At 42.4% G+C, this 115887-nt stretch overlaps 5 protein-coding genes, 2 long non-coding RNA genes and 1 pseudogene across 11 annotated transcripts; 4 read left to right on the plus strand and 4 right to left on the minus strand.

Annotated features, from left to right (window-relative positions):
* Nucleotides 1-10193: 10193 nt before the first annotated feature.
* Nucleotides 10194-11747, minus strand: ACTL9 (actin like 9). Its single transcript, XM_081499306.1, has one exon. The coding sequence runs from the start codon at nucleotides 11521-11523 to the stop codon at nucleotides 10273-10275; it is 1251 nt and encodes a 416-aa protein (XP_081355432.1). The 5' UTR covers nucleotides 11524-11747; the 3' UTR covers nucleotides 10194-10272.
* A 9516-nt stretch (nucleotides 11748-21263) lies between these two features.
* Nucleotides 21264-22403, plus strand: OR2Z1 (olfactory receptor family 2 subfamily Z member 1). Its single transcript, XM_081499312.1, is given in 2 exon segments — nucleotides 21264-21837; nucleotides 21840-22403. Coding segments are annotated over 2 exon segments (939 nt in total). The 3' UTR covers nucleotides 22205-22403.
* Nucleotides 22404-35365: 12962 nt separating this feature from the next.
* On the plus strand, nucleotides 35366-36908 carry LOC145509855 (heterogeneous nuclear ribonucleoproteins A2/B1-like). 2 transcript variants are annotated; one of them, XM_081499308.1, is made up of 2 exons: nucleotides 35366-36165; nucleotides 36247-36908. In XM_081499308.1, the coding sequence occupies exons 1-2, from the start codon at nucleotides 35379-35381 to the stop codon at nucleotides 36417-36419; spliced, it is 960 nt and encodes a 319-aa protein (XP_081355434.1). In that variant the 5' UTR covers nucleotides 35366-35378; the 3' UTR covers nucleotides 36420-36908. The 2 variants fall into 2 exon arrangements, with proteins under 2 accessions (XP_081355434.1, XP_081355433.1); XM_081499307.1 differs by having other exon boundaries at nucleotides 35366-36908.
* An 8256-nt stretch (nucleotides 36909-45164) lies between these two features.
* LOC145509857 (uncharacterized) lies at nucleotides 45165-58158 on the minus strand (annotated as a pseudogene). The gene is made up of 4 exons (XR_014056500.1): nucleotides 57849-58158; nucleotides 53714-53798; nucleotides 47599-48433; nucleotides 45165-46141 (listed from the first exon to the last, which is right to left on the minus strand). The product of XR_014056500.1 is annotated as an uncharacterized LOC145509857 (transcript).
* LOC145509861 (uncharacterized) lies at nucleotides 45165-58158 on the minus strand. Its single transcript, XR_014056502.1, has 3 exons — nucleotides 57855-58158; nucleotides 55493-55884; nucleotides 45165-45579 (listed from the first exon to the last, which is right to left on the minus strand). It is a non-coding gene; the product is annotated as an uncharacterized LOC145509861 (long non-coding RNA).
* On the plus strand, nucleotides 53082-58154 carry LOC145509856 (heterogeneous nuclear ribonucleoproteins A2/B1-like). Of its 3 annotated transcripts, none has more exons than XM_081499309.1 (3): nucleotides 53082-53367; nucleotides 53808-53938; nucleotides 55100-58154. In XM_081499309.1, exon 3 carries the CDS (start codon nucleotides 55209-55211, stop codon nucleotides 56313-56315), a length of 1107 nt encoding a protein of 368 aa, XP_081355435.1. In that variant the 5' UTR covers nucleotides 53082-53367; nucleotides 53808-53938; nucleotides 55100-55208; the 3' UTR covers nucleotides 56316-58154. The 3 variants fall into 3 exon arrangements, with proteins under 3 accessions (XP_081355435.1, XP_081355436.1, XP_081355437.1); XM_081499311.1 differs by lacking the exons at nucleotides 53082-53367; nucleotides 53808-53938 and adding an exon at nucleotides 54169-54573 and having other exon boundaries at nucleotides 54715-56061; nucleotides 56143-58154; XM_081499310.1 differs by lacking the exons at nucleotides 53082-53367; nucleotides 53808-53938 and adding an exon at nucleotides 54000-54573 and having other exon boundaries at nucleotides 54715-58154.
* A 212-nt stretch (nucleotides 58159-58370) lies between the features above and the next one.
* On the plus strand, nucleotides 58371-79886 carry LOC145509860 (uncharacterized). The gene is made up of 3 exons (XR_014056501.1): nucleotides 58371-58602; nucleotides 62909-63031; nucleotides 79547-79886. It is a non-coding gene; the product is annotated as an uncharacterized LOC145509860 (long non-coding RNA).
* A 6589-nt stretch (nucleotides 79887-86475) lies between these two features.
* On the minus strand, nucleotides 86476-98600 carry LOC145509859 (uncharacterized). The gene is made up of 7 exons (XM_081499314.1): nucleotides 98454-98600; nucleotides 95608-95750; nucleotides 93361-93422; nucleotides 91828-91926; nucleotides 90208-90385; nucleotides 87232-87351; nucleotides 86476-86858 (listed from the first exon to the last, which is right to left on the minus strand). Exons 4-7 carry the CDS (start codon nucleotides 91876-91878, stop codon nucleotides 86848-86850), a joined length of 360 nt encoding a protein of 119 aa, XP_081355440.1. The 5' UTR covers nucleotides 91879-91926; nucleotides 93361-93422; nucleotides 95608-95750; nucleotides 98454-98600; the 3' UTR covers nucleotides 86476-86847.
* Between the last annotated feature and the right edge of the window lie 17287 nt (nucleotides 98601-115887).

Below are 115887 nucleotides of genomic sequence, written 5' to 3' on the forward strand. Positions count from 1 at the left end.
GTTTTGGAATATGTTCTATTCCACATACAGCCAAGTATGTTTTTTAAGATTAATTATTTTTATTGAAGTATTGTTGATTTACAATGTGTGAATATTGTTTTAAAAAGTGTTTTTAATTTAATTTTGACTGTGCTGAGTCTTTGTTGTGGTGCCCAGGCTTCCCTCTAGTTCCCTCACAGTGTGTGGGCTTAGTTGTCCTGCAGCATGTGGGATCTTAGTTCCTTGACCAGGGACCGAACCCATGTCCCCTGCATTGGAAGGAAGACTGTCAACCACTGTACCGTCAGTGCAGTTTAATATTGTTAATATTGAAGTCTCAAGCAAGTTTAATATTGTGCTTCATAAGGGCTTGCATGACCTGCCCTCACCCCTCACTTGCTCCCTCCCACCCATTCCACTGTGATCTCCAAACGTGTCAAGCTGGTCCTTGTGGGTCCCTCAGTCTGGAATGCTCTTCCCTCGTCTTCTTGGTTCCTCTCCTATCACCCATCTCATCACCCTGTTTAATTTTCTTTTTTTCTTATTTATTTATATGTATTTAGTTGGTGGTAGTGAGTCTTAGTTGTGGCATGTGGGATCTAGTTTCCTGACCAGGGATTGAACCTGGGCCCCCTGCATTGAGAGTGAGGAGTCTTAACTGCTGGCCCACCAGGGAGGTCCTACATCACCTTGTTTAATTTTCTTCAGGGCATTTTCTACCATGTGTCTTATTTCTTTCCATGTTTATTATCTATTCCTTCCCCTGGGCAGAAAGCTCTCAAACTGTCAAGTAAGTATTGGCTGAGGACCTACTATGTATCAGTGTCCAGACCTCCCAGAAGTCACAGTTCAGTGGGGGAGGTTGAAATGAGTTGTGTCACCTGTGCAGATAGACATAATATATAATCCTGATACATGTTAGGCTGGGCTGAAGCCTGGTGCTTGGTGGACCTGACCTGTCTGGGTGGTCACAAAGGGCTTCCCAGAGCTGAGACTGAAGCAGGGGCATAGCATTAACTTGGGAAAGACAGGAGAAAATAAAGTGCTCTGGGTGGAGGGAACAGCTTGTGCAAAGGTCCTGAGGTGGAGAGAAAGTCCCCCTGACCTTGAACCCTGTCACCTGGCCCAGTACCCCCTCCACCTCCCCACCCCCATCTGGCAGCCATGTCTGTCCATGCAAAGTTTCAAGAGACCCCAGGTAATAGGAGTGAGAATACATGTGTGTGTGTGTGATTGCGTGAACAGTCCTGCTAAAACCAGAATTTAATTACACTGTGCTTCAGTGGAGTGGGTGTTGGCTGTGTCCCTCTTCTCCTGGGGGAGTGAGCTGGATGGGGGCCAAGAAGCAGCTGTAGGTGTCCCACCATGGGTAGGGGCAGTGGTGTCGATGATTTCCTGGTTTTCATGGGAAGCATGCTCTGTGACCAGGGTCTCCAGGAGCTTGATCTTCCAGTCTCTCCTTCTTGGGCAAGCCTCATGCAAACTGTCTCAGTGCCTCACCGCCTCCCGTCTTCATCCACACATCTGAGATTAGGCTGAGGTGAGTGAGGCATTCTGCCTGACAGCTCAGTAATTAAAGTGAATAAACCTTGAAATATGTTTCACATATAACATTGTGTAAATTTAAGGTATACAACGTGCTAATTGGATATATTGCTACATTGTAACATGATCGCCATTGTAGTAATATTTATACATCTGTCACTGTTATTGGGGCTTCCCAGGTAGCGCTAGTGGTAAAGAACCTGTCTGCCAATGCAGGAGACTTAAGAGATGCAGGTTCAATCCCTGGGTGGGGAAGATCCCCTGGAGGAGGGCATGGCAACCCACTCCAATATTCTTGTCTGGAGAATTCCATGGACAGAGGAGCCTGATGGGCTACAATCCATGGGATCCAAGGAGTTGGACACGACTGAAGTGACTTAGCACGTATGCACATTACTATCATTATTACCTCTGTTCCATTATTATCATTTCTGTTTAGTGGTTAGAATAATCAAGTTCCAGTCTCAGCAAATTTAACGTATTGTTGTCTATATGCTCTAGACTGTGCATTAGATCTCTAGGGCTTATCAAGTAAATAATATTTCAGTGCAATATTTTTTGTTGTTTGCTTTGGGTTTTTTTTTTTTGGTCACATCATGTGGCACGTGGGATCTTAGTTCTTTAACCAAGGATTGAACCCATGCCCCTGCAGTGGAAGCAGAGTCCCAACTGTCAGGGAAGTCCCAGTGCAATGATTTTAACTGAGAGTGTTTTCTGTGCCATACAATTCACCCTTTGGAAGTGTATAGTTCGGAGGCATTAGTACATTCACGAGGTTGTACAGCCATCACCCCTGTCTACTCCAGAATTGTTTCATCATCCCAGAAAGAAACCCCATACCCATTGACGTTACTCTGCATCCCTCCCTACCCTCAGCTCCTGGCATCAATGCCTGTAAAAAAATCAACATTAATGCAAAAAATTCCATGATAAACAAGGTGTCAAATTTTAAGGTGCAATTTTTTTTTTTTTATAAATGCATTTATTTTAGTTGGGGACTAATTACTTTACAATATTGTAATAGTTTTTGCCATACATTGACATGAATCAGCCATGGGTTTACATGTTAAGGTGCAATTTTTCAGTTGTTCAGACTGTTGTTAAATCAGTAAGTTGTGTCTGACTCTTTGCGACCCCATGAACTTTAGCCTGCCATGGGACTTTAATCTGTCCATGGGATTATCCTGTCAAGAAGACTGAAGTGGCTTGCCGTTTCCTTCTCTAGTGGATCTTCCAGAGCCAGGGATTGAACCCAGATCTCCTGTGGCTCCTGCACTGGCACATGAAGTGCTAAGTCACTTCAGTCGTGTCCGACTCTTTGGAACTCATGGACTGGAGCTCACCAGTCTCCTCTGTCCATGGGATTCTCCAGGCAAGAGAACTATAGTTGGTTGCCATGCCCTCCTCCAGGGGATCTTCCTGACCCAGGGATTGAACCTGAATCTCTTATGTCCTGCATTGGCAGATGGGTTCTTTACCACTGAGCCATCTGAGCAGCCTGACATTATCCTCAAAGGAGTGAAAAGTGGTTTGGGGATATGTGCACAGACATTCATAGACAATATATGTTTAGATATAGTAGATACATAGTGGTTCTGTGGCATTAAACTTTTATACAGGGCAATTAAAAAATGTCTAAAAATGATTGCCCCTTAACGAGTAGTAATGAAATAAAGTTTGAGAACCTCTGATCTAGTAGCAGCCACTACTCAGATTTTTTTCCGAGAACTTCCAGAGATATTCTCGGCATTTTCCAGAGGTATTCTAGACATTTTCAAGCAAATATCTACATTTCCATTTGTTCATTTTTTTAAAAAAGATTGATTAATTGATTTATGGCTACGCTGGGTCTTTGTTCTGCACACGGTCTTTCTCTAGTTGCAGCGAGTGGGGGCTACTCTTCACTGGGGGGCACAGGCTTCTTGTGGCAATGGCTTCTCTTGCTGTGCAGCACAGGCTCTCGGCGCTCGGGCTTCAGTAGTTGTGGTACATGGGCTCGGTAGTTGTGGCTCATGGACTCTAGAGCCCTAGCTCAGTTGTTATGAAGCATGTGGGAATCTTCCTGGACCTGGGATTAAACCTGTGACCCCTGCATTGGCAGGTGGATTCTTAACTACTGGACCACGAGGAAAGCCCCTCCTTTATTTATTTATTTTTCTAGCATAAATGGTCACAAACCATTCTGCAGCCTTCTTTTTTTTTCACTTAGAGTATATCTTGGTGAACACTCCATGTCAGTGAACTGAGCTTGCTGGTCCCTTTTTTAGAGTTATGTAGTATTCCTCTATGTTTGAATGAAATTTATGTTCTCATGGATGTGCTCTCACAGATGCTCACATAATGTTGGCAACATGTGATGTTGTTTCCAATGTTTTACCACAATAAAGTGCTGCAATGTATGATGGACAAGTGCATTTGCGTCATTTCACATACAAGTGATTGTATCTGAAGGAGAAATTCCTAGAAGTGTGATAACTGGCTTGGAAGATGTGTGCATTTGTCATTTAGGTAGATATTACCACTTGTTCTGCATAGAGGTTGTACAAATTTCCTTCTTCATCATCAGAATAAGAAAGTGCCAGTTTCCTCAGAGCCTCACCAACATGAGGTGTTATCAAACCTTTTGATCTTTGCCAATCTGATGGGTTAAACATTGTATTGTGGTGTAGTTTTAATGTTCACTTCCCTTATGAAGTTGAGAATCTTCTCTTGTGACTAAGAACCATTTGTTTCTCTTCCTCTGTGAGCTCAAAATTCATATCCTTTGTTAACATTTTTATGGACTGTTGTAATATTTTTCTTATTGTTTCTAAGAGTTCTTTATATATTAAGGACATTGTCCCTTTGTGTTATGTCCCTTTGTTTATTGTATGTCATTTGCCTTTTAAGATTTTATTATTTTTGAATTGTCATTTGTCTTAACGTTGTTCAGGGTGATTTTTACCAGATTTTTTTTTTTTTTGATGTTTACATGAGATAACTGTTTTAGTTATTCCTTTTATGGCATCAAAACTTTGTGTTATACTGATAAAGGGGGGCCTTCATTTGGTAAGATAGGAGGTGGAAAGGAGCATTCTGAGTAGAGGAATAGCAGGTGCAAAGATCCTGAGGTATATAAGTCAGGGTTCTCCAGAGAAACAGAACCAATAGGATGTGTGTATAGAGAGGGAGCATCATTTTAAGGAATTGACCCATGTGGTTGTGGAGGCTGACAAATCCAAAATCTGCATGATGGGCCAGCAGACTAATGACCCTGGAAGAATTGCATTTTTTTTTTTTTTTTAAGAGTTGCAATTTGATCTGAAGGCAGTCTGCTGAAGAATTCCTCCTTTCTTGGGGGCAGTCAGTCTTTGTTTCCTTAGACCTTCAACTGATTAGATGAGACTCACCCACATTATTGGGGGGGATAATCTGTTTTACTCAAAGTCTACTGATTTAAATGATAATCTTATCTAATAAAAAAAAAACCTTCCCAGCAACATCTAGACTGGTCTTTGAAAACCTCTGGGTACCATGGCCTCACCAAGTTGACATAAAATAAGCCATCACAAGTCTACCCATTGTCAACCTGACACACACAAACTCCTTATACCATACTTAATCTGCAAAGAAAGACAAGAACTAATATGATAAAACTGTGCTGCAAATGACTGAAAACACGCTAATCCTTGCCTCAGAAGAGGAGATAAAGTCCTTGAGTGATGTTAACCCTTCTCTTTGATATCCTAATTTAAATACTATGATGTAGGGGCTTCCCTGGTGGCTCAGTGCTAAAGAATTCGCCTGCCGAGACAGGAGACATAGGTTCAATCCCTGGTGTGGAAATATCCCACATGACATGTAGAAACTAAGCCCACGGACCACTACTACTGAGCCTTGCTCTAGAGCCTGGGAACTGCAACTACTGAAGCCCACATGCCCTAGAGCCAGTCCACAGCAAGAGAAGCCGTGGCAATGAGAAGCCTGTGTACCACCACTAGAGAGGAGCCCCTGCTCTACACCACTAGAGAAAAGTTCGTGCATAGCAACAAAGACACAGCACAGCCAAAAATAAATAAATAATTTAAAAAATACTACGATGTGAAGTTAATGATACTTAAACACTATGTTATAGAGTCAACACATCTTACGTTACATGATATGGAAATAAAAAAGGGAGGAAAACAAAGGTATTTGCTTAATTTGGATACCTGCGTCTCCCGCAGCTCCTGTATTGCAGGTGGATTCTTTGTCATCTGAGCCACCTGGGAAGCAATTATACGTGTAAATTTGTACTATCCACACATATTCATAACAAAACACGGGAGAAATTCTCATGGCAATTATAGTCATTTCTTGTGTAACTCGTCAACGTGGTTGTAGCTGATATTTATAACTACCTTCAGAGCCACCCTTGGTACCAAGTTTCTCTTAGTCTCCTGGGGTTGCCATAACAAAACACTTAATAGGTTATGCGGGCTAAACCACAGACATTTACTTTCTCACAATCCTGGAGGCTAGGAATTCAAGACTGAGATGTTGGCAGGGCTGGTTTCTTCTGAGGCCTCTCTCCTTGGCTTATAGATGGCCGTCTTCTCATTGTGTCCTCACAGGCTCTTTTCTCCAAGTGTTATAATAATTTCTCCCTCTTTATAAAGACTCTAGCCATATTGGACTAAGGCCCACCCTAATGGCTTTATCTTAATTATATCTTTAAAGGTCATATCTCCAAACACAGTCATATTCTGGGGTGCTGGGGTTAGGGTTCCAACATATGAATTTGCCAGGGTGGGGGTGATCATAGTGCAGGCCATGACAGTACCACCTTTGAGGAACAAAAGTGTGGCTGGTGTGGTAATGATGAAGATGTGCTCAGTCATGTCTGACTGTTTGCAACCCCATGGACTGTAGCCCGCCAGGCTCCTCTGTCCATGGAATTCTCCAGGCAAGAATACTAGAGTGGGTTGCCTCCTCCAGATCATCCTGACCTAGGAATAGAACCCATGTCTCGTGCATTGGCAGGCGGGTTCTTTACCACTAATTCCAACTGGGAAGCCTAGGAGAAGGTGGTGGGAAGGAAAGCCAAGGAAAAGTTTGGAGAGGTTGGCAGAGGGTTCAGAGCTGTCGTGAGAACTTGGTTTTATGTTTTCCACCAGAGTGTTTTAAGTTGCATTTTGCAAAAACCCTCTGCAAGGTCTTCTGGAAGGTAAGAGGGGTGACTGGGGCGCCAGTGAGGAGGCTCCCCTGATCTTCCAAGTGAGCAATGAAGGGACCTGGGCTGGGGTGCGAAGGAAGGAAGTGGGTGGTTTTGAAGCCACAAGAAGGAAAGAACTGGAACTTTTCTGGTGGTCCAGTGGTTAGGAATCCACCTACTAATGCAGGGGACATGGGTTTGATTCCTGGTTGGGGAAGATCCCACATGCCTTGGAGCAACACAGCCCGTGCGCTGCAAGTACTGAGCCCACGCTCTAGAGCCTGTGCTCCACAGCAAGAGAAGTCACTGCAGTGAGAAGCTCACGCAACGCAACTTAAGAGTAGCCCCAGTTCACTGCAACTGGAGAAAGCCCACGTGGAGCAACAAAGACCCATAAATAAATAAATTACTTAAAAAAAAAAGAAGGGAAGGACTTGTGGGTCATTGTGTGGAACAGATACCAGCCAGTGGGAAATTGATGGGAAGTGATCAACCCACCTTCTCTGGTAGGACCTTCCAAGGAGGGTTTGGTAGGCTGAGACTGCATTTCTTGTTCACTGTGGTTTCCTTAGATTTGAGCAGAATGCCAGACATGTAGTGGGTGGCCAGTGAATGTTTCTGGATTGGATGCGTGAATGACTTAAAACCAGAAGTGGGAAAATTTGATGATGTTGGGTTTGGGAAAGAATAGACTCCAGGGGTGCTTGTGTGCCTGAGGTGGGGGGAACTCAGAGTCTCTGTTGCCCTCAGTGCTCTGGATTGAGGGTGGCAAGCAGAGTGCAGAGGTTTACCTAAGACTCCTGGGAGAAATTGCGATTTCTAACAGATTTAAAGTAGTGAGCTCACCATTCCAAGGAGTATGCAAATGGGAGGGGCACATTTCCAGAGGGTTGTAGAGCAAATCTCTGTCCCAGGGAAGGTTTGGAGCTGGGAGAAGCTTAGTCTGGTCTAAATGAAAGTCCTTTGGGTTTCCCAGCAGCCCAAGGGTTGTGGGGATTTCTGCATCATCACTTTCTGTGGTTGCTGAGACTCAGCCTGTCCCACATCCCTTCTCTGTGTGTGTGTGTGCCTGGCAGTGCCCTGATATTGTGGTGTGGGTGGGTCTAGGGTGCCAGGTTTGCTGCAGTCATTGTGGTTCTCAATTCCGTGCTGCGCTCCCCAGTAGCCTTGTGTTTGGAGGTGCTGCCCCCTGGTGGGAAGAATGAGCAGTTCCCCTCACCACTTCCTAACCTCTTGGGAGTTCCCTGGTGGTCAGGTGGCAGTACTCTTGCCTGGAAAATCCCATGGACGGAGGAGCCGGGTAGGCTGTAGTCCATGGGGTCGCTAAGAGTCGGACACGACTGAGCGACTTCATTTTCACTTTTCCCTTTCATGCACTGGAGAAGGAAATGGCAACCCACTCCAGTATTCTTGCCTGGAGAATCCTAGGGACGGCGGAGCCTGGTGGGCTGCGGTCTATGGGATCGCACAGAGTCGGACACGACTGAAGCGACTTAGCAGCAGCAGGTGGCTAAGACTCTGCCTGTAGTCCCAAAGCAGTGGGCCACAGGTTCGATCCCTGGTCAGGGAATTAGGTCCTACATGCTGCAACTAAGACCCGGTGCAGCCAAATAAAAAAAAATATTTTAAAAAACTGCTAAAAAAAAAAAAAGAAATGGTTCTGGACGGTGAGTCAGAGGGACACATCCAGTTTGCAAATAAAAATCCAAAACAAAGAGAGTCACAGAAAGACTCAGGGAGAGACAAAGACAGGCAGCGATGCTCAGTAAGTAATGATTGGTTGAAGGAATGAATGAAGGGTCGCTTGGAACCAACGTAAACATGGATAAAGCTCTGGCAGCTCAGGCTTAATTCCGTTGATACACTGGGAGGATGTGTCCAGGGGTCCTGATATTCACCAGGCTGGATGACATAAAGGCAAAGGGTCTTGCCTCCAGCAGGGGTCCAGGTGTCTGAGGATGAGGATGGCAGGGTGGAGTGGAGGGGACTGAGGGCACCCTGTTGGGAGATTGGCCCCTCCCCAGCAGGTGGGGTATGAGAGACCACCTAGGATGTCCTCAGGCAGGTCCCTGAGAAAGTCCCTGGGGTGGCATAGTAGGAATAGGTTGAAAGAGGTTTGGGGAGATGGAGTTAACTTGGAATGAATTACCAGTGGAATGGAAGGAATGGGGAACGGACAGCCCAGGACGATCAGCCCGTGCAGACTTCTATGGGGGTGGCAGGAGGGAGCTAGGGTCCAGGGGGAGCCCTTCCCCCCGAGCATCTGCCTCAGGGCTACATTGTCCTGGGCAGCTCTTGTGAATGTCACTGGCCAATGGTGTCTCAATTAAAGTGATGGGACCTTGGGGGGGGGGTGTGGTCCTGGGGGTGAGTTCTGAGAACCCCAGGGTGGGTGTTCTGGGGTTCACCATGGGGCAGCCCTGGGGAAGTGTCTTTGGGGAGGTAGTTAGAGAATCAGAACACAGGGGTCAGCCTAGGGTGTTACTGGGATCATCACAGGATGGTCCTGGAGACTGGAGCTTTCCTGGGATCATTCCAGGGGCTGAAGAATGGGATCCGGAAGTACACTGAGAAACCATGTGGGAGGATTTCTGGGGGAGTTGCAGAGCAAGGGGGAGGGCTGAGAGCAAAGGGCACCATCCTTGGGGGGGATGGGGTGGTCTCAGAACATGGTGTCCTTTGGGAGTACAGATGGGGGTGGGGTTGTGGGAGCATCTGGATGGAAGGAGTTTGGGAAAACAGATCATGTGGGTGGACAGAGGTGGAACTTAGGGGATGAGCTTTGAACATGGGATCCTTCAGTGAGTCACTGTAGGGAGAGACCCTGAGGGTCAGAATTGGGATCTTTGTAATGCGTGTGGGGGTTCAGCACTTGAGGGGATGTTCAGGACATCAGGGTGTCAGAAAAATATGGATAATGAGACCTGAGAGACCAATGAGAGGGTGGATTTGAAGTGCCCAGAACCAGATATGTCTTTGTGGGTGGGCCTGGGAAGTGGACCCCAACCTGAGTGTTGTAGGAGATCATGGAAGCTGGTTTGACAGAGTTAAGACATGATGGTATGTGTGTGTACAGTGTGGATTGATTGTGGGGGAGGGGGGTTCTGGGAGTCAGAATTGGGGTGTCTCATGGGGCTTCCCTGGTGGCTGAGACCAGAATCTCAGCCTGCAATGTGGGAGACACGGGTTCGATCCCTGGGTCAGGAAGATCCCCTGGAGAAGGGAATGGTTATTCATTCCAGTATTCTTGCCTGGAGAATCCCATGGACAGAGATGAGCCTGGAAGGATACAGTCCATAGGGTCGCAAAGAGTCGGACACAACTGAGCGATTAAAAACTTTCACTTTCATGGGAGTTGAGTGCAGGCAGGGCAGAACTAGAGATATTTTGGGAGGCAGACCACCCGGGGTGGGGGAAGGTGGGTCTGTTGGGTGGGAACCAGGTGCCTCTGGATGGGTCTAGCAGTGGACCTGGGTGAAGGCAGGACAGAGCCAGCTTGAGTAGCAGAAACTTTACTGCTCAGGACTGCCTCCCCGCTTCCCCACCTCGCCCACACACCCACCCCCGCCCCCCGGTCAGTAGCATTTGCGGTACACGATGTGGGGCCCTTGCTCCTCGTATTGCTCCCGCAGGACCCAGCAGGACTGGAAGGTGCGCAGTGAGGCCAGGATGGAGCCCCCGATCCACACGGAGAAATTCCTGGTGGGCTGGGCCATCACCACCACGTGTGCCTCTGGTGGCAGACTGTGGAGCAGTTCTGTTTGGAAGCGCGCCTCGAACCCGGTGAAGAGGGAAGAGCCCCCGCACAGGAGCACGTTCTGGGCCAAGTCGGTCCGCAGCTCCGCGGGCACCTTGCAGAGGCTCTGGTGGGCCATGGCGGGGACGCCCACGGGGGACAGCCCTGGGATCTCCGGGGGGCTGAACAGCAACTCGGGGCACTGGAACAGCTCTTTGCCCAGCGTGACCGTCCGTCCGTCCGGCAGCTTCAGGGTCTGGCGGCATTCCAGCTCTGGCCGGGCCTGTTCCTTCAGGAAGTCTGAGGCCACGTAGCAGTATCTGTGCTTGATGTTATCCACCGTGTCCAGGTCCTGCTGCCCCAGGGGTAGCCCGGAGCCGAGCAGCATCTCCGCCAGGAAGGCGGTCAGGTGGGTGCCCGCCAGATCCAGGCGCTCTGTGGCGTGGGGCAGATCGTAGCCTTGGAAGACGGGCACGGTGTAGGTGACTCCGTGTCCCGTGTCCACCACCAACCCGCTGACCCGCCCGTGTGCGTAGGCCGACAGCACCGACTGAGAAGCCACGTACATGGCCGGGGAGCTCAGCGACTCAAAGGCCACCTCCACCAGCTTCTCGCGGTTGGTGGAGGGGCTGAAGGGCGGGTCGGAGAACAGCAGCGGGTGGTCACGGGTGGACACGCGGAGGTCATGCTCCAGCATGTGGCGCCAGATGAGCTCGGCCGCATCCCAGTCCACCACGATGCCGCTGTGCACGGGTTGCACCAGCGTCAGCTCCGGGCGTTTGCGGGCTGCTTCACCGATGAAGGTTTCCATCATCGGCTGCCCTGAGGTGGCCGGTTTCTGGGGCTGGCAGCCGACGATGGTGGCCACGGTATAGGTGGGCCGGGCCTGCCCGGCAAAGCCTACCTTACACGTGCCTGTGCCCATGTCGATGACCACTGCCCCGGTCTTTGGGGGCAGTCTATCGCTCACCATGCTGGGGGGTTCCTGAGGGAGGGTGCTGTTTGCCAGGGTTGAGCTGAGGTTCAGGCTAGGCTTGGGGATCTCCGCGGAGGCTTGGGGCTCCGAGGGGCTGCCCTGATTTGGATCCATGGCTGTGAGTAGTTTCGTGGGCTGCTTGGCAAAGCTGACTACTTTCCTCTGGGGTGCGGGTGGGGGTGGGGGTGGGAGTGGAGAGGCTGGGCCTGGGGCAAGCACAGGCAGAGAGAGGGAGAAGGGGCTGGGCTGGGGGTCTGTGACATCATTCTGCTGCTCACAATGCAGAAGTGGGAGGTGGGGGTAGGGTGGATCCTTCCTTTCTGTGGAAAGCCCCTAGAGTATTCATCTATTCTGACTTCTCCCCACCCTCACCCACCCACCCCAGTGCCATATTTGGAGAAGGAATAAGCTAGAAGACATCCAAGGAGGGACCTCTGACCCAGCGCCCTGATTCAGTAAGATCCAGGAATCTTTCTCTTGGTGCCTTGTCTTGAAGTTATTTAAAGTGTGGTCTCTAAGAGCTAGTCACAGTTCTTCTTAGAATATTAAAATATTGATCCTTAGGATATTAATCAGAAAGTGGTTGGTGTTAGGATGACTTTTTGATTTCTTTAAGTACTTTAGAATACATAGCTGTTTATTTGGCTGTGTGAGGTCTTTCTTTGCAGCATGTGGGATCTAGTTCCCTGACCAGGTATTGAACCTGGGCCCTGGGCATTGGGAACGTGGAGCCTTAGCCACTGGATCACCATGGGAGTCCCAGCATTTTGTTTTCCCAGGGGAAATAGAAACCAGCCTGGGATGGGAGGCAAAGAGAGACATAGACACCCCCTATACTAGATTCTTGGACATTTCTGCTCTTCCTGCTGCCTGAAACAGCCTCCCTTTCCATTCCTGCAGGGCAGGAATTTGCTCTTCAAATCACAGCAGGAAAACACCTCCTCCTGTAAGTCTTCCTTGATTTCCTCTCCCTCTCTCTACTGCCTGGTGATGGTATGAGCTGTCTGCCTTCACTGCAGGGACTTTATCTGCTTTCTCTTGGTGGAAGGGAGTGTCTGGGGGATACAGAAGGGAGCTTTCAGGATAGATAGGGCTTCTCAGGTGGCACAATAGTAAAGAATCCACCTGCCAATGCAGGACTGTGAGTTTGATCCCTGGGTTGGGAAGATCCCCTGGAGTAGGAAATGGCAACCCACTTTAATATTCTTCCCTGGATAATCCTATGGACAGAGGAGCCTGACAGGCTACAGTCCATGGGGTCACAAAGAGTTAGACGCAACTAAGCGAGTGAAAAACATCAACAATAAAATAGATCCAGATGGCTCAGTGGTAAAGAATTTGCCAGTGCAAATGCAGGAGACACAGGAGATGTACATTCAATCTCTGGGTTGAGAAGATTCCCTAGAGGAGGGCACGGCAACCCACTCCAGTATCCTTGCCTGGAGAACCCCCATGGACAGAGGAGCCTGGCTGGCTGCAGTCCATTGGGCTGCATAGAGTCAAACACGATTGAAGTGACTTAGCACTCATGCTGGTGTTTCACCTCAAAAAAGAAATGACAACTATGCAAGATAGTAGATGTTGGTAAGCATTTTGCGATATGTAATTGTATCAAATCAATATATACACTTAAACTGACAGTGTTATATGTCAATTATATCTCAGTAAAGCTGGGGAAAAAAAGCACCTCCCATCTCTCCCCCACCCCTACCCCACCTCCAATGTGGATCTCAAACTCATTGCTTCTTGGGGGAGAACCTCTGAAATTGTAATTATTCTCCCATTTGTGCGTCATCTATCCAGGGGTATGGGTCTTGACTATACCACATCTTTGCCCTTCCTGCCCATTTTGTTGTGGTTCCTTCGTTTTTCCAAAAAAAATTATGATGATGATATTGGCATACTTTTTTTTTATTTGGCCACGCGGCACATGGGAACTTAGTTCCCTGACCAGGGATAGAATCCGCATCCCTCGTGTCAAAAGTGTGGAATCTTAACCACTGGACCACCAGGGAATTCCCCTATGGTTCCTTCTTTATATCTTTAGATGTAGAAGATCTTCTGTTAGTCTTCAAGCCTTCCTCATCTATAGCTGCTCTGTAGATTGCTCTGCAATTTTAGTATGCCTTTGGGAAGAGGCAAACTCAGGTCTTCCTACTCTGTCATCTTGGTCACTTCCCCACTCATCCATCTTTGATGCAAATCAGTGTGGTAGGTGTTGAGAACCCGAAACCCACCAGCCACTTCTCCATATCTCATTTTCTCTTTCCAACCTCCTGTCTGTATCAATAAATATTGATGTGTCCATGTGCCTTGGGTACCAGCTACACAGAAATGGCTAATAGCAGGTACCTCGCCAGGATGTGTCTATGGTCTATGACAGTGTTACTCAAATTGTGGTCCACGAACTGTTACTGTTTCTTGAGGAGAAAGGAACTTTGGAAGAAACCATAAATCAATATCACTAAGCTTACACTCAACTGGTATTTCTTCCACAGCAAGCATTTCTCAATGAAGGAAGCAGTGTATTATATAACTTTCTGGTGCAAGCTCTTTATCTCCATGCAGACTGTCACGACTGCTTTGAGTACTGGTCTAGAGTTTGAAAAGATCGTTTCATGATGAATGTCAAATCCGGTTTGTAAAATTTGGTTGTACCTTGTGCTGAATCATGAAGCTTTACCTAGACTTAGGTAGAAAGCAATGAGATCAATTGCTAAAGTATGCCATGGAGTAAGGTGGTGTGGGCTTCCCCGATGGCTCAGCAGTAAAGAATATGCCTGCAGTGCAGGAGTTGCAGGAGACCTGGGTTCGATCCCTGGGTCAGGAAGATCCCCTGGGGGAGGGCATGGAAACCCACTCCAGTATTCTTGCCTGGAGAATCCTTACAGACAAAGCTTGGAAGGTTACAGTCCATAGGGTTGCAAAGAGTCAGACACGACTGAAGTGATTTAGCATGCACATATGCAAGGTGGTGCAGGGTACAAGAAATTTGCTGATCGTTAACCAACTATGTATCAGTTCAGTTCAGTCGCTCAGTCGTGTCCGACTCTTTGCGACCCCATGAACTGCAGCATGCCAGGCCTCTCTGTCCATCACCGACTCCCGGAGTCTACCCAAACCCATGTCCATCGAGTCGGTGATGCCATCCAACCATCTCATCCTCTGTCATCCCCTTCTCCTCCCACCCCCAATCCTACCCAGCATCAGGGTCTTTTCCAATGAGTCAACCCTTCACATGAGGTGGCCAAAGTATTGGAGTTGCAGCTTCAACATCAGACCTTCCAATGAACAACCAAGATTGATCTCTTTTAGGATGGATTGATTGGATCTCCTAGCAGTCCAAGGGACTCTCAAGAGTCTTCTCCAACACCACAGTTCAAAAGTATCAATTCTTCGGCGCTCAGCTTTCTTCACCGTCCAACTCTCACATCCATACATGACCACTGGAAAAACCATAGCCTTGACTAGACGTACCTTTGTTGGCAAAGTAATGTCTCTGCTTTTAAATATGCTATCTAGGTTGGCCATAACCTTCCTTCCAAGGAGTAAGCGTCTTTTAATTTCATGGCTGCAATCACCATCAGCAGTGAGTTTGGAGCCCAAAAAAATAAAGTCTGACACTGTTTCCACTGTTTCCCCATCTATTTCCCATGAAGTGATGGGACCAGATGCCATGAACATTGAGCTTTAAGCCAACTTTTTCACTCTCCTCTTTCACCTTCATCAAGAGGCTCTTTAGTTCTTCTTCACTTTCTGCCATAAGGGTGGTGTCATCCGCATATCTGAGGTTATTGATATTTCTCCCGGCAATCTTGATTCCAGCTTGTGTTTCTTCCAGCCCAGCGTTTCTCATGATGTACTCTGCATAGAAGTTAAATAAGCAGGGTGACAATATACAGCCTTGACGGACTCCTTTTCCTATTTGGAACCAGTCTGTTGTTCCATGTCTAGTTCTAACTGTTGCTTCCTGACCTGCATACAGGTTTCTCAAGAGACAGGTCAGATGGTCTGGTATTTCCATCTCTTTCAGAATTTTCCACAGTTTATTGTGATCCACACAGTCAAAAGCTTTGGCATAGTCAATAAAGCAGAAATAGATGTTTTTCTGGAACTCTCTTGCTTTTTCGATGATCCAGCGGATATTGGCAATTTGATCTCTGGTTCCTCTGCCTTTTCTAAAACCAGCTTGAACATCTAGAAGTTCACGGTTCACGTATTGCTGAAGCCTGGCTTGGAGAATTTTGAGCATTACTTTACTAGCATGTGAGATGAGTGCAATTGTGCAGTAGTTTGAGCATTCTTTGGCATTGCCTTTCTTTGGGATTGGAACGAAGACTGACCTCTTCCAGTCCTGTGGCCATTGCTGAGTTTTCCAAATTTGCTGGCATATTGAGTGCAGCACTTTCACAGCATCATCTTTCAGGATTTGAAATAGCTCAACTGGAATTCCATCACCTCCACTAGCTTTGTTCATAGTGATGCTTTCTAAGGCCCACTTGACTTCACATTCCAGGATGTCTGGCTCTAGGTGAGTGATCACACCATTGTGATTATCTGAGTCATGAAGATCTTTTTCGTACAGTTCTTCTGTGTATTCTTGCCACCTCTTCTTAATATCTTCTGCTTCTGTTAGGTCCATACCATTTCTGTCCTTTATCGAGCCTATCTTTGCATGAAATGTTCCCTTGGTATCTCTAATTTTCTTGAAGAGATCTCTAGTCTTTCCCAATCTGTTGTTTTCCTCTATTTCTTTGCACTGATCGCTGAGGAAGGCTTTCTTATCTCTCCTTGCTATTCTTTGGAACTCTGCATTCAGATGGGAATATCTTTCCTTTTCTCCTTTGCTTTTTGCTTATCTTCTCTTCCCAGCTATCTGTAAGGCCTCCTCAGACAGCCATTTTGCTTTTTTGCATTTCTTTTCCATGGGGATTTTCTTGATCCCTGTCTCCTGTACAATATCACGAACCTCTGTCCATAGTTCATCAGGCACTCTGTCTCTCAGGTCTAGTCCCTTAAATCTATTTGTCCACTGTATACTCATAAGGGATTTGATCGAGGTCATACCTGAATGGTCTAGTGGTTTTCCCTACTTTCTTCAATTTAAGTCTGAATTTGGCAATAAGCAGTTCATGATCCGAGCCACAGTCTTCTCCCGGTCTTGTTTTTGCTGACTGTATAGAGCTTCTCCATCTTTGGCTGCAAAGAATATAATCAATCTGATTTCGGTGTTGACCATCTGGTGATGTCCACGTGTAGAGTCTTCTCTTGTGTTGTTGGAATAGGGTGTTTCAAGCTCTTAACAAATGCCACTTATTTTTGCTTTGATTCTGGTTCCATCTTGGTTTTTTTAAAAAATATATATATCGGAGTATAGTTGGTGTACAAGGTTGTATTTTCTGCTGTACAGCAAAGTGTATCAGCTATACATGTATGTATATTCCCTCTTTTTTGGATTTCCTTCCCATTTAGGTCACCGTGGTCTGGTTGCACCTTGTTGCTACCTGTCTGACACATGATTTAAAAAAAAAATTACTTAATTATATTGAGGTATAATTGACATACATCATTATATTAATTTGTTAGGGAAATTAAATGAATAGTCTTGTTTGGGCTTCAGAGACAAAGCAGAGCAAGCCTCTGATCTTGCTTCTAACCTGCCTGGACACTGCCCAGACTGGGAGCGACTGTGACTGTCTGTTGTGAGTACAAGACTTGCAGCACCATAGATAAGATGGGAGAGGAATCTTGCGATTGTTGAGCCCCTGGAGGGGGCCTGGCCAACCAAGAGTTTTACACAACAAAACAGACCACATTAACAGGAAACCAGGCTCGAAGTTTGGTCACAGATTGATGATGCTCTCTGATCTCTATCCTTACCCTAAGCTCTGGCCATGGGCACACAATAAACTCTCAACACTAGAACCATCTGTCTCTAGACCATTGTATCTCCTGAGTCTTAAAGGCCCCTCAAGAACAGAGTTTAGAGGAAGGAATTTCCTGACCCAGGAAAATTGTCTCCTGACTGTTCCCCTACCATCATTGTCTCTTTATTTAATGCAGAGGAAATATCCTGGATTTCAGAATTTTTCTTCCTTTGAGCATGGGGTCCATTGGCAGTAATGCATTGCCACATGCCGTCCTCCTAATTAGATGCCCAAAGAAGGGCTTGGATAGCTGTCACATGCAAAGATCCATGTCAGTGATGCCCATCCTGCCTTTGGCTGAGAAGAGTGAATGTTTTTCCATTATCCTCCAGGGACAATCCAAAGAGCCAGGGTTCTTGGCTTCCACTGCAACTCATTTTCCCTTTAGCAGAAAGACCCAGAGGGATTGCTGATGCAACAGTGCTCTCTGGAGCCTCCGCTCCTAGATGATGACATCTAAGTCTGCAGAGACAGAGGAAGCCCTGGTGAAACCCATGGCACTGGAATCCAGGGAGGTTTTATCAGGGACAATCCTGGAAGAAGGGTGCTGATATGCAAATGGAGTGTTGGGAAAGGTTCTTCAGTCTACACACAGACCTTGGTAAGTGGGGCAGAGGATTTGGAACTCAGCCAGCCTTCTGGGGGGTCTTAGGGATCCAGGCTTGATTTAGAAGTTAGGCATTAGTGATGAGATGGAGCCAAAGAAGTGATGAAGTTTTCCATGGATATGCTGGCTTGAGTCAATACAGGTATTTGAATGGCAAGATGGGTTCTTCTCTATTTCTTTGATATTCGCCAACCGGAAGGCAGCTATCTTATTATATTGAATACTTATTAATTCCCTGTCTGTCTTTGTTGTTATGAACCCAAGAAGGTCAGTCCTCCAGATAGCAGAAAGTCATCTTTGTTGATGTGCAATCCATGTTGAACATCAACCCATGCTGACCTTCTAGAGAAGCTCTTGGAAGCTGCCAAGCACTGGTACCTGACCGTGGTCTCAGAGCCAGTACCAGAACAACTTGTCTGGCATGGGTTGAGGGCAACTTTAGCTCAATTTCTGAGGACTGGCCATCCACAAGTGTGCTTCCTCTGAGGAATTCTCAGTTCTGAGCCCCTGGGCAGAAGAGTGGAGCCTTTTCTCTAAGAAAGAGGCAGCATGCAGAGTCAAGAGTGCTCAGAATTTGGACTCCTTTAGACAGATTCCAAATCCTAGCCTGATTTCTTAACAGCTGTGTGACATTAGTTAAGTCACTCACCCTCTCTCAACCCATTTGTCAATAACATTAGTTCTGAGACAATAGTGTTTCCCTTGCAGAATGTGTTCATTCAACTACTGTTTATTGAATGAGATCTGCTGTGGATCCTTGAGCAGGGGTAATTGAATGTGAGGATTAAATCAACAATGTCAGTGACAGGGTTCTGATTATTAAGAGGATGAAGAGTCCAGATGGTATCTGGTCATGGTGGAGAGATGTGAGTGTTTTAAGGGCAACCAGAAAGTGAATAATGCCAGCCCCTTTCCCCAGGTCACTCAGCATCAGCAGAGGGCACCCCCAGATCCAAGTTTTGGCATCATTCAGGAAAATGGGGAAAGGAAGAGGTAATATACAATTTGGAAACTTGCCAAAGGGGATCCTCTTCTATCCAAATGAGAAGAAATGTTGTGAGTCACAGTGAGATAATCCAGCCCAGATCTGAGTGAATCCTGCCTAGCTCTTGGAGGAGGTTGGAAATTTTTTTTCCAAGAGAGATTTTGTAGGAGAAAGAGTTTATCAAAAGCTTAGGGCACAAGGGAATCACAATCAGAGTCTCTAGCCACCAAAGAACTTCAGGCTAGAGATTCCAAAACCCCAGAGGTTTAGAACCCATCTCTTTAAAGATGCATCAACAGTGGGACCACCTGGGAATCCCAGAAGGAAAGATAAGTTTGTAGGCACACAGGACTGAGTGTGTGAGTGTGTATAACAAATCCAAAATGTATAATTACAGTGCTTGGGAGGAGTGTGTAGAATGCAAAGGGAAAAATGGGAACTTTGGAATCAGATCTCTATTTTGTTCAAATCTCGATTCGGTTACTTCTTGCTGGACAATTCACCAGACTTCTCTGAATATCTGCTTCTCATCCAAAAAATACAGACAAACAGCAAGACCTATAGTCAGTGTTTCTTTGTTTATTGTTATAAAATATATATTGTTGTTGTTCAGTCGCTCAGTTGTGTCCGATTCTTTGAGGCCCTATGGACTGCAGCACACCAGGCTTCCTTCCCTGTCTTTCACAGTCTTCTGGAGTTAGCTCCAATTCATGCCCATTGAGTCCATGATGCTATCTAACCATCTCATCCTCTGTTGTCCCCTCCTCCTCCTGCCTTCAATCTTTCCCAGCATCATGATTTTTCCAATACATAATTTTAATACATAAAAATTACCATTTAGACCAGTGTAGTGTACTGTTATTGGCATTAAGTATATTCAAATTTTTGTGTAACTACGCACACTATCCCTCACCAGGACTTGAGGGTTAAAGCATTGTTTTTGTTCAGTCACTAAGCCACGTCTGACTTTTTGCGATCCCATGGACTGCAGCACTCCAGGCTCCCCTGTCCTTCACTGTCTCCTGGAGTTTGCTCAGATTCATGTCCATTGAGTTGGTAAAGCTATCTAACCATCTCATCTTATCCTCTGCCACCCTCTTCTCCTTTTGCCTTCGATCTTTCCCAGCATCAGAGACTTTTCCAATGAGTCAGCTCTTCGAATCAGCTGGCCAAAGTATTGGAGTATTAAATAGCCAGATACCCACTATACAGTCAGTGCTCAGTTGGTGTCAGCTTCTCTCAGGATGAGCATAGTGAGTGAATAGGGCAAGACTAGGTTCATTTTGACTCTTAAATAGCACTTGACACGAGTGTGCAGCTGGGAAACTTGGTGACTAAGGTAATCGATTGGCTCCACATTGGCAGAAAATTGTTAAGAATTAGTTTTTTAAGTTTTTCTTTATGAAGCCATGGAAATAGTGAGATATTCCCAGGATTTATTTAATACAATTTTAGATTGTATTACCAGGGAAGTCCCCAGATCATCAATTTGATCCCAGTGCTTGCTCATCAGATTTCTCTTTGATCCAGATTCTCATCCAGGCCACTGGACCCAGATCTTTCTCTGTTTTCTTGCTTGGTTTGTTGATTCAACTCCATATATTTACCAGTCCTTTCGGAATATCACTTCTGCTTTGGCCCCAGCACCACTGGGATGAGGGTTACTGAAACGTTCTACTGGGGTTGTGTTCCTGTCCTTGACTTCAACCATGAAATTGGGACTGCAAGAGTCAGTGGGAACACAACTTTGTAAAGCAATTATGTGTGTGTGTGTTAGACACTGTCATGTCCAACTCTTTTTGATCCCATGGACCATAGCCCACCAGGCTCTTCAGTCCATGAATACTCCAGGCTAGAATACTGGAGAGGGTTGCCATTTCCTTCTCTAGGAAATCTTCCCAACCCAGGAGTTGAACCCAGGTCTTCTACATGTCTCCTGTGAGGCAGGCAAATTCTTTTACTGCTGAAAGCAACTATACTCCAATAAAAATTAATGTTTAAAAAAGGGAAAAAACTAAATATTGCTATTATAAAAAAAAAAAAAAAGAGTAGGTGGGTAGCTCTTGACCAGCGCGTGGCCAAGTATCTCATTCAGTGGTGCCAGTTACAGTTTTCCCATCCCATGCCTGTGACAGACATCACTAATCGATCATGGCTTTTTCCACCTATTAATCTTATCTGTGACCTCATAGCTCTTCTCAAGATGGCACTCCAGGCAGCCTTTACCAATCAATAGCCATTGGAACGTGGGATGAGACGTATATACCAGCCCCGACTCGGGCTTCTTGCCATGGGTCTCCAGTTCTTCTTGCAGCAAAGGTATGTTGTGTAAAATATGACAGATGTGAATCAGTCAGTGGCCTCTGACTTCATTCTGGTGGGCCTCTTCAGCCACTCAGGGTCACCTCAGCTACTGTTCTTCCTGGTGGCTGTCATGTTTATCATGGGGCTTGTGGGCAACACCACTCTGCTCTTCCTGATCTTCATGGACTCCCGGCTCCACACACCGATGTATTTTCTGCTTGGTCAGCTCTCCCTGTTTGATGTTGGCTTCCCCCTGGTCACCATCCCCAAGATGGCCTCAGACTTTCTGCAGGAAGAAGGTTCCATCTCCTTTGGGGGTTGTGCAGTTCAGATATTCTTCCTCACGCTGATGGGTGTGGCTGAGGGCATCCTGTTGGCCCTCATGTCCTATGACCGTTATGTGGCTGTGTGCCACCCGCTGCAGTATTCTCTGCTCATGAGGCACCAGGTGTGCCTGCTCATGGTGATCTCCTCCTGGCTGGCGGGTGTGCTCAATGCCTGCATCCAGACCTCCATCACTCTGCACTTCCCTTACTGTGCCTCACACACCGTGGACCACTTCTTTTGTGAGGTGCCGGTGCTGCTGAAGCTCTCCTGTGCGGACAGTCTGCCTATGAACTGGCGCTGTCCACCTCGGGAGTGCTGATTCTGGTGCTTCCCCTCTCCCTCATTGCCACCTCCTATGGCCAAGTGTTGGGGGCTGTTCTACGTATGCGCTCAGAGGAGGCCCGCCACAAGGCCTTCACCACCTGCTCCTCACACATCACAGCAGTGGGACTCTTCTATGGCGCAGCCGTGTTCATGTACATGGTCCCAGGTGCCTACCACAGCCCACACCAGGACAACATAGTCTCCCTGTTCTACAGCCTTATCACCCCCACACTCAACCCCCTCATATACAGCCTGAGGAACCGGGAAGTGTGGATGGCTTTGGTCAAAGTTCTCTGCAGAGCTGGGCGCAGGGCAAAGTGATGATCACAGAGGGAGCTGCGGGTGTGATCTTAGTGGTCCTCCGTTCCACCCATCTCACTGAAGTACCAATTTATGGTGCAGCTGCTAAGGCCTTAGATCCCAGCTTCTTCTCATCCCTGGAGGAGCTGGGTTCATGTTTTCTGCCATGGACTTGTGGAAAGCAATAGTAGCAATCCTGTATTAAAAAGAAATATAGTTTTAGTGTATTCTTGCCCTATTTTTAGCACTATTTACATGAATGAAAGGGGGACTTCCTTGGAAGGGGTGGCTCAGATGGTAAAGAAATTGCCTGCAATGCAGGAGACTCAGGTTCCATCCCTGGGTTGGGAAGATCGCCTGGAGAAGAGAAAGGTTACACACTCCAGTATTCTTGCCTGCAGACTTCCATGGACAGAGAAGCCTAGCAGGCTACAGTTCATGGGGTCACAAAGAATCTGACACGACTGACTGACTAATACACATGCATGAATAGAAGACCCTGCTTTGTAAACTTGAGATTTCTTTGTTATTGAATTGATAATTATACTACTAATAACTAATGTTTTTGACCAATTGATCTACTGAGTAAATGTTATTTTGTCCTCATGACAGCTTTTGAGATGTAGTGACTATCATGTGTTATGTGTAAGAAAAAAGACTCAAAAAGGGAAAATAAGTCATCAGTGGTCACACTTCCAGAAAGTGGCACAGCTGGGGCTTGAACCCATGATGTTCTGATGCCAAACTATTGTGCTATTTGACTGCTAAGCAGTGATCTGTTACCTGTCATAGGTGTGTGTGTATGTGTGTGTGTTTGTGTAAAGATAGAAAACCATGCATATCTCCTTAAAAAATGAAATATGGAGTGTTTCATTTGGAAGCTTAAAAAGAAACTCCATCTTTGCTCTTAAGCCCAGCCTCGAAAACAGTTGTAAACAAGAGCAACTGAAACAAATAAGCCAAAGTGTAAATATTGAACATAAATCATTAGTCTACTTCATGTTCATTAGACATTCAAACTTTATTTTGTCCTTGGTTAGATAACTAAAATAAGTGCTTGATTTTTAAAAATAGATTTAAAACTATATATTTCCTAAATAAATAATATTTGTTCTTCTCTTTATTCCTTCCTGCTTTCCTTGATATTCTTTTGTTCTTTTAAAAAGTTTCATTTTCAAAATTAAGTTAAATACTTTTCATGAGTTAAAAAATGTTTTCAGTGAAATACTTCTTCTCAATTAATGTATTATGTATTTTCCAGTGATTTCAATATATAATTCTATGTATTTGGGGGGCCACTTTTTTCAGAGTGTTTAAGAAGCATTTAAAGACTTGTTGGTGAAAACTGGTTTCTTGTTTTAATATACTTTATTTATTTGTTTGATGTGGACCACCTTTAAAGTCTTTATTGAATTTGTTACTGTTCTGTTTTATGCTTTGCTTCGGTTTTATGTTTTGCTTTTTCAGGCCATAGGCGTGTGGGATCTTAGCCTCCCAACCAGGGATCGAATCTGAGCCCCAGCATTGTAAAGCAAAGTCTTAACCACTGGACTGCCAGGGAAGTCCATTAATGTATTTTTTTTTTTAATTAATTTCAATTGGAGGATAATTGCTTTACAATACTGTACTGGTTTCTGCCCTACATCAACATGAATCAGTCATAGGTATAAACATGTCCTCTCTCTCTGGAAAGTCCCTCCCATCTCCTACCCCATCCCACCCCTCTAGGTAGTCACAGAGTACTGGGTTGAACTCCCTGCAGCACACAGAAAATTCCCACTGGCTATCTATTTTACATATGGTAATGCATATGTTTCCGTGCTCCTCTCTCAATTTTTCCCATCCTTTCCTTCCCTCACTGTGTCCACAAGCCTGTTCTCTATGTCTGCGTCTCCACTGTTGCCCTGCAAATGGATTCACCAATACAGTCTTTATAGATTCCATATATATGCATATTTTTAAAATTGAACTATAGATCATGTATAATAATATGTTAGCTTTAGGTGGACAATATAGTGATCCAACAATCAAATACACTGCAAAATGATCACTGTGAGAAGTTCAGCAAGTTCTCTGATTCTACAAAATTGTTAATGACTGTATCTCTTGTGCTGTATATTATATCCTCATGACCTCTTTATTTTATAAATAGAAGTTTGTATTTCTTAATCCCCTTCACCTATTTGGCCCACCTCCCCACCCCCACCCCCCCGCCAACTGCCAGTTTGCTCTGTTTCTGTTTGTTTTGTTTTTAGATTCCACATATAAGTCAGATCATATAGTATTTGTCTTTCTCTGTCTGACTTACTTTACTTAGCATAATACTCTCCTGATTCATCTGGAGATTCATCTTGTATTGTTGCAAATGGCAAGATTTCATTTCTTTTTGTTGCTGAGTAATATTCCATTTTATATACATACCACATCCTCTTTATCCATTCATCTATTAAAAAAATTTTTTTTTAGATTTTTTAATTGGAGTATAATTGCTTTACAATGTTGTGTTCATTTCTGCCATACAACAGCATGCCATACAACAGCCATAAGCATACATATATCCCCTCCCTCTTGAGCCTCCCTTACATCCCCCACTCCATTTGTCTATTGATAAGACATTTAGAATGTAAGTTCAAAACACTAAGTAATTCCTGAGCCCAATTATCCTGTAGACTTTAATATAAAATGAAGAAAGATTATGGTAAATAAATATTGAGATTTACCATGAAAAGGAAAGATCATGATAGATGTTGCAAAGAGATGTGGGTGAAAGTCAAGTCTGTCTTTTTCAAGGACCACCCCACTCTCCTTTTCTTTGGCACCAATGTAGCCTGTCTCACTGTGTTTTCAGGGCTCTTTCTTGGTTCCTCTCTCTGCTTCCCTGGCAATCCTATTGGCCCTCAAGGCCAGAGTCAGTCTCTCCTCTTACTACTTCACCATATGCATCTGACTTGATCTCTCAAGAAGTTACTTGCAGCCTGTTTCTTGCAGACAGGCTGTGAGAGATCCCGGCTCGTTCCTGGACTCCTCTATAGCTGATATGGGCACCACCAGGGGTGTCAGGGCTGGTGTGCACACACCTCCTCATCCTTAGGTTGGTCCAGACTTTCACCTGAACTACTTGGTGGAATTGTTGTTAAGGCATTTGTAAAATTCAAAGGACTTTCACCTTCTTCATGGCTGCAAGTAGGAGTCCCCGCGTTCTCTTGTTCTCCAAGGTCTCCTCCCTTTAGCTGTCACCTGAACTCACTGTCAGCCCGGAAAACTATTCTAGTCACTGACCTCTAGAATATGCAGCTGATCAGTCTTCTTCTTCTTTTTTTAAAAAAATAATTTTATTTATTTACTTTTGGCTGTACTGGGTCTTTGTTGCTGCTCAGGCTTTTCTCTAGTTGCAAAGAGCCGGGGCTACTCTCTAGTTGCAGTGCTTGGGTTTCTCACTGTGTTGGTTTCTCTTGTGGGGCACAGGATCTAGAGCACAGGCTCAGTAGTTGCGGTGCATAGTCTTAGTTGCTCTAAGATATGTGAGATCTTCCTGGACCAGGGATTGAACCCATGTGTTATGCATTGGCAGATGGATTCGTTACCACTGGACCACCAGGGAAGCTCTGGCCAGTCGTCTTGAGTGTCTAGAGCTTCAGCCAGTTTTCTGCTTGGCCTGTTTCATGGTCTCATTGCTTCCTCTGTGAAGTTGGTGTGGAGCCCTATACCATGGTAAGGGGTGTGGAAATTTGTACCAAGGTCACAGGACAAAAGTCTCTGGAATTAACCAAGCCCCATAGCAAATGTTGTCATGAACATCCTGATCTAAACCAGCCAGTTCTCTGACCTTCATATTGCAGATGGCGCTAGTGGTAAAGAATCTGCCTGCCAATGCAGGAGACATGAGACCCAGATTCCATCCCTGGGTCAAGAATGTTCTCTGGAGAAGGAAATGGCAACCCACTCCAGTATTCTTACCCAGAGAATCCCATGGACAGAGGAGCCTGGGGGGCTACAGTCCATGAGGTCGCAAAGAGTCTGACACTACTGAGCTTTTGAACGCACCCACCTGCAGCATCCTAAAGTGAAATGTTAGTCACTCAGTCATGTCTCTTTGTGACCCTCTGGACTGTAGTCCACCAGGCTCCTCTGTCCATGGAATTCTCCAGGCAAGAATACTGGAGTGGATTGCCATGCCCTGCTCCAGGGGATCTTCCCAACTCAGGGATGGAACCCACGTTTCCTGTGTCTCCTGCATTGGCAAGTGGACTCTTTACCAGCTGAGACATAATACAGCATACACTGAGGTAAAGATACCACATTTTGAATGATATACTGCAATAAACTAGGAATTACGGCTTAGATTTCAAATCTTTTCTCCACATAATCCAACTGCGATATTCTAATCACAATGATCTGTTTAAAACGCAAACCTGATCATTCACTTGAACTTTTCGGTGCTTTTCATTCTTGTCTTTGGCAGATATTTATCCTGTTGTCTTGCCCTAATAACACTGCCTTCTTTATTCCCGAATCTGTCTCAATTTTGAGAAAAAATTTGGTCACCCTTTTTGCAAAGCACCTACTATGTGCAAGGTGCTGGTATAGAACTTGTGATCCAGAGTTACACGGTGCTGCTCCCATTTCCTTAGTGAGAGGAAATGATTAGTAGAGCAAAGAGTTCATAACCCGTCATATGGAAATAAATGCTGTGATCAACAGTAAGGCGAAGAGAGATAGAGGGAAGGAGGGAGTTAGTTTGAGCATGAGCATTTATTCACATTTAAGTGTTTTTTCATGTGTTCATGTACATAAACTCTTTCCGGGGGTGGATTGTCTCCTTCTGGGGCTTGAGGGAGGCTCTTATGCATTGGAAATTTCTTCCAGGTGCACTTTTTTTGGACTTTATCTTGTTTTTTTATTTATTTGGCTGTACTGGGTCTTAGTTGTGGCACAGGGGTTCTTGGTTGCAGCATGTGGGATTTAGTTCCCTGACCAGAGATTGAACCCAGGCCCCCTGCACTGGGAGCGTGGACTCTTAGCCACCAGACCACCAATAGGATATAAAGTATACTGAAGAGGAGATTTATTTAGGAATTCACTCACATAGTTATGAAAGTGAGAAACCTTGCAGTCTGATTTCTGAGTCTGATACTGAGCAGGGGTCTATGGGGCTCCAGGGCACAAAGTCTTTCCATGCCCCCCATTTCTTAGATTACAGGAAACAGCCTTTGTTCAGCCCCCATGACCTTCCCTGAGCTCCAATGGGCAGATTCAAGCAGCTGTTAATTAGGGAAGGGTGGGAATGCAAGACCAGGGAGAAACGGTCAAGAGCAACCTTGGAGCAAGGTCTTGTTGTTGTTGTTCAGTTGCTATGTTGTGTCTGACTCTTTGCCACTCCATGGGCTGCAGCATGCAAATCTCTGTCCTCCACTATCTCTCAGAATTCGCTCCAATTCATACCCACTGAGTCTGTGATGCTATCCAACCATCTCATCCTCTGCTGCCCCCTTCTTTTGCCTTCAATCTTTTCCAGCATCAGGGTCTTTTCCAATGAGTCAGTTCTTCACATCAGGTAGCCAAAGTATTGAAGCTTCAGCTTCAGCATCAATCCTTCCATTGAATATTCATGGTTGATTTCCTTGAGAATTGACTGGTTTGATCTTCTTGCAGTCCAAGGGACTCTCAAGAGTCTTCTCGAGCACCACAGACTCCTACTTACCTCACCACGAACCCATCAGAATGCAAGCCTGAAGGGGGGGCGGTCCTAAGGTGGTGGAGGAGTAGGACGGGGAGACCACTTTCTCTCCCATAAATTCACCGAAAGAACATTTAGACGTCGAGCAAATTCCACAAAACAACTTCTGAATGCTGGCAGAGGACATCAGACACACAGAAAGGCAGCTCATAGTCTTCGAAAGGAGGGAGGACAAAATATAAAAGACAAAAAGAGAGACAAAAGAGGTAGGGACGGAGATCCGTCCCGGGAAGGGAGTCTTAAAAAAGAGAGGTTTCCAAACACCAGGAAACACTCTCTCTGGCGGGTCTGTGGCGAGCCTTGGAATCGCAAAGGGCAAAATAACCGGGAGGAAAAATAAATAAATAATTAGAATGCAAGCCTATCACCGCCTTGAACTTTATCACCTACCGCCGACCAAGAGCCCAGACAATAAGACCTCTCCCTATTCCCCATCGAAGGGGGCACAGTTCTTGAGGCACTAGCCTACTCTGGTCCCTCTTTGCCTGGCAAAGGAATAAAGCCACTCTTTCTTTATCCTTCATAACTGTCTTCATCTTTCCACTTGGCGTCAGTGGATAGAAAGGCAAGATTTTGGCAACATTATCTGCAAGCTGGAGAAGCAGAAAGCCAGTGGTAAAATTCAGTTCAAGTCTGAAGGCCTGAGCTCTGAGTCCAAGGGAAGGAAAAGGTGGACATCCCAGTTCAAGAAGAGAGAATGGATTCATCCTTCCTTCACTTTTTTGATCCATTTGGCCCTCAGCAGAATGAGTAACACCCCACCCTCACCCCCTGTCACACTGGGGAGGGTGAAGTCTCTTAACTTAGTCTATAGAATCAAATGCTAATCTCTCCTAGAAACATCTTCAGGAACACACTCAGAATTAATACACAACCTGCTAACTGGGCATTCCTTAGCCCAGTCATGTTGCTCCGTATAATTAAACATCAGATGTTGTATTATCCACCCTACACCAATAGAAACAGAACAAGGTAACCTAGGTGATTTTATTTTTAAATTTATTTTTATTTTGTTTTTTAAACTCTTCTGGGCTTCCCTGGTGGTTCAGATGGTAAAGAATCTGCCTGCAATGCAGGAGACCTGGGTTTGATCCTGGAGTTGGGAGGATCCCCTGGAGAAGAAAATGGCAATCTACTCTAGTTTTCTTCTTGGGAAACCCTAATGGACAGAGGAATCTGGCAGGCGTCGATGGGGTCGCAAAAGAGTCGGACACCACTTAGCAACAAAACAACAAAATACATTGTTGTGGAAGGACTGATACATGGCTGCAGCTTAATGTTCACTCATGATTACTTTCTGCACATCATTGGGGGTATAACGGATTATATAATTTTAAATTAAAAAAAATTATAGGTGTATAATTGCTTTACAGTTTTGTGTTAGTTTCTGCTGTACAACAACATGAATCAACCGTAAGCATACATACATCCCTTGCTTCTTGAGCCTCCCTCCCCCTTCTCCCATCCCAGCCCTCTAGGTCATCACAGAGCACCGGGCTGAGCTCCCTGTGCTATACAGCAACTTCCCACTAGCTACCTATTTTACACATGGTAGTGTACATAGGTCTGTTATTTTAAATATTTTAAAACACACATTAAAGAAAGTAAACACAGAGGAAATTGGTTTCTATAATATTTCTATTTACCAAAGAAACTGAAATTATTTCAAAATGTAGTCCACACCAGAATGAAGAAAAAGTTAAATCAGTCAGTGAAATAAAGATAGTTCAGTTGAGTTCAATTCAGTCGCTCAGTCGTGTCCAATTCTTTGTGACCCCATGGACTGCAGCACACCAGGCCTCCCTGTCCATCACCAACTCCCAGAGTCCACCCAAATCCATGGCCATTGAGTCGGTGATGCCATCCAATCATCTCATCCTCTGTCGTCCCCTTCTCCTCCTGCCCTCAATCTTTCCCAGCAACAGGGTCTTTTCCAATGAGTCAGCTTTTCGCATCAGGTGGTCAAAGTATTGGAGTTTCAGCTTCAACATCAGTCCTTCCAATGAACACTCAGGACTGATCTCCTTTAGGATGGACTGGTTGGATCTCCTTGCAGTCCGAGGGACTCTCAAGAGTCTTCTCCAACACCACAGTTCAAAAACATCAATTCTTCTGCGCTCAGCTTTCTTTATAGTCCAACTCACACATCCATACATGACCACTGGAAAAACCATAGCCTTGACTAAACGGACCTTTGTTGGCAAAGTAATGTCTCTGCTTTTTAATATGCTATCTAGGTTGGTCATAACTTTCCTTCCAAGGAGTGCTGCTGCTGCTGCTAAGTCGCTTCAGTCGTGTCTGACTCTGTGCAACCCCATAGACGGCAGCCCATCAGGCTCCCCCGTCCCTGGGATTCTCCAGGCAAGAACACTGGAGTGGGTTGCCATTTCCTTCTCCAATGCATGAAAGTAAAAACTGAAAGTGAAGTCGCTCAGTCATGTCCGACGTGTAGCCACCCCATGGACTGCAGCCTACCCGGCTCCTCCGTCCATGGGATTTTCCAGGCAAGAGTACTGGAGTGGTGTGCCATTGGAGTAAGCGTCTTTTAATTTCATGGTTGCAATCACCATTGGCAGTGATTTTGGAGCCCCCAAAAATAAAGTCAGCCACTGTTTCCACTATTTCCCCATCTATTTGCCATGAAGTGATAGGACTGGATGCCATTGTCATGCAAGTGTATGCTGCTCGGTTCTTGTCTCATCACAACAAAGATTTGGAGCGACAGACATTAAAGCCCTCGGCGGGTCACAGCTCTCGGGTCTTGGACAGACCATGTGATAGCTCTTAGACAAATCAGTGTTACAGTTCTATTTTATTTAGATAATAGCAGGAGAATCCATCCTCCAAGCGTGAGGGCATGCTGACCCAAAGACGCAAAGAGAAAGAGAGGGAGAGAGAGAAAGAAAGAGAGAAAGAGAGCACACGCATGTGGGAGAGAGAGAGAGAAAGAGAAAGAGCGCACACACGTGGGGGAGAGAAACAGAGAGGGAAACAGAGAGAGCGCTTTGTCTCCTCCTTTTATATGTTTTTTTCTTCCCCCTGGGCCTGCCCTATGCAAATTGGGCTCAGCCAGGAGTGCTGTTCTACCTGAAGTTCTCACTCAGGTCCTCAGACCTTCCTTTGACCTTCCTTTGTTCCATTTTCGCAGGCTTTCCCCTTCCTTGTCTTTTAGCCACTGCCATTTTGGACTCCTGTTTCTTATTCTAACTACCTAACACCATGATCTTAGTTTTCTGAATGTTGAGCTTTAAGCCAACTTTTTCACTCTCCTCTTTTACTTTCATCAAGAGGCTCTTTAGTTCTTCTTCACTTTCTTCCATAAGGGTGGTGTCACCTGCATATCTGAGGTTATTGATATTTCTCCTGGCAATCTTGATTCCAGCTTGTGCTTCATCCAGCCAAGCATTTCTCATGATGTACTCTGCATATAAGTTAAATAAGTAGGGTGACAGTATACAGCCTTGACGTACTCTTTTCCTATTTGGAACCAGTCTGTTGTTCCATGTCCAGTTCTAACTGTTGCTTCCTGACCTGCATACAGGTTTCTCAAGAGGCAGGTCAGGTGGTCTGGTATTCCCATCTCTTTCAGAATTTTCCACAGTTTATTATGATCCACACAGTCAAAGGCTTTGGCATAGTCAATAAAGCAGAAATAGATGTTTTTCTGGAACTCTCTTGCTTTTTTGATGATCCAGAGGATGTTGGCAATTTGATCTCTGGTTCCTCTGCCTTTTCTAAAACCAGTTTGAACATCTGGAAGTTCACGGTTCATGTATTGCTGAAGCCTGGCTTGGAGAAGAGTTTTGAGCATTACTTTACTAGCATGTGAGATGAGTGCAATTGTGTAGTAGTTTGAGCATTCTTTGGCATTGCCTTTCTTTGGGATTGGAATGAAAACTGACCTTTTCCAGTCCTGTGGCCACTGCTGAGTTTTCCAAATTTGCTGGCATATCGAGTGCAGCACTTTTCACAGCATCATCTTTCAGGATTTGAAATAGCTCAACTGGAATTCCATCACTTCCACCAGCTTTGTTCATAGTGATGCTTCCTAAGGCCCACTTGATTTCACATTCTAGGCTGTCTGGCTCTAGGTGAGTGATCATACCATCATGATCTGTGTCATGAAGATCTTTTTTGTATAGTTCTTCTGTGTATTCTTGCCACCTCTTCTTAATATCTTCTGCTTCTGTTAGGTCCCTACCATTTCTGTCCTTTATTAAGCCCATCTTTGGATAAAATGTTCCCTTGGTATCTCTAATTTTCTTGAAGAGATCTCTAGTCTTTCCCATTCTGTTGTTTTCCTATATTTCTTTGCATTGATCGCTGAGGAAGGCTTTCTTATCTCTCCTTGCTATTCTTTGAAACTCTGCATTGTGAAGAGACTATTTAGAGGGCTTCCCAGATGACACTAGTGGGAAAGAACCTGCCTTTCAGGAAATGTAAGAGAGGCAGGTGCAATCCCTGGGTAGGGTAAATCCCCCAGAGGAGGGCATGGCAATTCTTGCCTGGAGGATCCCATGGACAGAGGAGCCTGGTGGGCTGCAGTCCATAGGGTCCCAAAGAGTCAGACATGACTGAAGCAAATGCACAAAACACTGATTTCTTTGGAATGGTTATTGGCATAGACTTTATAGATTTTTAATAAAGATTCGGACTTTCACTGGTAAAACATTTAAACAGCCTTTACTTTATTGTGTTAAAACATAAGCTTATGGATATTTCTGTGAATAGAAATAATTTTTTTTTTGTAGAATGTATCCTGAGTGAGAGTAAACATTAAAATGTTGGTAGAAACTGCCAACATCACTCCCAGACACAAATGTATTACATTTTTTCATTTACAGGAGTATCTAACAGTGTCAATAGCCTCAAATTCTCAACTTTGTGGATAAAGTTTCATAAATCTCATCAAAGCCTTTGATCTGAGAGAGGGGTGTGTCCTCTGGATTGGGTTGTCCCCTGATTGGGTTGTCCACTCTCTTCCCCTATAAAATGAGAATCAGAGACAGAAGTTCCTGCACTTTCCAGCAAGTCACAGACTGTCTGCATCTCCAGAGTGGTCAGAGGACAGCACTTGGAAGATAGGGAATCCTGCATAGACCAGAGTTCCAAGCTGGCATCTTCTGGTGAGTGTGGAATCTCTCTTGATTGCAAGGGAGTGTTCATTTATATACTTTTTTTTTTCAAAGTCTTTTTAAGTTGGCAGACGATAGCTCTTAAAGAGGTTACCTTATTTGAAAGTTATTTCCTTGGTGTTAGTGTTAAGAAATACAGATGATTTTGTATATTTTTGAGTCTGAAGCTTTCTTGGGATAGTAGCCCAGATTTTTTCTTGGGGGGGGGAGTGCGGGATCTTAGTTCCTAGACCAGGGATCAAACCCATGCAGTGGAAGCTTGGAGTCTTAACCACTGGACCACCAAGGAAATCCCAGGTCATATATATCTATATTTAAAAAAAAAAGTCACTATGAAGTAGAAGTAGTATTTGACTGTGTTCTTTAAATAGTTCTCTCTGAGAAGTTGTTTTACACACTATGCATTTGGTTTTTCTTCCTTTCTTTTAAAAAATTCAGTTCTTTGCTTCAAGAACTATTTGAACCTATTGCTTCAAATAGGTCATCAGTTTGGCCTTCCGCAATTTCTTCATCAACAATTGTCATTAATTTTTTCTCCCTTCTTACTTTCTTCCTCCATATCTCCTTCTTTCTCTGTCTCTGTGTTGGCCTTATTGATGATCACAACACTTAATTATACCTAAAACTATAGTAGATATGGGCTTCTCAGGTAGCTCAGCTGGTAAAGAACCCGCCTGTAATGCAAGAGACCACGGTTTGATTCCTGGGTCAGGAGGTCCCCTGGAGAAGGGATAGGCTACCCACTCCAGTATTCTTGGGCTTCCCTGTTGGCTCAGACTGTAAAGAGCCTGCCTGCAATGTGGGAAACCTGGGTTCGATCCCTGAGTTGGGAAGATGCCCTGGAGGAGAGCATGGCAGCCCACTCCAATATTCTTGCCTGGAGAATCCCCACGGACAGACTAAGCACAATAGTAGATATTCTTTAGTTGATAACACTTTTTACTCATTAGGATTCAAATAAACTGGGGAAGTGACTTTAAATTAAACTCAAGGGTTTTAGTCCACAATGTGGCAAATAATTGTTGTTCAGTCATTAAGTCATGTCCGACTCTTTGCCACCCCATGGACTGCATCACACCAGGCTCTCTTGTCCTTCACTCTCTCCCAGAGTTTGCTCTAATTCATGTCCACTGAGCGGTGATGCCATCCAACCATCTCATCCTCTGTCATCCCCTTCCTCTCCTGCCTTCAATCTTTCCCAGCATCAGGGTCTTTTCAATCTTTTCTTCAGATCAGGTGGCCAAAGGATTGGAGCTTCAGTTTCAGCATTAGTCCTCCCAATAGATGCTCTGTAAATGGGATGATCAAGTAATTTCCCCTCCAAACTTGGACTTCTAGATCAATATTCAAGGATAGTGTTAATAATTATGGCAGGACAACAGAAATAAAATAAAAATTTTAATTTCTCCCTTTAAAAATATCTTCTGAAGACAGAAATGATAGATTTAAATGAAAGGTTGTACTGATTAGGTTTACATGTTAACTAGATTATTGTGATTAGAAGTTAAATGGATTACATAGAGAAAGGATTTGAAGCCCTCGTGCCAATTAGACAGTCTACCACAAAAGGGATTTTTTTTTATCATTGTATAACGAGTTGAGCGAATTTATTTGAAAAGTTTAGAAAGTATTTTTTTGAGTTTGAACAGTCTTTTTCAAAAAATATATCTGAGTCCTGTCTAATAGCAAAGTGAATAAGTTAGTCTGTCAGTGTAAACCGCTAAAGTCCACACTACTCTTCACTTCAGTGGGCATCCAACTTAGTGAGAAAATCAAGATAAAGAGATGATGTGCCTGCATGCTAAGCTGCTTCAGTAGTGTCTGACTATTTGTGAACCCATGGACTGCAGCCTGCCAGGCTCCTCTGCCCATGAGATTCTCCAGGCAAGAAAACTGGAATGGATTGCCATGCCCTTCTCCAGGGGATCTTCCCGACCCAGGGATCGAACCTGTGTCTCTCACATCTAACCTGCACTGGCAGGCAGGTTCTTTACCACTAGCACCACCTGGGAAGTCTGGATAGTACACATACAATTCAAAATTGGAAACATTAATAGGGAAAGTGCAATATTAATCTTAATGACTGGATTAGGAAAGATCACTGTGTTAAATGGTGTTTTGCAGGAATATTGAAAGGTGCTTAAGATTGATTCGAGGGCTCCAGAGGCAGCGGCTCTGGAGGTCTGAGCCGCATCACCGACTCCCTAAGGAGGTTCCTAGACCTGCCGTTCCTGGGGCAGTAGAGGGCCTCACCCCACAGTAGAGACCTGCCGGGTCTCTGTTCATCCCGCGAGATCTCGCGTTAACCTCGGCTGTTGGAAATATGGCTGCAGCGAGTGAACCCGCGATGGAGAAAACTGTGAAATCTGTTCCTGTGAAGAGGGAAAAGAAAGAAAACGAACAAATCCGTAAACTCTTCATTGGTGGCTTGAGCTCTGAAACCACAGAAGAAAGTCTGAAGAACTACTACCAACAGTGGGGAGAACTCACAGACTGTGTGGTTATAAGGGGCCTTGCCAGTCAAAAATCAAGAGGATTTGGTTTTGTTACTTTCTCCTCCGTGGCTGAGGTGGATGCAGCGATGGCGGCCAGACCTCATTCCATTGATGGGAGAGTGGTTGACCCCAAACGTGCTGTTGCGAGAGAGAAATCTGAAAAAAAGGGGTCGCTTGTCACTGTGAAGAAGCTGTTCGTTGGTGGAATTAAGGAAGATACCGAGGAGCATCATCTTAGAGAGTACTTTGAGAAATATGGAAAAATCGATGCCATTGAGATCATTACTGATAGGCAGTCGGGCAAGAAAAGAGGCTTTGGATTTGTGACTTTTGATGACTATGACCCTGTGGATAAGATAGTGTTGCAGAAATACCATACCATCAATGGTCATCGTGCAGAAGTCGGGAAGGCTTTGTCCAGACAGGAAATTCAAGGTTCTAGAAGTAGAAAAAGAGGCCCCTTTGGCTTTAGTGTTTCTTCTGGTGGTGGTGGAAATTTTGGACAAGGACCAGGAACTAAATTTAAAGGAGAAGCTGATGGGTATGGAAATGGTCCCGGATCTAGGGATGGCTGTCATGGGTATGGAGGAGGACCTGGAGGTGGCAATTTTGGAGGTTACTCTTGTTATGGAGGAGGAGGTGGAGAATATGGTGGTCGAGGTCCTGGGTATGGCAACCAGTGGGAGTTCTCTGGAGGTGGTTATGGCAATAATTTTGGAAATTACAACCAGCAACCTTCTAATTACGGTCCAATGAGGAATGGAATCTTTGGTGTTGGCAGGAACATGGTGGCCCCATACGGTGGAGAAAATTATGGCCCAGGAGGCAGTGGAGGAAGTGGGGGCTATGGAGGGGGAAGTGGATATTGAGCTTCTTCCTGTTTGCCCTGGGCTTCACTGTCTGAGTAGCAGAGGATGAGAGCCCAGACATAACAGAACAGTTTCAGGTTATTGAAATAAGGACATTAAGGAAACTCTTATCTCAGTCATGAATAAATATTTAGTGATGTGTCAGAAGACCTCAGAGGAGGTTCAAAAAGTCGTTTTTGTGAATGGACTGGATTATTTAAGAACATTACCTTCCTGTGGAGGAAAAATTGTGAAAAAAACTGAGACAGTTTCCTAGCTTCTTAATTGTTTCTTTCTAGTGTGAGTGTAGAAGTAATCCTTCTTTGATAATGTTAAATGTGTAAGTTTCAGGTGAAATATGAAACCTTTTAAATGATTTTTCTCAAAGTTTTGAAACTATTAGCCAGAATCAGCACAATAGACAGAATGTTGTTCCTTTAAAACTTTGTGTCTGTAGAGTTAAAAAGCAGTTGTACTTTTATGATTTAATAAAATAATTCTAAAAGAAAAGCAGTTGTAATTTGTCCTTTTTCATTTATAACTTTTTCACTTTAAAATTTTTATCTTTTAAGTAATTTTTTCCTACTTTTATGAGGTATTATTGATATATACTATTTAATTTACTGTTTATTTTTAGCAGCTTCTCAGGTGGCATAGTGGTAAAGAATCCACCTGCCAATGCAGGAGACGTGGATTCAGTCCCTGGATGGGAAAGATCCCTTGCAGAGGGAAATGGCAACACACTCCAGTATTGTCAACTGGGAAGTCCCATGGACAGAGGAGCCTGGGGGCTTTAGTCCATGGGGTCCCAAGAGTTGGACATGACTTAGCGACTAAACCACCAGACCACTATCACCCATTTATTTAGGCTGCACTGGGTCTTCATTGTGGTGCGTGGATGCTTCTCTTGTTGTAAAGCACTGATTCTAAGGTGCATGGGCTCTCTACTTGAGGCACACAGGTGCAGAAGTTGCAACAGGTGGGCTTAGTTGTCCTGCGGCATATGGGACAACCCCTGAATTGAAAGGCAGATTCTCAACCACTGGGTCAACAGGGAAGGCCTTATACTATTTAAAGTGTATACTCTAATTATATGACATAGCATGAAATGATTACCACAATAACTATGTAAAATCCATCATTTCACACAGAAAATGTTTTGTTCTTGAAGATGAGAATTCTTAGGATTTACTTTCTTAACAACCTACAGTGTTAACAATAGTCATCATGTTGTACACTACATCCCTTGTTGTTCATCCACTGAGTCATGTCTGACTCTTTGCAACCCTATAAACTGCAGCATGCCAGACTTCTCTGTCTGTCAGTATCTCCCTGAGTTTCCTCAAATAACATGTCCATTGAGTCAGTTCCATCCAACCATCTCATCCTCTGTTGCCCCCTTCTCCTCTTGCCCTCAATTTTCCCAGCATCATGGTCTTTTCCAATGAGTCAGCTCTTCGCATCAGGTGGCCAAAGTATTGGAGCTTCAGGTTTAGCATCTGTCCTTCCAATGAATATTCAGGGTTTATTTCCTTTAGGATTGACCTGTTTGATCTTGCAGTCCAAGGGACTCTCAAGAGTTTTCTCCAGCAACACAGTTCAAAAGCATCAATTCTTTGGTGCTCAGCCTTCTTTATGGTCCAACTCTCACATCCATACATGACTACTGGAAAAATCATAACTTTGACTAGATGGACCTTTGTTGGCAAAGTCATGTCTCTGCTTTTAAAAACAGTCAAGGCTTGACATTGCTATTCTTCCAAGGAGTGTCTTTTAATTTTGTGGCTGCAGTCACCATCAGAAGTGATTTTGGAGCCCCCCCCAATAAAGTCTCTCATTGTTTCCATTGTTTCCCTATCTATTTGCCATTAAGTGATGGGACTGGATGCCATAATCTTTGTTTTTTGAGTGTTGAGTGTTAAGCTGCCATCTGTTCCCTCTCCTCTTTCACCTTCTTCAAGAGGCTCTTTAGTTCCTCTTCACTTTCTGACATTAAAGTGGTATCATCTGCATATCTGAGGTCATTGATATTTCTCCTGGCAATCTTGATTCCAGCTTGTACTTCATCCAGCCAGGCATTTCTCATGATGTACTCTGCATTGAAGTTAAGTAAGTAGGGTGACATTATACAGCCTCGATATACTGCTTTCTCAATTTTGAACCAGTCCATTTTTCTGTGTCTGGTTCTAACTGTTGCTTCTTGTTCTGCATACAGGTTTCTCAGGAGGAAGGTAAGGCGGTCTGTTATTCCCATCTCTTTAAGAATATTACACAGTTTGTCATGATCCACACAATCAAAGGCTTTAGCATAGTCAATGAAGCAGAAGTAGATGTTTTTTGGGAATTCTTTTGCTTTTTTTCTATGATCCAGGGTATGTTGGCAATCTGATCTCTGGTTCCTCTGCCTTTTCTAAATCCAACTTGACATCTGAAAGTTCTTGGTTCACATACTGCTGAAGGCTAGCTTGAAGGATTTTGAGCAAAATCTTGTTGGTATGTGAAATGAGTATAATTGTACAGTAATTTGAACATCTTTTGGCATTGCTTTTCTTTGGGATTGGAATGAAAACTGATCTTTTCCAGTCCTGTGGCCACTGCTGAGTTTTCCAAATTTGCTGGCATAATGAGTGCAGCACTTTAGCAACATCATATTTTAGGATTTGAAATAGCTCAGCTAGAATTCCATCACCTCCACTAGCTTTGTTCATAGCAATGCTTTCTAATCCTTTGTTTAATGCAATGCTTCACACTCCAGGATGTCTGGCTCTAAGTGAGTGATCACACCATCGTGATTAACTGGGTCATTAAGATCTTTTTTGTATTCTTCTGTGTATTCTTGCCACATTTTCTTAATCTCTTCTGCTTCTGTTAGGTCCTTGTTGTTTTTGTCTTTTATTGTGCCTATCTTTGTATGAAATATTCCCTTGGTATCTCCAATTTTCTTAGAGATCTCTAGTCTTTCCCATTCTATTGTTTTCATCTATTTCTTTGCATTGGTCATTTAAGAAGGCTTTCTTATCTCTCCTTGCTATTCTCTGGGACTCTGCATTCAGTTGAGTATATCTTTCCCTTTCTCCTTTGCCTTTTGCTTTTCTTCTTTTCTCAGCTATTTGTAAGGCCTCCTCTGACAACCACTTTGCCTTGTTGCATTTCTTTTTCTTGCAGATGGTTTTGGTCACCACTTCCTGTACAATGTTAGTTAGGAAACTCTGTCCATAGCTCTTTAGGCACTCTGTCTATCAGATCTAATCCCTTGAATCTATTTGTCACTTCCATTGTATAATCATAAGGGATTTGATTTAGGTCATAACTGAACGGCCTAGTGGTTTCCCCTACTTTCTTCAATTTGAGCCTGAATTTTGCAATAAGGAGCTGATAATCTGAGCCACAGTCAGTTTCAGGTCTTGTTTTTGCTGACCGTATAGAGCCTCTCCATCTTTGGCTGCAAAAAATATAATCAATCTGATTTTGGTACTGACCATCTGGTGATGTCCATGTTTAGCATTATCTCTTGTTTTGTTGGAAGAAGGTGTTTGCTATGACCAGTGCATTCTTTTGGCAAAACTCTGTTAACCTTTTCCCTGCTTCATTTTATACTCCTCTAAGGCCAAACTTGCCTGTTACTCCAGGTATCTCTTGACTTCCTACTTTTGCATTCCACTCCCCTATGATGAAGATGACATCTTTTTGGTTTTAGTTCTAGGAGGTCTTGCAGGTCTTCATAGAATAGTTCAACTTCAGCTTCTTCAGCATTAGAGGTTGGGGCACAGACTTGGATTACTGTGATGTTGAATGGTTTGCCTTGAAAAAAAACAGAGATCATTCTGTTATTTTTGAGATTGCACTCAAGAACTGCATTTCGGACTCTTTTGTTGACTATGAGGGCTACTTCATTTCTTCTAAAGAATTCTTGCACTTTAGTAGTAGATATAATGGTCATCTGTATTAAATTTGCCCATTCCTGCCCATTTTAGTTCACTGATTCCTAAAATGTTGATATTCACTCTTGCCATCTCCTGTTTGACTGCATCCAATTTACCTTGTTTCATGGACCTAACATTCCAGGTTCCTATGCAATATTGTTTTTTACAGCATCGGAATTTACTTTCACCAACAGATACAATCACACCTGGGTGTCGTTTTCACTTTGGCTCAGCTTTTTCATTCTTTCTGTAGCTCTCTCTCCACTCTACGCCAGTAGAATATTGGGCATCTACCGACCTAGGGGGTTCATCTTTCAGTGTCATATCTTTTTGCCTTTTCAAACTGTTAATGCTGTTCTCAAGGCGAGAATGCTCAAGTGGTCTGCCATTCCCTTCTACTGTGTACCACGTTTTTAGCAGGGACATGCCCTTCAGTTGCTCATTGTAGCTGGATGACATGCCTTGTGCTTTGGCTTTCCCACTGCTGGTCCTCAGTGAGCATTTAAACCTTCACAGGCCATCAGGAGTCAGTCAAGATGTAGCCAGGGTTTGAGGCAAAGGCCCTGTTGGAGTGGCTGAAAAGGGGGTCTGGGGAAGGCTGGAACTGATGTTGGAGGATGCCCAGGAATGGAGGGCACCCCCACCTCACTGCTGCCGCTGGATACCCTGGAGTTGATCCGCTGCCTAGGAGCTTCTGTCCACCAGTGGAGCTGATAAGCTGCCCAGGAGCTGACTGTACCCTGGCTTTTCCACTGCCGCTTGTTGCCCTAGTACTTTATTTATCTTCTTAACCAGAAGTTGGTACCTTTTGGCAACCTTCATTCTATTTCTCTGCCCACAAATTCCCCACCTCTGGTGGTATCTTTTCCTTTCAGATTAAAAAGGAAGTTTTAAGTTCATCATATAAATGAGATCCTATAGTATTTGTCTTTCTCTGACTTATTTCACTTAGCATAGTGCCCTTACAAGATTATCCATGATGTTGGAAATGGCACGATTTCCTTATTTTTTTATGGTTGAACAGTCTACCATTATATGTGTATATATGTGTGTATGTATGTATGTATATGAGCATATGTATACATACATGTATATATGCATAAAATGTAAAATCACATTTTCTTTTTTCATTCATCTTTTGATAGATATTTAGGGTCATTTCCATGTCTTGGCTATTGTAAGTAATGCTACAATGAACATGGACCATTCAGGATAATGACTTTTGTTTTGTTCAGCTATATACCCAGAAGTGGAGTTGAAATAGAGCAGGTCCCTATAGTCCTTCCCATCCCCCTACCCCATGTCCTCAACCTGCCTATTATCTGTGAACAAAAACTTAGCCAGAAGAATAAGTTTAATCATAGAAGTGAGAAAATGCAGAAGCAAAGAAAAGCAGTCAAATAGGACAAAACAATAATAGTTTAGTCATTAAGCATAGTCAAGGAACTTTAGTTCCTTCTCAAGGGCTATAGATAATATTTTGAGCCATATCTTGAGCTGCCTTGTAGATATTGAAACTCCCACCAAGTGGAATAGCTTAACTGCATGATGACCAGACTGGAGCCATGACAGAAGCTGTCACAATTGTGAGCACTGGCCTTAAGGAAATGGGAAAAAACCGATCCTGGAACTTAAAATTAACTGTGTTTAAAACAATCAAGATGATGCTGGTCAGACCACTGGTGACCAATTTCAAGATTACTGTCAGAGCTGACTGCTGTTTCTACATGTAGCCTCATTCTTCTGCCTATATACTCTCTTGCCCCATGATTGTCAAGGGGGGAGTTGCCCTTTGGACAGGAGTCTGCCCCCACTCACCCTGGCCCCAGTCACTGGCATCCAAAATAAAGCAAACTTTCCTTTCCATCAACCTTGCCTCTTTATTGGCTTTTGAGTGATGAGCATCTGGACCCCACTTTCAGTTACAGTTTGATGAATTTTGACTCCAATTATATCTTAATATGATCCAAACTACAATGTTCTCCTATCTATTTGACTTTTATTGTATCAGAAGGAGTAAATTCTCATCACAAAACTACTTTAAAAAAAAAAATTAAACCTGTGGAAGACATTTAAATTATAACTGATATTAATGAATTAAGTAACTAATAAGGTTTTGATTCCAAGAAAAGGCTGATTTAGTAAGCTGCAAGACAGTTCAAGAGCAAATTTCAAACAAAAGCACAGAGTGAAAAATAGACAAGATAGAGATAAAAGATAAGTGGGACGTGATGAAGAGTGGAGCAGAAAGAAGATGGGGAGGAATTGATATCACAAGTGAAAATATACACAAGCATGTTCCAAATGGATGAAAGACATCAACCCACAGAGGTAAGTAACTCAACGTTCTTTGAGCAAAAAACAAAACAAAACTAAAACAGAGTAAAGAATGAGATACACTATGGTCTCAATGCCAAAGTTAATGTAAAAATATTTTAGAGCTTTTAGAGAAAACAGAGGCTAATTGGTGATGCCTAGACATAAATAAAAACTAAGATTGATAGCAATACAGAACCTTTTATTTTAGAAAATATTTTCTTTTTTTTTTTTCATTTTTGGCTGTGCTGGGTCTTCACCCGGGCTTCCCTCCAGGGGCAGCATGTGGGCTTCTCTTGCTGCAGTCCATGGGCTTCTTGTTGCAGTGCAATGGGCTTCTCTTGTTACAGATCATGGGCTCTAGAGTGCAAAAGCAGTAGTTGCAGCCCAAAGGCTTAGTTGACCTGTGGCATATGGGATCTTAGTTCCCTGACCAGGGATCTAATCTGAGTCCCCTGTGTTGGAGGGTGGATTCTTTTTCTTATATAATTTTATTTATTTATTTTTGGTTATGCCATGTCTTCATTGCTGTGTGGGCTTTTCTCTAGATGCAGCGAATGGGGGCTACTCTGGGGGCTACTCTCTAGTTGTGGTGCTCGGGCTTCTCACTGCGGTAGCTTCTTGTTTCGGAGCATAGGCTCTAGGGCACAGGCTCAGTAGATGTAGTGCACCAGCTTAGTTGCTCTGAGGCATGTAGGATCTTCCCCAGATCATGAATCAAACCCATGTTTCCCGCATTGGCAGGAGGATTCTTTACCTCTGAGCCACCAGGGAAGTCCCTGGAAAATGGATTCTTAACCAGTGGACCACCAGGGAAGTCCCGAGAACATTTTTAAAGTGCTAAAATAAATCTCATGTCAAGACAAAATTCTATATCCGCCATCAAAATGGTCCCAAATAAAGATGTCTGAAAAACTTAAAGTGAAGCATTTCATTGTTAGTAGCCTTGAATTATACAAAATACTAGAGAGTGTTATTAAGTCCAAAAGACAATAATTCCAAATTGAAAACTAGGAATGCAGGAAAGAATAAAGAGTCAATAAAAGAGAATTTAAAATAAGTATCAATGAATTTTGCTTTATAAACAGTTCAAGAAATATGTCATGGAGATTAAAATATATGTAGAATTAAAATGCATGACAGCAGTAATAGAAAAGCCAGGAAAGTTAAAATGAAATTGAAAGTATTCTAAGATTCTAGCTTTGAGGAAAGTGGTAAAAATGATTATCTGCATTTGTTGTTTAGTCACTAGATTTTGTCCAACTCTTTTGTGACCTCAGGGACTGTAGCCCACCAGGATCCTCTGTTCATGGGATTTCCCAGGCAAGAATACTGGAGTGGGTTGCCATTTCTTTCTCCAGGGGATCTTCCCCATCCAGGAACCAAACCTGCTTGACAGGCAGATTATTTACCACTGAGCCACCAGGGAAGCTCAATTATCTGTATCAGGCTACATTAAATGAAGGAATCATAATTTAATCATAATTCATAATACTCATTAATTCATAGTTTAATGTAACCACAAATATTTGTATATGAAAATAACAAGTTTATACAGGGAACAATGTGATAATGAAAGAGTTAAGTCATAGTCAGTGAAGTAAAGAGAGTTTAGGGCAAAGGGTAGGGAAAGAGTCAGATGGTTGAAGTAATTTCGTATTTATTAGTAATTTTCCCAGGTGGCACTAGTGGTAAAGAACCAGCCTCCCAATGCAGGAGACATAAGAGACTCAGGTTTGATTTGGGTTGGGAAGATCCCCTGAAGGAGGACATGGCAACCCACTCCAGTATTCTTGACTGGAGAATCCCATGGACAGAGGAACTTGTCAGGCTACAGTACATGGGGTCGTAAAGAGTCAGACGTGACTCAACCGACTGAGCATGCATGCATGCAGGTGAAACACAAACGAACAAAACTAATTTCTCTGGCATGACTGCGGGATGCAGACATTCCAGATTTGTTAATACAATTTGGTCATTAATTACTGATAAACATGTGAACAGTCTCTATTTTATTGTGTTAATAGGGGTTTACGGATATTTTCAAAAAATAAAGCTTTTAACACTTAAACTTTAAACATACATGTTACTGTACCTCAGTGAGATAATGGATGTCAAAGCTATTGTGGTAATCATTTCATGATATAGATGTCATATCATTATACTATTATATACACTTTAAACATCTATACTGTGTGCCTGTGTGCTAAGTTGCTTCAGACTCTTTGCGGCCCTATGGACTGTAGCCTGTCAGGCTCCTCTGTCCATGAGATTCCCCAGGCAAGAATACTGGAGTGGGTTGCTCTGCCCTCCTCCAGGGAATCTTCTTGACTTAGGATTGAACCAGCGTCTCCTGCAACTCCTGCACTGCACGCAGATTCTTTACCGCTGAGCCACGGGGGAAGCCCAAACATATATAGTACTGTACGGTATGTCAATTGTGTGTCAATGATATCTCATGAAATCAAAAATTGTTATAAAAAATTAAAAGTACAAAAAAGTATAAATCAAAGAGGACAAACAACTGTTTTTGTTCAGAATTATTTTATTGAATCATAAATGTACACCTGCTTCATAACTACACTGTCAAATTCAAGGAACAATGTTATGCCTCATTACCACATACTCCTGGCTAACAGCTTTTCAATATCTGAGAAAAATCTTGCAAAAGTTTTCACATGATCAAAATAAGGATGCTTCTACACTCTGACAAAGACCACTAGAAAAAAATAATTAAGCTAAGAAACTGTCTCAAACGCATTTCCTATATAGTTTTTTTCTCTGCAGGAAGGTAATGTTCTTAAATAATCCACTCCATTCACCAATGGCTCTCTGCAGCTGCTCTGGTGTCTTCTGCCACGTCACTGCGTGTTTCCTCATGACTGAGACAAGAGTTTCCATCACCTGAAGCTGTCCTGTTACCTCTGGGCTCTCATCCTCTGCTATTTAGACAGTGAGGGAAAGTCGCTCAGTCATGTCTGACTCTTTTCAACCCCATGGACTATACAGTCCATGGAGTTCTCCAGGCCAGAATACTGGAGTGGGTAGCCTTTCCCCTCTCCAGGGGATCTTCCCAACCCAGGGATTGAACCCAGGCCTCCCGAATTGCAGGTGGATTCTTTACCAGCTGAGCCACAAAGGGAAGCCCATGGCAAATAGGAAGAAGCTCAATATCAGATTTGCCCTCCCAACGCCCACTTCCTCCACTGCCTCCTGGACCAGAGTTTCAGCCTGTAAGTTTTCCCCACTGCTGGCAGTAGTTCCTCAGACTTTCTTCTGTGGTTTCAGACTCAGCTGCTTCAGCTCAACTCCCCATAGCTGAAGGAGATGAGAGAGATCTCAGCGAAGAATGCAGGTCTGAATTGTCCTGGCTCTGTGGTGAGAACCTAAGGTGCTCCAGGAAAATACCTCTAGGAGCATCTCCACGAAGACCCAGCGATGCTGCTGCTATGGCCTCTCAGCTCCTGTCTCCCTTGAATCAATCCTGAGCGATTTTCCATCTTCCTGCAAAACATATCAGTTGAAGAGAGTGACCTTTCCAGACTCAGTCATCAAAATTAATATCCCATTTTCTCTATTAGTTTTCAAATTGTGAATTGCATATGTATTATCATCTCTTCCTTTTATGTTGATTTTCTCACCTAGTTGAATACCCAATGAAGGGAAGAGTAATGTGGACTTTAATGGTTCACATTGACATACTTCATACTTACTTATTCACTTTGCCTTTAGAAGGGGATCAGATATATTTTGTTGAAAGAAAGTATTCAATCTCCAAAAACACTTTCTAAAGTTTTCTCTGAAAGTCACTCAACCTCAGTTATACCATGATACCACCTCTTTGGTGGGAGACTGCAGTCAACTGTCACTATGATTTTAACATCCTTTCTCTCTTAATCCATTTAAGACTCTAATCATAATAATCTACTTAAAATGTAAACCTAATCAGTACACCCTTCTTTTACAACCCATCACTTCTGTCTTCAGAGGTTGTTTTTAGAGAGAGAAAATAAAAATATTTTAATCCTGTTGTCCTGCCATAATTATTAACACAATCCCCTTCAACACCCAGTATTTCCCAGTTTGGAAAGAAAATCATGTGATCCTCACGTTTACAGAGGTTACACCTATTACATGCCAAGTCGTGGACTAAGATTTGTGATTCAAAATTTCACTGAACAAAGTTGTTGGTCCAATTTATTTTTTTCTTCATGAAACAAAAGATTGTTTTTTACTCTAATCCTAGGTTTAACTCTACACAACAAAGAACCATCACAACATCATCTAAATGCCACAAAGTTACAAAACCTCAAACAGAAAATAAATCGTACTGACTGTACAATAAAAACCAAAAAAGCAATGTACACATTGCCAAGGTAGCCTGCAGGACCATGAATAGCAACACAACTGTCCCCGGTAGGGGTGGTTCTGTGATGACCCGGTAGATCTGGCTCGCAACTTGCCAATTTCAGAGAAAGGGAGGGGAGAGTGTGTGTGTGTGTGTGTGTGTGTGTGTGTGTGTGTGTGTGTGTGTGTGTGTGTGTGTGTGTGTGTGTGTGTGTGTGTGTGTGTGTGTGTGTGTGTGTGTGTACACGTGAAAAGAACTATTTGGGGCAGATAACGTGGGGCATTTGACCCTAGAGGTCAGAAGTGGACCCTAGCAGGGGAGCAGGGCTAGGATAACAGGAATGGCATCATGGCAGGACCAGGCCATCAGATCAGCCCAGGTCATCTGGGACATGGGAAAACGTGTTCCCAGGCCGGGATGTCCCTCCACCTGGAGCCCCCTGGCTCATCCCTGCTGGCTTTGCCAACTACATGACTCCCAGGAACTATAGAAACTTGGAAGTTTTCCAGCCTGTACACTGGAGGGCACCCTTACAAGCACAACCCTAAACCAGCAACACCCCTGCAGCCGGAGCTCTAATTGCTCGGGGACACGTGTCAACTGCTGCCCTCACCTTCGGCAGGAGCTGGAGCTGGAGCCGCTCCAGTGGCGGGGGCGGCAGGGGAAGCAGGTTCGCCGGCGCTCGGGGGACCTGCCCCAAGGGGAACGCGACCTGCTGCTCCTCAGCCTGCGCCAAGTGGAGGGGGCGGTGGCCGCATTCTCCGGGGAGGGCTCAGTCGCCTGGGCGGTGGCTGGGACCAGGGGGCCAGCACGGCTGTGGCCGTGATTTGCCGGTCGTCGATTGCCCTCCGTCTATGTGCTTGACCGCCTTCGCAGCCTCTTCCGGATTCTTGAACTCCACGTAGGCGTGGCCTTGAGACGGATGCGCGCGCATCCTTTCTCTGGTCAGGTCAATCTCTCTAACTCTCCCGAAGATATTTTTCTGGAGAATATTTCCCGGATGTGCTCCCTGGTCACCTTCCGGGTGAGCCTCGCGACGTGCACTTTGGTGGGCTTAGGAGCGGGGCTGCGCCCTCTCCTTTCGTTCTCGTCTAGTCTGGGTGGTTTGGATTTGGAACGGGACTGCCGCCTGTGTCTCGGGGGCGCCAAGGCCTCGGAGAGCCGGAGATGCTGCTGGAGCTGGAGCTGCGGGACCCATTGGAGCGTCCCGAGCGGCCGGATGCTGAGGGCGAGCTGGAGCCGCTGCTGGAGCCCGTGCGGGACCGCGCCCCGGAGCTGCTGCTATCGCCCGAGGCCCTGCGCCGCTTCCGAGCTTTATCCCTGCCGCGGTCCTTCTCGCCGGACTGCTGGGTAGCGCCTGTATCTTTACAGCGATACGCGGACCGCTCGTGAGAGCGCTGTTTGCGTGGGATGGGAGATTGAATCATCTTACCTCCGCGCTCCTCAGCCTCAAGAGAGAAAGGGTTTAATAGATTAAAAGATATTGCCTACAGTGTTAGGTACGATAGAGTGCTGTGATCATCAATAAGGCCATCACAGAGGCAGAGAAAGAGGGAGATATGGAGGAAAAGAAGTTAGAAGAAAAACATTAATGACAATTATCGATGATAAAGAGATTGGAGGAGGGCAAACTGATGACACATATGGATCAGAGAGCTGAATTTTGAAAAAACATTCTGTTGTTTGCTAAATGTTCCCGGAAATGCAAGAGCCAGTGATATACTAGATTATTTTAGCCCAACATCAAAGCAGGTTCCAGGTTGTTTTAGACAACATTAAATGTACAAAGAGGGCTTCCCTGGTGGCTCAGACGCTCAAGAATCTGCTTGCAATGCAGTAGACGTTGCGTGTGTGCTAAGTCGCTTCTGTCGTGTCTGACTCTTTGCAACCCTATAGACTGTAACCCTCCAGGCTCCTCTGTCCATGGGATTCCCCAGGGAAGAACACTGGAGTGGTTTGCCATTCCCTCGCTTCAGGGGATCTTCCAGACCCAGGGATTGAACCTGAGTCTCTTACATCTCCTGCATTGGCAAGCAGGTTCTTTCCCAGTAACGCCACCTGGGAAGCAGTAAACATTAAACAAAGCTTTATAGAAACATCAAAATACACAAAGGTACGGGATTAATTTGGAAGAGAAACGAGGTAAGGTTCGACATAGCTTCAGAGGATATCTCAGGTAGAGAAATCAAAGAGTGAGAAAAGAGTAAAGACACTGTAAAATAACTTAAAAGTCACCTTGACCCTGGTGTGAGTGATATAGACAAGTCACAGACAAAACCCTTACCACAAGTCCTAGCACCTCACTCCCTTGTCACCCCGAGGGCCCATGGATGTCCAATCTGTACTGTCTTCATTGCAGCTCAGGGCCACCATAAGGGAAACTAAACCACGAGAGGCAGACCCTGTGCTGATGTATCGGGCAGATGGCTGGAACATTCTGTCTTCTTCCAGCTTGAAAATGGGATAGTCTGGGCTTTGTAATGTCATTTAGTTCAGAAAGCAATCTTACTGCCTTTCATGGGAGCACTGCCTCCTCAGGCCACATTATGCTGCTGCTGCTGCTGCTGCTGCTAAGTTGCTCCAGTCGTGTCCGACTCTGTGCGACCCCATAGATGGCAGCCCACCAGGCTCCCCCATCCCTGGGATTCTCCAGGCAAGAACACTGGAGTGGGTTGCCATTTCCTTCTCCAATGCATGAAAGTGAAAAGTGAAAGTGAAGTTGCTCAGTCGTGTCCAACTCTTAGCGACCTCATGGACCACAGCCTACCAGGCTTCTCCGTCCATGGGATTTTCCAGGCAAAAGTACTGGAGTGAGTTGCCAGTGCCTTCTCCAGGCCACATTATAAGCACTATTAATAGGAAGAGAAAGAAATCTGAAACCCAGTATGGCAGAGTCTGGGGTAGTGTCGATGCATTCCTGCTACAGGGTCAACCCAGGCCTCTGTCTGTGATAAGGACCCTCCTGTCAAGTCTCAGAAAGCTTCCCCACCTCACCAGGCTAGACCAGTTGTTCTCAGAGTGTGAAAATGAATCCTTGGACCATAAGCAGCAGCAGTGCCTGGGGACTTACTACTAGAAATGCAGAGTCTCAGGCCTTGCTCCCAAATGTGATGAATCAGAGACTCTGGGATGGAGCAGCAGAGAGCTGAATTAAAAAGAAAGAAAGAAAATACCAGAAAAAATAAACGATCCAATCAAAAAAAATGGGCCAAAGAACTAAACAGACGTTTCTCCAAAGAAGACATACAGATGGCTAGCAAACACATGAAAAGATGGTCAACATCACTCATTATCAGAGAAATGCAAATCAAAACCACAATGAGGTACCATGTCATGCTGGTCAAAATGGCTGCCATCAAAAAGTCTACAAACAATAAATGCTGGAGAGGGTGTGGAGAAAAGGGAACCCTCTTACACTGTTGGTGGGAATGCAAACTAGTACAGCCACAGTGGAGAAGTGTAGAGATTCCTTAAAAAAACTGTCAATAGAACTGTCATACAACCCAGCAATCCCCCTGCTGGGCATACACACTGAGGAAACCAGAGTCAAAAGAGACACATGTATCCCAATGTTCACTGCAGCACTGTTTACAATAGCTCAGACATGGAAGCAACCTAGACCTCCATCGGCAGACAAATGGATAAGGAAGTTGTGGTACATACACACAATGGAATATTACTCAGCTATAAAAAAGAATGCATTTGAGTCTGTTCTAACAAGTGGATGAAACGAGCCTATTGTACAGAGTGAAATAAGTCAGAAAGAAAAACACCAATACAGTATATTAACGCATATATATGAAATTTAGAAAGATAGTAACGACAACCCTGTGTGCATGACAGCAAAAGAGACAGAGATATAAAGAACAAACTTCTGGATTCTGTGGGAGAAGGTGAGGGTAGGATGATTTGAGAGAATAACATTGAAATGTGTATTACCATATGTGAAATAGATGGCCAGTCCAAGTTCGATGCATGAAACAGGGCACTCAAAGCCAGTGCACTGGGACGACCTAGAAGAATGGGATGTGGAGGGAGGTGGGAGGGGGTTTTGGGTGGGGGGACACATGGATGGAGGAACACCATGGCTGATTCATGTCAATGTGTGGCAAAACCCACAATATTGTGAAGTAATTAGCTCCAATTAAAATAAATTGGAAAAAAAAGCCAAGAAACTTGTGGGTAAAACATTTTTCAGAGAGAAATATTTAAACAGAGCCCTGGTAAATACTACTTCTACTTCATAGTGATTTTGTTTAAAAAAATCTGGCTTCTTACCCCAAGGAAACTTCATACATACAGATACATGAACCCTTGAATCTTTGTTAATACTAACACCACAGAAAAAACTTTCAATAAGGTAACTTTTTGTCTTAAGGGCAACTGTTTGCTAAATTAAAGAGATTTTACATAGGACAAGGGTAGATAAATGGACACTCTCTTGCCATCAATATGGATTCCAAGCTCATCAGAAGAGGCCAGCTTGGAAATAGGTCTATGCAGTTTCCCCCAGTTCCAAGAGCTGTCCTCTGACTATGCCTGAGTGACAGACAGCCTGTGACTCCCTGGAAAGTCTCAGACTTCTGCCTCTGCCTCTCCTTTTATAGGGGGGAGAGTGGACAACACAATCTAGAGGACACTCTCAGATCCAAGGCATTGGAGAGATTCCTAAATCTATACCCACAAACACGAGTTTCTGAGGCCATCAACACCATCAGATACTGTTGTAGATGAAAAAAAAATACATTTGTATCTAGGTTGGTATTTGCAATGTCTACCAATATTGTAATGTTTTCTTTCCCTTGGTTGGGATACATTCTACGAAAATAAGAATGGAAGTTGCTTTCTGCACTTCATAATAGCTTTAGAAGGACCAGGGCTCCAAGTCTGCTTTACAACTCACAAGCTGCCTTAGCAACAGAGTAGACCTTCCTCTCCCTGAAAGAACGCTATGCCTGAAATTTCCTTACTATACCTTGTAACAAACACCAATCTACCTAGTTCACCAGAGCAGGTGCAGAAAGTCATTTTGTGAATCCATCAATTTATTTAAGAACATTACCTTACTGTGGGGGCTCCCCAGGTGACTCCGATGAATGAGGTGGCTCATTCATCTACCAATACAGAGACTCGAGTTTGATCCTTGGTTCAGGGAAATCCCCTGGTGTAGGAGATGGCAACTCACTCCAGCATTTTGCCTGGGAAATCCCATGGACAGAGGAGCCTGGTAGGCTATGGTCCATTGTTGTTGTTTAGTTGCTCAGTTGTGTCTGACTCTTTGTAACCCCATGGACTGCAGCATGCCATGCTTCTCTGTCCATCACCATCTCCCAGAGCTTGCTCAAACTCATGTCCATTGAGTCAGTGATGCCATCCAACAACCTCATTCTCTGTTGTCCCTTTCTCCTCCTGCCTTCAATCTTTCCCAGCATCAAGGTCTTTTCTAAGGATTCGGCTCTTCACATCAGATGGCCAAACTACTGGCGCTTCAGCTTCAGCATCAGTTCTTCCAATGAATAGTCAGGGCTGATTTCCTTTAGGATTGACTGATTTGATCTCTTTACAGTCCAAGGGACTCTCAAGAGTCTTCTCCAACACCACAGTTCAAAAGCATCAATTCTTCAGCATTCAGCCTTCTTTATGGTCCAGCTCTTACATCCATACATGACTACTGGAAAAAAACTATCGCTTTGACTATGTGGACCTTTGTCGGCAAAGTGATGTCTCTGCTTTTTAATACGCTCTCTAGGTTTGTCATAGCTTTTCTTCCAAGGAGCAAGTGTCTTTTAATTTCATGGCTGCAGTCACCATCTGCAGTGATTTTGGAGCCCAAGAAAATAAAGTTTGTCACTGGTCCATCGGGTCGCAAAGAGTTGGACATGACTGAGCAACTGAACATACACACGCACGCGCACACACACACACACACACACACCTTACTGTGAAGGAAATATGGTATAAAATGCCTTTTTAAAGGTTATTCACATAAAATATTGGCTACCAACTAAGTAAAATAAAAACATTACATGTTGGCAGAGACTGCAAATACCACCCCTCCAAACGTATTGAGTTTTTTCATCTACAATAGTATCTGACGGTGTCAGTAACCTCGAATTCTTGTGTTTGTGGGTACAGATTTAGGAATCTCTCCAGTGCCTTTCTTCTGAGAGAGAGTGTGTCCTCTGGATTGGGTTGTCCACTGATTGGGTTGTCCACTGATTGGGTTGTCCACTCTCTTCCCCTATAAAAGGAGAGGCAGAGGCAGAAGTCAGTGGACTTTCCAGCAAGTCACAAGATGTCTGCATCTCAGGAGTGGTCGGAGGACAGCTCTTAGAAGATAGAGAATCTTGTACTGACCAGATTTCCAAGCTAGCCTCTTGTGGTGAGTGTGGAATCCATATTGAAGGCAAGAGAGTGTTTGTGTATCTACTTTTGCCTTTTGTAAAATCTCTTTAATTTAGCAAACAGTAGCCCTTAAGACAAGAGGTCACCTAATTGAAAGTTATACTCTTTGGTGTTAGTATTAAGAAAGATTAAAAGTTTTGTGTATTTATGTGTATGAAGTTTTCTTGGGGATAATAAGCTAATTTTTTAAAAACAAGATCACTATGAAGTGGCAGTGGTATTTGTCTGGGCCCTGAAGTTTTTCATTTACAATAGTATCTGATAGTGTCAGTAGCCTCAAATTCTTGTGTTTGTGAGTACAGATTTAGGAATTTCTCCAATACCTTGGATTTGAGAGAGACCATGTCCTCTGGATTGGGTTGTCTACTGATTGGGTTGTCTACTGATTTGGTTATCCACTCTCTTCCCCTATAAAAGGAGAGGCAGAGGCAGAAGTCAGTGGACTTTCCAGGGAGCCACAGCCTGACTGCATCTCACGAGTGGTCAGAGGACAACTCCTGGAACTGGAGGAACCTGCATTGACCAGTTTTCCAAGCTGGTCTCTTCTGGTGAGTGATGGCAAGAGAGTGTCTGTCTGTCTACTTTTGTTTTTTGTAAAATCTTTCTGTATGAGGTAGATGTAGTGTTTGCCTAGGCTCTGTTTAAATAATTCTCTCTGAAAAAATGTTTTACCCACAAGATATTTGGTCTTTTTCTCTTCAGAACTTCGCTTCTCTGCTTCACATGTCATCAGTTTGACCTTTTCCAATCTCTTCATCATTAATAATTGTCATTAATATTTTTTCTTTCTTATTTCTCTTCCTCTGTATCTCTCTCCTTCTCTCTCTGTCACTGTGTTCTCCTTATTAACACAGCGCTTTACTGTACCTAACACTGTAGTAAACATTCTTTAGTCTATGATCCCTTTTCTCTCATCAAGATTCAAATAAACTGGGGCAATGACTTTGTTAAGTGAAATTCTGAATCGTGGATTTTAGTCCACAACTTGGCATATAATAGATGCTCTGTAAATGGGAGGATCAAGTGCATTTTTCCGCCAAACTTTGGCATCTTAGATGTTGAGGGGGAAATATTAATAATTATGGCGGGACTACAGAAGTGAAATGATATTTGTATTTTCTCCTTCAAAAATATCTTCTGAGGAAAGAAGCGTTAGGTGTAAAAGGAAGGATACCCTGATTAGGTTTACATTTTTTTTTTTTTTAATAAATTTATTTATTTTAGTTGGGGGCTAATTACTTTACAATATTGTAATAGTTTTTGCCATACATTGACATGAATCAGCCATGGGTTTACATGTGTTCCCCTTCCTGGACCCCCCTAGGTTTACATTTTAAGTAGATGTGGTGATCAGATTCTTACATGGATTAACAGAGAAAGGAGTTGAAATCCTACTGAAAGTTGATTGATAACAATAAAGGTGATATAATTGTACAACTGAAGTTGATTTTCTGAGAAAACTTCAGAGACTGTTTTTGGGAGTTTGAATAGTTTTTTTCCAAAAAATATATTCGAGCTCCTTCTAAGAGCAAAGTGACTAAGTCAGCATGCCATTGTAAACCACTGAGTATCCAACTTAGTGAGAACATCAACACAAAATGAAGAGCTGATAAAACATGCATTTCAAAATTGGAAACTAATAGAGAAAATGCATTGTTAATTTGATGACTGGGTCTGGAAAGGTCACTCTTGGAAATGGTGTTTTGCAGGAAGCCGGAAACGTGCCTAGAGGCCAAAGCAGCATCGCTGGGTCCCCGTGGAGGTGCTCCTAGAGGCATTTTCCTGGGCTAGCAGAGGTTCTCACCACAGAGCCAGGACATGTCTGGTCTGCATTCATCCCTGAGATCTCTCTCATTTCCCTCAGCTATGGGAAATCAGGCTGAAGCAACCGAGTCCGTGATGGAGAAAACCTGGAAATCTGTTCCTATGAAAAGGCAAAAGAAAGAGGCCGAACAAATCCGTAAACTTTTCATTGGTGGCTTGAGCTTTCAAACCACAGAAGAAAGTCTGAGGAAGTACTACCAGCAGTGGGGAGAACTCACAGACTGTGTGATCCTGAGGCACTTTGCCAGTCAAAGATCAAGAGGATGTGGTTTTGTCACCTTTTCATCCATGACCGAGGTGGATGCTGCCATGGCGGCCAGACCCCATTCCATTGACGGCAGAGTGCTTGAACCCAGACGTGCTGTCCCAAGAGAGGCATCTGGACAGCAGGGGGCCCACTGGGCCCGGAAGAAGCTGTTCGTTGGTGGAATTAAGGAAGATACCGAGGAGCATCATCTTAGAGAGTACTTTCAGAAATATGGAAAAATCGATGCCATTGAGATCATTACTGATAGGCAGTCAGGCAAGAAAAGAGGCTTTGGATTTGTGACTTTTGATGACTATGATCCCGTGGATAAGATAGTGTTGCAGAAATGCCATGCCATCAATGGTCATCGTGCAGAAGTCAGGAAGGCTTTGTCAATATGGGAAATGCAGCAAGTCCAAGGTTCTAGAAGTAGAAAAGGAGACCCTTTTGATTTTAGTGTTTCTTCTAGTGGGGGTGGAAATTTTGGACGAGGACCAGGAACTAAATTTAGAGGAGAAGCTGATGGATATGGAAATGGTCCTGGATCTAGGGATGGCTATCATGGGTATGGAGGAGGACCTGGAGGTGGCAATTTTGGAGGTAACCCTGGTTGTAGAGGAGGAGGTGGAGAATATGGTGGTGGAGGCCCTAGGTCTGGCAACCATGGTAGGTTCTCTGGAGGTGGTTATAGCAACAATTTTGGAAATTATGACCAGCAACCTTCTAACTATGGTCCAAAGAGAAATGGAAAATTTGGCATTGGCAGGAACATGGCGGCCCCATATGGTGCAGGAAATTATGGCTCAGGAGGCAGTGGAGGAAGTGGGAGTTACGGAGGCAGGAGTGGATATTGAGCTTCTTCCTGTTTGCCCTGGGCTTCACAGTCTGAATAGCAGAGGATGAGAGCCCGGACATAACAGAACAGCTTCAGGTTTTTGAAATAAGGACATTAAGGAAACTCTTATCTCAGTCATCAATAAATAGGCAGTAATATGGCAGAAGACAACAGAATAGGTCCAGAGAGCCATTCTGTTGGTGGATTGGAAGGCTGTATAAAAAGACACTTGTGAAGAATTTTATGCAAGTGAATTTGAAAACTTTGATGAAATAGAATTTTTTTTTTTTTTTTTTAGTAAAAGACAAGTTACTAGTCCTCTTCCTGGAGGGGTAAAAGAAAATAATTCTATGTCATATAATGAAATTATATTTAAACTTAGAAGGTGTTCTACCAAGAAAAAAATGCCTTGGAGACAGTTTCTCAGCTTCTTCCTGTTTCTTTGTTGTAGTGGTCTTTGTGAGATTGTAGAAGCATTCCTTCTTTGATAATGTTAAATTTGCAAGTTTCAGGTGACATGTGAAAACTTTTTAAAGATTTTACTCAAGTTTTGAAAAGCTATTAGCCAGGAGTATGTTGTAATAAGAAATAATGTTATTCATTAAATTTTAGAGTATAGAGGTATGAAGCAGTTGTAGATTTTTTATTTAATAAAATAATTCTAAAAGAAAAACAATTGTAGTTTGTCTGTTTTCATTTATAGCTTTTTGTACTTTAAATTTTTATCTTTGTGATATTTTTTCTAATATTATTTCTAATATTCTTTCGGGAGATATTGACGTACAGTACTACATATTTTGAAAGTGTGTAGCATAATGATATGACATCTATATCATGCAGTGATTACCACAATAATATTTAACATCTATCATCTCAAATAGTTTTAAAAAGATAAAGAAAAAAAGATTTTTGTGTGTGCGATGAGAATTCTTAAGATTACTCTCTGAACATCTTTTCTAGATATCAACATCAGGCTAACTGTACTGACCACAAGTCCATGTGCTCTAAGCACCGTGAAGCCAAATAATACCAAAATGTGGGAGTTTGTAGCAGAGAAAGACTGATTGCAGAGGCATGCAAGGAGATGAGTGGCTTATGCCTTAAACCCCCCCAAACTCCCTGAAAGCTTTCAACAAAGCCCTTTGCTAGGAAAGGTGAGGGAGGGGTGTGGTAAGTTGTTGCAAACTTCTTGGTGTCAGATCTTAACATCAGGGTCACATTCAGGTAATGACGTTCTTGTAAAGTGAAAGTGCTAGTCACTCAGTCGTGTCTGACTCTTTGTGACCCCATGGACTGTAGCCTACCAGGCTCCTCTATCCATGGAATTCTCCAGGTGAGAATACTGGAGTGGGTAGCCATTCCCTTCTCCGGGAGTTCTTGTAAATCGCCACCAAACAAATGTTAGTCTCTGTTCTGACGAGAAAGGATAAGGTCCCAAGTCACAGTTTTCACCCTCCGAGGTCCACGTCCTGGCTAAGAGGAGGGGTTCTCTGCAGGGGCCTGTTACCCCGCCCAAGAACCTTTGTCTAGCACCCAGTCTGGATCCTCCTACCAGTACCCAGGCCAGGCTGAAGAGGAAGATCTCTGCTGGCAGCTTCCTCAGGGCCAAGTCCCCAGACGCTGCCGTCATACTGAAGGAGCCAGTCACCCAAGACCCAGCTGGCCCTCAGGTTCCTTGGTTCTCCCGCACAGTAGGGGCCATGTTCCCTGGCCTGCAACCCACGCAGACTACTGCTGCCAGTAGGTCACAGAGGCCATGGGGATGGGGAGAGGTCCTCCTCCATCTCAAGACTGTATTAGAGCCCGCTGAGTGCAGCCCTTAGCCTGGAGCTGCTTCTCAGCGCCATTACTTGCCCCACCCTGTTACCAAGCAACGGTTAAGGTGGGACAATTAGTGGTCCTGCTCAGTCATTGGTTGGCGCCGCAGTGGGCCCCTCCCCCAAGCAAATGGAAGTCAATGGGTGACTCTTACTTGGCCCATTCAGCCAAGTGTTGGTGGAGTGGTGTTCATGAGGTGGAGAGTGAGGTAATAGGCAGAGCTTGGCCTTCTCCCAGGGGCCCTCCAGCTCACCCAGCCTTTGGCCAGCTGGTGAGCTGGTGGGGGAGGTGGTGCCCAGGGATCAGGCTGGGGGCTGTGTCCTGCAGGGCTCCAGAGCCCTCAGCAAGGCCTCCCACTGACCTTGGCCCAGGCCTTGAGGTAGTGGTGAACCTCTCCCCCATCCTTGTCTCTGTGACCTGCACCATTTGGGTGGCCTGAGGAGCCTGAGGATTTGTTCCACCTTAGATAGACAGATATTTCTTACAAGGTACATGAAAGAAATTTTGGGCACTGTGTTCTTCTGGAAAAAAGAAGTAGTAGGAGATACAATAAAGAGTGCTCTGAAAAGTTCTTAGTTATGAGATACCTTTTACTAGGATAGAGGAGAGGCTGGAAAAATAGAGGCTGTGCATATTTAATGATGGAGGAAATGGTTAGATTCAACAGCTTTTGCTATTAGTCTGAGACAGAAAACCTGTGTGTGAGTCTTGATGACAGTGCAGTTATACACAGACACTCTGAAAAAGAGAGAGTAGAATCCACTGATAAATAGAGGTAAAGCAATTTTGGTTGTTTTTTGATATTTGAATGAATATTTGATATAATAGTAAATTTGATATAATGCACTCAGATATTATAAATTATATATAATATTTAAACATTTTGTTGTTCAAAATCCTAAAAATGTGATAGACACTCATGAGATAAACCCTAAGAATGTTTATTTCCCTTGGAACTCAATTTATTCTTTAAACTTTTCAAAGAGTTGTTATCAGTTCTTATAAGAACAATGTAGTACTTTGGGGCAAAGATGCAGCCTAGGAGCCCAGCACTGGTGGCCAAGATGGAGAAGTTCTCCATGGCCACCATGACCTTGTCCTTGGTGCTGTGGCAGACAGGGCAGAAGGTGACCCAGACACCGAGAAACACCAGCATGCTGAAGGTCAGGAGCTTGGCTTCATTGAAGGTGTCAGGCACATTCCTGGACAGGAAAGCCAAGGAGAAGGTCTTCAGGGCTAAGGAGCCCAGGTAGCCCAGGACACAGTAGAAGGCAGTGACTGAGCCCTTGTTGCTCCCAATGAGGAGCTCCTTGGGCTCAGAGTGAGTGTCCATCTCAAGGAAAGGGGGAGAGGTTCCCAGCCAGACTCCACAGATCAAGATCAAGACCTGGATCAAGCAACACTTGGGAAAGACATAGCAGCTCCTGTTACCAGCAATCGCCTCATGGTTCTTCCTGGCTTCCTGGCCTTGAATGCCAAGATCACAGTCATGATTTTGGCCAAAACAGTGGCAACAGCCACAGTGAACACAGCTCCAAATGTGATCTGTCGGAGGATGCAGGTGGCTGTGTGGGGACGACTGATAAAGAGTAAGGAGCAGAGGACGCACAGGAGGAGGGAGATGAACAAGTCAGTGACGTCCCCAGAGAATCATCAAAGCTCAGAAAGGTCAAGTCCTTGGGGACAGAGGCAGTGAATTCTCTCACTGTTTGGATGCTCTTAGGCTGAGCACTGGATACAGAGCAATAGGCTGCTCTGCATCTGGGGAAAAAGCAAAGACTTGGTGTTTCAGTTTCAGAAATTCTTCATTTTTGGCCTGTTTTTAACACGATCACCTTTGTTGTCACTGTGTAGACAGACTGCCTATGATGTAATACTCAGGTACAAGATTGAGATTCTGTACTCATAACATAGGAAGAATGCTTTCAGCTACAGGTAAGACAAGACGCAGTCAGCCTGGAGCCTGAATCTTCAGCATATGGTGGGTCTAGGCTGGCTCAGTGATGTCACCAAGGATGTGGATTCTTAATCTTGTGAATTTATTTCCACAGGTATCCATCCTCTCTTCTTAGAGCCAAAAACTGCTCCTGGCCTCTCTTTCTCTTTGTCCTTTCAGAGACAAGCTTGGTACCCACAAACAGATGTATGTTTTATTGTGGGTTTTCAAGTCCCATGTTCTTTATTTCTCTCTTGCTTTAAACACTACTTTGATGTTGCAAATCCTTTAGTAAGTTCATGAGCAAAATAAGTCTTTTTTAAAGTTAGGTTATTCATACCTACCTATTTATCTGCCAAATGATGGAAACCTAATAAATCCCACTACTAAGATGACTGGAATTGTGCAGTATTGATGGAATAATTCAAGTCATTCAATATTGTTTATATTTTAGCAAATAAAGGCACTATAACCCTTCTATACTTTATATTTTATGTTTTGTTGTGATACAGAAGTTTTAAAGTTTCTATCTCATGTAACAGCTACTTTTAAGGTCTCTGGGTTGTGATTTAGATTAGAATATTGTGTCTTTTTTCTTTTTTACATGTTTCTCTCCAGGGTGGAGAAGAACCCCTGGAGGAGGAACCCACTCCAGTATTCTTGCCTGAAGAATCCCATGGATAGAGAAGGCTAGCAGGCTACAGTCCATGGGGTCACAAATAATTGGACACGACTGAAGTGGCTTAGCGTGCATGCACTCAGCCTGGTGTTCTGTGCTCTGTTTGTTTATAATTCTGGTGTCAAGCACTCAGCATTAAACGTTTTAATGTGTCACAATGAAAAAGAACTTTGTTCTTTATTTCACATTTCCCTTCTGTTGTCATATCTTTTTTTTTCCTATCATGTTTCATCAAAAAAGTTCTCAAAATATTTTTATAAGGACACACTTTCTTTTTTTGTTATCCTTCTTTACAAGGGCTTCTCAGATAGTGCTAGTGGTAAAGAACCTGCCTGCCAATGCGGGAGACATAAGAGACTCGGGTTCGATTCCTGGGTCTGGAAGATCCCCTGGAGAAGGGAATGGCACTCCAGTATTCTAGCCTTGGGAAATCCTATGCACAGGGAAGCCTGGGGCACTGCAGTCCATGGGGTCACAAAGAGTCGGACACGACTGAGCCTGCACACACATCTTTCTTTACAAACTTAAAAAAAACATTTGGAGTATAATTGCTTTACAACGTTGTGTTAGTTTCTTCTGTACAATGAAGTGAATCAGCTATATATATACATATATCCCCTCCCTCTTGAGCATCCCTCCCACCCCTCTAAGTCATCATAGAGCACCAAGCTGAGCTCCCTGTGCTATACAGCAGCTTCCTCTGTCGTGCTTAATCGCTCACTGTTGTCCAACCCTTTGCGACCCCATGCTCTGTAGCCTGCCAGGCTCCTCTGTCCATGGGGATTCTCCAGGCAAGAATACTGGAGTGGGTTGTCATGCACTCCTTCAGGGGATCTTCCCAACCCAGGGATCGAACCCAGGCCTGCCGCATTGCAGACTTATTCTTTACCAGCTGAGCCACCAGGGAAGCCCAAGAATACTGGAGTGGGTAGCCTATTCCTTCTCCAGGGGATCTTTCCAACCCAGGAATCGAACCAGGGTCTACCACATTGCAGGCGGATTCTTTACCAGCTGAGTTACCAGGGAAGCCACAGCAGCTTCCTACTAGCTATCTATTTTACACACGATAGTGTATATATGTCATTTCTACTATCCCAACTTCTCACTCTCCCCTTCATTCTTCCCCCACTGTGTTCACATGTCCATTCTTTATATCTGTGTCTCTATTCCTGCTCTGCAAATTAGACAACACTGAGCGACAAAGCACAGCAAATCAGCGACATTTTTCTAGATCCTAAATATATTCATTAATATATGATATTTGTTTTTCTCTTTCTGACGTATTTGTTTTTCTCTTTCTTCACTCAGTATGACAGACTCTAGGTCCATCTCAGTTCAGTTCAGTTCAGTCATTCAGTTGTGTCTGACTCTTTGTGACCCCACGGACTGCAGCATGCCAAGCCTCCCTGTCCATCACCAACTCCTGGAGTTTACTCAAACTCACGTCCATTGAGTTGGTGTTGCCATCCAAGCATCTCATCCTCTGTCGTCCCCATCTACATTGCTACAAATGACCCCGTTTTGTTCTCTTTTATGTCTCAGTAATATTCCATTGTGCCACATTGTCTTTATCCACTCATCTATCGATGGACATTTAGGCTGCTTCCATGTCCTGGCTATTGTAAATAGTGATGCAATGAGCATTGGGGTAGCTTTGTCTTTTTGAATTATGGTTTTCTCAGGGTATACACCCAGGAGTGGGATTGCTGGGTCATGTGGTGGTTCTATGCTTAGATTTTTTAAGGAGCTGGTATAATGGTTTCTATGGGTGTTGCTGCTGCTGCTGATAAGTTGCTTCAGTCGTGTCTGACTCTGTGCGACCCCATAAATGGCAGCCCACCAGGCTCTGCCGTCCCTGGGATTCTCCAGGCAAGAACACTGGAGTGGGTTGCTGTTTCCTTCTCCAATCTATGGGTGTTAAATTTCATCAAATGCTTTTTCTGCATCTATTGGGATGACCACGTGATTTTTATCATTTGTTTTGATAATGTGGTGGATCACATTGAATGATTTGTGAATGGTTTGCATCTTTAGAATAAGTCCCAGTTTATAATGGTGTATGATCTTTTTAGTGTATTGTTGAATGTGATTTAAAAATCTCTCCAATCCCAATGGTGTGAGAAAAGATATCTTCTTTGGATTATCCACTGATTGGATTACTCACTCTCTCTGTAAAAAGGGGATCAGAAGCATAAGTTTTCCAGCAAATCATAGACTGCCTGCATCTGAGTAGTGGGTCAGAGGACAACTTCTGAAGAAGGGAGAAGCCACACCACTGAGTGTTCCAAGCCAGCCTCTTTTGGTGAGTGAGAAGTCCATATTGATGTCAAAAGTGACCATTTGTATCTTTCTTTTCTTTTTGTAAAATCACTTTAAGTTAGCAAATGGTAATTGTTAACCCAAGAAGATATTTTTTGAAGGCTATTTCCTAGGGGTTAATATTTGTTAAGACATATTTAAGATTTTGTATATTTTTGTACATAATGTTTTCTTAGAATAATAGACAAAATGTGTTTTCTTTTTTGACCAAAATCCCTAGGAAGTGGGAATACCTTTTGACTTTAGAGTGTTTAAACTGTTCTCTCCTCTGGAAAATTCTTTCTTTCTCTTTTTCTTTTTTCTTTTGGAAAATTCTTTATGCATAATGTATTTGGTCTTTTCTTCTTTTTTAAAAATTCAATTCTTTGCTCAAATATGTCCTTAGTTCTCTAATCTTGTCATTCATCACAGTTAATTTCTTTCTCCGTTTATTCCTTCTGACCTTTCTTCCTCCATTCCGTCTGCTTTTTCTCTGTCTCTTGAGTTGGTCTTATTGTTTTTTTTTTAATTAGTTTATTTATCTATTTTTTAACTTTACAATATTGTATTTGTTTTGCCATACATTGACATGAATCCACCACGGGTGTACATGTGTCCCCCTTCCAGAACACCCCTCCCACCTCCCTCCCCATCCCATCACAGCACCAAATTATACCCAACACTGCATTAAACACTCATTGCTCTATTAATTTTTTCCTCTTACCAAGATTAAAATAAACTAGAGAAGTGTGGGAAATAGATGGGGAAACAGTGGAAACAGTGTCAGACTTTATTTTTTTGGACTCCAAAATCACTGCTGATGGTGATTGCAGCCATGAAATTAAAAGACGCTTACTCCTTGGAAGGAAGGTTATGACCAACCTAGATAGCATATTTAAAAGCAGAGACATTACTTTGCCAACAAAGGTACATCTAGTCAAGGCTATGGTTTTTCCAGTAGTCATGTATGGATGTGATAGTTGGACGGTGAAGAAAGCTGAGCACCAAAGAATTGATGCTTTTGAACTGTGGTGTTGGAGAAGACTCTTGAGAGTCCCTTGGACTGCAAGGAGATCCAACCAGTCCATCCTAAAGGAGATCAGTCCTGGGTGTTCATTGGAAGGACTGATGTTGAAGCTGAAACTCCAATACTTTGGCTACCTCATGCGAAGAGTTGACTCATTGGAAAAGACCCTAATGCTGGGTAGGATTGGGGGCAGGAGGAGAAGGGGACGACAGAGGATGAGATGTTTGGATGGCATCACTGACTCGATGGACATGGGTTTGGGTAAACTCCGGGAGTTGGTGATGGACAGGGAGGCCTGACGTGCTGTGATTCATGGGGTCGCAAAGAGTCGGACATGACTGAGAGACTGAAATGAACTGAACTGAACTGAGAGAAGTGAAATTATTTGCAATTCTGAGTCAGGGGTTTGAATACACAGCTTGATATATAATAAGTGCTCTATAAATCGGAGGATCTGGTAATTTCCCTGGGCTTCCTAGGTGGCTCAGTAGTTAAGATTCCACCTGCCAAGCAGGAGACATGGGTTCAATCCCTGGGTCAGGAAAATCTTCTGGCATAATAAATGGCAACCTACTCCAGTATTCTTGCCTGGAAAACCCCATGGACAGAGCAGCGTGGCAGGTTACAGTCTATGGGGTCACAGAGTCAGACATGACTTAGTGACTAAACAGCAGCAGCAGCAGTAATCTCCCCACCAAATTGGGACATTTTGACTCATAAAAGGGGTAGTATTAATAATTATGGCATGACAAAAAGAATGAAATGAGACTTGTTTTTCCTTAAAAAATCTTCTGAGGACAGAAATGAGAGATTTGTAAGGAACTGTGCACTTATTAGGTTTACAGTTTAAAAAAATTACGAGAGTAGAGTCTTAAAGTGAATTACAGGCATAAAGAGTTTAAAATCTTAGTGACAATTTAAAAAATAAAACAAAATAAAATCTTAGTGACAATTTATTGCAGTTTACCACAAAAGAGATTATGTCATTTTATGCTTGTAATTGGGTAGATTTATTTGAAAAATTTAGAAAGTGTTTTTTTAGTTGAGTTTGCAGAATTTTTTTCAAAAAAACATCTGAGCACCTTCAAAGAGCAAAGCAATAAGTATTAAATATTAAAGTTCCCATTATTCATCTCATTTTTGAATAGCCAACTTAGTAAGAAAATCTACACACACACACAAAATAATAGTACATAAAATTTAAAAATGGAAAAATTCACTCTGTGGAAATGGTATTATGATGAAAATTGAAAGATACTCAAGAATTATTTCAAAAGCTGAAACTTTTAGGTGGATTCAGAAAGTGAAAGTGTTAGTCACTCAGTCATGTCTGACTCCTTGTGAACCCTTGGACTGTAGCTGCCAGGCTCCTCTGTCCATGAAATTCTCCAGGCATGAATACTGAAGTGGGTAGCTGTTCCTTTCTCTGGGGGATCTTCCCTGCCCAGGGATTGAATATGGGTCTCCCACATTGCAGGCAGATTCTTTACCTACTGAGCCACACCAACAAGTGTTCCAAGCCAGCCTCTTCTGGTGAGTGAGGAATCCATATTGATGTCAAGAGTGGTCCTTTGTATCTTTTTTTTCCTTTTGTAAAATCACTTTAAGTTATCCAGGGAAGCCCTCAAAAAGGAAAATGGAGGGTTAACTGATAGAAGCACGGAGTGGCAGGGTGTCCAGAATGACACTCAGGGGCATAGGGTATTAATACGAAAAAGTGAGTTTAGGGGACACTGACATACGGGTGACATATTTGGAAAACTAACTGGTTCAACTTGGGACCTGCTCAGTGAGAGTTGAGTCACAAATATTATCACTGATGTGGTGGGTGGGCAGATGGATATTCGGGTCTTAAGGCTGAGGCCAGATGGGTGAATCTGTGAGCATTTCTAGTTCATGAATGGTATCTGAAGCCAGGAAAATGGATGAGATTGCCTGGAAGAAGGTGAAGATGTAGAACAGATGTGAGAACAGAACCAACTTCTAAGAAGCATTGATCATTAAGTGAGATAGGGGAGAGAGGATTAGGAGGAGGGGAGGAAGAGTGTCAGGGAGGAAAAATGGTTATTTACAGTGGGAAAAAGGAACTTGGTGATGAGAGTATGGTTCAGGGGAATTACTTGAGTGAAGAAGGGAGTTGGGGGTAAAAGTGAAGGTGTAATGTCTTGGGATTCAAAGAACCCTGTGATCTCTTTGTCTGAATGTTGGTGAATTCAGGGGTATCAGCATGTGTGTGGTTGACAGTGACAGAGATGGGAAGGCGAAAACATTCTCTAAGAGGATGATGGAGGGGCAAGTCTGGAATTGGTACTGGGTGATGACCTGGAGCTGTCTGTTCTTGAGTTCCATCTGGCTGATGCCCCAGGATTCAGTTCTCCATGTCTGGTGCCTGTACTAGCAGGCTTGGCATCAGTTGGGAAGCCATAAATCACATGCAGGTCTCTTCCTGGATTCACTTGGGTTTAGATCCAGAAATTAGAGTTGTAACAACCCTCTGAATGCCTGTGATACACAATGTAACTTGTGATTCATTTCAGCAGGGAGAGAAGAGGGTTGCTATCCAAATGCTCTGAGAACATTCTCCATGATTGGCAGTTATTTCATTTCCCCCTCCCCCCTTTTAACCATCTTCTCTTTTTATTCAAAGTAAAATTTCATTTTGCTTTCAAAGGATAAGCTCAAAAGTAATATGATGCCTCAGACATTGGAGAAGAAAAGACAATACTATTAGACAAGTCAGAGCAGAGCCACTGTGATGAAACTGCACTTCCTATAAGGCTGACCAGCTGCATTTTCCAGAGACCGGTCACAAGGATAACCTCACACCCTGGCAATGTGGTCAAACACCGTAAATGCAAGGGGACCTTGGAGAAGCCCCCAGCAAGTCTGTGCATTCAGGAGACCGCAGAGTCTTCGGGCCTACAGTCCAGTAGGAGAACTTTTCAGGACCATGGACAGCGCAAATGTTTCCAGGATCTTTGCCCATCCTGGTGTGGGTGAATCCCTGGGCCGTGTTGGTGCCTAGTCTCTGCACACCCTGAGCCCATCCTTGCCCAGTCTTCAGATGGGGCAGAGCTGGATCCAGGATTGGGACTCTTCCTCCCACATACCCTCTGCAGACAACCAGTAACAGATGGAGATATTCATCGGCAGTTTCGGAAAGTGAAGAGAGCAAGGAAGAGATTGGCTATGGCCTGGAGGGCAAACAGGCTTGTGAGGGAGGCAGAGAGAGCCAGGAGTCCTGAGAACTAGATTGAAAAACAGGAGAAAATCGTCCTGAAGAAGCTGAATATTGTGTGGCCTTTGGGAAGTAGTTTATTGGGGGGTGGAGGACAGCCCTCCATGATACTTGTGTCTTTGAATGTCAGCCTTGTTTCTTGATCTGGACTGAGATGCTTTGTTATATTAACACTGTACTCTGTTAAACCCTTTTGTTTGACAAATAAGGGATGAGGAAATGTTTCTGTGGGAAAAAGTTTGGGTTTCACATGACAAGAAAAAAGATTTTTGCTTGTCCTTGTGCACCTCAATTTCTATTTACTGTGATTTTTTAAATTGATTTTTTTATTAAATTCTATAGAGGTTTTCTAGCCTGAAGTATTATTTAGTGTTTTATATGTTTTCTTACATTGCTTACACTCAAGAAGAAATGCCTACTCTAAAGACATTTTATATATACATATAAATTTCATTGAAGTATAGTTGATTCACAATGTTGTGCTAATTTCTGATGTATAACAAAGTGATTCACTTATACATATACATATATTAATATTCTTTTTCATTATGGTTTATTACAGGCTATCGAATATAATTCCCTGGGCTGCACAGTAAGACCTTGTTTATCCATCCTATATGTACTAGTTTGCATCTGTGCTGTGCTGTGCTGTGCTTAGTCGCTCAGTCCTGTTTGACTCTTTGTGATCCTATGCACTGTAGCCTGCCAGGCCTTCTGTCTATGGGGATTCCCCAGGCAAGAATATTGGAGTGGGTTTCCACGCCCTCCTCCAGGGGATCTTTCCAAACCGGAGATCTAACCTAGGTCTCCCACATTGCAGGCAGATTCTTTACCTTGTGAGCCACCAGGGATGCCCAAGCTTCCAATCCATCCCTGCCCCTCTGTCTCCCTGGGCAACCACAGATCTCTTCTTTATGTTTGTGGCTGTGTTTCTGCGCCCCAAACAAGTTCATTTGTGTAATTTTTTCACTTCCACAAAAAGTGGTATCATGTGGTATTTGTGTTTTTAAAGAGATTATATTTTTAATGTCAATTAGCTCTGTAGAAATCTTATTTTATTCAACTTGCTTTTACACCTCGTTCTAATGTAAGTTACATCCTTTTTTCATTTTGTGCTAAATGCTAAATCAAACGTTAAGACATTTTAATGTAAATTTAATTAGCACTTATGCTTCCTGTTACATCCTTCTCTGTTACCTAAAAATTTGTGGCTATTTGTTAAAATTAGATTATTAAGAAGGAACATGTTCTTTAAAAACATTTGATGTGGAAAATGACTTGCCAGCAAACTTACTGTTTTACCCTGAAATAGGTCTGGAGTCATTGCAATTTTTCCACCTCACAGTGTGGAACACATCATAATTTTGTAATTATTTAACAAACAATTATTCAATAAACATTTCATTTTACTTAGAAACAACTTATTCAATAAAACAAGCACTAAAAGAAATTGAGACTTCATTCTTTTTTTTAATTTATTTTATTTTTTATTTCTGCCTGTGCTGGGTCTTAATTACTGGGTGTGGGCTTCCTCTAGTTGTGGTGAACAGGAGCTACTTTCTAGCTGTGGTTCAAGGGCTTCTCATTGCAGTGCCTTCTCTTGTTGGAGAGAACAAGCTTGAGGGTGTGCGGGCTTCAGTAGTTGCAGCACTTGGGCTTAGTAGATGTGGGTTGTGGGTTTGGGCTCTAGAGCGCTGGCTCAGTTGTTGTGGTACACCAGTTCAGATGCCTCACAGCATTGTGGGATCTTCCCAGACCAGGAATTGAACCGGTGTCCCATGCTTTGCAAGGCAGATTCTTAACCACTACACCACCAGAGAAACCCTAGACTACATTCTTGAAGAGCAGATGCACAGACTTTCTTGCTCTCTCACCCAGCACAGAGGCAGCAAGCTGAAAACAACCTGGTGCTCTGGAAAGCTGGCTTGGATGGCCCCAGTGCACATTCCATCCTACTCTGGGCTCCCATATCAAGGCCTTCTGCTCTGGTGATGCTTCCTGCTAATGCAGAAGCTGCCGTTACAGCAATGACGTGGACACTGGAGGGGATGAAACTACCTTAGGTATCAGTCCTGCCTCTGGCCAGGGCAGAAACTGCCATTGTGGGCATGTGTGTGTGAGTTCGTGCACTTGGAGAGGAGAGCAACCAGCTTATGTGGTGTTGGTCCAATCCCTATGGCCCTGACCCAGATGCCTTCTAGGGGAAGAGTGGTATCAGCTCAGATTTGCAGCCCCAAGCCCTTGAGTTCCATCCATGCCCCCAACCAAAGCAGGAAGGGCCATTACACCTAGGAGAAGCCCAACTTCCTTAGGTTTCCTGTTCCAGTCCCGGGTGCCCTGACTCTGAAACCGTTTGTTCATTGTTGTTGTGCACTCAGTCAGGTCTGACTCTCTGTGACCCCACGGACTGCAATACTCCAGGACCCAATCCTGGGTCCAGCTCTGCCCCATCTGAAGACTGGGCAAGGATGGGCTCAAGGCTGGTGTGCAGAGACCAGGCACCAACACGGCCCAGGGATTCACCCACACCAGGATGGGCAAAGATCCTGGAAACATTTGCGCTGTCCATGGTCCTGAAAAGTTCTCCTACTGGACTGTAGGCCCGAAGACTCTGCGGTCTCCTGAATGCACAGACTTGCTGGGGGCTTCTCCAAGGTCCCCTTGCATTTATGGTGTCTGACCACATTGCCAGGGTGTGAGGTTATCCTTGTGACCGGTCTCTGGAAAATGCAGCTGGTCAGCCTTATAGGAAGTGCAGTTTCATCACAGTGGCTCTGCTCTGACTTGTCTAATAGTATTGTCTTTTCTTCTCCAATGTCTGAGGCATCATATTACTTTTGAGCTTATCCTTTGAAAGCAAAATGAAATTTTACTTTGAATAAAAAGAGAAGATGATTAAAAAGCGGAGGGGGGAATGAAATGACTGCCAGTCATGGAGAATGTTCTCAGAGCATTTGGATAGCAACCCTCTTCTCTCCCTGCAGAAATGAGTCTCAAATTACATTGTGTATCACAGGCATTCAGAGGGTTGTTGCAGCTCTAATTTCTGGATCTAAACCCAAGTGAATCTGGAGAGAGACCCACAGTGTGATTTCTGGCTTCCCAACTGATGCCAGTGCCAATAGTACAGGCACCACACACTAAGAATTGAATCCTGGCACATCAATCAGATAGGACTCAAAGACAGAAAGCTCCAGGTATTTACCTGAAAGAAGTGAGAACACGTGGCCACACACATGCACACACAAATATTATATGAAATTGATCATAGCATCTTTATTTATAGTGGAAAATTGGAAATAACTCAAATATACATCAACAGGGGCATGGATAAACATATTGTGATATACAATAGTGTGAAATGCTACTCAGCAATAAAAGAACAGACTAACAACATATGCATGAAATGGATTAATTCCAAAATCATCATCAAGATGAGTGAAACATGGCAGACACCAAGAGGTCATACTGTATGATTCCATGTATATGGACCTAAAGAATTGACAGAATTAATCTGTTGCTATAGAAATCAGAATAATTGTTTCTGGGGTGGAACTGCTACTGCTGCTAAGTCGCTTCAGTCGTGTCCGACTCTGTGCGACCCCACAGATGGCAGCGTGGAAGCCTGGGGATAAATGATTGAAAGGATTATGTGGGAACTTTCAGGAGTAATGCAAATACTCCATATCTTGACTTGACTGATGCAGTTAATAGATATACATGCAGGAGGAAGAGGGTTCAATTTCTGGGTTGGGAAGATTCCTGGGGAAGAAAATAGCAACTGACTCCAGTTCTTGACTGGGAAATCCCATGGACAGAAGATCCTGTTGGACTAAGTCCATGGGGCCACAAATGAGTTAGAGACAACAGAGTGACTAAACAAAAACAGCATATACATGAATATATATTTGCAAACTTACCAAGTTTAAGATCTACATGTCCCCGTGTAAAATATCTTAATTGAAAACATAGAGCACTGTAACACTACACAAAATATTCAACCAAAGCATACATTCTGTGAGCGATTCTACTGTAGGATGAAGCAGTTCTCCTGGGTGCTTGAGTCACACGGCTGATTCTTTCTCCAGGGTGGTTGGGAGGATGACATGGAACTGTTTGTCATTTTCAGACTGAAGTATTGCTTCTTTTCCCTCATAAATTGGATGATTTTTCCATCTCCATGTGCAAATTTATTGGAGAAACAGAAAGAGAAATAATGCTGAAATATTCCTGAAGGTAATTATTAACATCATTTGTTGGGAATTTTCTGACAAAAGATGAGATTCATATTGAAGCATGGATCCCAGGGAAAATCTGAGTGTTTTTCTTCCAGGCTTAATGTACTTAACTTTGTTTTTTGCATCTCAGAAAACTGAAGATATGAAAGTAATCATAAGATAATGAAGTCTGGCCCACTTATCTCAGCCATGAGGAGACTGATGTCAATATCACACCCAAATTAATTTCAGAAGTAGGACTGAAACCAAGGTCTCATACTCCTACAACTCACCTAAATCCATCCTATTTATCCCTTCATTCATTTTCCTTCATCATTATCAAGTAAAAGAAGAAAAGTGTTTTGTAATGTCTATCACTTTCTTCAAGTACTATTTTGCCTATGCCAACAGTCCTTAAATTACATCTTTTTTTTTTTTTTTTAAAGACACCAGTGTTCTACAAAATGTAAAGACGTTTTCTACAGGAAAAAGAAATCCTGGCCAAACATGTTTGGCAAGTCCCGAGTTCTGTGGCCTCTTTGAAGGTTTACCAAGCATAGGGATGGTTAATGCTCAGAGCATACCAGTAGTGAAACACCTGTTTGGCAACTTTGTGGAACTCACAAACTAGTATTAACTTAGTAATAATATAACGTATCTAAGAAAAAGTTTCATTCATGTTTCTGTAACTCCAGGGTTTGGACTCAGCTTGCTGCTGTTGTTGTTTAGTCGCTAAGTCATGTCCTACTCTCTTGTGATCCCATGGACTATAGCCTGCCGGGCTCCTCTATCCATGGGGTTTCCCAGGCAAGAATACTGGAGTGGGTTACCATTTCCTTCTCCAAGGGATCTTCCTGACCCTGGATAAAACCTGTGTCTCTTACACTGTTAGATGGGTTCTTTACCACTGAGCCACCTGGAAAGCCCGTTCTCTCTAATTGTGAATTTTTCTCAAGCCAGGATGGACTTGGAGAAACTGTGGTTGTGAGTGCAATATTTGGAAGTAATGCTATCATTTCTATTGTAAAAACTCTAATAGATGAATATGAGTTTATTCCATGGGTGTTTTCCTCTAATATGAATATTTATACTTGGAATGATATTTTGTGGTGGTGGTGGTTAGTCGCTAAGTCATGTCCAACTCTTGTGATCCAATGGACTGTAGCCCGCCAGGCTCCTGTGACCATGGGATTTCACAGGCAAGAATACTGAAGTGGGTTGTCATTTCCTCCTCAAGGAAAGGTATTTTACTATTATTTTCTTTAATGTGGCAAAATACACATAACACAAAATTTACTACAACTATATTTGAACACACAGTTCATAGGCATTAAATACATTCACATTGGTGTGCTACTAGCAACACTATCTTTCTACTGAGCTTTTTTTCACCCTGAAACACAGAAACTTTGTATCCATTAAACAATAAATAACCATTCCTTTCTACCCTCACCCCTTGGCAACATCAATTCTACTTTCTGGTTCTATGAATCTTCTCATTAACTTCAAGGTTTCAAATTATATGATTTTAAGGGTGATTCTCATTTGACAGTGGTTCCTATTGTTTAGGGGCTTCCCAGGTGACTCAGTAGGTAAACAATCTGCCTGCCAATGCAGGTGACATGGGCTTTATTGTTGTGTCAGAAAGATTCCCTGGAGTAGGAAATAGTAACCCACTCCAGTATTCTTGTCTGGGAAATCCCATGGATAGAGGAGCCTGGTGGGCTACTGTCCATGAGGTCACAAAGCACTGGACACCACTTAGTAACTGAGCATGCATGCATGCTTGAAAAAAAATCCTTTAGAACTACAACTTATGCTAAGCCCATTAAACTGTCTAAACCCATTTTACCTTGTGTTTTGTATCTTGGACACATCTTTATTGAGGGAAGAAAGTCGATCTCTCAAAATCCACAGGGTTATCAAGTGAAAGATTAAGTTTATCTGAAAGAGAAAAAAAAGATACTAACTGTGGACCAATATACAGCATCAGTTTTTTTTATGATGGCCATTCTGACGAGTGTGAGGTGAACTACTCATTGTAGTTTTGATCAGCATTTGTCTACTAGTTCATGATGTTAAGCATCTTTTCATGTTTCTCTTGGCCATCTGTGTGTCTTCTTTGGAGAAATGTCTACGAAGGTCTTCTGCCCACTTTTTGATTGGGTGTGTTTTTTCTCATATTGAGTTTCATGAGCTGTTTGTATATTTTGGAGATTCATTCCTTGTAAGTTGCTTTGTTTGCCATTATTTTCTCCCATTCTGAGGGTTGTTTTCTTTGTATGGTTTTCTCTGACATATGTGTACTGCCATGTGTAAAGATACCATGTGTAGATAGCTACCAATAGCTAGTGGGAACCTGCCGTGGAGTGCAGGGAGCTTAGCTGGGTGTTCTATGATGACCTAGAGGGGTGAGATATGGGGGTGGGTGGGAAGGAGGGCCATGAGAGAGGGAATATATGTGATAGCTCAGAAAGTAAAGAATCTGCCTGCAGTGTGGGAAACCAGGGTTTGATCCCTGGGTCAGGAAGATCCCTTGGAGAAGGGAATGCCAACCCACTCCAGTAATCTTGCCTGGAGAATTCCATGGGCAGAGGGGCCTAGTGGACCACAGTCTATGGGGTTGCAGAGTCAGACGTGACTGAGTGACTAACACATACTGGGCTTAGTGGTATTACAGAGGTTCTTTATTAGAATATTATTTTTTATAAAACCAGTTATTACTTTCACTAGTAGAAGTAGTAAAGATCTATAAACATGTGACACTTATAAATATAGACATTTATATAAAAAATAAGAATTCATGCTCCTTCCAGTTTACTGTATGTGTCACTTTAGACTAGTTGTTCACCTTTTTTCGCTAAACCTCAGTTTGCTTAGTATACAAAATGGGAACAATTGGAGCACTTTCCTCTAGGGATGTTTTGATAGAGATGAGAAATGGTGTATATAAAACACTTTGCCCCAGGGGCTGGAGAAATAAATGTTCAGCATCTTTATTCCTAACCTGAGTCATGATCTATTCAACCCTTCCTCCACCCTCAGTTTCCCATGAAGACAGGTGTGTCCCCGTGTCCCCGACAGCACATTTTCAGCCCCGTACTCACTGCTTAGTGGTGCCGTATCCTTGGGAGTTGATCCCTGCAGACACAGCCACAATCACCGCTGGGACCCTGTAGCCTACAGGGTACATGAACCTCTTCTTGAATCTGCCTGCGCTGGTGTAGTTGGCCACCCTGAGGTTCCTGACAGTGAGGAAGAGGTGCAGCCCTTTGAGGAACATCCAGGTGAAGGCAGACAAGTAGAGGTAATGCAGTACACCTGCAATGACCTTTCACAGCACCTGAAGGGGAGAGGGGAGGCATTGGAGTGTTTCCTGGGTGCAATGACCTCACCATCTGCTCTTCATCAGGGTTGTCTCTGAGTAACTTTGGTGAGAGATGCTCCTTAGCCTTCTTCACATGTTCTTCTTCTCTTTAGAGTCATGTCTCCAAATGGATGGATGGTTCCCCTTGTCTATTTCCATGCCTTAAAATCCATCTGCCAATGCAGAGGACACAGGTTTGATCTCTTGTCTGGCAAGATTCCACAGGCCATGGGGCTACTATGCCCAAACAACTACTGGAGACCGAGAGCCCTAAAGCCCATGCTCTGAAACAGGAGAAGCCATCACAGTGAGAAGTCCGTGTACTGCAAGGAAGAGTAGCCCCCACTCACTGCAACTAGCAAAAGCTCGCAGCAACAAAGACCCAGAGGGACCAAAAATAGCTAACTAGCTAACTAAAGTTCAAAGAGATCTTTACCCATCTTAAAATGAAAGAAGACAATACTCAAAGTGTGTTAAGGACTGCAGAAATCAGATACCCCTTTGCCTGTTGGCTAATGGATGCTAGCCTTCTCTGAGTTGAATGAAGCTGGTGCTGGCCAGGTCTGTCTCCATCCCAAGAACCCTTAACCACCTCCCTGCCCCCTTTCCCCTTCTGAGGATGAAATTAATCCTCATAGAAAGCTTATGGCCTGCTTGTCCTGCCATGATCACTGTCTCTTCCATCTTGGTCACTGCCCAGAACTGAAGTCACTCTGGTCTGTGTGGCATATATGTTGGGTACATGAATGAATGAATGAATGAATGAGTGACTCCTCCAATATTCTTATCCCCATAAAGCCCTCTTTTGAGTCAACAGCTCATGGTTTCCTACACTATGAAAGCATCTGCTCTGAATGACATTTTCCATAGTAAGCAAGCCCTCCCCCACCCTTCTTCATGTTCACTGAATGTTCCCTTCATGTCTTTGGGACCACTGGAACTTGAAAAAGTCATTTTCTCCCCTCTCTTTAGGTTGCACAGTGCGGCATGTGGAATCTTAGTTACCTGAGCAGGGATTGAACCCACGCTCTCTGCACTGGAAGTGTGGGGTTTAACCACTGGACCACCAGGGAAATGATGCCCCTCCTCCCACACCTTGTCTTTGATAAAAGTATAACCTGACTTTTGTTTGAGGACACTACTTTCCACACATTTCAAGAGAACTGTGGCCACTGTCCATTGTCCGAGGTAAATGGGTTTCTTCTACACCTCTCGTGATCTCTTCTGGACCATTGACTCTCTCTTCATGAAGAATAAAACCTTCCTCTCTTTGGAACCATGTCCTGAGTCTTTCCAGCAACCTCTCATTCCTTGCAAAACTCCATTCACTTCCTGGTTTCTCCCTCTCACTCCTCGGAGATGCTGTTGCATGAAACAATGTTTGATATCAAACCTGCTAGCTTGGAATCATAAATCAGTGACCCTCAGGACCCATCTCCACTGTACATCATTCTTTCAGCCTGTACAAGTTTTTAAATTGACAGTTAACTGGTGAAAGGACATGAAGAAAACTCTGTGAGTTCTGGGCATTTTCTACATCTTGATCAGGGTGACTGTTTTATATCTCTGTCTCTATATCTGGGCTTCCCTGGTGGCTCAGGCGGGTAAAGAACCCGACTGCCAATGCAAGAGATGTGGCTTTGATCCCTCGTCAGGAAGATCCCCTAGAGCAGGAAATAGCAACGCACTTCAGTATTCTTGCCTGGGATATCCCAAGGACAGAGGTGCCTGGCAGGCTGTGGTCCATGGGGTTGCAAGAGTCGGACACAACTTAGCGACTAAACAACAACATGTCTCTGTCTATTATAGACATAGATAATGCCAAGTTCCTCTGTCTATGGAATTTTCCAGCAACATATCTATTTAGCCATGAGAAAGGAGGATTCCTGCCTTTTGCAACAACACAGATGAACCTTGAGCACTTAATGCTCAGGAGATAGTCAGACAAATATTGTATAATCTTTTATCTAAAAATAAAAATGGAATCTAAAAATCTCAGATTTGTTAAAAGAAAAAAAGAGTAAAAACCTGATTGCCAGGAGACACAGGTTGGCAGGATAAGGTTGATGTAATTTGAAGGTATCGGAGAAGGCAATGGCACCCCACTCCAGTACTCTTGCCTGGAAAATCCCATGGATGGGGGAGCCTGGTAGGCTGCAGTCCATGGGGTCGCACAGAGTTGGGCACGACTGAAGCAACTTAGCAGCAGCAGCAGCAGCAATTTGAGGGTATGAACATGTAACGAGTATTAAGTAACCCATGGGAATACACAGTTTCACGAATATACTGAAAGCTACTGAGGTGTACATTTAAAAAGGGCATATGAATTATACTGTTGATAAGTGAAGTAGCTCAGTCATGTCCGACTCTTTGCGACCCCATGGACTGTAGCCTAACAGGCTCCTCCGTACATGGGATTTTCCAGGCAAGAATACTGGAGTGGGTTGCCATTTCCTTCTCCAGGAGATCTTCCCAACCCAGGGATTGAACCCAGGTTTCCCACGTTGTAGGCAGACGCTTTACCATCTGAGCCACCAGGGAAGTCCTTACTGTTGATACTATGTATAAAATAGATAACTAATGAGAGTCTACTGTTTAGCACAGGAAACTCTCCTTAATGAACTCTGGTGACCTGAATGAGAAGGAGACACAAAAGGGGAAGGATATATCTATATATGTGACTGACTCATTTTGCTGTACAGCAGGAACTAACACTACCTTGTAAAGCAACCATACTCCAATTAAAATTAAAGAAAAAGTTGTTCTTAAAAAAAGAAAAGGGGCGCGAGGGAAGGGGTGCCGGGCCGGGGCCAGGGCTGGGGGCAGCGGGGGCGTGGGGCAGTGCGGGAGGACCCAAATGTCCCTCCTCAATAAAAGATTTGGGTGTCCAAAAAAATAAAAAATAAAAAAAGAAGGGAATTCCCTGGCAGTCCAGTTTAGGAATTGGCACTTTCACTGTTGTGGGCTTAGGTTCAATCTTTTGTTGTGGAACTGACATCCTACAAGTCATGTAGTGTGGCCAAAATAAAAAATAAGTAAGAAAGGGTTTTGGCTAATTTTCCTACCTTGGGCTCTGTCCATTTGATGCCTGTGAGGAAGAGGAGGTAGGCCAGGAAGAGGCAGATGGAGAGCTGCAGGTGGAGGGAGGTGCTGGTGTTCTGGATGGATCGACACAGGAGGAAGGTGAGGGCTGCCAGGAAGAGGCAGAGCAGAGAGAGGCTCAGCCCCACGTAGGTGATCACAGTCAGCACCGGATCCTCCTAGATGCAGCAGGAGAAAAGAGACTCCAACTCATTTTTTGTTTTGGATGCTGTGGTTCCCAATAACCCAGGCCTTAGAACTCTCAATGGATGGTGTTAATTTCCTCGTGAGAAACAGCAGATCAACAGTGGCCAAACCAAACTTCCCTCATAGTCCATTGGTGAAGAATCGACCTGTCATTGCAGGGGACATGGGTTCCATCCCTGATCCGGGAAGGTCCCCCATGGTGTTGTGCAACTAAGCCCATGTGCCACAACTACTGAGCCCACCTGCTGCAATTACTGAGCCTGTGTGCTGCAACTAGTGAAACCCACATGCCCTAGAGCCCATTGTTGGGCTCCTCTGCAACAAGAGAAGCCCTCACAATGAGAAGCCTGGGCACCACAACTAGAGAGTAGCCTGGTTCACCACAAACAGAGAAAGCCCATGTGCAGCAATGAAGACCCAGGCAGCTGAAAGTAAATAATTTTTTTAAAAGATGTAGAATATTGCAATGAAACATGACTCTCATCCAAACAATAAAAAATGATAGCCAACAAAATCATAGCTTTTCTCGATCTCACCGGAGAGATGAGTTTGCACAGCAAAGAGGAGACATTAACTCAAATTCTTCCCAAGAGAGATGAGACATGGGAACTATTTCAATTTTAACAGAGCAGAGAAGGGACAGGTAGTTGTTACAGGAGTGGGTGTGAAGAAATCCACTAGAAGTTCACCAAATTCCTAAAGGCTGAATGCAGTGGTTTTGGACGACTAGGTTTCCCAAATAGAAGGGATGTATCACTCACAAGTTCTATCCCATGAGAACATATGAAAAGAGGCTCCACACCATAAGTCATCAGGGTCATATATATTAAAACCACAATGAGATGCCACTACATACCTCCTAAAAGGGTAGCATTTTTTTTTAACAGGAAAAAAGAGAAATTTATATTAATGCATATATATGGAATCTAGAAAAACGGTATTGATGAATGAATGTACTTGCAGAGCAGGAATAGAGACTCAGACATAGACAATGGACTAGTGTTCACAGCAGGGGAAGGAGAGGGTGGGACCAGTCGAGAGAGCAGCTTTGGAACATATACACTGTGGCTTCTCAGGTAGCATTGAAACAAGTACACTACCATGTGTAAAATAAATAGCTAGCTGGAAGATGCTGTATAGCACAGGGAGCTCAGCTTGGTACTCTGTGATGACCTAATAAGGTGGGATGGGGGTTCGGTAAGAGGGAGACTCAAAAGAGAAGGGAGTGTTGATGTACATATTCATGTTGGTGTATGGCAGAAACTAACATAGCATTGTAAAGCATTATCCTTGAATTTAAAAAAATGAAAAGAAAAAGAGGAAGAAGAGAGGAAGATACATAGCTGTTACTCTGTTAATATTTTTTCATCTTCTTTTTGAAGATCCCTGCCTTCCATCCCAGCACCATCCTACAGCAGAGGCGATTTTCAGTGTCATGTGTGTTTATACAGCTCGACCGAGGCCATGAGGATGGCAAAGGTGGACAGATGGCTGCAACTGCATACAGTTTGAGTTCCGTTGTAAAAGATAGCATGGCACCCTTCATTAGACCAGACCGCCTCATCCCAGAAGACACAAAGAGACTTTTTGCTTTCCCCTATCATCTGGGAAGAAATTTGCTCTTCATGAGACACTATCATTTAAAATCTGAAGCTTCCCACATATACATGCACACACATGCACACACGCACACATGCAATTCAACCATAAAAAAGAAAGAAATAATGCCATTTGCAACAATGCAGATAGACCTAAAGGGTATTATGCTTAGTAAAATGTCAGGCAGATAAAGACAAATACTCAATATTATCTCCTATATGTGGAATCTAAAAAATAAAACAAATGAATGGAATATAAAAAACAGAAACAAACTCACAGACATAGAAAACAAACTTGTGCTTATCAAGGGTGGGAAGAGACAGATTAGGACTAAACAGATACAAATTACTATCTATCAAATAGATAAACATCAATGATTTACTATATAGCACAGGAAACTCTACCCATTATTTTGTAATAACATTTAATGGAATATAATCTGCAAAAATACTGGATTACCATATTGTATGCAAGTGTGCGTGCTTAGTCGTGTCCGACCAGAATCCTCTGTCCACGGAATTTTCCAGGCAAGAATACTGAAGTGAATTACCATTTCCTTCTCCTTGGCATCTTCCCAACCCAGGGATCAAACCCATATCTCCTTCCTCTCCTGCAGTTGCAGGTGGATTCTTACCACTGAGCCACCTGGGAAGCCCATTATATTGTATACTTGAAACCAATATGACTAGAATGTCTCTAAATCAGTTCAGTTCAGTTGCTCAGTCATTTTCGACTCTTTGCAATCCCATGGACTGCAGCACACCAGGCCTCCCTGTCCATCACCAACTCTTGGAGTTTACTCAAATTCATGTTCATTGAGTCAGTGATGCCATCCAACTGTCATCCCCTTCTCCCACCTTCAATCTTTTCCAGCATCAAGGTCTTTTCAAATGAGTCAGTTCTTCGCATCAGGTGGCCAAAGTATTGGAGTTTCAGCTTCAGCATCAGTCCTTCCAATGAATATTCAGGACTGATTTCCTTTAGGATGGACTGGTTGGATCTCCTTGCAGTCCAAGGAACTCTCAAGAGTCTTCTCCACCACCACAGTTCAAAAGCATCAATTCTTCGTGCTCAGCTTTCTTTATAGTCCAGCCCTCACATCCATACATAACTACTGGAAAAACCATTGCTTTGACTAGACTGACTTTTGTTAGCAAAGTGTTGTCTCTGCTTTTTAATATGCTGTCTAGGCTGGTCATAACTTTTCTTCCAGGGAGCAAGCGTCTTTTAATTTCATGGCTGCAGTCACCATCTACCATGATTTAGAAGCCCCCCAAAATAAAGTCTGTCACTGTTTCCGTTGTTTCCCCATCTATTTGCCATGAAGTGATGGGATCAGATGCCATGATCTTAGTTTTCTGAATGTTGAGTTTTAAGCCAACTTTTTCACTCTCCTCTTTCACTTTCATCAAGAGGCTCTTTAATTTTTTGCTTTCTGCCATAAGGGTTGTGTCATCTGCATATTCTGAGGTTATTGATATTTCTCCTGGCAATCTTGATTTCAGTTTGTGCTTCATCCAGCCCAGCATTTCTCATGATGTACTCTGCATAGAAGTTAAATAAGCAGGGTGACAATATACAGACTTGATGTACTCCTTTCCATATTTGGAATCAGTCTGTAGTTCTGTGTCCAGTTCTAACTGTTGCTTCTTGACCTGCATACAGATTTCTCAGGAGGCAGGTCAGGTGGTCTGGTATTCCCATCTCTTTAAGAATTTTCCACAGTTTGTTGTGATTCACACAGTCAAAGTCTTTGGCATAGTCATTAAAGCTGAAGTAGATGTTTTTCTGGAACTCTGCTTTTTCGATGATTCAACAGATGTTGGCAATTTGATCTCTGGTTCCTCTGCCTTTTCTAAAACCAGCTTGAGCATATGAAAGTTCATGGTTCACGTACTGTTGAAGCCTGGCTTGGAGAATTTTGAGCATTACTTTGCCAGCGTGTGAGATGAGTGCAATTGTGAAATGGTTTGAGCATTCTTTGGCATTGTCTTTCTTTGGGATTGGAATGAAAACTGACCTTTTCCAGTTCTGTAGCCACCGTTGAGTTTTCCAGATTTGCTGGCATAGTAAGTGCAGCACTTTCACAGCATCATCTTTCAGGATTTGAACTAGCTCAGCTGGAATTTCATCACCTCCACTAGCTTTGTTAGTAGTGACGCTTCCTAAGGCCCACTTGACTTCACATTCCAGGATGTCTGCTTCAAAGTGAGTGATCACACCATGTTGATTATCTGTGTCATGAAGATCTTTTTTGTATAGTTCTTCTGTGTATTCTTGCCACCTCTTCTTAATATCTTCTGCTTCTGTTAGGTCCCTACCATTTCTGTCCTTTATTGTGCCCATCTTTGCATGAAATGTTCCATGTTCCCCTGCTATCTCTAATTTTCTTGAAGAGATCTCTAGACTTGCCCATTCTATTGTTTTCCTCTATTTCTTTGCATTGATTGCTGAGGAGGTTTTCTTATCTTTCCTTGCTATTCTTTGGAACTCTGCATTCAAATGGGTATATCTTTCCTTTTCTCCTTTGCCTTTCACTTCTCTTCTTTTCACAGTTATTTGTAAGGACTCCTCAGACAACCATTTTGCCTTATTGCATTTCTTTTTCTTGGAGATGGTGAGAGGGCAACAGGTAGGAAGGCCAGGGGTCTCCAAACGGAGGAAATAGGCTGCAAGTGTCAGACATTTTATCTCTCTCTTAAGTGGAGGAAACAAACTAGTGATATTTTTTCCCTTCTCTATACAAATTTAAAAGAGGTTTCTCTTAAAATACCCTGTTGCCATGACACCTGGTTTCACCTGAAGTTAACTGTTCTCAAACTCTGAGTTAACCAATGCATTTTTCTTATGGAAATGTTTGTCTTAAGCTATGTTAATGTACTGTGCATTTACCCCTAAGCTGTCTTCCGCCTAATGGCTCAGAATCTACTTGACAAACCATTACGTTATACTCAGACATTGTTCCCCTAATCTATGTAAATGAAACTATTTGCATTATCTGCCTTTCTGCAAAATTCAAGTCAATGTGCCCAGATTATTCCAAAATACATCTTATGGATGAGGGGCCTGGTGTCATTCTGAGTTTAAGACATTCCTTTCTTTCATTAACAAACTGCTAGTGACTATATAACATCCAGCTGAGGACTAGCAGTGGGGTACTCTTTCTGCCCCCTTCTGATGCCTATGTCAGAAGCTTTCTCTATCTCTTTTATACTTTAATAAAACTTTATCACACCAAAGCTCTGAGCGATCCAGCCTCGTCTCTGGCCCCAGATTGAATTCTTCTCCTCCAGAGGCCAAGAATCCCGGCCGTCTTTCTGTGGTTCCACAACAACCTTTCAATGGTCTTGATCAGTGCCTCCTGTACAATATCATGAACCTCTGTCCATAGTTCTTCAGGCATTCTGTCTATCAGATCTAACCCTTGAATCTATTTATCACTTCCACTGTACAATCACAAGGAATTTTATTTAGGTCATACCTGAGTGGTCTAGCGGTTTTCCCCACTTTCTTCAATTTATGTCTGAATTTGGAAATAAAGAGTTCATGATTTGAGCCACAGTCAGCTTCTGGTTTGTTTTTGCTGAATGTATAGAGCTTCTCCATCTTTGGCTGCAAAGAATATAATCAATCTGATTTTGGTACTGACCATCTGGTGATGTCCATGTATAGAGTCTTCTCCTGTGTTGTTAGAAGAGGGTGTTTTCTATGACCAGTGCGTTTTCTAGGCAGAACTCTATTAGCCTTTGCCCTGCTTCATTCTGTACTCCAAGGCCAAATTTGCCTGTTACTCCAGATATTTCTTGACTTCCTACTTTTGCATTCCAGTCCCCTATAATGAAAAGGACATCTTTTTGGGGTGTTAGTTCTAGAAGGTCTTGTAGGTCTTCATAGAACTGTTCAGCTTCTTCAGCATTACTGGTCAGGGCATAGACTTGGATTACTGTGATACTGAATGGTTTGCCCTGGAAACGAACAGAGATCATTGTGTCATTCTTGAGATTGCATCCAAGTACTGCATTTGGGACTCTTGTTGACCATGATGGCTACTCCATTTCTTCTAAGGTATTCTTGCCCACAGTAGTAGATATAATGGTCATCTGAGTTAAATTCACCAATTCCAAATCCACTATACTCCAATAAAAATTTTTATACTAAAGTTTTTGTTTTTTAATTTTTTATGCAATTTACACGTTACTTTCCATTTATAATTATTGAAAAATTTTGTTTACACAGAAACAGACTCATATATATAGAGAAGAGACTTGTGGTTGCCAAGGGGGCGGGGGAAGGGAGAAGGATGGACTGGGAGTTTGGCGTTTCTAGATGCAAACTATTACATTTAGACTGGATAAACAACAAGGTCCTAATATATAGCACAGGGGCATATATTAAATATCTTGTGAGGACAATTTTTAATGTGTTTTAAAAGTCATGGGATTCAGTTTTTTATTTTTTATGGCTATGCTGAGGTATAATTAATATACAAAGGTAAAGAATCTGCCTGCCAATGCAGGAGACACAAGAAACGTGAATTCAATCCTTAGGTTGGGAAGATCCCCTGGGGTAGAAAATGACAACCCATTGCAGTATTCTTGCCTGGAGAATCCCATGGACAGAGGAGCCTGGTGGGTTACAGTCGTAAGAGTCAGATATGACTGAGCACACAGCACACACTAAGCAAAACATGATGAATTTGGACACATGCAAACACCTGTGATGCCATCACCACCATCAAAGTAACAAAACATACCCAACACTTCCTAAAGTTTCCTGTGTCCCTTTGTTTCGGCTTTTTGTTTGTTTGTTTTTGTGGTAAGAACACTATGAGATCTACACTCAACAAGTTTTGAAGTGCAAGATACCATATTCAATATAGGCTTTGTTATATAAAGTATCTTCTATTTAGAACTGGAAGACCAGAGAATGTATTTTCAAATTCCTCTTCAATTAATTAGAGGCTCAAGATTCAATTCTTGGGTCAGAAATGAAATCCTTCCAAATGTTAAAAAAACCCCTTTCATCTGACTTCAAAATTTCTTTCTTTCTTTATTTTTGGCTGTGCTGGGTCTTCGTTGCTGTGCAGGCTTTTCTCTAGTTTCAGAGAGCAGGGCCTACTCTCGAGTTGCGGTGCACGGGCTTCTCACTGTGATAGCTGGCTTCTCTTGTTGCTGAGCATGGGCTCTAGGGTGTGTGGGCTTCAGTAGTTGCGACATGTGGGCTCAGTAGTTGCAGCCCGAGGGCTCTAGAGCTCAGGTTTAGTAATTGTAACACACAGGCTTAGTTGCCCTGAGGCATTTGGGATCTTCTTAGGATCATGTGTGATCGAGCCCATGTGTCCTGCATTGGCAGGTGGATTCTTTACCATTGAGCTACCAGGGAAGCTCTCATCTAACTTTTAATTTTTTAAGTTGAGTCTTCTATTTTTTCCAGCTTTATTGAGGAATACTTGACAAATATAACTGTACATACTTAAAGTATGTGACTGGATGATTTGACTTTAAGAGACCTTACTATGAACATCTTGGGCTTCCCAGGTGGCTCAGTGGTAAAGAATCTGCCTGCCAGTACAGGAGACATGGATTCTATCCCTGGGTTGGGAGGATCCCCTGGAAGAGAAAATGCCAACCCACTCCAGTATTCTTGCCTGGAAAATCCCATTAACAGAGGAGCCTGGCAGGCTATAGTCCATGGGATTGCAAAGAGTTGTCTTTATCTGTTCATTTCCCAACAGTAAATAAGGCTACAGTTTTTATCACTTCTTAGTCTGTTGAGGGAATAATTCCCATCACGTAATTTTTGGAGTAGCTATTAACCAAGCACTGGGGTGAATTTCCAATCTCCATTGGCAATTCCTGATAAACCATCTTGGGCAGAAAGAACTGACTACCAAAACCATACTTTTTCACTACTGGGTTTACAGGTGTGATTGGTAGAAATCTCTAGGTGCTCAAACAAGTTGATAATTTGCCCACCTGTATATGGTGAAATGTGAAGTTCACGGGTTTGGCCAGAGAATAATTCTTCCTGTATCCTGTGGTACCACTTATCACCTTGGAATTTAGTTGAAAGTGATCCAGCTTTTCATCAAGAGCTAGGTTTTCCTTAGACACAAAGGAGCCATCTAAGATGGACCCGAAAGACTTGTAAGAAATAAAGACCACAGCACCTGAAAGGAAGCAAGGATACGATCAACCTGAGGAGAAGATGGGGGAATGTGTAGCCAAAGTTAAGAATTTATCTGGCAAGTCTCTAAGAAGTCAAATACGGAATGTAGAATCTTAAATCTTACTTTGTTAGATCATACATCCATGAAAAAGAGATGGAGGAGATTTCAAAGTCTTTCCACTTGCAGGATGTTAAGGCTATGTCTGGATTTTAGAAAAGGTATCTCCTGTGTCCCTTGCAGCAGTTTACAATGGTCAAGATATGGAAGCAACCTAAATGTCCTCCACAGATGAATGGATAAAGATGTGGTATACATACACAATGGAATATTCAGTTCAGTTCAGTTCAGTTGAGTCGCTCAGTCATGTCTGACTCTTTGCGACCCCGTGGACTGCAGCACGCCAGGCCTCCCAGTCCATCACCAACTCCCGGAGTTTACTCAAACTCATGTCCATTGAGTCAGTGATGCCATCCAACCATCTCATCCTTTGTTGTCCCCTTCTCCTCTTGCCTTCAATCTTTCCCAGCATCAGGGTCTTTCCCAATGAGTTAACTCTGCATCAGGTGGCCAAAGTATTTGAGTTTCAGCTTCAGCATCAGTCCTTCCAATGAATATTCAGGACTGATTTCCTTTAGGATGGACTGGTTGGATCTCCTTGCTGTCCAAGGAACTCTCAAGAATCTTCTCCATCACCACAGTTCAAAAGCATCAATTCTTCGGTGCTCAGCTTTCTTTATAGTCCAGCCCTCACATCCATACATGACTACTGGAAAAACCGTAGCCTTGTCTAGACAGACCCACAAAAAAGAATGAAGTCTCGCCATTTGCAGCAACATCGATGGACCTGAAGGGTATGATGTTATGTTGAGTGAAATGAGTCAGGCAGAGAAAGACAAATCCCACGTGATTTCACATCTATGTGGAATCTAAGACAAAAGACAAAAGAGAAACAGACTCATGGACACAGAGAACACAGTGGTGGTTTCCAGAGAAAAGAATATGGAGAGGGCATGGTGAGAAGGTGGGTGATTAGGATTAAGAGGTACCAACTTTCAGCTGCAAAATATATGTCACAAAGATGTAATTACAGACACAGAATATAGTCAGCAATAATGCAACAATTTTGCACAGTGAGTAGATCATTCATAATGTATAAAAGTATCAAATCAGCCTGCTGTACAGCTGAAATTAGTATAGTATTGTGTATTAATTATTAATATAATTCAATGAAAAATAAAAGTAAATTTCCCCTCCCCCCAATTCTAGAGACGTTGAGATAATCTAGGTAATTTCTGTTACCTCCAGTTCCTCCTCCAGTGACAACAGTGCAATCGATGTCCATTGACTCCTTTTCAGTCTGTAATTTAACTATCTCATTTTCTGTTTTGCAGCTGTTCTTGATAGTCAGTGCTTTAATAACTAAAAAACAAAAAATCTGTGTGAATATTGGAAATCTTTATAAACACTTATTTTAAAATATAATCTCCTTGTCCTTCTCATTTAAAAAAAATGACAAGGACTTTTCTGGCGGCCCAGTGTTTAAGACTTCATGCTCCCAATGCAAGGTGCACGGATTCGATCCCTGGTCAGGGAACTAAGATTCCACATGCAGCATAGTGTGGCAAAAAAAAATAAATGAATAAAAATTAAATTAAAAAAAATGACAACTGTAGGACCGTCCAACACTTTGTGACCCCACAGACTACACAGTCTATGGAATTCTTCAGGTAAGAATACTGGAGTGGGTAGTCTATCCCTGGAGTGGGTAGAAATTCCCATAGGAATTTCCCCACTGGATCTTCCCAACCCAGGGATTGAACCCAGGTCTCCCACATTACAGGCAGATTCTTTACCAGCTGAGCAACAAGGGAAGCCCAAGAATACTGAAGTGGGAAGCCTATCCCTTCTCCAGTGGATCTTCCTGACCCAGGAGTCAAACTGGGGTCTCCTGCATTGCAGGTGGATTCTTTACCATCTGAGCTATCAAGGAAGCCCTTGACAAGTGTAGGAGCTTCAAGTGAAAACTGGAGCTTGGGTGATGGAGTTGGAGTGGACACATAGAAGCTGTTGGCTTTATTTGGGCACCCAGTCTCTTATTGGAGGGAACAGATTCGATATGGTAGAGTTGAGTGAGGCTGGCATGAGATTGTCTTATCTCTTCTAATCATGAGACTGATATCTTTTCTTTTGACCACACTACCTTTCAAGAGAAGGTCTCAATTAAAAAGTTTAAGAGGCCATTATCTACTAATCATACACTTTTTCACTTAGTTAGATACATGCCGAAGAATCACAAGGCATATAAGTCAGTTACTATTGATACTATGGGCTTCCTAGGTGGCTCAGTGGTAAAGAATCTGCCTGCCAGTGCAGGAGATGCCAGAGATTTGAGTTCAATCTCTGGGTCAGGAAGATCCCTTGGTGAGGAAATGGCAACCCATCTAGTGTTCTTGCCTGGGAAATCCCATGGATAGAGAAGCCTAGCAGGCTACCATCCATCCATGGGGCCTCAGAAGAGTTGGACACGACTTAGTGACTAAACAATAACAACAAATAAAATAGATAACTAATGAGAATCTACCATATAGCACAGGGAACTCTACTCAGTGCTCTGTTGTGACCTAAATGGGAAGGAAATCCAAAAAAAGAGGACATGTAGCTGATTCATCTTGCTGTACAGTAGAAACCAACACAACACTGTAAAGTACCATACTCCAATAAAAATTAATTAAAAAAAGAATCACAAGTCATCTTATTCCTTCACTCCATCTCTCCATACTCACTCTTCTGTCTCTTTTGTTTTGAACAAGCCAAATATTTTAATCACCTAGGCCAAATATTTTAATCACCTACACATTAATCAGCTTTAGCACCAACCTTTCTCTTTCTCTCAAGCTCTACATCAATCCTGGCAGCAAATTCACACATTTTGCTGAAAAGACACCAATCTTGGTGTGAATCTGATTTGGGGCACTGACTTCATCTAGACCACCAGTAGATCTCTCCTGGCTCATCCCAATCACATAACTGCATTCACTGTTCCTCCAGAGCAGCCAGTCGGATCCTTTCAAAATGTGAATCGGATAGTGTCTCCCTGAATAAAAGCCAGTGTAGTTGCAATTCTCAGGAAGACCCTGTCTGATCTTGCCTTACATTGACCAGTCATTTCCAGACATTCTGCAAGTACCTCCAGTACACCAGGAATGCTCACTCCAAGCCTTCTGCTCAGGATCATTCTCCATGAGATATGCACGTAGCTCACTCCTTCAAGTCTTCTTACAAATCTCACCTCCTCTCCAAGCCTACTCTAATCAGTTTAATTAGCATCACAAACTGCTTCCCTGGCATTTGCTATCTCCCTCCTCATATCCCTAAGACAGAAAAATGTGGTTACATCAAAAGTGGAAACATCTTCACCCAAAAGTCCTTTCAAGAAACCACAGATTGGCAGAAGTTATTTAGAAACATAAATGAGGTCCATCATATGTGAAGAGCTCCTAAAATTCAATAAGATAAAAACCAAAAATATAACGGACAAAGAACAACTGGACAAGGGAAAATGAACAAAGAGTATAGATCAGAATAATTACAGAAATGAAATCTAATGGCCAGCATAAAATAAAGACCTCTAGTCCATTAGTAATCTGTGAAATGCACATAAAACTATAGCAAGAAACCATTGCTTACTCATGATGTCATCAGGGGAAAAAAAGTCTAAAAACTTAAGGATATGGAGGGGAGAAACTATATTTCAATAAAATAATTTTTTCCAAAAAGTGAAATCTTATCCTTTAATTGATGATAGCACCACAGTTTTTTATGTCCTTATATTCAGTCATTCATTTGATGATTAGTAAATACTTTGAAGTACCAGACATTTCACTAGGTGCTGTTTATGCCCTCAACTCTTATTGATTCTAAGACTAAAGGCTGCTTTATCCTTCAGTGTATCCTTGATAAAGATTTGTACATAACTCTAGGTTGACTCTTGGATTAAAAGTGACAGTACACACAATCACAAAAGATTCACTTTAAAAATAGGTTAGACTTGAAAGATGAATGGATGGTCCAGTCAAATGAACTTTCAAGCCTCATCCAATGCAAACTTAGCGTTCTGAAGAGAAATAAGAAATTTCATGTCAAGTACATACACAGATTTTGCCAGTGTAAAGAAAGAGAAGGCTGTTTTCTGCCAATGGATTTGTAGCTCAACCAACATTTCCTGAACCCAAATTAAGTTGAAAAGTCTGCCTGAGTATCCACACCTCAGCTTACCCATAAATTGTGACTCTCTCCTCAGCATTCCTCCTGTGCGTCGATTGAGGGCAGCTTCGTAGGCTGCCGACTGCACTCTGTGAAGATACTGTGTCGCTAAATGGGCAATTTCTTCCTTGCGTCTCTGAGATGACTCGGTGATGATGTTGCTGATGTTGCCAAAAGAATCGGCTATTTCCTGCCATACAAATAGTGAGTATGCAGATGTAGTGAGTGTGCAGACGTATGAGTGTGCAGACTTATGGTTGCCAAGGGGGAGAGGGGTAGGAGAGAGATGGACTGGGAGTTTGGGATTAGCAGATGCAAACTATTATACATAGGATGGATAAAAAACAAGGTCCTACTGTATAGCAGAGGGAACTACACTCACTATCCTGTGATAAACCATAATGGAAAAAAATAAATTTAAAAATTGTGAGTGTGCTTACAAAATAGAAACAGACTCACAGATTTCTAAAACAAACTAATGGTTACCAAAGGGGAAATGTGGGATCTGGGGAGGGACAATTTAGGAATTTGGGATTAACATACACACACCTGTTGTTTACCCAAACAGGTAAGCAACAGGGGCCTACTGTATAGCACAGGGAACTATACTCAATATTCTGTAATAATCTATATAGGAAAAGAATCTGAGAAAGAATGAATATATATGTGTATGTATATATATATATAACTGAATCTCTTTGCTATACACCTGAAACTAACACAACTCTGTCAATCCACTATACTTCAATAAAATTTTTAAAAAAGAATAAAATACCTAGAAATAAACAAAATAGTGTGATATGCCACTAAAAATTTTAAAAAAAGAATGAAATATTTAGGAATAAACAAACAAGGATGTGAAAATAACTATTGTCTGGTAGGAAATCATAAAAGGAAACTAAGACTACAGATTCTATTTTCCACACCTTTCTTGAAGCTTCCACAACTATGAGCTTTCTCTGGGGTTATTCCCTTTGCTCAATAGCAGAAGAAGGGAACAGTTTGTAGGGAAAAGACGCGAATGTTTAAACAAAGTTGGAAGAAACTCAGACCTTACACTGTCACTTCATTCCATTGTGAAGTAACTGAATATTTTTAATTCACTGGTCTTAGATTTTGCATCACCTTCTACCTGGTTTCCTGGGTTCAGACGATCCCCTGAAGGGGGAAATCGCAACCCACTCCAGTATTTCTGCCTAGAAAATCCTATGGACAGAGGAGCCTGGTGGGCTATATAGTCTGTGGGGTTGCCAAGAGTTGGACACGACGGAGCGACTGAGAACGTGCCCATGCTACCTTGTTTCACCTTTGCTTTTCTTCTTAATTCCCCTGCATTTGTGCTTTTTCTTACAGCTTTTTAGTATACCCCTACAGAAATGATCAATTGTCATCTAATATGGGAAATTGCTTATTTTCAGAAAATTAGGAAGGGAGAGACCTCTGTAGCCAATAGATTTAAGGTAAAAATCTATTGTGGGGTTTGCATTCCTCCTGTGATGTGGAGACAGAAAGGAAAAAGAACTTGTCCCATCTAACTTATAATTAATTCCTTCAGGCATATTGGAGGAAGAAAAAGATGGAGAATTATCTACTGTGAGAAAACATTCACAGAAACTAGGAATGATTTCAAACCTGTAACACAAGTGTGACATTGTTATCTTCTGGTACTCCTTTTGTCACCATGGTAATACAGTTAATCCTCTTGCTGTTATTCGGGTCTTTGGTGGTGTCCTAAAGGAAAGAATAGAAACATATAATTAGCTTTCATTCAGTTAAAAGCATCCAGAGGTTGTTCTTAAGTTCTCAGAAGCTTTATTAAAACAATTGGTCCTGGCAGAGAAATACTCTGACATATCTGTGAATGCAAGACTGCAAAATCAAACACACTTGTTGGAGTTTAACACACACACACAATGTAAATAAAGTTCAATACATTGTTTTGGGACTAGTGGGTATCCATTTGAAAAGAGTGAATTAGTTCAAGACCCACCTCATTATCCTCAAAAATAATTTCTAGAGAACCAAAGTGTCAAAAGTGCCTAAATATAATAAAATCTAAACTCTCAAGCTAATCCCTTTTTTCCCACTGACAAAATCAAAATAAATTAAAATTGGAGGAGAGGCAATTCAAATATATTAACTTTAGGGGATGGAGACATAATAATAACCAAGAACCACTCATAATAGTCAAAATATTAAAACTTATTTCTGTTTTCATATATTTTACATAAAATCTTTGTGTTCCTATATAACATATTATTTATACATAACCTTTGTAAGTAACATATAATAACGTAGACAGGTTCTTCCACTCTCTCTTTTAATAAAAACAATCTTCATAACATATTTACCTTTATTCTTGACTGTGGCTAGAGACAGTCTATTTTCCAAAAGTGCACTTTGACCTAAATGGTCTAGAAGGCAGGATTTTTAATTCCTGTAAGGTCTACATGACATTGGACAACTTAGACCAAACTACAAATAACTTTTAATGAAACAAAGGACTGGATTTTGAAAATTCATCTTATGGGTGTACATACTGGTTTCCTTATTGTCTTAATGTAACATATATTTGCTTTGTAGGTCACCTTTAAAAGATTTATTTACAATAACACACAGTGCTTGCAACAGTGAAACTATATCAATCATAATAATGATTAAATTGAGGGGGTAGGGGTGCCTCTTTTTAAAAAAATAATTTGATCATGCCATTTGGCCAGGGATCTTAGTTCCCTGACCAGCGATAGACCCCATGTCCCCTACATTGGAAGCATGAAGTCTTAACCACTGCACCACCAGGGAAGTCCCAGGGTGGTTCTGTTTTTATAATTAATTCTGTACAAAGCTAGTGTTGACTGAGAACACTTCATGGCTGCCATATTTTCCTCAAACAATACTTTGTTGCTCAAAATGAAAGCAATCGGTAAAGCATAAAATATGGAAGAAATAGGAGAGGATCTAAAAATGTTAATATTAAGAAACACCTTTTTATCCCCAGAGCATATGTGTGTATGCACTGGTGGGGTTGAGGGGGTTGATTTGAACCCTTGTTTTATATTTTATATTTAAGCATATTCCCTCTAGAGAATATTTTGTTTGTAATTATTGTTTATTTCCACATACTGGTGGTGGGCACCAAACAGATTTACAAAGAGGGGAACATACCTGTTGTTTACGGTCTTCCGAAAATGCAACTTGGGTTGGGGTAGGGGAACTAGGGTTGATTCCTAGAAATAGAATGAGAGTTCAAAAAAAAAAAAAAAGAACTCTTTGTTCACAGTCTGAAGTTGGAGGAATTTCCCTCCCAACTTTCCTCCCAGTTTTCTTTCCAAATGGGATTTCTGCTTCTTAGTCATACCTGCTGGTTGTCATGCCTGCTGGCCAGTTGAAGTATGTGAGTGTGTGTGTTAGTCTCTCATTAGCGTCTTTGTGACCCCATGGATTGTAGCCTGCCAGGCTCCTCTGTCCATAGAATCCTCCAGGCAAGAATATTGGAGTGGGTTGCCATTCCCTTCTCCAGGGCATCTTCCCAACCCAGGGCTCAAACTTGGGTCTCCAGCATTGCAGACATTCTTTACCATCTGAGTCCCCAGGGAAGCCCAAAATTGAAGTATAGTTTATTTATAATATTGTATTAGTTTCAGATGTATAATATAGTGATTCTATATTTTTATAGATTTTACCTCATTTAAAATTATCACAAAGTAATGGGTATATTTCCCTGTGCTGGGCCATATATCCTTGTTGCTTATTTATTTTATACATACTTGTTTGTGCCTCTTAATTCTATACCCCTATCTTGACACTCCCCCTTTCTTCTCCCCACTGGTAGCCACTAGTTTGTTCTCTATATCTGTGAATCTGTTTCTGTTTTGTTATATACATCTGTTTGTTTTATTTCTTCCATGTAAGTAATATCATGCAGCAGTTGTCTTTCTTTGTCTGATTTATTTCGCTAAGTATAAACCCTCTAGTCCGTATTGTTGCAAATGTCAGAATTTCCTTCTTTTTGTTGCTGAGTAGTATTTCATTGCGTGTATATATCTATATCTATCTGTCTGTCTCTTTATATATCTCACATCTTCTTTATTTATTCATCTGTCAATGGACACAGGTTGCTTCTGTATCTTGGCTATTGTAAATACTGTTGCTATGAACATTTGGGTGAACGTATCTTTTCAAATTAATGTCTTTGCTTTCTTCAGATATATATCCGGTAATGGAATTGCTGGATCATACGGTAGCTCTAGTTTTAGTTTTTTGAGGAACCTCCATACTGTTTTCCATAGTGGCTGCACCAATTTACATTCCCACATCTTCTTCAACATTTGTTGTTTGTAGACTTTTCCATGATAGCCATTCTAACATGTGTGAGGTGATATTTCATTGTGCTTTTGATTTGCATTTCTCTGATGATCAGCAATGTTGAGCATCTTTTCATGTGCCTGTTGGCCAGCTGTATGTCTTTGAAAACATGTCTATACAGGTCTTCTGTCCATTTTTAATCAAAAAATTAAAAAAATTTTTTGATGTTGTATGTGCTGTTTGTATATTTTGGATATTAACCCCTTATCCATCACATAATTTGTGAATATTTTCTCCGATTCAGTGGGTTGTCCTTTTTTAAAAACATTTTTTATTTTGTATTGGAGTATAGTTGATTAACAATATTGTGTTAGTTTCAGGTGTACAGCAAATTGGTTCAGTTATACATGTGCATGCATGCTCAGTCATGTCCGACTCTTTTGCAACTCCATAGACTGTAGCCTCCCAGGCTCCTCTGTCCATAGAGTTTTCTAGGCAAGAATACTGGAGTGGGTTGCCATTTCCTTCTCCAAGTTATACATGTACATGCAGCAATTCTTTTGAAAAAGAATTTGTCTTTCTGTTTTTTAATTGAATTGCTCTATCTTTGGATTTTTTTGAATAGAAGTAAGGATGACAAGTTAAAATATCAAATTGACAGCCACTAGGGAGAGCCTTTGTGGTTACTTTAACAGAAGCTGTGCATTTGGAAGGCATCTCTGCTCAGTGGTAAAGAACCCATCTGCCAATTCAGGAGATACAGGAGACACGGGTTCGATCTCCTAGAGGAAGCAGCCATGGCAACTGCCTCCAGTATTCTTGCCTGCGGAAGCCCATGGTCAGAGGAGCCTGGTGGGCTACAGTCCATGGGGTCACAAAGAGTCAAACATGACTGAGCGACTGAGCACACACGCAAACATGTTATGCAAACATAAACACACTCAACAGCTATATCAAATGACAATGTTTAGATATTGAGGAATTTAAAGGTTATTAGCATATTGAAGTCAGACCCATACTGATTCATTGTTTGTTTTTCTTCATTTGTTTTGGTCAAATCTTTCTTTTAGAAAGTTTTCACCTGAAGGTGTCAGAGAATCTGCTTACCTACGCAAGTTCCTCTGGAGCCAGTAAATTGAGTTCTCCCCTCAGGCGTCTCAAACCCAGGATTGCACAAAAGTAGCTTCCCCAAGTGTTCTTACACGTGGCTGTCAATGGGCACAGTGTGGTGTTCAGGCATTCATTCTTATCTGTGGCAGGAAAGGGATGAAAAATGAATCAGTCAGTGACACAGCTCCATGGGGTCACTCAGGGCTCCATGAGTTCACTTCTTCATCCCATGCTTGTGCATGTCCACCACACACAGGTCACAGTATCAGCCAGCATCAGAGCAGTGAACAGTCTGTGCATTTCAAGGCACTCACCTTGAGTGAACCGAACAACAGCAATAAATACTTCAATAAAACACTTTTTAACTAAAAAATTAAAAAAGAGACTTAATACATATTTGGGCTTCCCTAGTGGCTCAGATGTGGGAGACCTGGGTTCAAGGGTCAGGAAGATCCCCTGGAGAAGGAAATTACAGTATTCTTGCTTCGGAAACCCCATGGACAGAGGAGACTGGTGGGCTACAACCTCCTACAGTCCATGGGGTTGCAGAGTCAGACATGAATGAGTGACTAACATTAACTAACATATATGTTTATTTATTTTTTAAAAAAACAGTAGAAGGAACAAGAAGTGCTGAACAGAGATTTTTAAAGTATGAGTCTAGAAAACACGTCTCAGAGGAAGTGACAAAGTATAAGAGAATATGAAAACACCATACAAGAATCGCCCCCCCCCCCAAAAAAATCCCCCCAAAACAGTGAGGTAAGATTTAGAAAGAGAATGGAACTCACTGGGCTTCCCAGGTGGTGCCAGTGGTGCTAGTGGTAAAGAATCTGCCTGCCAATGCAGAAGACACAAGAGATGTGGGTTCGATCCCTGGGTCAGGAAGATCCCTTGGAGGAGGAAAATGGCAATCCACTACAATGTTCTTGCCTGGAAATTTCATGGACAAGAGGAGCCTGGTGGGCTATAGTCCATGGGGTCAGGGTATGATTGAGTGACTGAACACCCACAGAACTCATCTGTGTGGAAAACAATGGAAGAGCAAAGATGACTTTATGATGAGTCCACATTTTCTGTGTCTTGATCACAGGTAGTATTCTTATATTCAGAGTCTACACACAATATATGCTGGAGAGGGTGCAGAGAGAAGGGAACCCTCCTACATTGTTGGTGGGAATGTAAATTCATATAGCCATTATGGAGAATAGTATGAAAATTCCTCAAAAAACTAACGATAGAGTTGCCATATGATCCAGCAGTCCCACTCCTGAGAAAATTTCTCTCTACCTAAAAAATAAATTCATAAACAACTCTTTTTATATGAGTTGATTTCTCCATGTGAAAAACTCAGGAGCAACATCTGAAAACTCACTAGTGTGCTTCAGGAGTTGAGTTCTTTTAAAACACTTTCTAAAAACTACATTCTAAACCTCTGAAATAACATGTTAGAATATACAATGAAAACAAATTCCCATGCACAAATCTTTATAACCGCTTCATTAAGGTTTTTTTTTTGCTATAAATATAAATGTAAGTGCTAAAAGAGTTTTTTGAAACCCCAAAATGCAAAATGGTAGGAATAGAATTTTATGTGAACTATATATTTTCAATGTATTAGGAAACATTCTCCTTAGAAGGAAGTCTATGACAAATCTAGACAGTGTATTAAAAAAGCAGAAACACCACTTTGCTGAGAAAGGTCAAAGCTATGGTTTTTCCAGTAGTCAAGTACGGGTGCAGAGTTGGACCACAAAAAGGCTGAGTGCTGAAGAATTGATGCCTTAAAATTGTGGTGTTGGCGAAGACTCTTGAGAGTCCCATGGACAACAAGGAGATCAAACCAGTCAATCCTAAAGGAAACCAACCCTGACTATTCATTGAAAGGACTGATGCTGAAGCTGAAACTCCAATCCTTTGGCCAGAGCTGACTCATTGGTAAAGACCCTGATGCTGGGAAAAATTGAGGGCAAAAGGAGAAGAGGGGAGCAGAGGATGAGATGGTTAGATTACATCACCAGCTCAATGGACATGAGTTTGAGCAAACTCTAGGAGATAGTGAAGGACAGTGGAGCCTGGTGTGCTTCAGTCCATGGGGTCGCAAAGGGTCAGACACCACTTAGTGACTGAAAAACAACATTTCCAAGTGAGAAAAAATTAGTATGCTATACATGCCTGCCAACCCCTTATTAATATGGACTTAAAAATATTCCAGATTGGGAACAAATCCCTTTTCTACATCCTTGGCTAACATTCCTTCTTATTTAGTTCTGTGCTGTGCTTAGTCACTCAGTCATGTCTGACTCTTTTTGACCTTATGGACTGTAGCCCGCCAGGATCCTCCATCCATGGGGATTCTCCAGGCAAGAATACTGGAGTGAGTTGTCATGCCCCCCTCCAGGGGATCTTCCCTACCCAGGGATCGAACCCAGGTCTCCCGCACTGCAGGCAGATTCTTTACTGTCTGTGCCACCAGGGAAGCCCAAGAATACTGGAGTGGGTAGCCTATCCCTTCTCCAGAGGAACTTCCCAACCCAGGAATCGAATCGGGGTCTCCTGCATTGCAGGCAGATTCTTTACCTGCTGAGCTACCAGGGAAGCTCCTTTTATTTAATATTTAGACCCCAAAACTATGCAATCTAAACAAAAAGACCTTTGAGCTAAAGAATTTAATGGCTCTTTATGATATTCAACAAAAATGTTTTCCATGCCTAACACGTAGGTCTTTACTATCAAACCCATTGACTTGATCAGTTATTCTCCAAATTTAGGTCCAATACCTCAATATGAGGGATAAGCAGACCTACTTTTTTCTAGAATGTTCTTACCTAAATAACACTCACCTCTGCACATCACTCTGGTATCATTAAAATGTGGCTTCCCATTGCTTGATTCAAATCCGGATTTACAGGTGCAGAAGTAGCTTTCCACAGTGTCGGTGCAGGTAGCTTTTGAAGGGCAGGCCTGGGTATCCAGGCATTCATTTACATCTGTGATTAAGGATCCATCAAAGGTCAAATGAGTGAGTTCAATCCATGTTGCCATCCTGTCATGCAGACATTTGGTCTGCCATGGAGTACTTCCTAGGTTCCTGGCACTTGGTTTATCATTCTCTTACCCACCAGTTAATGAGAGCCCTCCAGGTCCTGGTTCCACAGAATTATATTTTAATGGGGGGACAAGGGAACAAATTATCCCATATGGAAAGGATTGCAAATAGATGTAATATAAGAAGCCAGATTGAGGGCAAGAGGAGAAGGGAGTGACAGAGAAGCGGGTGACATAGGATGAAATGGTTGGATGGCATCACCAACTCAAAGGACATGAGTTTGAGCAAACTCAGGGAGTTAGTGAAGGACAGGAAAGGGAAGCCTGGCGGGCTGCAGTCCATGGTGTCACAAAGAGTCGGACACAACTTAGTGACTGAACAACCACAACAACAAGCAGCCAGAGGTGGAATGACCTGAGAAAATAGCATTGAAACATATACGTTACCATATGTAAAATTAGAATGCCAGTGAAAAATTTACTGTATGATGCAGGGAGCTCAAATCTGGTGTTCTGTGATAACCTAGAGGGGTAAGATGGGATGGGGGGTGGGAGGCAGGTTCAAGAGGGAGGGGACATATGTATACCTATGAGTGTGAGCAAGCTCCGGGAGCTGGTGATGGACAGGGAAACCTGGTGTGTTGCAGTCCATGGGGTTGCAAACAGTTAGGCACTGAGCGACTGAACTGAGCTGATAGCTGATTCATGTTAATGTATGGCAGAAACAAACACAATCAATACCATAGACCAATTATCCTCCAATTAAAAAGAAATAAATTTTTTTAAAAAAGCCAGAGACTAAGAGGGGGTCAGGAAGAGAGATTCTGTTGGATGACCAGGGCAAGTGTGGTTGAGATGACTTAGTGCAGAGTGTGGGGGTAAGTATGAGAAAATCTAGCAGAAGGTGGGCTTTTTTCTTTTCTTTTCTGGCCCTGCCACATGGCATGTGGATCTTAGTTCCCCAACCAGGGAATGAACCTGGGTCATTTGGGTTGGAGGCATGGAGTCTTAACCACTGGACAGCCAGGGAAGTCTCTAGCAGAAGATTTTCTTGAGCAGTGGGACAAGTCATGAGATGGAGACCATCTTGGTGTGGAAGGCTAGACAGGAGTGAACAGGGAGATAGAATGGTCATCCCCGAGTTCAAAATGTAATTTCAAGGGCTCCCCTGTTGACTCAGTGGGAAAGAATCCGCCTGCCAGTGCAGGAGACGTAGGTTTGATCCCTGGTCCAGGAAGTTTGCACATGCCTCAAAGCAGCTGAGCCCATTTGCTACATGTGCTGCAACTACTGAAGCCTGAGTGCCCTAGAGCCTGCACCCCACAGCAAGAGAAGGCACAGCAGTGAGAAGCCTGAGCACTGCAACTAGAGAGTAGCCCCCACTCGCCGCAACTAGAGAAAACCCTGCACAGCAATGAAGACCCAGGACATCCAAAAATAAAATAAATAAATAATAAAAAATGTAATCTTAATGGTTAATGTCTCAGGGCAATCTCTTACTAAATGTGAATAAGGTAATACTTCCTTACTACTCTTTTTAATGGCCACAAGGCCCAGGGTATGGGATCTTAGTTCCGAGAACAGGGATTGAACCTGTGCTCTAAGCAGAGGAAGCAGGGAGTCCTAACCACTTTATCCATAAAGGTAAACAATCTATGTGCTGGAGTCACCACTTTAACCATAGAGATAAACAATCTATGTGCTGGAGTCACCACTTTAACCATAGAGGTAAACAATCTATGTGCTGGAGTAACAATCTATGTGCTGGAGAAGACCCTTGAGAGTCCCTTGGACAGCAAGGAGATCAAACCAGTTAATCCTAAAGAAAGAATATTCATTGGAAGGACTGATGCTGAAGCTGAAGTTCCAATCCTTTGGCCACCTGATGCCAAGAGCCAACTCACTGGAAAGACCCTGATGCTGGAAAAGATTGAAGGCAGGAGGAGAAGGGGGCGATGGAGGATGAGATTATTGGATGGCACCACTGACTCAGTGGACATGAGTTTGAGCAAATTCTGGGAGACAGTGAAGGACAGGAACCTGATGTGCTGCAGTCCGTGGGGTCACAAAGAGTCAGACATGACTTAGCGACTAAACACCAACAGCAATCTATGAGACTTCTGATTGCTACACATCTCTGCCAACATTTGGTACTGTGTGCTTCTTAAATTTTAGCCATCCTGGCAGGTTAATAACAATTATCTCATTGTGATTTATTGCATTTATTTTTTGACCACACCTTGAGGTATGTGGGATCTTAGTTTCCCAACCAGGAATTGAACCTATAACCCCTTCAGTGGAAACATAGAGTTTTAACCATTGGACCAAGAAGCAAATCTCATTGTGATTTTTAACTTGCAATTCCCCAGGCTTGATTGCTTTTTTTGCTTTCATTTTATCATTTGCAAGATGAAGAAAATAATTCTATGTATTTGGTTATCCTATGACCCAGTGATTCCTCTTAGAGGAATTTCCCCAAGAAAATCCCCTCCCAAAATGAAATACATCCACAGAAAGACTTGTACAAGAATGTTCACAGCAGCCCTATTCATCATAGTCAACCATCAGGGAGTCAGGTGTCCACCAACAGGATAATGGACTAATAAACTGTGGTATATTAACAAAATGAAATGCTATGTCTGATTGACAAGAAGAGATATTCAGTATATACTAGGTGAAATAAAAGCATATTGTAAAACACTATAAACTGTGACCATATTTGGTAAAATAATACATACAAAGTCACATCTGCATTTATCAAATCTCAGTCTATATCTGTATCTCTTTATGTGTGTAAATACATATTCATATTTATGTACATACTATTTAACATACACAGGCTATCTACACAAAGAACCCACAAAAGTTATATAGAAATAATAAAAGATGATGACTCTTTTTACTGTGGCTCTTATGTCTTGAGAGCTTCCATGGTGGCTCAGTGGTAAAGAATCTGCCTGCCATGCTGGAGACCTAGGTGTATGAATATATATATATATATATATATATATATATATATATATATATATGTAGGAAGAGCATATATATGTACCATAATAAAAAGAATGGTTTTCTCTTTATTATTTCTACATAATTGTTCTCCTGATTTTTGTGGATTCTCTGTGTAAATAGCCTCAGTTACACAGTAAGAATAAGACAATAAAGCTATTTCTTTTTACCATCTGAGCCACCAGGGAAGCCCCAAGCTATTTCTTTTTAAGTGTCATAAGTTTAGTGTGGTGGGAAAAACTGAGGGCTAGAATTACTTGGAGAGTTACATGAATTTAAGCAAATGCTTACCATTTCCATATTTCTCTTTTTAAGTCTGAATTTGGGGAGATCAAAACTTGTTCTGCTTATCCCCAAACTGCTTTGTAAAGAAACATCTATAGGGACTTCCCTGGTGGTCCAGTGGTTAAGATTTCACCTTCCAATGCAGGAGCTGTGGGTTCGATCTCTGGTCAGGGAACTAAGGTCCCACATGCCTTGGGGTGTGGTTCAAAAAAAAAAAAATCAACAAACTTGAAGCATCTACAGAAACACAAACTATACAAACGATTCCAGATTCATTCTGCCCATCACCCACATACCTTGGAATGATGAGTTAGGAATATTCAGGAAGAAAATTAAGCAAGAAAGTCCTGGGAGAGAAAACAAAAGGGGAGTTTAATTTTTTAAATACTCCAGTGACCTGAATCTATCGAGGCTGACTTTGCTTTTTTCCCCCAAATAGCTCTTGTATACTTAGTTTCCCCAAACACATTGGGCACACCCAACTAGTGACCATTGAGAGTTAAAAGTATGTTGATCAGGGTAAACAAATGTTCACAGATCCATGAAAATATTTTTGAGACTTCAAGGAAAAAAATGGGTAAAACAGGGAAAAACTTAGAAAGCTGAATAATATTGATGAATAAATGTTCACTTTAATGCCATTTGCATTTGAGTGGACTCCAGGAGTTGGTGATGGACAGGGAGGCCTGGCGTGCTGCGGTTCATGGGGTTGCAAAGAGTCAGACACGACTGAGCAACTGAACTGACTGAATGCATTTTGTAGGTATATAGGTAGAGTGATATGACTTCATCACTTCTTGAATTTGATATTCATTAGCAGTCTGTTCTATTTGAAAATAATACATAAGTTAGGTTTTCTGACTCCACAAATGTTTGATAAAAGTCACAGGAGTTGGGGAATTCTCTGGCAGTACAGTGGTTAGGATTTCACGCTTTCACTGCCGAGCGGCTGAGTTCGAACCCTGATCCAGAAACAAAGATCCTGCGAGCTGCCCAGTGCGGCCAAAAAACCGAAAAAATGGTAAGGCTTGGACAATGAAATGAGTTTATCCTGGGCAATAATTCTAGAAATCCTCTTGGTATTTTTAGCAAAAACCCCCATAAAACAAAACCAAACCCACATAGCATGGAATGAGGAACAATTTAAATATGTTTTATACAATACAGGTTGGGGCTTCCAAAATTAGGGGTAGGAAGCAAATGTGATCTCTCTGGAACAGACGAAGGATCCTTATCAATTTTCAGTTCCTGTCATGGGACCTTCAGATTGAAAGAGAAACGTTGCAGTGTTACGAGCCCTTTGCATGCTTTGTCCCATCCACATGTGACCACCAGGGGGCGCCGTCCACACGCATCTCAGCTGTCTGTTCTGAGCCAAGAAACACCAAGATGAGACCCGGGCGGAAATTTTGACTCGCTAAGCAAATAGATTCGGAAGAATTCAAATCAGTTTCAGGAAGAAAAACGAGCACGGGACAGCTTTCCATGTCAAAAGTCTGGCCCTGACACGAAAGAATCCATTCTTACATGAGATTCATGTTTTGCAAGTATTTCCCAGTTGGCTCAGTGGTAAAGAATCTGCCTGCCAATGCAGGAGTCGCAGGAGACGAGGTGGCAAAGATCTCCTGGAGAAGGAAACTGCAACCCGCTCCAGTATTCGCGCCTGAAAAATCCGGTGGACTGTAGCTCGCCAGGCTCCTCTCTCCATGGAGTCGCAAAGAGTAGGACACGACTGAGCACAGCACAACAACCACCCCAGAAGCTCACTTTGATCCTATCCTTGTACGACGGAATATAAGAGATTGCAAGCTTTGAAGAGCCCCATTGCTCGGTGAAATCATGTTGAAAGTGCCTCATCTTAATTCCTCCAGGTATTTCCATAGGAGACATATCTCAGCCATGGTTTAAAAGAGCAAACCAAGTCGATGACCCCTGCCCAAGCCACAACGTTAAAAACAAGATGGAGTGTGAGAGGTGAAGTGTTCTTGCTGTTTCTACTTAAAGAGAATAAAATATTAAAAAAAAAAATATTATTTATTTTAAAATTTATTTTTAATTGGAGGATAATTGCTTTTTAAAAATAAAATACTTTTTTTTATTGAAGGATAATTGCTTTACAAAATTTCGTTGTTTTCTGTCAAATCTCAACATGAATCAGTCATAGGTATACATATATCCCCTCCCTTCTGAAACCCCCTCCCAACCCTACCCCTCTAAGTTGATACAGAGCCCCTGTTCTAGTTTCCTGAGCCATACAGCAAATTCCTGTTGGCTATTTTACATATGGTAATGTAAGTTTCCATGTTACTCTTTCCATACATCTCACCCTCTCCCCGTGTCCATATGTCTATTCTCTATGTCTGTTTAGGATAATTGCTTTATGATGTTGGGTTGGTTTCGGCCATACAACAAGGTGAGTCAGCCAAAAGTATACATGTGTCACCTGTCTCTTGAGCCTCACCCCCACTACCCCCCACCCCAGTCTACCCCTCAAAGTTGTCACAGAGCACTGAGTTGCACTCTCTGTGTTATACAGCAGCTCCACACTAGCTATCTATTTTATACAGGGTAATGTATCTTTCTGGAGAAGGCAATGGCAACCCACTCCAGTACTCTTGCCTGGAAAATCCCACGGACGGAGGAGCCTGGTAGGCTACAGTCCATGGGGTCGCTAACAGTCGGACATGACTGAGCGACTTCACTTTCACTTTTCCTTTTCATGCACTGGAGAAGGAAATGGCAACCCACTCCAGTATTCTTGCCTGGAGAATCCCAGGGACAGCGGAGCCTGGTGGGCTGCCGTCTATGGGGTCGCACAGAGTCGGACACGACTGAAGCGACTTAGCAGCAGCAGCAGCAATGTATCTTTCAATGCTACTCTCTCAATTCATCACACCTTCTTCTTGCCCCCACCTCCCTCCACTGTGTCCACAAGTCCATTCTCTGTCTGTGTCTCTATTCCTGCCCTGCAGATAGGTTCATCAGTATCTTTTTTTCTAGATTCCATATATACATATTAATACACAATATTTGCTTTTCTTAAAAGAGAATAAAATATTTTAAAGACTTACCACTCCAAGGCAAAAACAGACTTTAAGCCATCACGACAAAAATGAAAGCAAAAATGGGAACTTATATTGTCTTTTATCTAGGAGAATTGGGGGTTTTGTAACAGCTACCATGGGATGGTCTTCTAGTATTGTAATGTGCAAATGAAAAGAATAGCAATTTTTTCTTTTTTCTTTTAAATACAGAAACAGAGACAGTTTACTGAAGGCTTCAACTTACTCTGAAATGCGTTTAAAAAAATAAGATGAATGAATGAATGTGAATGTGAATGCGTTAGTGGTTCAGTCATGTCCAACTGTTTGCAACCCCATGGACCACAGCCCATGGAGGGAGAGGGCAATGCAGACATGGAGATACACTGTAAACACAAGTAAAACATTTGCTGAAGATTGCAGGTCCATGTGCAGGACCCTCAGTTTGCTCCCACACCAGAAATGGCAACTGGTTTATAATTTGCCCCCAGCTGTGAAAGTGTGAAGTTATTTTTAGTCCCCTGTAGTTTCTTTGCATTTTGTGGTTCAGGGCGATGTCTGTCCAGGTGTAACCACTGCAACAGACGGCCCCAGGTCCCAGCCTCTCTCAGGTACATGGGCGTCCACTGTAAAATTCTTGCAGCTTGGCAGGTTTTCGTAATAAAATAATGTTTAAAAATCTTAAAGTACATTTCTTATAGAAATCTTAGAAAACCTGGATTTAAAAAAGAAGAAAATAAAAGCTGCATCTAATCTCTATGCTCAGAGCTCCTACTAATGTTAGAAAATTTTAATTATACTCTGCATATTTTTTTCTTTATCTTGGGATTATTGACATTGGAGTTGGATTATTCTTTGCTGTGGGAGTCAGCTGTAAATTCCACCCACTAGGTGCTAGAAGTACCATCCAAATGTGTTAGCCAAAACACTGTCTCACCTCCCACTCCCCATCCTAACATTTCTCCTCCTCCCCACTGGTAACCACTAATTTATACTCTACATCTGTGAGTCAGCTTCTTTTTTGTTATATATATTCACCCATTTCTTATATTTCTTAGATCCCACCTCTAAGTGATATCATACAGTTTTTGTCTTTCTCTGTCTGACTTATTTCACTTAGCCTAATGCCCTCCACGTACATCCATGTTGCTGCAAATGGCAAATTTTCATTCTTTTCTGTGGTTTAGTAGCATTCCATTGTGTGTGTGTGGATATATACACCCTCCAACAACACAAGGAACAACTCTACACATGGACATCACCAGATGGTAAATACCGAAATCAGATTGATTATATTCTTTGCAGCCAAAGATGGAGAAAGTCTATACAATAAGCAAAAAAAAAAAAAAAAAAAAAGACTGGGAGCTGACTGTGGCTCAGATCATGAACTCCTTATTGCCAAATTGAAGAAAAAAGGGGAAAACCACTGGGCCATTCAGCTATCACCTAAATCAAATTCCTTATGATTATACAGTGGAAGTGATAAATAGATTCAAGGAATTAGATCTGATAGAGTGTCTGAAGAACTATAGGTGGAGGTTTGTAACATTGTACAGGAGGTGGTGATCTAAACCTTCCCCAAGAAAAAGAAATGCAAAAGGCAAAATGGTTGTCTGAGGAGGCCTTACAAATAGCTGAAAAAAGAAGAGAAGTGAAAGGTAAAGGAGAAAAGGAAAGATATCCATGCATGGGAGATAAGAAAGCCTTCCTAAGTGATCATTGCAAAGAAATAGAGGAAAACAATAGAATGGGAAAGACTAGAGATCTCTTCAAGAAAATTAGAGATACCAAGGGAACATTTCATGCAAAGATGGGCACAATAAAGGACAGAAATGGTATGGACCTAAGAGAAGCAGAAGCTATTAAGAAGATGTGGCAAGAATATACAGAAGCACTATACAAAAAAGATCTTCATGACCCAGATAACAATGATGGTGTGATGACTCACCTATAGCAGGACATTGTGGAGCAAAGTCAAGTGGGTCTTAGGAAGCATCACGACAAACAAAGCTAGTGGAGGTGATGGAATTCCAGCTGAGCTATTTCAAATCCTAAAAGATGCTGCTGCTAAAATGCTGCACTCAATATGCCAGAAAATTTGAAAAACTCAACAGTGGCCACAGGACTGGAAAAGGTCAGTTTTCATTCCAGTCCCAAAGAAAGGCAATGCCAAAGAATGCTCAAAATACTGCACAATTGCATTCATCTCACACGCTGGCAAAGTAGTGCTCAAAATTCTCCAAGCCAGGCTTCAACAGTACATGAACTGTGAACTTCCATATGCTCAAGCTGGATTTAGAAAAGGCAGAGGAATCAGAGATCAAATTGCCAACATCTGCTGGATCATCCAAAGAGCAAGAGCATTCCAGAAAAACAACTAATTCTGCTTTAATGACTATGCCAAAGCCTTTGACTGTGTGGATCACAACAAACTGTTCTTAAAGAGATGAGAATACCAGACCACCTGACCTGCCTCTTGAGAAATCTGTATCTGCATATAAGAAGCAACAGTTAGGACCAGACATGGAACAATGAACTGGTTCCAAATTGGGAAAGGAGTACATCAAGGCTGTATATTGTCACCCTGCTTATTTAACTTCAAAGCAGAGTACATCATGAGAAACACTGGGCTGGAGGAAGCACAAGCTGGAATCAAGATGGTTGGGAGAAATATCAGTAACCTCAGAATATGCAGATGACACCACCCTTATGGCAGAAAGTGAAGAGGAACTAAAGAACCTCTTGATAAAAGTGAAACAGGAGAGTGAAAAAGCTGGTTTAAAATTCAACATTCAAAAAATGAAGATCATGGCATCTAGTCCCATCACTTCATGACAAATAGATGGGGAAACAATGATAGACTTCATTTTTTTGGTCTCCAAAATTACTGCAGATGGTGACTGCAGCCGTGAAATTAAAAGACGCTTGCTTCTTGGAAGAAAAGCTATGATAGACCCAGATAGGATATTAAAAATCAGAGACATTACTTTTCTGGCCAAGGTCCATATAGTCAAAGCTATGGTTTTTCCAGTAGTCATGTATGGATGTGAGAGTTGGACCATAAAGAAGGTTGAGTGCTGAAGAACTGATGCTTTTTAATTGTGGTGTTGGAGAAGACTCTTGAGAGTCTCATTGGAAACAACCCTGAGAAGGGGACGACAGAGGATGAGATGGTTGGATGGCATCACTGACTCAATGGACATTAGTTTGAGCAAGCTTCAGGAGATGGTGATAGCCAGGGAAATCTGGTATGCTGCAGTCCATGGGGTCACAAAGAATCAGACAAGACTGAGCAACTCAACAACCACAACAAATATATATATATATATATATGCACATACCACATCTTTTTTCCATTCCTCTGTTGATGGACACTCAAGTTACTTCCATATCTTAGCAATAGTCATAATGCTATGAACTTTAGGGTGCATAGCACCTTTAGGGTATATCTTTTCAATTAAGTGTTTTTGATAATCCACAATAAGTGGTTTCTTGAAGGGTATGTGATTTCAGATGATTCTGGAGAGATTAATTGAGTCTTGACACATAAAGGAGCATGATGAGTAAGTGGGCATCAGGGCTAATATTCAGAATTTAGTTCATGGACCAACAACCCTGCCAGGTTGGGAGTTCAAAGTCCAAACAGGGCCAGGAATATTAGGGTGTTAGTTTCCATTCTGATCTGATATTTCTGACCAAAATAAACTTGCAAATTTGGGGGGAGAGGTGGAGAAGAATCAGAAGAAAGAAGTCTCCTTTCTTCTGCTTTTCTAAGAAATATGATGTCTGCACATTAGCTTTTACTTAGAGGCTGCTTTTCAGTCAAGCCCTACAAAGATGAAGTTATGAAATCACTGAGCTGATCTCTTCCAGATGGAGGCCCAAGTTTGTGATATGCTGAATGTCTCACTATGGCCTTTCTCTCTGCATTCACCTCTCGGCCCCAACATATGCCCAACAACAACTTGATCATGCTATGTTCTCCACCTGAATCTTACTTCCTTCCATCAGAGACCAGATCAATGCCTTTCATTCATAGAAGGCTATTTCTATTTTCTTTTCTTTTAATTAATTTTTTACATACAAAAATGCTGTGCATAATGAATGTATACAACTCGATGAGTTTGTAGATTAGTACACACTCGTAAGATCATCACTGATGCCAAAATATTGGTTTTCTGTACACAATGCTGAAATGAGATATGGAGACAGAGTTTTGAAGGACAAAGAAAGAGTAGATTTATTCTTTGTCAGGCAAAGAGAGAGTATAGCGCGCTAGTGTCTCAGGAAGTGTTCTCCCCTCTCCAGGTGGAGGCCAGTCAAGATATGGAAATCTTTTCAGCCCCTCAGAATATTCTCCAATGCTCCCTTCTGGTCAGTACCATCCTCCCAGCCCTGGAATTAACCCATCTCCTGATTTCCACCACCACAGATTATTTTTGTCTGTTCTTGAACTTTATATAAATAGACTCATACTATCTGTTGTCTTTTCAATTGCTCTTCTTTTGTTAATTGTTGTCTATTAGATTTATCCATGTTGGGGCATGTAGCTGTGTTTTGTCCTTTTTCATTAGTATCTAGGATTCCATTCCATGAATATGCCCCAATCTATTTATCCATACGTACCTATTGGTGTATATGGGTACTCATTTCTCTTGGGAATATCTCTAGGAGTGAAATTACACACACACACAGCAAAAAATATACATAGATAACTATAGATAGGGATAAAGATTACAGAAGATGTGGCCAAATAATTTTCCAAAGTTTTTATACCAGCATTTAGTGTTTCTCCCACATTTCTTAAATGACCTGCACAGAGAAATGGGATGCTTTAATTATGTGCTATCTGGTTGCTATACTTGTTTCCTAGATACTGACGAGTATTTTTTCCCAGACTAGATTGCTTAGTTCTGTAAGGGTGGCACCCTGATGCATGTTACTGAAAAAACCCACTTCCCCCATTTTCTTCCTGTGGTAACTAGCAGAACTCAGAGTGCAAACAAAGGATGAATGTGTGTTTGGTTATTTTTTAAAATTAATTTATCTTTTATTGAAAGATGATTGCTTTACAGAATTTTGCTGTTTTCTGTCAAACCTCAGCATGAATCAGCCATAGGTATACATATATTCCTTCCCTTTTGAACCTCCCTCCCGTCTCCCTCCCTATCCCACTCCTATAGGTTGATATGGAGCACCTGTTTGAGTTTCCTGAGACATAGAGCAAATTCCCATTGGCTATCTATTTTACATATGGTAATGTAAGTTTCCATGTTACTCTTCCCATACATCTCACTCTCTCCTCCCCTCTCCCCATGTCCATACGTCTATTCTCTATGTCTGTTTCTCCACTGTTGCCCTGTGAATAAATTCTTCAGTACCATTTTTCTAGATTACATATATATGCATTAGAATATGATACTTATCTTTCTCTTTCTGACTCACTTCACTCTGTATAATAGGTTCTAAGTTCACCCACCTCATTAGAATTGACTCAAAGGCATTCCTTTTTATGGCTGAGTAATATTCCATTGTGTCTATGTACCACAACTTTTTTATCCATTCATCTGTCGATGGACATCTACGTTGCTTCCATGTTCTAGCTATTGTAAATAGTGCTGCAATGAACAATGGGATACATGTGTCTCTTTCAATTTTTGTTTCCTCAGGGTATGTGCCTAGGAGTGGAATTGCTGGGTCATATGGTAGTTTTTTTCTAGTTTTTAAAGGAATCTCCATACCGTCTTCCATAGTGCCTGTATCAATTTACATTCCCACCAACAGTGCAAGAGTGCTCCCTTTTCTCCACACCCTCTCCAGCATTTATTGTTTGCAGACTTTTTGATGATGGCCATTCTGACTGGTGTGAGGTGATATCTCATGTAGTTTTGATTTGCACTTCTCTAATAATGAGTGATGTTGAACATCTTTTCATGTGTTTGTTAGCCATCCATATGTTTTCTTTGGAGAAATGTCTGTTTAAGCCTTATTCCCAATTTTTGATTGGGTTGTTTGTTTTTCTGATATTGAATTGCATGAGCTGCTTGTATATTTTGGAAATTAATCCTTTGTCAATTGTTTCATTTGCTATTATTTTCTCCCATTCTGAGGGTTGTCTTTTCACCTTGCTTATAGTTTTCTCTGCTGTGCAAAAACTTTATTTTTAACCAGGTCCCACTTGTTTACTTTTGTTTTTATTTCTGTTACTCTAGGAGGTGGGTCATAGAGGATCTTGCTTTGATTTATGTCATCGAGTGTTCTGCCTATGTTTTCCTCTAAGAGTTTTATAGCTTCTGGTCTTATATTTAGGTCTTTAATCCATTTTGAGTTTATATTTGTGTATGGTGTTAGGAGGTATTCTAATTTCATTCTTTCACATGTAGCTGTCTGGTTTCCCCAGCACCATTTATTGAAGAGGCTGTCTTTGCCCCATTGTATATTCTTGCCTCCTTTGTAAAAAATGAGGTACCCATAGGTGTATGGCTTTATTTCTGGGCTTTCTATCTTGTTCCATTGGTCTATATTTCTGTTTTTGCGCCAGTACCATACTGTCTTGATGATTGTAGCTTTGTAGTATAATTTGAAGTCAGGAAGGTTAATTCCTCCAGTTCCATTCTTCTTTCTCAAGACTGCTTTGGCTATTCAGGGTCTTTTGTGTTTCCATATGAACTGTGAATTTTTTGTTCTAGTTCTATGAAAAATGCCATTGGTAATTTGTAAGGGATCACATTGAATCTGTAGATTGCATTTGGTAGTATAGTCATTCTCACAATATTGATTCTTCCTACCCAGGAACATGGACTATCTCTCCATTTGTTTATGTCATCTTTGATTTCTTTCATTAGTGTCTTATAATTTTCTGTGTACAGTTCTTTTGTTTCCTTAGGTAAGTTTATTCCTAGATATTTAATTCTTTTTGTTTCAATGGTGAATGGGATTGATTCCTTAATTTCTCTTTCAAATATATTCATTGTGAGTATATAGAAATGCAAGTGATTTCTGTCTATTGGCTTTGTATTCTGCTGCTGCTGCTAAGTCACTTCAGTCGTGTCCGACTGTCTGTGACCCCATAGATGGCAGCCCACCAGACTCCTCTGTCCCTGGGACTCTCCAGACAAGAATACTGGAGTGGGTTTCCATTTCCTTCTCCAATGCATGCATGCATACTAAGTCGCTTCAGCTGTGTTTGACTCTGTGCGACCCTATGGACAGCAGCCCACCAGGCTCCTCCAACCACAAGATTCTCTAGGCAAGAATATTGGAGTGGGTTGCCATTGCCTTCTCCTACAACTTTGCTAAATTCACTGATTAGCTCTAGTAATTTTCTGGTACTATCTTTAGGGTTTTCTATTTACAGTATCATCTCATCTGCAAACAGTGAGAGCTTTACTTAGTCTTTTCCGATCTGGATTCCTTTTATTTCTTTTTCTTCTCTGATTGTTGTAGCTAAAGACTTCCAGAACTATGTTGAGTAATAGTGGTAAAAGTGGACACCCTTGTCTTGTTTCTGATCTTAGGGGAATGCTTTCAGTTTTTCACCATTGAGAATAATGTTTGCTGAAGGCTTATCATATATGGCCTTTGCTATGTTGAGGTAGGTTCCTTCTACACCCATTTTTTGAAGAGTTTTAATCATAAATGTCAAAGGCTTTTCTGGCATCTAATGAGATTATCATATGGTTTTTATTTTTTGATTTGTTAATATGGCATATCACATTGATTTATTTGTGTATATTGAAGAGTCCTTGCATCCCTGGAATAAACCCAACTTGATCATGGTGTATGAGCTTTCTGATGGGTTGTTGAATTCTGTTTGCCAAAATTTTGTTGATGATTTTTGCATCTATGTTCATCAGTGATATTGGCCTGTAGTTTTCTTTTTTTGTGTTGTCTTTGGTTTTGGTATCAGAGTGATGGTGGCCTTGTGAAATGAGTTTGGAAGTGTTCCTTCCTCTGAAATTTTATGAAAGAGTTTTAGAAGGATAGGCGTTATCTCTTCTCTAAATGTTTGATAGAATTCTCCTTGAAGCCATCTTGTCCTGGGTTTTTGTTTTTGGGGAGATTTTTGATTACAGCTTCAATTTCAGTGCTTGTAATTGGGTTGTTCATAATTTCTATTTCTTTCTGGTTCAGTCTTGAAAGATTGAACTTTTCTAAGAATCTGTCCATTTCTTCCAGTTTATTTTATTGCCATATAGTTGTTCATAATTGCCTCTTATAATCCTTTGTATTTCTGCATTGTCTGTTGTAACCTCTCCTTTTTCATTTCTAATTTTGTTGACTTGATTCTTTTCTCTTTTTTTCTTGATGAGTCTGGCTAAAGGTCTGTCAATTTTGTTTATCTTCTCAAATAACCAGCTTTTAGTTTTATTAATCTTTACTATTGTTTCTTTCATCTCTTTTTCATTTATTTCTGCCTGGATCTTTATGATTTATTTCCTTCTTCTGATTTTGGTAGGTTTTTTGTTGTTGTTGTTGTTTTCTTCTTTTTCCAGTTTTTTAGGTGTAAAGTTAGGTTGTCTATTTGAAGTTTTTCTTGTTTCTTGAGGTAGGATTGTATTGCTATAAACTTCCCTCTTAGGACTGCTTTTGCAGCATCCCATAGGTTTTGAGTTGTGTTTTCATTGTCATTTGTTTCTAGAAATTTTTTGATTTCCCTTTTGATTTCTTCAGTAACCTGTTGGTTATAAACGTGTTGTTTAATCTCCATGTGTTTGTGTTTCTTACTTTTTTTTTCTTGTAATTGATATCTAGTCTCACAGCATTGTGGTCAGAGAAGATGCTTGATATGATTTCAATTTTCTTAAATTTACTGAGGCTTGATTGGTGACCCATGATATGGTCTATCCTGGAGAATATTCCATTTGCACTTGAGAAGAAGGTGTATTCTTCTGCATTTGGATGGAATGTCCTGAAGATATCAATGAGATCCAGCTCATCTAATGTATCATTTAAGACTTGTGTTTCTGTATTAATTTTCTGATTTGATGATCTGTCTATTGATGAGTGGACTAAAGTCTCCTCCTATTATTGTGTTACTGTCAATTTCTCCTTTTATGTCTGTTAGTGTTTGTCTTATGCATTGAGATGCTCCTATGTTTGGTGCACAGATATTTCCAATTGTTATGTCTTCCTCTTGGATTGATCCCTTGATCATTATCTAGTGAACTCCCTTATCTCTTGTAATATTCTTTATTTTAATGTCTATTATGTCTGGTATGAGGATTGCTACTCCAGCTTTCTTTTGCTTCCCATTTGCATGGGATATATTTTTCCATCCTCTCATTTTCAGTCTATATGTGTCTTGAGGTCTGAAGTGGGTTTCTTGTAGACAGCATATATATGGGTCTTGTTTTTGTATCCATTCAGCCAGTTTGTGTCTTTTGGTTGGAGCATTTAATCCATTTATATTTAAAATAATTATTAATATATATGTTTCTATTGCCATTTTCTTAATTGTTTGGGGTTGATTTTGTAGATCTTTTTTCTTCTCTTGTATTTCTTGACTATATAAGTCCCTTTAACATTTGTTGTAAAGCTAGTTTGGTGGTACTGAATTCTCTAGACTTTTGCTTGTCTGAAAAGCTTTTTATTTCTCCATCAGTTTTGAATGAGATCCTTTGTAGGTACAGTAATCTTGGTTGTAGTTTTTTCCCTTTCAGTACTTTAAATATATCTTGCCATTCCCTTCTGGCCTGCAAAGTTTCTGCTGAAAGATCAGCTGTTAAGCATATGGGGTTTCCCTTGTATGTTACTTGTTGCTTCTCCCTTGCTGCTTTTAATAATCTTTCTTTGTGTTTAGTCTTTGTTAGTTTGATTAGTTGGAGAAGGCAATGGCAACCCACTCCAGTACTCTTGCCTGGAAAATTCCATGGGCGGAGGAGCCTGGTAGGCTGCAGTCCATGGGGTCGCTAAGAGTTGGACACGACTGAGTGACTTCACTTTCACTTTTCACTTTCATGCATTGGAGAAGGAAATGACAACCCACTCCAGTGTTCTTGCCTGGAGAATCCCAGGGATGGGGGAGCCTGGTGGGCTGCCATCTATGGGGTCGCACAGAGTCGGACACGACTGAAGTGACTTAGCAGCAGCAGCAGTTTGATTAGTATGTGTCTTGGCATGTTTCTCCTTGAGTTTATCCTGTATGGGACTCTTTGTGCCTCTTGGACTTGATCGACTATTTCCTTTTCCATGTTGGGGAAATTTTCAACTATAGTCTCTTCAAAAATTTTCTCATATCCTTTCTTTTTCTCTTCTTCTTCTGGGACCCCTTTAATTCAAATGTTGGTGCATTTGATATGGCCTCAGAGGTCTCTGAGACTGTCCTCAGTTCTCATTCTTTTTACTTTATTCTGCTCTTCAAAAGGTATTTCCACCATTTTATCTTCCAGCTCACTGATTTGTTCTTCTGCTTCAGATATTCTGCTATTGATTCCTTCTATAGTATTTTTAATTTCAGTAATTGTGTTGTTTGTCTCTGTATGCTTGTTCTGTCATTCTTCTAGGTCTTTGTTAATTGATTCTTGCATTTTCTCCATTTTGTTTTCAACGTTTGGTTTTTTTTAATCATCTTTACTATCATTATTCTGAATTCTTTTTCAGGTAGTTTGCCTATTTCCTCTTCACTTTTTTGGACTTCTGTGTTTCTACTTTATTCCTTCATTTGTGCAGTATTTCTCTGCCTTTTCTTTCTTCCTTTTTTTTTTTTTTTAACTTATTGTGTTTGAGGTCTCCTTTTCCCTGGCTTCAAGGAAAGTTGAATTCTTTCCTTCAAGAAGTTTGAATTGTTTCTTCCCTTTGATTTCTGCCCTCCTAATGTTGGTCTAGTGGTTTGTATGATGTGGCGAACCCTGAAATCCAGGACCCTAGCTGGCTCTTATCAGCAACTAGCCTT

The sequence above is a fragment of the Giraffa tippelskirchi genome, chromosome 6 (assembly GCF_054371585.1).
Source record: "Giraffa tippelskirchi isolate mGirTip1 chromosome 6, T2T-mGirTip1v1.2.pri, whole genome shotgun sequence".
NCBI classification, from domain to species: domain Eukaryota; kingdom Metazoa; phylum Chordata; class Mammalia; order Artiodactyla; family Giraffidae; genus Giraffa; species Giraffa tippelskirchi.

What these genes read in the sequence shown, in the direction of transcription:
- LOC145509855 (XM_081499307.1), top strand. Translation starts at nt 35,379, where the DNA reads ATGGCTGCAGCGAGTGAACCCGCGATGGAGAAAACTGTGAAATCTGTT.
- LOC145509859 (XM_081499314.1), bottom strand. Translation starts at nt 91,878, where the DNA reads ATGGTGACAAAAGGAGTACCAGAAGATAACAATGTCACACTTGTGTTA. An exon ending in ATGTCACACTTGTGTTACAG is followed by an intron (nt 90,386 to 91,827) that starts GTTTGAAATCAT and finishes TTTGTATGGCAG; the next exon opens with GAAATAGCCGATTCTTTTGG. An exon ending in GAGAGAGTCACAATTTATGG is followed by an intron (nt 87,352 to 90,207) that starts GTAAGCTGAGGT and finishes TTTGTTTTTTAG; the next exon opens with TTATTAAAGCACTGACTATC.
- ACTL9 (XM_081499306.1), bottom strand. Translation starts at nt 11,523, where the DNA reads ATGGATCCAAATCAGGGCAGCCCCTCGGAGCCCCAAGCCTCCGCGGAG.
- LOC145509856 (XM_081499309.1), top strand. Translation starts at nt 55,209, where the DNA reads ATGTCTGGTCTGCATTCATCCCTGAGATCTCTCTCATTTCCCTCAGCT.